We start from the raw sequence: 126,886 nt of genomic DNA, 5'->3' as shown, positions 1-126,886 counted from the left end.
CTCAGGGAGAGGAGTCGGGTCCCCACCATCTCAAGTCCTCCAAAGCGCAGGCCTCAGCACCAGACCAGCCCTGCCAATTCTGTTCCTGGACAGGGACACAGAACTAAAGTTCCCTTTGTCCTATTATCAGGGCCTCTGAGAAAGTCGTGGGTTGGTCTGGTTCTGCACACCGCATCTCAAACGAGTTAGGATTTACTTATGGGTGTGAAAGCAGCATTGTTAGAGGAGAACACAGACTCCATCTTCAGCAACAGTCACATCTAGTTGTGGAATATGGCAACAGCCAAAGAATCAAGAACAGCCTGAAGGATGTTAAACTGACCTTCAGTTTCTTGTGAGACAGGTTAACAGACGCACAGAAGGCTCCAACCTGGCTGTTTTAGTTCTGAGTCTCAAAACACTGCAAAAAGAGTAGTGAAGGGGATGGCCCATTAGTTCCACTTTCAGAAGTCACCCAAGCTACTTTAAGGGGCTTGCCTTCCCCCTATCCTGACTCCATCTCTGTTTAACTGTTCCAAGCTGACAAAAGGTCAACAAGTGGGGTAGCAAAGTGTCTCAGAGGAGGGCTGATCCAAGGGGCCACAATAAAACATAACAGATGGCTAGATCAGACCAGCAGTCAGGAGGTACTAACTGTACAACCTAGTGGGGGACTTTAAGTGACAAAGTTAATGAGGAAAAAATTTACATCAAGAATAACAGAATACAAGGTTAAATATCAAGTTAGCATAAAGGTAAATGCAGCTGTACAACGGGCTGGACCATGACCAGAGTTCTGTAGAAGGGAAGTAACCAGAGCTGTTTGTTTGTACCGGACGCCTGCATAAGGAACAAGCACCTGGAAGCTTCTGTAAAAGAACTCGGGGAAATCGGCATCTAATCAGCAATTTAAAGGGGAAATCGAATCCCAGCGAATCACTTTTATAGGATTGTCTAGCAAAGTTCCAAAGATGCTGCTAGGATAGTCTGAGCAACTTTCCAAAGCTGCGAGTTTGATGGCAGAGTATCCGGCAGCCTCCTCTAATCAGGGTGGTTAGGCTGTGGACCCTGGGATTAGCTTTTGATAACGGGAAGAACTGTAAGCCGAGGTAAAGGACATAACCAACTGATGTAGCATGCAGTTTATTAACAGCCAGGCAGCTGGCTCAGGTACGCGGTTCCCTCAGTCACAGAATTTTCAGTCAGTTTGGAAGGCAGTGGGTGTGGAGTAACTGATATTTGCCTCTCTGTTGCTGACACGTTGGGATGAAGCTGGAAGGAGAACCCACTGGCCGTAGACTCATCAGCGCAGGCAGGCACCCCTCAGGGAGGGGTAAAGAATTTGAGGAAACGGGGCACATCAGCCATCAGCCCTTCTCAGTGCTCATGAGTCTCTGTCTGAGAAGGTAAACACGCATATGGAAAGTGACTGTCCTAACTGGCAATAGAACTCTGAGGCAAACCCCTGGCAGCGAGCATTCTGGGGAGCCAAGGAAGCTTAGACTCAACATGCTACATCAACCCAGAGCTAGAGAAGTCAGCTCTCTAGCTGACACCTCTAACCAACACTCCATCTCTTATGATCAGGACCAACCAAAAGCCAAATATATACCCCAACCAGCCAGGACATGCCATTTCCATATTCCCCAAATCAACAGCCTCCATCACAGGACCTAATCTCCCTCCCCCTAACATTGCCCAACCGCCGTCTGCTTTCGGGTCCCTGCCAAATGCAGGGACTGTCTTAGTTAAGTATTCTATTACTATAAAAAAACAAACAAACAAATAAACAAGAACAAGAGCAACACGGGGTGGGGTGTGCATTTCACCTTACAGCTCCTAGTCCATCATCCAGAGAAGTCAAGGCAACTCAAGGGGGAAGGAACCTGGAGGCACAAATTGATATGGAGGCCATGGAAGAGTGCTGCTTCCTGCCTTGCTCTCACACCTTACTCAGCCATTTTACAGCAGGATGGACCCTCCTACGTCAGTCACTAAATAAGAGTGTAGCAGGACACTGGCGGCACTTAGTCCCAAAACTCTAGAGGCAGAAGCAGATGGATCTCTATGAGTTCAAGGCCAGCCTGATCTACAGAGTGAGTTCCAGGTAGCTAAGGCTACACAGAGAAATCCTGTCTTGAAAAACTAAAGAGAAGGAAAGAAAAAAAAAAGGAAAGGAAGGAGGGAAAGAAGGGAGATAGGTGCACCAAAGGCTTCTCCAAAGGCTAATCTGGTGGGGCATTTTCTCAGTTGAGACTCCCAAATGACTTCACTTTGTGAGTTGAACACACCTGTAAAATCAGCACACCGATGAGGAAGCAGACCGGTATCCAGAATGCTTTCCCCAGCTCTGTCCTCCCTCGGTTCATCATTCTGACTCCTACCTCCATAGGCCAGCTTCGCCTGTTTCTGTACTTGGTAACTGATAGATCCTACTCTTCTGTGTATACCAACTCCTGCTCAATACCACACCTGGAGATTCACACACATGTGCTATATGAACACCACTGTGTACGGCAAATTCTTCCATATTCATTGCTATATATTAATGTGGGAATTTCCTCATAAATGGTGACAAAATACTTGACCAAACAACTTACAGAGAGAAATTACTTCAACTTTGTTTCAGATTTGTCAGTCCACGATCCTGGGTTCTATTGATTCCCAGAATGTGTTGAGCCACATTCAACTTGACACAAGCCACTTGACTCAGAGATGAGGGAGCCTGAGGTGATAAGCAGCGCCCCGTCAGGCTTCTGCTTGAGTTCTTTGCTCAGTGATGGACTATGATGTGGAAGTGTAAGCTAAATAAACTCTTTCCCAGGGCTGGAGAGATGGCTCAATGGTTAAGAGCACTGATTGCTCTGCCAGAGGTCCTGAGTTCAATTCCCAGCAACCACATGGTGGCTCACAACCATCTGCAACACAATCTGATGCAGTTTCCCTAGTGACTTCCTCTTCTAGCCAGGTCCCCACCAGTTGCAGACCAAGCATTCAATCCATAAGCTATTTGTGGGGGCTCCTTATATCCAAACCATAACACCATTTTACTGTGGATAACCATTTGGGGTCGTATCCAGTTCGGGGATGTTATAGCTACTGTGATGGTTAGAGTCATTTACATTTCTTGAACATGAGTCCTTACTTCTGTCATGAGCATGCCAAAAGATTGAACTGCTGACCCGTAGGGTAACCCCAGATCTCCAACAGGGTCACATCAATTGTCTTAGTCTGCTTGCACTGTTATCAACAAGGACCTTGGACTAGACAGTGTATAAACAACAGAAATTAATTTCTGACATTATTGGAGGTTGGGAAACCAAGATCTAGGCACCAGCAAATTCAGCTTGCTCTCCACATCCAAGATAACATACTTTCTCCTTGCTACCTTACAGAGCAGAAGGAAAGAAGGGCTTCATACTTTTTTTTTAAATTACAGTGTACTTGTGCATGTCTGTCACTGTGCATGTGTCACAGTGCATGTGTGAAAATCAGAGAAGTTGGCTCCCTCCCTCTACCATATGAGTGAGTCCTGGGGATCAAACTCAGGTCACTGGGTTTGGTGTCAAATGGCCTTTACCTGCTGAGCCATCTCACTGGCCTTCAAGCCTCTTTATGAAAGAGTGAGTTCCATTCAGAAGTGTGGCACCACCATGATCGAGCCTCATCCCAACGGTCCACATCCTAACACCATGACCTTGGTACTGGGTTTCAGTCTATGAATCTGAGGAGGGAAATACACATTCAAACCACAATACCAACTTATATCCTCCCCAAAACTAAGAGTGCCAGTTGTTTTATGTTATATGATCTTAACCTCTTGTAAGCTCCCCCATAAATTAAATTACTTTTCTCATCAATATGATAAAACGTCTCACACAAAAGCAACTTAAGAAGGAAGGCTTATTGTGGTTCGCAGTCAGAGTCCGAGGACAGTCCATCACAGCAGGGAAATAAATGGTGGCAGCAAACCCTTCTGGAAACATCTCCCCAGTCACATCCAGAAGCAAGTTTCCCATGGTGATTCTAAATCCAGTCAAATTGACCATGAAGATTAACCATCACAGTTATTGTAAAATTATCACTTTGATATGGGTCCTTGGTTCTAAACTTGCAGCAATTCTCATGCTTTGGCCTCCTGAGTACCAGGATTATGAGCATGGTACACCACCATGTCTCGCTTAGTCACTATAATTACTAAGGGTATGTAGCATATCCAAACAAACTTTCCTCCTCTCGAATTGCCCTCGTGCCCACGGACACTTCCTTAGACCCTTTTGTATTAGAGACAGTAATAAGAGGGGTGACTCTTAGAACAGTAAAGAAAGAAAGAAAATGATAAAGCCCCTGCCTTTAATCCCAGCACTCCAGAGGCAGAAACAGGCAGATCTCTGTGAGTTTGAATCAGCTTGGTCTACATAGTGAGTTTCAGAACACCAGGGTTATGTAGAGAGACCCTGTCTTAAAATACCAAACAAAACAAACAAGCCAATAATATGAAATCTTATTGCCACGTATCACATGTGGTTCTCGGTGCACCCTTGAACATGGCCTTTAATAAATATTCAATGCCTGCCAAATCAAGGGAGTTCTTAAGGACTGAAATTAAAGATCCATACCCCCTACCCCATCACACCCGGCCTGAGGGTTCTGACTTTGGGCACATACACAATGGTTATAATCATGTGGTTATGTCATCCCTGAGACTGTACTAATTACAGAGTCTTACTTTACTATTAGAGCAGATGATAGATCTTGACATATTGGACAGCAATGTTTTGGTGTAAAAAATATCTCATTTCACATGTTGTCCCGGCCAACAGATTCTCCTTTGGCAGAGGCGGGGGGTGAGGGGAGAGTGTCAGTGCTCAACTCTATAATAGACATCTATGGACACTATGGACCTTAGGATCGACGTGATTTTATTCCTAGGAGATCTAATGAGTCATGCTATTTGAATCTTGCTGCATGGGAGTTTCTGCCCTGCTAGAAAAGGTTGCCAGGCCTGAGGTGTCATGATAAGACACAGCTCCCTGATGTAATGGAGTGTACCCATGTCTCTTTCATCTCTGACACAGAGTCCCATAAATGAGGGCATCTAACAAGGGAAAGGAAGTGAAGGAGCTGCACTGTACCAAATCCAATCACAGCGGGGCCCACTGGGATTTGCCAGGGATAGAACAGAATTCTTGGGCTTCTGGGAATTCTTCACCAGAGAAAGGTGGGCAGAGGGTTCCTCCAGCCAACAGTGATCATCTTAAAGGAAAATCTTGTTTCCTCAAGTCCGCAGGTATGTGTACCTAGATGCCTTCTGTGGGTAGACATGCTCCTTCCATCCCCTGGGTTCTGGTTCACTTTGTCCAGACCTGCTCCAACTCTCCCTCCTACAGCTGTGAACCCCACTGCGGCTGAAAGCAACCCACAGACATTGGACTCCTGGGACCTGACACGACCAAAGCCCCCCCTCTTCCTGAAGGTGGCATCAAAGCGTCTAGCTGAGACAAAGGTGTCATTGAATGCTGGCCTGGTCACCAAAGTTTGCAAAGTGCAGGGAAGGCCTTTGATAGATACTTCCCACACATTCTTGACCTAAGAGATGCCTAGTGACCAGTGCTTGAACTCTCGCCATCTGGGTAACCTCTGTAGGGCTACATACTGTATTACTGAGATTAGTCTTTCAAAGCTACACTAGAATAGTAACACTAAAACTAGTCCATGCACAACTCTTCACCAGCATGGCCAGCATGGCTCTGGGAGAGGGTACAAAGTCCAGGGTTGTTAGAAACAAAGGTGATAGAAGTTGTGTAGACAACTTGGGGACAGGTTACACCTAGATTCATGGCACAGGTTGAAGTGAGCCTTGAAGTTAAGTATAGGTAATTAGGGCATGTAGGGAAGATTGCAATAGCAACCCCTGATAGAGAAATTTGTCCACAATAGGGCCCAGAGATAGAGGTGGCTACACGCTTATCCCCTGTCCAGCAAAGGGCACCCTGAGGAAGCCCGTGAGGATAGCCTCAATATACATCATTGTATTTCACTGTCTGGAGACTGGCTGGCCTGGAGCTGTGTAGACCAGGCTGGTCTTGAACTCACTCAGAGATCTGCCTGCCTCTGCCTCCTGAGTGCTGATTAAAGGCATGAGCACAGCCAGCCTAAGCCTAACTGTATTTCTGCTATAGGAATAACTAGACTTCCTGCCCACTGAGAAGGGAAGAATGTGCTAAGACCTATCTCTCACCGAGAAGGGAAGAATGTGCTAAGACCTATCTCTCACCAGGTACCTTTTCTTTAAAAGTGATGATGTGTCAGATGGTGGTGGCCCATGCCCTTAATCCTAGCACTTGAAACAAACAGGTGGATCTCTGAGTTTGTGGCCAGCCTGGTCTACAGAGTGAATTCTAGGACAGCCAGGACTACACAGAGAAACAGTCTAGGGTGGGGTGGTGATAACATGTATCCAACCTTTAAGAAATTTGGAACACACAAGATTTGTACAGATAAACTCTTTTAATTAATCCCAATAAAACTAGAATATATTAGCATATATATGCATATTCACCCCATCTCACAGGTGAGAAAAGTGAGGCACAGAGGTAAGGTCTACACCTGACCAGGGAGGAGACAAAAGCACGATGGAGGCGAAGGCTGCTCTCTCAAAGACTGTGCTATTACCACTGTGCACTCTGTCTCTCATGCTCTCACCTTAGCTCTACCAGCCTGGGCAGGACGGCAAGAACTTGTGCTCACACCCTCGGGGATAGGCACTAGGCAAATATCTCTATCCTTCAAACTCAGAGGAGCCCAGTAAAAGGAAGTGCTACCCACTGTCCACACTGGGAGGAAGACTAGAGAAGCTAAACATCTGCTAAAGGCAGAGAAAGGGTGGAACTGATCCAAGCCCAGCCTGAGCTCTGCCCACTAGGTATCTCATCATCCAGTGTAGGAGGTCAAAGAGAATGGAGACCAGGAGGGGAGAAGTGAAGAGCTGGGATAAGGAGGCTGGAGCAAGGCTCCCAGGGGCTTTCTCAGGCCTGGGAGCTGCTTCTGGCTTTCTTGGAGTCCACAGAGAACCTCCAGGCCCACCCTTAGGGCTGTCTGGCTGGGGAGAGGGACCAAAGGGGCAGAGCACCCAAAGCTCCCAAGAGACCAGCTGCTCTGCTGCTCCCAGGCACTCTGCCGAGGCCTCAGCCAGGCTGCTGGTGGAAGGCATTGGATGCTACGGGACCACTCATCACTATTCTACGCTTGTGTTTCAGGAGACCTGGGTGAGAGGAGGGGCACTGTCAACAGTGCAATGCCTCCTCATCTTCAGGCTTGGGCCAATAGGGATGAGTCTGGTGGGGATACCTCCTTAGGAGCACATAGCATGCAATCTTACCCTGCCCTGTGGGCAGGTCAGAAGCAATGGAAGGGATACAGGGCCCCCAAAAGCTGAAGACCAGAAGATGACATGAACCAGGATAGAAGCAGTGTCTCTTCCCCCACCACATAGTGATGGCGCCTCAGTACAGGTAGCACCTGTACCTGGATAACTCAGTGGACCTCGCCATATCTACCACCCCAAGCCTAGAGGGCATGCTTGGCAGGACTGAGCAAGTGAGTGTGGCATACAGCTGAGGCTTCACTGGGCCAGGTGCCTGCTACGGTAGAGCATCACTGCCAGGAATGCAGCCAAGAGTGCACTGGTGGCCCCCAGCCACTTAGCCCAGGACACTGAACTGGCACAAGGCTCTTCCTCTTCTGGGGATTGCTGGGTGGCTAGTGGCTCAGGGCTTCCTAACAGATCAACACTGGGACTTTTATCCACCTGGATTCGAAAGGATGAATACTCATTCTCCTCTGGACCATGGTTGGGTTCTGAGCCCAAGGAGGTGCTAGGGCTGATGGCAAGGTCCATAGAGCAGGCTGAGAATGGCTCGTTGTCCACCTGGGACACCAGCACCCCTGGCTTGCTTAACTCTGGCCCAGAGTGCAAGCTCCTGGAACTGATATCTGGTCTGGTCAGGCTGCTTCCAGTGGTGACTACGGTTGCTGGAGCCTCCAGGGTCTCCTGCAAACATAAGAAGAGGGGTTCAGGTGACAGGAGATAACCCAGGGTGTGGCAAGGGCTTGAACTAGTATCCCACAATAGCCGAAATTACCCTCTCTTGGGGATAAGACACAGCTGAGTAGGTGACCAAGATGCTGCAGTACCCCTCCAGGGCAGCCCTCTCCCACTCACGGAACTGCTGTGAGCTCCACTAAGAGGGAGCCCTTGCTGGCATGTGAACCATCTTGTACTACCTGGGCCTGAGAGCCACAGGGCAGGCACAAGATCCTGAGGTTTACAAACTTGGTTCCCTTAGGTAGACAGTTGTATGGTCGTGGGGAAAATGGCTATAGGGGTCACTAGGTTGGAGAAGCTACTACAAGCAGGATGCTTGAGAACACTGTCGAATGAACAGGGCACTAGGACACATGAGCCATCACGTTTAGTCCCCACTACTCCAGCTACAAAATGGTACTGCTGACCTTCACTGGGGCTTCAAGCTCCAAATGAGTTAACAGACATGCCAGTGGGGGAAGTCCCATGCCCCACCCTACTTAGTCCGAGCTTAGGCGGGCTCATGACTCTCATTCCTCTTGGAAAACAAGGTGCAAGGGCTGGGTTTGGCTGCTTCCCATCTGTCCCACCACCTTGAAGAAACAGACCAGGGACAGCACAGGAAGTAAAAGGGTCTGAGGGCAAGGACCAGCTGTCTTGGCAAAGTAGCCTGAGCCACTATTAGGAGGAACAAGGACTCACCTTGGCTTGCTTGTTGTTCCTCTCAGGTGGCATTGTGCTGGCACTTGCTTTGGCCACACTAGCAGTCACTTTGGATGGCACTATGCCAGTATATACTGAGTTGATGGGTAATTTTGATGGCGCTATATTAGTGGGCACAGTAGAGGGCGTTGCAGCAGTGGACTTTGTACTGATGGGCAACTTGGAAGACATGGTATTTACTGGTACTGGTTTGATGGAAGGCACTGAGCTGGTAGTCACAGAATTGGTAGGTACTCCCTCTTTAGTGCTGACACAGGTGGCAGCCTTGGCCTGGTCACCTGCTCCCTTTGCAAAAGCTGATCCAGTAGAAGAGGAGGACAAAGTGGTCTTGGCAGATAGAGCTGATACTGTGACCCCAGGCGAGAGGTTTGTCCTCGGGGCAATACGTGGAAGGGGCTGGAAGGAAACAGTTGGAGACACAGGTCCATAGGTTGCTATGGGAACAGAGTCAACATCTACAGGTGGGGAGAGAAAAGCAGAAACAAACCCAAAGGATGGTTTTAACTTAAGGGCTAGAGAAGGGTCCCCATGTCCTTGATCACATGGTCCCTTCCACATCTTGCCTCCCAATCTCCTCCCATGGAAAAGACTCTTGCCCCTCAGCCCTTAACTTGTAACCCTAGTCTGTCCTATCATCAAAGTAAAATGGGCTCTACCTTCATCCACACCTAAGAGCTTAAACCTTGGTATAAATTATTCCTTTTCCATCGACCCTAAGCACTTGCCTCTTCTCTCACTTCAGCCCCTTCTACCTTGTCCTGGGGCATGAGCGTGGATGTCCTGAGACATTCCTCTTACTACTGTCCCTCACTACCTTCTAGCAGGAGCAATCCTGAATCAGGGCAAGCAGTGGCAGGATGGCTCAATAGAACCGCTAACACCAGTCAACTGACCCACAGGCATATGTCCCCAAGGATAGGGACCTAGTAGTCCCAGAAAGGGAGCTTGATTTGGGGAAACAGAAGTAGCAGGAAGTTACAGTGCATAGAGCTGATGACGACAGACTCTTCCCAGAACTCTGAGGATACATTTGCCATCACTGACAAAGGTCAGAAGTGATGTCCGACATCTCTCCCTAAACCTGACAGAAAATCTCCCGGAGCCCGTGCTTACAGACATACTTCAACCAAGTGCCATTTGTGAAAGCAGTTGGGGGCACTGGGACAATTTCCTCTAAACTTTAACTGTTCACATGGCAATCCTAGGGCACTGAGGGCTCACCTGGCACCAGTAACAAACAGAGCAAACAGAACTCAATTTGGGAAGTAGAGGTGAGCCGCTCTAGCCTGGAAGTCGGGGTGGACAAACTCTAGTCCTGAGGGTGAAACCAGGTTCTGAACCCTGGCTGACTTATCTGGGGTTGAACCACTTTAGTGATTTTTCTGGTGTCTTGGTTACTTTTCTACTGCTGTGACCAAGACAACTTATATAAGAAATCACTTAATTTGGGGCTCATCGTTCCAGAGGGTTAGAGTCCATGACCGTCATAGTAGGGAGCATGGCAGCAAGGAGGCAGGCACTGGAGCAGTAGCTGAGACCTTCCATCTTACCCACAAGCATGAGGCGGGGATGGGCTTGGAAGGGGGTGGGGGGGGGAGAGAGAGAGAGAGAGAGAGAGAGAGAGAGAGAGAGAGAGAGAGAGCGAGCGCAAAGGCACACTATCTGGGAATGTCATGAGCTTTTGAAACCTCCAAGCCCACCTCTTTGACAAGACTACACCCCATAGTCCTTTCTAAACAGCTCCACCAACTGGGAACCAAGTATCCAGATGTAGAAGCCTATGGGAGCCACTTCATTCAAACCACAGCTGGGAACCAGACATCCCCTTGTGAAGAGCTCCCTCATTAGCTACCCATAAGGTGTCCTTCCCGTCTTCAGGTCCTGGGCAATCACTACCTTCTACCTGAGTGCAGAAATAGCCCTAGCTCTCTCCCACATGCAGCAAGGTACAAAAACTATACACCCACAGGGCAAAAATCACACTCTCCAATGTGATTTGACCAGAATCTAGTAAAAAAAAAAATCTCAGAATCTGGGCTGGCCTTATCATTTGTTTTGACCACAGAACAGAGCAGGAGTAATAAGACCTCTTGCCTTATTACTGAGCCTAAGCTCAGAGCTCTGCCTCTCTTTTATTTATCCAGAGCCTTACCCAGATGCTGTGAGTTGGGTTTTTGTGCTAGAGGAAGAGAGAATGAGGAAGTACCAGCCAATGGATGTAGTAGAACATTATGTATATGTCAGGGAACACCCGACACAAAATCAGCAAGATCAGAAGACCTACCCAGCTGAGCCATGTGCTAATGAATGACTGCATTTTAAGCTGCTGCTGCTGCTGCTACTACTACACACACAGGTATGCACACAGCACACACACACACACACACACACACACACACACACACACACACACACACACACACACTTTTATTTCTACCCTGCCTCCTATCTAAGGAAGGCCAAGTGGTAACTGTAACCCTAACCTTCATGTGAGCGGTCCAGGAGACCCTCTCATACCACACTCTATACATACTTGCTGTGGAGGGGCCCCCCAGTTCGGGTTCTTGCTCGGGATGCTCTCTGGAGGGCTGAGGGCTGAGGGCCGGTGGGTTAGGTGAGGATATCAAAGAGTCACCCGACATCCTTGGAATGGCCCCAAAGTTGGCCTGTGGGGGTTCCTCCGAATTCTGAAATAGAGGAAATAACATAAAGCCATTGCTTCTCCTGGGGCTGAAAAAGGGCAGCATATATTTATGGGGCTCAAGAGCACAAGCTCCTCGGAACCTTTGCTTGGCTTCAGGCTACAGGAAGCCTTCACATATGAGGCTGAAGCTCATCGATTATACTTGCCTAATGTAAGTCTCCATCCCTAGTACCTATTTGGTTTTTTTTTTTTTAAGATTTATTTATTTATTATATATAAGTACACTGTAGCTGTCTTCAGACACACCAGAAGAGGGCATCAGATCTCATTACAGATGGTTGTGAGCCACCATGTGGTTGCTGGGATTTGAACTCAGGACCTCTGGAAGAGCAGTCAGTGCTCTTAACCTCTGAGCCATCTCTCCAGCCCTTTTTTTTTTTTAAGATTAATTTATTTATTTCATATAAGTACACTGTAGCTGTCTTCAGACACACCAGAGGGCATCAGATCTTACTACAGATGGTTGTGAGCCACCATGTGGTTGCTGGGATTTGAACTCAGGACCTTTGGAAGAGCAGTCAGCGCTCTTAACCACTGAGCCATCTCTCCAGCCCACCTATTTGGTTTTTTTTTTTTAAAAGATTTGTTTATTTATTATATATAAGTACACTGTAGCTGTCTTCAGACACACCAGAAGAGGGCATCAGACCTCATTACAGATGGTTGTGAGCCACCATGTGGTTGCTGGGATTTGAACTCAGAACCTCTGGAAGAACAGTCAGTGCTCTTAACCGCTGAGCCATCTCTCCAGCCCCACCTATTTGGTTTTGTTGTTGCTGTTTTTGTTTTGTTTTGAGATAGGACCTTACGTATCTCACCCTAGCCTTGAACTTACTAAGGATGACTATGAACTTCTGACTCGCCTGCCTCTCTCTCCTGAGTGGCAGGCGTATAGGTGTGTGTCATCATGCCCAATTTATATGGAGCTGGAGACTGACCTCAGGCACGTGTGTATGCCAGACAAGCACCCCAGCAACTGAAAGCTCTATTCCCAGCCTCCCAGGACAACTGTGTTTTCTAAAGATTTATTTATTTATTATATATGAGTACACTGTAGCTGTCTTCAGACACACCAGAAGAGGGCATTGAAACCCATTACAGACGGTTGTGAGCCACCATGTGGTTGCTGGGAATTGAACTTAGGACTTCTGGAAGAGCAGTCAGTGCTCTTAACCACTGAGCCATCTCTCCAGCCCAGTCCCCAGGATGACTTCAAGTGCATTAAAAAAACAAAACAAAACAAAAAACCAGGCACTGCTGAAGTTCCCTACCCATGTGTCTGTAACCACTGTCCTTTCTTCAGCAGTCTGCACAGACCCTATGGCTTCAGACCCATAGTCTAGGTCTAGGGTTTCTTCTATACCCCATTGTTAACTCACTTCATCCCGGTGGAACTAGTTATCTTCCCCTGATACCTGATTTTACTGTTGATAATTAGCTCTGTCACTACCCACCCTTCTTGAGCCCTCATATCACCTCTCTCACATACAAATCTGGTTACCCTCTAGTCTTTTTTACCCAGCTCAACATATCACATGACCATTGCAAAGACCTCAACAGCACACTAAGGGGCCACAGGTCTAGCCAGCAGTTAGGTAGCTAGTTAGGGAACCCCAGCATTCTTAGCAGAAATGAGGCATGATTTTCAGGAGGTAGAAAGGGGCTCTGGAAGGCTGGGTGGGCAGAAGTGAGCAGACAGGCACACAAAAGCAGGCAGCTTAAAACAGATTATGAGGACTTACCTCTACTGGGGACTTTGGTGGCTGGGTGTCCTGGACAGGCTTAGGGTAACCTGGTTTATCTTGGAAGCCACTGTCAGGGATGGTGTGGCCTGCTGCAAATGCAGAAGGTTCGGAAACCGTGGTAGGAATTCTTGGTGACTGCAATGGGTCTAGGGAGTGGAGTGAGGCCCCTAAGGTACAAAGACAGAGTGATCTCCAGAAAGAATCAGAGGTAACTTGGTAATAGAAGAAGCCTGGATGCTTTGGGGCATCTAGTCTCCCTTCAGTAACTCCATGACCCAATGTGGGATGGATTTATTAGACATGATAACCATCACTGGGGAGGGAACAGGAGGGAAAGAAGAACTGGGGAAGACAGGAAAGGGTGCAAGGAAAATGAGTGAGGAGGGGCACAGCCTTTCACAGCCAGACTTTTCAGTGCTCACTCTCTGCTGTCCCAAGACCTTTTCCTCACAGCTGTCATCCCCAAATGACCCCTGCCATGGCCATCTCTGACTCTACCATAGCCATTTCTTTCTTGAGAGAGCACCGTAGCTTCCACAAACAAAAAGACCAACATGGAAAGAAGGGAAGAAAAGAGAAACAAAAGCAAACATGATGTGTTCAAGATTGGCTTGGTTTTTCTTCCCGGATCTTCTCTTCAGGCCCAAACACTAAACTCCCTCTGGTCACATGACTTGGCAGTGACATTGAGAGGAACCAGACGTTCGGCCGTTATCATTAGAAACCAGGATATTCTCAGAGAAACCTTGGGGCAGGGAAGAGAAATGGCGAGTAGGGCAAAGTGACTGGGTGTAGACTCTGTACTCTACACTCTGTGCAGGTGGAAACAGAAGGAATGGAAACAGGTAGGGAGACAAACACCAGAGCCACAAACACGATGGCAGGTGCCTTGTGCTGGGCATAGGGAAGATGTGGAACTCCAGCTAAGTGCAGCCACACATGAGGGATGTGGCCACTCACCCCAGTGTGACAGACTCAAAACTTAAGGAATAGGGCCAAAGGGACATATAGCTAGTGAGTGACTCAGCTGGATCTAAACCCAAGCATATCCTATAATGGAGAGTGATGAAGACAGAAAGGCAGGAGGTCCAAGGGTAAAGGAAGAGGGAGATTGCAGGCCAGAGGGAGAGGCAGTGGCCCAGGAAGAAGGCTAGGGTAGGATGCTCACCAGGAGGCAGGTAGCTCTGATAAACTCGAGTCACTTGCTCAGCCAGCCCAGGCAGCTCACAGATCCTCAGTGCCCGGATGAAGACCTCTACCCAGCCAGGCCGACGCTGGAGCGTATTGAAGAGTTCCCAGAGTGTGCCCTGGTTTCCTAGTTGCTTGTAGGAAGCCCGTAATCGATCCTGAAAGACAGCACAGCCACTCAGGCCAAGTGGCCTAGCCTTTTCTCTACTCAGAAGAGAGCTACTACAAAAGGGACACAAAGAAAGCCACAGGAGGAAGGCAGCTGTCTGACACTGGGTGAGAGGCAGGACAAGGCCACAATGGTAGCCCAAGTATGGTGTGAGGGCAATGAACAACAATAAAGGGAGGTGTGGGAAAGGCTATGGCACGTCAATGTTAGCGGGCATTGTCCCATTAAATGCTATGACCATCCCTACTGTACAGATGAAGAGACAGGATGAGCAGAAGCAAAGCAGCATTGGGGAGGGAGCAAAGCTTGAATCCCACAGCCCTTAAAGCAAGGAGAAGGGTCTGAATGAGTTGAGAAGGGGCCCAGCAACAGTGCTATGAAAGGGGCAAGAAAGGGAAGCAAGGCAGGTGAGCACACTGGGGAAGAACACACTGGGGAAGTTCTAGAAGTATGACAGCAGCTGTAGTATTGCTTAAATTCACTGGATTCCCACTTGAAAATGATCAATCAGCTTGTCATCCCAACACCAGGGAGGCTGACTTCCCTGACTTCCAGGGAGGAGGATTACAAGTTTGAGACCAGACTGTGGTACATAATAAGACGTTTGAAGAAGGAGGGAGAGAGAGGAAGGTAAGGGAGGGCAGGGGAGGAAGAAGAAGAAGAGAAAGAGGAAGACTTGGAAGAAGATAGAGAGGAAGACCAGGAGAGGAAGAGAAAAACAAGTGATAACCCACAGGAAATGTTTATTACAAACTAAATGCCTGGGTGTCTTGAAGAATGTCCAACACAGGGTGAGGCCAGCACACTCTCCTAACTGCCCAGCCCTGAACTGTAACAGCATTTGTACCAGAGACAACATAAGAAAGCATAGTAGTCCTGAGACACCTAGAACAGGAGACCCCAAGAGCACACACAGAGGCAGCTCTGGGAGCACAGGAACCCAGAGGACCAAAACATAAACCCAGTTTTGTCACTTCACTGGCTTGAGTGCAGGCAGGCCTGCAGCACGTCTTAGTGTGCAAGACTCTGATGGCTCCAAGTCCTCAGATCTGACTCCATGCCAGGGTCCTGTGAGAGAATGAATCAAAACCAAGCAGGACTAGGACCCCAGAACAAGCAAAGAGAAAGTTCTGGAAAATATGGAGTCAGAGCCAGGAAACCTGCTGATCTTCGGGCCATGTTCTTGTGTGCAACATAAAAGGAAAGAAATTCAGCAAGGTCAGAAAAGCCAGCTTGACATATGCTTGACCTAAAAGTCAGTCAAGCAAGGCAGACAGCAGCCTCAGAGGACAGGAAGGAGGACCTGGCCCTGACTTGGGAGAAGGACCAGGACAGGCTGAAACTTGGGACTGTACAACCCTATAGCCAGTACACTGGCCAGCTGTGGCTTCCCTCGCTCACCTGGTCACTGGTTGTGAGGCAGGACAGGTAAGGCAGGATCTCCAGAACATCAACACAGCAAAACTTGCTGTGGTTGTAGCGGATATACTTATAGGTCTTTTCCTCAGCAAATGTCATGGCTGCTCAGCTTCTGGAGGGACTCCAACCCTGGGTGGGTGGGATGGACTGAGAGAGATGGACTGGAAGAAAGATGGACAGGAGAACAAATTGGCGGTACGCCTGGAGGAAAAGGAAGACAGTTCTTTCTCGGCTTCTAGAATCTTCGCTGTTTTCTTTAGCTTTTACTTCTTTCTCCTTTTAAAAGATTTCTTATTAATTTTTAAAATTATGTATATGAGCATGGATATGTGCATGGGTGAAGGTGCCTGTGGAGGCCAGAAGGGGGCACTGGAACCCCTGGAGCTGGAGTAACAGGCAGTTGTAAGTTGCCAGATGTGGATGCTGGGATCAGAACTCTGGTCCTCTGGAACAGCAGCACACTCTTTTTTTTTTTTTTTTTTGGTTTTTTTTTTTTTTTTTTTTTCAGAGCTGGGGACCGAACCCAGGGCCTTGTGCTTCCTAGGTAAGCGCTCTGCCACTGAGCTAAATCCCCAGCCCCAGCAGCACACTCTTAACTGCTGACCCAATCCTAGTCTTTCAGTTCTTTAAACAACCTGTATTGTTACTGATTGTATCCAGAAGCTCTCAAGTTTTCCTTAAAAGTGAACTAATGAGCAGAGAGCTAGCAATCTAGAACCCACTTCTGCTTGTTGGGTTTAATCATTGTTACAAAGGGTCTGTGGGTGTCTCCAACACAGAAGTACCACTTGTATCCTTAGCTGCTAAGGATGTGAAAGGTACTGGATCCCCTCCTACCTCTAAGGTAGGATAGTACAAGAGTCACCTACAAATGTTGCTTCTTTGGGGTATACTGAAAACAAACAAACAAGAGCTGTCCATATGATAATAGTAGAATAATTCTACTGTGAAGAGGGAGAAAACACTTGCCATTAGGGAGCTTGCCAGCTACTAGAAGAGTAAAGAACTCTCAGATCAGGTTGTTTCTGGATGATGATGTCAGCCCACCACTAATGTTTGCCATATATACATAATATGCTCTCATAGAAGAAAACTGAGTTCCACCACACTGAAGTCATTTTATGCCACAGGGTAAATTACTAGCCTTTTCCACACAATGGTTTGGGGAGCGGCTGGAGGGCTGGTTTAATGGTTAATGGAAAAGGGCACTGGTGAAGAGGTGGGGTAGAGCAGTGGTCCTCAGCCTTCCTATTGCTGAGACCCTTTAATACAGTTCCTCATGTTGTGGTGACCCCCAACCATACAATTATTTTGTTGCTACTTCATAAGTGCAATTTTGCTGCTGTTATGAACCAGAATGTAAAGTTTCTGACGGTCTTAAGTGACCCCTGTGAAAGGATTGTTTGACCCCCAGTGGGATCACAAGAACTACTCCTTTAGATGGGTTTAGTGGAAAAGAACACTTATTTGCTGCTTTTCCAGGGGACCCAAGTTTGGTTCCCAGCACCCACGGCTAGTGGCTTGAAACTACCTGTAATTCCAGCTCCAGGGGATCGACACCCTCTTGTAGCCTGAACACACTTGGTATATATTCACACAGACATGCACATAAATTAAAATTTTTTAATGATTTAGAGAGCTTATACAACATAGTAGTTCAGAAATATAAGCTTAAATATTTTTTAAAAAAAGATTTCTTTCAAATTATTTATGTGTACAGGTGTTTTGCCTGCCTGTATGTTTACACACCACTTGTGAGCTTGGTGCCCATGGAGGCCGGAAGGTGGCATCGGATGCTGTGGAACGAGAGTTAAGACAGTTGTAAGTTGCCATGTAGATGCTAGGAATCAAACCCAGGTCCTGTGGAAAAGCAGTCAGTACTCTTGCCACTGACCCATCTCTCCAGGCCCAAGGTTTATTATCTATTTTTATGTACTCAAATGTTTTGCCTACATGTATGTCTGTGCACAGAGGCCAGCAGAGGGCACTCACAGATGGTTGTGAGCTGTCCCGTGGGTACTGGAACTCACACTTGGGTCCTCTGGAAAAGCAAGCCGTGCTCCTTCCCACTAAGCCTTCTTTCCAGATCCTCTAAGCCTAAATTTTTTAAAAATATGCCACTTCCATATTTTTACTCACTTATTATTGTATGTATATGATGGGTGTGTGAATGTGTGCACACACATGTCACAGCACACACATGAAATCGGAGGACGACTTTTGTGATTTGGTTCTCTCCTTCCACCATGGGTTCCAGGGATGGAACTCGGTCATAAGGCTCGCACTTTCACCCACTGAGCCATCCCACCATTTAAACACAGCAAAGTGCCTTAAAAGCAAGCATTACGTATGAAGCACCACCATCTGCACTCACGTGTTTTGCTCACTTGTCTCTCAGTTGTTCTCCACATCAGCGAGAAGAAAGACAAGATATGCCACATCCAATTTATCTACTATTGGTGTGGTACAGGTACCAGATCCATTAGTGCATAATCAGATGACAAGTCCAGAGAGTAATTCTGATTATGAAGAAAGTAAAAGGAGACAATGGGACAGAATCCAGGAGGAAATTCCTTGCTTAAACGGAGGTGATCAAGGAAAGGCCCCTGATTGGTAACGCCTGACTGAATGATTTTCCACTGTGAAAAGACTGGCATCTTGGGCAGATGGCAAAGCAGATGCCCAAGTCCTAAGACCTGATGGCATTTGGAATGAAGAGAAACTAAGTGAGTGAAGTGGTTTAAAGCTGAGGGGTGGGACAAAGGTCAAGGTCAAAGAGGCCACTAGCACATAAGGTGTTGTGGGAAGGAATTTGGGTTTTACTTGGTGTGGAACAGGGAAATCACTGACGAGCCAGGGCTCCGATTTGCACTGCAGAACTCTCTGGAGGTTCTAAAGTCTTCAGGAAGCCCAGGATGAAAAAGGGTGACAAGTCCCAGCCAACTGAGAGGAGGATGGTGGGTGGGTGTGGCCAGGATGGCAACAGAGGTGGGGATGAGCAGCTACATTCCTGGTGCTCTTCGGACATGGGAGGTGGGTGGGGATCAAACATTGCTTCTTCTTGGGAGGTGGGGCAAGGAAGGTGCCATTTACAACACTAGGGAAGGCAGTGAGAAGCCATGGAAAGAGCTCCACTTTGACAAGTTTAACAAGTTGTTGGGTTCCAAGAGTATTGTTCAGGAGAGAAGAAGGAAGGGGAGTATAGGCCTCTGGGAAACAGTGCAGAGAATATCTACGGTTGCTGCAGGTGCAGGCCCCTGCCACACAGATTAGGTACCGGTTCTGCCTAGTGACCTCAGCCCATGTTAACTCTAGCACAGCTAACTAACAAATGCTACATGCTTATGAAGAGCTACGGATAGAAGGTCAGGAGATAAAGGGAGATAAGATTGAGGTCTGTTGGGCCTTCAGGGGATGAAAAATGATACCTCTGTAGAGGCCAGCCAAGTGAAACCCTTCCTCCTCCTTTCCCAGGTCACCTAGAAAAATATGACGAGGGAGTCAAATTAGTGATTTTCTGCAGTCCAACCACAATACTGAATGCAGATTAGGGGTGGGGAGTGGCATGTAACCCCACCAGAAGCAGAGGAAGCTCACATTTATTCATTTCTTGAGGGTTTTCTGTTAACAGAAGCAGCCTGGGGTTCTTGTACTTAAATCCTTTGACACAATCACAAGAGAGGAAGTGATACCAAGCTACACGGCTGACCTGCAGTGTGGAATTTGTACCCCCCGACTTGTTGCCACGGACTAATAGCATAGAGGTCCCTGCAGCAGAAAAGCCACAAAACCCATCTTTATGCCAAGGTCATTGCCTGGGGATGAGACTAAAGTTTGAGAAGATGCAGCATTTAGGCTTTTTGAAGACATAAAAGTCTCTCAGACACAGCTGGAATTAATGCTGCCCTCACTGACATTCACCTGAGTTCTGAGATCGAGGCTGAATGCCCTTCAAGTTTTTGAAGCTTCGCAGTATCCAAAGAACATTTTTTTTTTTTTTGCTTTCTCTTGTTTTCATCCTTTTCCTCAAACTTCTTTCTTATATCAGAGAAAGGGAGATGGCAGGGGCGTCCTGGATACAGCAAAACTTCCGACCTGACTTCCACAGAGCTTCTGATCCGGTCACGGAAATAAATATCCACACTCCCGAGAGACAAGTCTCCTGGCCTCAGGCTAGATTCCTGGCGGGACTCAGGTCTCCAAGTGCAGAGAGGCTGTTTTGAACAGATGTCACTGCCTACAACTGTCCAGATCCAGGATCAGGCCGTAGCCCGGACTGGCAGGCCTACCCCCTGGCGCGGCTGCCACAGGTCGTTGCTTGCGGCCAGGCCTCGCTCGAGTCACCAGGGCCTGGGAGAGGCAGGGGGCACTCCGAGGTTCTTTCTGTCCAGCCTGGGCAAACGCTCTGCACCACCTACCTGCTTGCTAAAGGTGCTGGATGCGGTTCAAGGAACTGCCGGGGTCGCGAATCCGTATGGGGCAGACCGCATTCTCCCCTAATCCGGTTCAGGATCTTCTCTGGCACCGAGCGCCCAGGCCCGGGGCGCTCCTGCGAAATCCTAGGAGCACTCGGCTCTGACCAAGGTCCCCTCCCTGAACAACCTCAGTGAGCACAGAGCACTGAGGACCCACACCCAGGCTGCGAACTTACCAAGAAGAAACCAGACTAGGAAACAGGTTGACCGCGTTCGACTGTGCAGAGCCCTCCCAGATGAAGGGGCGGAGTGGGGCGGGGCCAGCCACGCGGCCATTGGTCAGGCGTGGGGAGGGAGGGAGGGGTGGGGCCGGAAGCGCGGCCATTGGCCTAACTGAGTCCCGCTGCGATGGGGTCGGAAGTATGGCTGTTGCCTGGCTGGGAAGGCCTGGGTGGAGCTGAGCCAGGTCGGTCTCTGGGCCATTGGATGAGTCCCGAGGTTCCAGAGCGCTCGTCTAGAGGTTAGCGCCCTGCAGGCCTTGCTCTGGGGCTCTTCTGATTTCCTGCAGGTGCATAAAGGAGATTGTTTCTTCCTGCTTGATCTAGAACACTTTCCAGGGAAGTCCAGAAGCCAAGAAAACTAATGTTCTTAAATTCCGTCCCATGTTCTTCAAGCAAAGCAGCTCTGATAGCCAAATACTGAAGGAGAGAGAGTCTTCGTGTGATCCACTCTTATGTCTCCAGTACTCCGTAAACAAGGGATGTCACGCAAAATGTCACAGGGGTGTGGGTGCCTAACCAGGTGACACCAGCTGGGCTGATAGGAACAGGATGCAACAAAAAGACTGCACCTATCTGGGGATATGCACCAAGTTATAACCGCTTATAACTCCAGCACTAGGGTAACCCGACACCTCTGACCTCCACTGCCCACCAGAGATAAACAAAGGAATGCATGCTTTTTACTTCCAGTCAATTGTTTCAACAAGAAGTAAAAACTAACGTACTTAAAAAGAAGTATCAGTTACCCTAGCATGCCCAGATGGTAGAAATGTTTTATAACTCAATGTAGGTGGTGAGTACGCAGCTTGAGCATATGTAAAAAAATCTATCAACTGGGGCTGCTGAGATGGCTCAGCAGGTAAGGGCACTTTTTGCCAAGCCAAAGATCTGAGTCTGGTCTCTATAATCTGCATGGTGGAAGGAGAACTAACTCCCCAAAGCATTGGCATTTATCACCCCTCCCCCTATAAATGTAAAACATGAAAAAAGTTGAAAAAAATGCATCAATGACATACTTAATGTTACAATTTCCATGTTAAAGAGAGGCCTAAGGGATTCAGTGGAGATCACTGAGGTTTGAGCTGCCACCAAACAGAATTAGTTGTGTGACAAAGATGCCGGAACTCTTTGAATGCGATTAGATTTTATTAGTGTTTGTCTTAGGTTCCTGTTACTATGAAGAGACATTATTAGCATGGCAACTCTTAGAAAACATTTAATTGGGCTGGAGAGATGGCTCAATGGTTAGGAGCACTGGCTGCTCTTGCAGAGGTCCTGAGTTCAAATCTCAGCAACCACATGGTGGCTCACAACCATCTGTAATAAGATCCGATGCCTTCTTCTGGTGTGTCTGAAGACAGCTACAGTGTACTTATATGTAATTAAAAAAAAAAAAGAAGACATTTAATTGGAGTTTGCTTACAGTTCAGAGGGCTAGTTCATTATGGGCATGGCAGGAAGCATGGTGGAGTAGACTCCACGCAGGCAGACATGGTGCTGTAGAGGGGCTGAGAGCTCTACCTCTGCATCCTCAGGAAGCAGGAAGGAAGAGCGAGCCACTGAGCCTAGGTTGAGCTTCTGAAACCTCAAAATCCACTCCGGGTGACACATTTTCTCCAACAAGGCCACACTCACTCCAATAAGGCCACATCTCCTAATAATACTCTCCCTATGAGCCGTGGGGGCCTTTTTCATTCAGACCACACTGTTCGTTTTGGTAGTTATGCAAATAGTTCACAACCTTCAGCATATGCAAATCACACATAAGTTTCATCCCTGGGACAGACATGGCAGAAGAACTCCCCAGAGCTGTCGTCTGATCTCCACAACTGCCTGTCCCTACAAAACAAATTTGTAAATGTAAACGATTCTAAAGTGAATTTTAGTAACAGTCTTGTTTCGAACAACAAGGGCCTTTCTTTGCAATTCTTGCAAAGAGGGCACCAGGCCTGTGAGGACCAGCTTCTAAATGTAGTTATACATAGCCCTGTCCTTGCTGGACTCTGAAGGGCATTGTAACAATCCAGCTTCCTGGCTGCATGGTTCCCAATCACCTGTCAGTGCTTTTAAAATCTAGACAAGGGACATTGTCATGCCTCCAGCATTCTGAGCCTCATTGGCCACATTTCAAATGTGGAATCCATCCGGGTACTAGCCATTGAGCTATGGAACATTTCCATCTTAGAAATGTAGTGAGAATTCTGGAGTTTTGTTTCTTTTCTTTTTTTTTTTTTACACAGAAATATCGTAAGAATGTGCTTTTGCCTTAATCACAGGAATGTGGGGCTGCTTTGGACTGTCTGGAGCAACTGACCATGATTTGCCTCGTGCTTTAGCAGAAGTATGGGTTTGCCAGCTGCAGATAATTTCTAGGATTGTGTGACATTAGGAATTCTGGGAACTTTACAGAGAGCATATCAATGCTAGGGCCCTGAGAGGCAGGGTCAGTCCTTGTTGGTCATTTAGGGAGGTTGGTGGCAGTTTGCTAGTAGCCAGGGTCAAAAGAAGAAACAAAAGGAAAGAAATTAGATTCAGGGAATTTCCTAAATCCTCTCTTCCTTAAGTCCTTGTTTCTCTCCTAGTGTTAGAGGTGAAACCAGGGGGATAAAGGGTTGGGGAGGGGGAAGAACCCACAAAGTCACAAAGACCAGCTACATATAAAGTTCCACTGGATAGCGCTGGTCTACAGATTAACTTCAAAAATGTTAGGGTCATGTGATACAGCCTATGACTCCAGCACTTAGGCAGTGGAGGTTCAAGCAAGAGCATCCAAAGTTTGAAGTCAAGCTGGCTACCTAGCAAGACCCTATCTCAAAAAGGAAAGGAAAAAGAAAAGAAAAGTGGCAAGGTCATGAAAGTCATGGAAAGATCAGAAAACTATTCCAGAGTAAAGGAGACCACAGCGACATCACAATTGAATGCACAGTGGGATCCAATGTGGCTCTGGAAGTACATAGGAAAAGGACACCAGTGGGGCAAAGGTGAGATCTGAAGTAAGCTTTGGACGGTGGTGGCTCTGTCATGTTACTGTTCTGTTTGGACTGATACACTGCAGTTGAGTGACAGGCTTGTGTTACTTGGAAACTGGGTCCTGAGTCTGAAATTTTCCCCAAATTATAAAGTAAGACAAAATGAATAGTTTTTGGACTCTGGTTATGGTATTACTTTTTTTATTGCTTGTTATATCCCCCAGCTTCATGGCCACAATTAATTGTTGTCTTTGTTGTTGTTGTTGTTGTTGTTCATGTGTTTGAGACACAGCGACTAGATCTATGTAGCCCACGATGTTCTAGAACTCAGTGCATAAACCAGGTTGGCCTGGAACTCACAGAGATCCACCTGCCTCTGTCTCTCAAGTCCACTACCAGGCCCAACTCTATTAGTGCAAGGACAGATCTAAGCTCCAAGTTTCTCTCTATAGTGGCCTTAGAATGTCCCGTCTCTGGTAAAGCTCACCCAAGGTCAGAGCATGTCTTCAGATCAGAGCTCTGAGAAGACTGTACTCACCACAATGGCTCAGCAGCAATCGACTCATGTCCCCAGGGAGCAGTGATGAGGCCTGGAGACAGTGACGGAGGACCTCAAAAAGGGTAACATTTACATTCCTCTGTCCTTCAGGGTGCTATCTTAGACAGAAAAATAAAATTATTCCTGCCTTTACAACTTCATACCAAATCATATTTTCATTTTCTTTTAAAATACAGTGTGGCCCAGTATGAGCTGGGGTGGGGAAGCATGGCCCTTGGCTGCTAACTGAAATTCTAACACGATTCTACAGCTAGATCTAGTCAGTTAAAAGGCACATGGGGAGACATTCCTTATGCCCAGGTTTCCTTCTCCTTAAAAGACAATTCCCACTTCTATAAAGACTACAACTGTATATAAGAAATACTCAAGTTAATAAAAAAAAAATAAAATAAAAAAAAAAAAAGACTACAACTGGATCTTGATTCAAACGTTTTATTCCTGAGAGCAAGTCTGCTTTCATGAGTTCAAAATTCATGATGGGAGCTAAAGCAATGGCTCAGTGGTTAAGAGCACTGACTATTCTTCTAGAAAGTGTAAGTTCAATCCCCAGCATCCACATAGTGGATCATAACTGTTTGTGACTCCAGTATCAGGAGATCAGATGCCCTCTTCTGGCCTCTGTGGGCACCAGGCACACAAGCAGTGTACAAAAATATACATGTAGGTACCTACCTATACTCATAAAATAAAAATAAACAAATCAGTTCTTTTATTCTGTAGGGAGAGAAACTAAACACAATCATATCTTATTTCACAGAGAGTACTAGAGGATCTTAAGCATTAAAATGTTAGATGCCAGCCTTTCAAAACCGAATATTCCCCTCTGGTAGCTTTTCCTTCTTCCTAAAAGCAAGCGATAACCACACTGGGAGAAAAGTTTTGTCTCTTGCCAATTCCCGTTCCCAGTGAACACTGCAGCGTGCAATGGTAGCTCATCTGAGCAGATCTATGCATGTTCCGGACAGGACAAATCTCTGTGTCCAGCCTGTCATCCCTGGGCTCAGCAGTGAGTGTCCCATCCTGCCTGCAGTACCAGATGTTGTTCTCTCTTCCCTTGGCACTCGAAGAGAAGTGACCATGTGCTGTCTTCCTCAGTTCTTCAGGGGGCAGATGCCTTCTGAATCTCAAGCTATAAGTTACTAGATTAAGATTTTGGGCTATTTTCTTGCTTTCAAGGCACTTTACTCTCCAAGGTGGCTGGGAGCCCTGTTATCTGGGCCAACTGTTGCAAGAATGGAACGTCCTGTGATTCTCAGACTTTTAGTTAAAAAAAAAATCAACCCCTGGATCCCGTGGTGCGAAGAGAGAACTGAGCCCTAAGACTTATACTCTGACCTCCACATATGTGCTATAGTAATGTGCACATGGTACACAGGCCTATATGCAGGCAGAACACCCATAGGCATAAAATAAAAATAAACCTGTAAAAATTTTCAAGAAATTAAAGTAACACAAAAAGAAAGGAACTGATAAGTAGGCGATAAAAATAATGCAAAAAGAGTGAGAGTCACAAACATGTGGTAGACAGAACTGAAGTCCGGTCTGTGTGTAGTGACTAAAGGTTATAAAATCCCTTACGGTCAAGATTCGGGGTACTTACTGCTCTTGCAGAAGACTGGGGTTTGGTTCCTGGCACCCAGGGAGCAGCTCACAGCCTTTGGTAACTCTAGTTCCAGGGGATTCGATGCCCATTTTGGACCTCCTCTGGGACCCAGCATGCAAGAGACACCCAGAGAAACATGCAAGCAAACACTCATACATATTTTTAAAAATCTCTTTAAAAAATATATTTTCCTATCATTGTTTCAATGGGTATGGTGAAAGTTGTTCCCTGTTGTCCATCAACAAGATTTCTTTTTTTTTTAAGGTTTATTTATTTACTATGTATATAGCATCCTGCCTGCATGTACACCTGCAGGCCAGAAGATCTTATTACAGATGGTTGTGAGCCACCATGTGGTTGCTGGGATTTGAACTCAGGACCTCTGGAAGAACAGCCAGTGCTCTTAACCTCTGAGCCATCTCTCCAGCCCTCAACAAGATTTCTTATGCAGCTGTACATTTTCAGACCCCGCCTCCTTCAATAGCTAATCGAAAGTCTCTCTTCAAGCTTCAAATGGTTATGCAACCAAAATGTTGGCTCACCTCTTCTGAACCCGATCCTGAGATATGCTCTACACCGGAATGGGGCAAATTGTGTATGAGACTTTCTAATTAACAAAATTAGCTGTTACTCGTACCAACAGCTCCTTTCTTCTGTTTTAATTTTGCCCCGTGTCTTGGATCCTTTTTATTTAACTTTCTGGTATAATCGATGCCATCTAGACTCTGGGATCTAAAACCTCAAGTGATTCTGACCAGTGATGCCAAACCTTGACCACCATGACCACCTCCTTCTATAGAGTGCTCCTGGACCAGCGGTCCCCAGAGGAACCCCAAGCCTCAGGCACCTATCGTAATGTCACCCGTACTTACTGAGAAGTAGCCAGAAAAGCTGTTCCCTATATTCCCTGAAGGGTTTCTGAGGCCTAGTTTCTGCAGGAGAGAATGTTATTCAGGAGGTTAGCTCTTGTAGGGACTGACCAGTTGGCCTCCAATGACAGGACATACAGAACAATGTGAGCCAGTTTAAGGCCCTGACACAGTGTAACATAATGGCAGTGAATGGCCGAGGTCGACTCTGACTCCTAGGACCCCAAATGGATAAGGGACAATGAATGATAGTGGTCCATGCTAACTAGATCAGATTAAAGCCACTCCAAGACTCCCTCCGAAGTGTATGCAGAGTGTGCTGTTACCCTTGTCTCCAGCAAGCTTTCGAACTTTAGGAGTACTTACATTCCTGTGCATATCCTTACACATCTAGTTACAACAGAGTGAATTCTGGGTAAAATGGCTTTCTGAGGAGAGAATGCTCACCCAGGGGAAGGCACGAAGAGGAGTCAACACAGAAGAGTGTGACGGGTCTCACAGCTGCCGGACTAGCCCACTCTTTAGTGAGAGAGTGTCTCATGCTTCCTTGCTTCTAAGTAGTCCTATTATTCATGTACTACTGTCCCACCATCTTAACTCTCGTCTTCAGGATGCACAGGAAACAAGGCTGCTGCTGGGATCCAGCCAAAGGAACCTGAGACCTCTGGACCTTCTTGTAACATTACCTAGTGGTACAGGCAAGCACTCTACCACCAAGACAGGCTCCTAGCTCCTTAGCGGTGCTTTAACTAGTCTTCGTTCTGCCTGTTTCTCTCTCAGGCTCTGTCTCTCTCTGTCTCTCTCTGTCTCTGTCTCTCTGTGTGTGTGTGTGTGTGTGTGTGTGTGTGTGTGTGTGTGTGTGTGTGTAACAGAAATGTCTGATGAAGAACTTCCAAGATAGAGTGCAAGAGCTAGCAGGAGCCTTCCTGTGCTGGCTAGTTTTATGTCAACTTGACACAAGCTAGAGTCATCTGAATGGAGGAACTCTACACTAAGAAAATGCCTCCATAAGATCTGATTGTAAGGCATTTTCTTTCTTTTTTTTTTTTTTTTTGGAGCTGGGGACCGAACTCAGGGCCTTGCGCATGCTAGGCAAGCGCTCTACCACTGAGCTAAATCCCCAACCCCGTAAGGCATTTTCTTAATTAGTGACTGATGGGGGGGAGGCCCAGCCCATTGTGGATGGTGCCACCTAGGATGCTGGTCCTAGGTTTTATAACAAAGCGATCTGCTCAAACGATGAGGAGCGAGCCAGCAAGCGGTGCTCCCCTATGGCCTCATCAGTGGCTGCCTCTAGGCTCCTGCCCTGTTTGAACTTCTGTTCTAACTTCCTTTGATGTTAAACAGTGCCAGGGAAGTGTAAGCCAAATGTACCCTTTCCTCCTCAAGTTGCTTTTGGTCATAGTGCTTCATCACCCTAATACCCTCTTCTAAACACCACAGGCACCAGATATGCTCACGGCATACATGCCGGCAGGCAAAACACTCGGAGACATTTAAAAAAAAAAAACCTAAAAAGAAAAAAAAATAGAAAAAAGGTAGATTAAGATACCTTTTATACTTGGATGTAGTGGCCTATACCTATAATCCCAGCACTTGAGAGTCTGAGGCAGAAAAATCTTTGCATTCAAGGCCAGCTGTCTAATGACATCCCATACTTACAAAAAGAAGATGAAGGAGAGAGTTGTTAAAATCCACAGCCCTCCCCTAACGCATTTAACTTTTCCTTAGGAGAGGTGAACAGGACACCGATAATAGACCAAAGAAATCATTACCACCAAAGTCCAGTGTCGTGAACCAGTGAACTTACTGGTCACTTACAGAGCACAGGTAATGGGTTACTTATGGGTGACCTCAAAACAGCTGCAGCACCACAGAAAGCCAACCCAGCATAATGGGCTCATGGAAGCTGCCTTGTGGATCCCCTTTCAGGCACTCATACACTTCAGTGACACTTGTCACTGGGGGAGGGCAAGAGGGATGGCTGCAATCCCAGGTGAGGGTGTATCCCCCCTCCAGCTCCCCATACCTGCCCATCCTCCAACTAGCTCCATTATTATTAACAGACACCTGGCTACTCCTGTTCTGTTCTGCTCAACTGACTGCAGCGTGAATGGGCAAATATAAGTTCCACTCCAAGATGCCAATCATATTGTGCAAAGAACCTTTCCCTGGTCATGCCTCTCCAGGGTCCTAGCTTCCCATTGTACTGCTAGAACGCACATGCCCTTAGACCCCTTGCTACCTGTTGGTCTAGAGCCCTTCCTCCAGTGTTGGGTGTTCAGTTCAGGAATTACAAGTCCCTGGATACTTCATGCATAAGAAGGTTTGGCTCTTCGAAGCATAACTTACCTTCAGTGAGTCATACCAATCTTCATGTATGTGAATGTATGTGTGTGCACCATGAATGTATGCCACAGCACATGTGTGGAACTCAGAGGATGACCTCAGGTGTCAGCTTCACCTTTGACCTTCTTTGGTGGCAGGGCCTCTCTCTCCTTTCTTGTTTGCTGCTGTATGCTCCAGGCTAGTTGGCTTGCAGGCTTCCAGGGATTCTCCTGTCTCTGTCTCCCATCTGCTTCCCATCTCGCTGTAGGTATGCAGGATCACAGACCCACACTGCCACGCCTGGCTTTTAGATGAGCTCTGGAGATTTGAACTCATGTCTCCCTAGCCCCTAGCACTTGATTTTTATCCAAGTAAATACCTATGTAGTAGCACTCAGATAAAAATCTACCACTCAGGAGGCAGAGGCAGGCAGATCTCTGTGAGTTTGAGGCCAGCCTGGTCTACAGAGCAACTTCCAGGACAATCAGGGCTACACAGAGAAAACCTGTCTCAAAATCTGCCCCCTCAAAAAAAATCTAGAATGTTCCATATTCTAGATTCTAGATTCTGGATCTAGAATCTAGAATCCAGAATCTAGAATCTAGAATGTTCCATATTCTAGACAGTTCTTCCCAACATTTTAAAAAATGGGGGGAGGGCTTCACATAGCCCAGGCTGGCCTCCATATTTATGAACTTGCTATGTAACGAAGGATGACCTTGAACTCTCTTTAAATTTTTTTATTAAATTTAGTGTGTGTGTGTGTGTGTGTGTGTGTGTGTGTGTGTGTGTGTGTGTGTGTGCGCGCGCGCGCATGAACGCTTGCTCATGCTCTATAGTGTGTATGTGGAGATTGTAAGCTAGGGCACAGTAAAGAAACCACAGAAATGACCACTTGTCCATTTTGGGAGGTTTTTATTATAAATATGAGAGCATGCACCCAGAAGCATCTGGAAGAGTCCAGAGCAGAGAGAAAAAGAAACAGACTGGCTATTGCTGGAGCAATCTCTTGGGATCAGAGAAAACAGCAGGGAGAAGCAAGGGGAGGGAATAGTGGGGAGGGGATGGCCTTACCATGATAAGGAGTGGGTAGTGAGCAGAACCAGAGGCTACCATGGGGCTTTTGATATTCAATAACAGGTCTTTGTCACTAGGGACTGGAGGAGCCTGGAGGGGTCTGGAGGAGCCTGGAGGTTAGCTTTGGGCTTTGGTATTTAACCACAGGTATATTCCAAGAGAACTGACCCTTTCTGACTGGCAGAAACCCACTTCACAGACTCTAGAGGAATGCTGACTGTAGGCTTTGACCCATCTGCCAAACTCCTTCTATAGTCTACCTCGAGCTGAGCCTAGGCCATCTATTGGACAGAGTCAGTAGGCTTGCAGTGTTTTGGAGTGCTTGGGGGGTCTTCCCTTGGACTGACAGAGACCAGCGGACAACTTGGAAGAGGTCTCTCCTCCAACACGTGGGTCCAAGGGATCAATCTTGGGTTCTCAGGCTTGACAAGTGCCTTTACCAGCTGAGCCATCCTGTGGCCCCGCCTTAACTTCTGATCTTCCTACTTCCACCTTCCACATGTGCTGGCTCTCTCAAGCTCTCGGCTTTTTTTCTGATTCTATCACTGTGAAGGAGTGGAATGTGTAATTTCCTCCTCAGGCTCATATTGTGAACTCTCTCGGACCCCAGCCAATGAATGGTGTTATTTTAGGAAGTTCTGGAAATTTTAGATATGGAACCTAGCTGGAGGAAGTAGGTCACTGGAACGTGAGCTTTTTTCTTCTTTCTTCTTTTTTTTTTTTTTTTTGGAGCTGGGGACCGAACCCAGGGCCTTGCGCTTGCTAGGCAAGCGCTCTACCACTGAGCTAAATCCCCAACCCTGGAACATGAGCTTTTGAAGGCTACATCTGATCCTTTTGGGTTATTTCAACCAGGGATGAAGATGAGCAGTCATTTGGTTCAAGAGGAGGAGGCAGAGGTGGAACCACACCCAGCTTGTTCTGAGCGTGTTGGTGTGCAAACTCAGGTCCTCAGAGGTTCACCGCGAGTGCTTTTAACCACTGAGCCTTCTCTCATGTTCATGTTCCTTCTGTTTTTACTGAAACATTTGGACTCTCTCAGGTTTGGATGGACAGGAATAAAGCTGCTATGAACATTCACAAGAAGTCTTTCTGTGGGATGCTCATTTCCCTTGAGGTTAAGCTGTATTTAGCCTTATCAGCAGTTTCCAGAGTTCTCCAAAGAGGCTGCATCACATCCCCAGCAGCAGCGTGGTGGGAGCTCCAGTCTTTTCAGTCTGGTTCATTTCCTCACCAACACTTGACCGGGTTTTTCCAGTCAAAGAGTTTAATGCACAAATTTAATGGGCTGCAGAATGTGGGAGTCAGGGCACTGCCATTGAATGGACTTGAGAGTACATTACTGCAGTGATATGCATCTGTAACCCCAGCACTTGAAAAACCGAGGCAGGGAGACCATAGGTTTAATTTTAGGATATCTGAGCTACATAGTCTGACCTTTTCTCAAAAATAATATCAAGGCTGGGCAATGTGGGTACCTGCCTTTAACCCCAGGACTCAGGAGGCAGAGGCAGGTGAATCTCTGTGAGTTCAAGGCCAGACTGATCTACAGAGTGAGTTCCAGGACAGCCAAATCTACACAGAGAAAAATAATGTCTCAAAAAAACAATTTAAAAAAAAAGAAAGAATAAAAGAGAAAAAAAATCCTCCAAAATAAAATAAAAGCAAAAACTCATTAAAAAAAAAAAAAAAAACTCGGGCTGGAGAGATGGCTCAGTGGTTAAGAGCACTGACTGCTCTTCCAGAGGTCCTGAGTTCAATTCCCAGCAACCACATGGTGGCTCACAACCATCTGTAAAGAGATCTGATGTACTCTTCTGGTGTATCTGAAGACAGCTACAGTGTACTTATATATAATAAATGAATAAATCTTAAAAAAAAAAACCCTTGTTCAAAAGCGGAGATGGCTCCTGCCACCCCCATTCACATGGCTCTGAGAAGCCTCTTCAACACTGCAGAGACATGAATGCTGGGGCTGGCTTTTGACCCTATCGTCATTGTGTCCTGTTATCAAGTGACAGCAGGAAAATTGCCTCTGTCCCTTGAATAGCTCATGTGGTATCTAATTATTAACTCACTTCATATTTACAGTTGCAGCTGCTAAGAAGTCTGGGAAGTGGTGAGGCGCTTCACCCTGGAAGAAGGTAGAGGAGCTGGCTATGTTAGTCGCACCTCTTACTTCTTTCACTGTCTGTGTTGGTGATGTGGGGCTGGCCTTCCCGAAACAGCTCTGGAGTTACTTGGTGTTGTGTGATGTTATTCCTGGGGAGACATGAACATTAGTTCATATCTACTCACCTCAGACAAGGAGTCTATGACAGTTTAAACTTAAGACTCTAAAGTAAGGATCGCATTTAAGTCCAACTTGGTGAGCCAGTGAGTTTTATTGTGGTTTCTTACAGGAAGGAACTCAAAGGCAGCTATGTCACCAAAGTTCTCCCAGCGTGACAGCACAGGGAAGCTGAGAACATGGAGCACACTGCATAGCCTTCTGGCAGCTCAAAAACCTAAAAAGCATCTCTTATAGGCAGCTCATAAGGTCTGAATCTCTTCTAGGCAGCTTAGTTTATAAGCAGTCCTTATTGTTTAGGTATGCTTGGGGATGAGGGAGCCTAGTGAGCCTTGTCAGTTTCAGGGACTTCCTGAAGACTGTGAGTTGTTTATTTGTTTAACAGAGCATTTTCATTTTGTCTTAGAATATACTGAGCATTTTTATTTATTTTTTAATTGTATGAACATGAGTGTTTTGCCTGCATGTATGTCTATGAACTATGTGCCTGCCTGGTGTATGAGGAAGTAAAAAAGGGGTGTTCAACTCTCTGAAACTAAAATTACATACAGCCATTTGTGAACTGCTATGTGGATTCAGGGGAATTGAACTTGGTTCTTCTAAAGAACAGCCAGTGCTCCTAAACTTTGAGCCATCTTTCCAGCCCCAACGTCTTGTGTCTTGTCCCTATTTCTTTATTTCTCTTTCATATATTACATTCTGATCAGTTTCGTGTCTCTCCTCTCCTCCAAGTTCCTTCCTCACACCTCTCTCCCCCAGATCCACTTCTCCATTTCCCTTCAGAAAATGGCAGGCCTTCCACGGATATCAACTAAACATAGCATAACAAGATACAAGCCTAGATACATACCCTCATATCAGGGTTGATGAGGCAACCCAAAAGCAGGCAAAAGAGTCAGAGATAGTCCCCAACACAGTTAGAAGTCTCACAAGAACAACTATATATATCTGCAGAGGATCAAGGGTAGACCTGCACAGGCTCTCTGGTTGTAGCTTCAGTCTCTGTGAGCCCCTATGAGCCCTGATTATTTAACTCTGTGGATTGTATTCTTGTGGTGTCCTTGACCCTCTGACTCCTACAATCCTTCCTCCCTCTCTGCTGCAGGAACCCCAGAGCTCTGCCTAATGCTTGGCTAAACATCCTGTGTTTTAACAAGCTTTTAACATTGAAAAACTCAAAGAGACCCACCTGCCTCTGGGATTAAAGGTGTCTACCACTGCCTATTTTGTTTGTTCAGCTTCTTTTCCTTTCTTTCTTTTTCTTTCTTTCTTTCTTTCTTTCTTTCTTTCTTTCTTTCTTTCTTTCTTTCCTTCCTTCCTTCCTTCCTTCCTTTCCTCCTCCTCCTCCTCTTCTTCTTCCTCCTCCTCTTCCTTTTTTGAGACAGGGCTTTGCTGTGTAGTTGTATTAGGTTGGCCTTGTACTCAAATATCTGCCTGCTTCTGCCTCCCAAATACTAGGACTTAAGGTATGTCCCACCCCACTAACATCTTTGGTGTTTCTTTTTTGTAAAATAAATAAATTAGTAAAACTTCCTGCATTTGACTATAATACGTTTTGTTATGTGGTACGCTCTTTGTTGGTTGGCCTTATTTTCCAAATTGTCTGGTTAATTTTAAAGATAAGAATAACATCTGAAGCCTGGCATAGTGGTGCACACCTTTAATCCTAGCACTTGAGAGGCTGAGGCAGACCTCTGCGAGTTCAAGGCCAGCCTGGTCTACAGAGTGAGTTCCAGGACAGCCAGGGCTAGGTGAGAGACCCTATCTCGAAAATGATGATGATGATTCAGAGGAGGAGAAGGAGGAGGAGGAGCAGGAGGAGGAGGAGCAGGAGGAAGAGTTTCACTGCCTTGCCCTGTTTTTCAGAGAACAGACTAAATTCTTCAAAACATTTTCCTCTGATTTGTCTAAGGTTTCCTGCCCTTCCTTTCCTTCCCCTCTCCCCTCTCCCTCCCCCACCCCCACCCCCTCTCTTTCTTTCCTGGCTAAATTCAACTTAGGAGTTTTCTTCTAAGTGCTCTGAGCCCTCCCCTCCATCAGGTGGGGTTTTAATTTTGTATTTATTTATTTATTGCTTTTTGAGACAGTCTTAACATGAAGCTTAGGATGGCCTTGAGCTCACTTTTATCCCTGTTGGCCCTGAAGCACTCTTCCCACCTCAACCTCCCCGTTGGGAGGATGATGAAAATGCGCCACCGCCACTGCCTGTTTCAGGTGAGCACTCTTGATCTCGAAACCTGTGGAAATTCACTTTGATTCCTTGGCCAGGGTTACTGAACATTCCAACCTGTAGGAGTACTGATCCCCACTTCATGCTGTTGTTGTTGTTTTGGTTTTTCAAGATAGGGTTTCTCTGTGTAGCCCTGACTGTCCTGAAACTCGCTCTGTAGGCCAGGCTGGCCTTGAACTCTGCCTGTCTCTGCCTCCTGAGTGCTGGGGTTAAAGGTGTGTGCCACCGGGTTGGGGATTTAGCCCAGTGGTAGAGCACCTTGCCTAGCAAGCGCAAGGCCCTGGGTTCGGTCCCCAGCTCCGAAAAAAAGAAAAAAAAAAAGGTGTGTGCCACCATTGCCCGGCTCTGATCCCAACTTTGAATGATCAAGTGATCAGGCAAAGGCACTGTGAGCCTGTTCCCCATTGTCCTTTTGTTGTCTACTTTGACATTTCCAGATTGCTCGAGGTCTTTGCACACACTCTGTTTATATCTAATTATGCTTGGCCGTGAAGGTTTTATGTTTAGCCCTGTAAAGTGGTTAGCATCTTATTTTCTTTATACTTACTGACTTACTATTTCATACCTAGGAAACTGTTGGTCTGTGTTTCTGTCTTTATTGTCAGCCTCTGCTTGGGCCTGAGGCTGAAGTTTGCTCTGCCTGCCAGCACTTTGTTCTTACCATGCGGACGTCCCAGGACTACACGAAATGGAGGACTGCTAAAGGCTCTTAAAAACATTTTGAGTCCATCGAGTGTTGATTCCCAAGCAGTGCCCAAATCCCACCTCTCTCTAGCCTCAGGTAAAATCTTTGCTGCTCCAAACATTTGTAGCCCTTTAAGCTGGCAAGGACAGGTTGAAATTACTCTGACCTTGCCACAACAAATCAGGTGACTGTTCTTGAGAGGGAGTAGTTCTGGCCACTCTTCACCTGCCTTCCCTCAGAACGGAAATTGTGCGTGTGTAGCAATGTCCCATTATAGCTCTAGCCTCATCTAGAGCACGCACTGGAAGAAAACTTGCTCTCCCGAACACTACCCTTGAGCTTGTTTCTGAATCTCAAGAGAAAGGCAAATCCCTTCACTGGGCTAGGACAACACCTGCCAAGAATAAACAAGGCTCTGGGTTGCTTCCAGTATTAAAGTGGGAAAGGTTGGCACATGGTGAGATTTCAGAGTTCCCAGCCCCAAGGATTTCCTAGAAACTACCTGCCACAAAGCCTAGAGTGTCTGTCTCAAATGGTAATGTTCTAGAAATAGAAACTGTTACCAGGTTGTTGCTCTGCACTGTTCTGCTCCTTAGACCCTCTACTGAATTAGTTTGAAAGAGACATGCAGGGCATAGCATAGATCAATGATTAGAGACTGTGGTACAGAAGAGAATTTAATAAACTGAACCATTCTCATGCAAGGGAGAGAGCGGGCAATGACCAAAGGGGCTACTGCTTGGGTTGACATTACAAGACAGACTTTATACTTGTTCTTAAAGTGTGTAGGGCATAAGGAGAGATCCATCCTCAGTATTTACCAAGCCCATGGATATCTATGTAGCTACATCACAGAAAAGACGCCCTACATGTATTTGATTGTTCTTTATTATTTTGAGATCAGGTATTGCTGTGTAGACAGGCTACTTAGCAATACACCTCCAACACCCATACCCGTACCAAGTTTTCTGAAGGTCTCTGGATTGACTTCGAGGCCTGACCTTCCACCCCAGCCTTTTTTTTTTTTTATAAAGATTTACTCATTTATTATATATAAGTACACTGTAGCTGTCTTCAGACACACCAGAAGAGGGCATCGGATCTCATTACAGATGGTTGTGAGCCACCATGTGGTTGGGAATTGAACTCAGGACCTCTGGAAGAGCAGTTGGGTGCTCTTAACCGCTGAGCCATCTCTCCAGCCCCACCCCAGCCTTTAAATAGCAACTGTTTTTTCTCTACATTTTGTTTATTGAGACAAACTAATTAAAAGGCACAAACATAGGGCATGTTTACATGGACATTATAACAAATATATACATTAAAAGTGTAGGAATATGGGGTTGGGATTTAGCTCAGTGCACAAGGCCCTGGGTTTGGTCCCCAGCTCCGAAAAAAAAAGAAAAAAGAAAAAAAAAATGAAAAAGACCCAAAACATATAGCAATGTAAAAAACAATTACAGCATTTTGGTTTGAATGAACTCTTCTCTAACACAATGCTTTGAAAACATGAAGTGTGGCATGGTGGTGTATAGAGTGTCTGTTCCCCTAGCTTTTGGTTTCTACTGTATGTACAGGGGTAAAGCATCCCGCTAAGAAACAAAAAGCACATGTCTCAACGTGCACAATCATAAATAGCAACTTTTTAAATTAAGAAATTATTTGTGAGTGTGATGTATGTGTGTGTGTGTGTGTGTGTGTGTGTGTGTGTGTGTGTGTGTCAGAGGACAGTTTTGGGAGTCTGTCCTGCCTTCTTTGTTCTTTGCCGCCATGTACAACAGGTGAGCTGGCCCACAATGCCATCTTGTCTCTGCTTCTCTTCTAACCACAGAAGCACTGGAATTTCAGATGCAGGCTACTGAGCTGGGCTTTACATGGTTCTGGGAATTCAAACTCAGGGACTCATGCTCCTACTACCCATACAAGAGAGTTTTGATCCATGCAAGATTCTCTCCAGCTCTGAACTTAGAAAAAAAGAACGTGATGGCTTAAGAACTAAGCCCCTCAGAAGAATGGTTGGGAACTCCAGGGAATCAATGTGATGTGGTTTGTCTCTCAGATTCACTGCTTGGGAACTTGGTCCTAAGTCTGATACTGGGAGGTAGCAGGCCTTTCAGAGGTGGTTGTGGCAACCCAGAGTTCATAGCTGCTGGATACTTACAGATGCCTATGCACAGAGACAAGAAATTAATCTTGGGGCTGGAGAGATGACTCAGGGGTCCCTGGTTTGGTTCCCAGGGCCCATAGAGGGCATCTTTCAACTGTACTCTATTCAGAGAGACTGACTCACTCTGAGATGACAGGATTATCAATCTCCAAGTATCTTCCTCTTATCTTTAGCAGGGTGAAGAGAAACAAAAGCAACTGATCACTCCAAAGTCCAGTCTAGTCCCACTCAAGTGGTTGGACTTGACTCTGAGACTCACTGAGTGTGGGGGATGCAAGAAGTTTTCATCTACACAAAGCCAGCCTGAAACCTTTGCATTCATCCTGAGACATCAAGATTGAGGGTTGGCTCAGAACAAACTAGTAGCTGGGTATATGTGTATTTTCCTTCCGAAGATGTACAAATATGCTCTTGTAATATAGAATATGGATATAGACCACCCAGAGCCGTCAGCTACTAGTAGTGCTGAGTATGAAGTCATGCCTGGTTCCTGTCTCTTCCTCAGCTTCCCGTGTGGCTCTTCTCTTCTTCTTCCTCATCCTCTACCCACCATGAGGACATCACCAGAGTCAAGCTGATACTAGTAACATACTTGAACCTCAAAACTGAGAATTACGTACATCTCTTTTCTTTAATTTCATCATAACCTCGGGATTTCATTACAATGTTGGATAGGTGACAAATATGAGGATTTTATAATAATTGTGAGATTTTTTGGGGGGGGGAGCTTGGTTATTTTTTTATGATCTTATCCCCCTAAATGTTCATAATAGTCTGCTGTAACCAAATGTTTGTTTCTCTGTGAATCAGCGTCGGTGGAAACAGCATCTGTTACATGCTTAAGAGAACAAAGCAGAAAGAAAAGCCACATGTTCTGAAACCCAAGTGAGACTGACCATGCCATAGAAGCAGAAATGTAGAACAAATGATGTGAACGAATGATGTCTTGGAGACACAGATGATGCGTGAGATCTTGAGATGCCAGGGTGGTACTGAGCATGCCATTGCTGAGAGAATGGGGTTGAAGACATTGCTATGTGATCCTACTCCACAGAGTGCATGATTTGGAACTACACCTATGGCAGAGTTGTGGGACTCAGTTGAGCCTCATTTTGCAGCCTGCAGGCCTCTCCCTTGGTTAAGAACAATTGTACCTTCCTCGTAGGACTGTCCTGTGCCTCCTTACTCACTGTAAACAGAGATCTATCGTCCAGAAGTAATTTTCTTTTCTGGAGCTTTCTGATATCTGCCACACTTAGGGTGGAGATGAGCAACGGGTGGCAGGCTGGGGAGTTCCACCTATTCTGCAACTGGATGGTCAGAATGGAACAAGGAACACAATAGCTACCTAATGACCTAAGCTGAGAAAATATTTCTGAAATAAAGAAGGGCTTCAGTTTACTTTGGAAAAAGTGCATCATGTACTGGTGAGATGGCTCAGCTGAGGAGAGAGCCTGCCAGAAAAGCTGGGCTCTCGATCCTCAGGTCCCACAGTGGAAGGACAGAATCACCTCTGAAAGGCACCCTCCAAAATTTTATGCTTTAGTCTCTGCTTCTTGGGTAATACGCACACTAACCCCCCACCAGTGACACATACCACAGCAAAACCAAGCACCATCCAAAAGAAGCACAAACAAACATGTCTGAGGGAGGAGGAGGAAGAGGAGAAGGAGGAAGAGGAGAAGGAAGAAGAGAAGGAAGAAGAGGAGAAGGAAGAAGAGGAAGAGGAGGAAGAGGAGGAGGAAGAGGAGGAGGAAGAAGAGGAAGGGAAGCTCAAAAGGGAGCTTCTTAGGAGGGGACTTGAGCTAAGTAGCAGGGAGGAGATGGGGCCACCTAGGCAGATGCTCACTTACAAGAGGTCACACAAAAAGAGGACAAAAGGGGTTGGGGATTTAGCTCAGTGGTAGAGCGCTTGCCTAGCAAGCGCAAGGCCCTGGGTTCGGTCCCCAGCTCCGGAAAAAAAAAAAAAAAAAAAAAAAAGAGGACAAAATCAGACCGCCATTGTTTTTACTTCAAAATAAGACATCACCTGGCCCAGATGCCTGGCATCTGCTGGCCAGCAGACAAGAAAAGCTGTTGTGCTCTCAGCTGTCCTGGCAGACACAGGCTTGGTACAGAAGAAACAAGAATAAGAAGAATCCCCCCTGCTCCACACTGTGGTGGAGATGGATGCAGAACAGGCCTTGCTGACAAAATCCTTGCTCATGTGCAAAGGCAGGAACCAGGGCAGCTTCCCAACCTTGAAGAGGGTCTGAGAGACTCCTTCTGTGCTGTAGCTATCGACTAAGGTGAGTCTGGCAGGCAGTACACTGCTCCAGTACTCACAGCTGGAGGGCTGAAGGGAGCTAGAGTCAAGGACATGGTGGACACTGCAGAGTCTAAGAGGCCACAGGGCAGCTCCAGGTTCAGGATGTTCAACAATTCCAGTGGCCTGAGAACAGGCACAGACATCCTTCTATCCAGGTCCCTTCCTGTGGGCTTGCCCAATCCATATGTCCTGAGTGTGGCCACATGTCAGAGTAGGGAGCAGACTGGGCAAGAGGCAGACGCCAAGCTTCCCTTAGCAGTATGCAATCTTACCCTGCCTCTTTGTCCTTTCCAGAAGCCTCATTCTGGTGAGGGGTCAGCGGGGCCAAGCAGCACTGAATTCCTTCTCCAGATCCTGGACGAACTGGTCATTGAGGAAAAGCAGCTGCCCGTGTGGCAGGAAGCGGGTGAGGATCCCCTCAATACGGTCAGCCCGCAACAAGAAGTTGGTACCTGGTGTCAGCAGCCGGAGGTGGTCAAGGAGGAGGCGGGCCAAGAGCCGGAGTGTGCGCTCAGCTAGCAGCAGATTCTCATGGGTATCCAACACCAGGGTGAAACCTAAGGAGAGCACGCCCAGCCATAGCACTGTCTGTGGCTCCTGGAAAGGGTCCCCAGCTGCCAGGTGGAAGGCTCCGTGAGGGGCCTCATGCAGGGACACAGACTCAGCTGAGAACTGAGGCTGCGGGTCTGTGGAGGAACATCCAGATGCTTGCTGCTGCAGCCTACACAGTGACTCCACCTGTCTGGAAGAGAAGTCAGGTCTGTGTGGCAAGCTGGGAAGTCTAGTAAGACCAACAAGGCACCCCAACCCCAAACACGCACACGCACACGCACATACACATACTTCTGTCTACGTCAAAACTTCCGATGTAGTTGAGAGCTACTGATGGCTCTTGGGTAAGGAACTTAGGCTTAGAAAGCTTAAGTCATTTGTCCAGGGACACAGAGCCAGGTTGGGAAAAGGACTAGCAAGTAAGGTCTTGTCTCATCTGTTTCACAGAAGCCTCCTCAGCAGAGACCAATAAGTGAGAACAAAGTCCTCCGACGGGGCCGTCTGACCTCTCAACTATCCATCCTTCTCCAAGTCAAAGGTGCCTTCCATGCGTCTATCAAGGTTGCCTTCCCTGCTTCCTCGAACAACTTCTATTGGGCCAGTCACAGACTGGCATCCTGATACACACCTATGATCCTAGCACTGAGAGGCTAAAGTAGGGGTCAGGGGAGGAATAAGGTTACGACCGCCCTGGAATACACAGAGGTGGAGGCCAGCCTGAACTAGATAATTAATCTCTGCCTCAAAACAAAATGAAACAGTTAACTCTGAAAGGCCATGGCTTGGTTTTCTGTGTTACAGGAGAGGAACAAGTTGAGAATAAGCGGGTGGCAGGAGCTGGCAAAGAGCAGCATCCTTTGTGTGGGTCTGGGATGCGAAGGTCCCAGCCTACCAACCTGTCTCATACAGTGTTTCTCCAAACTGCCCGAGTCCCTGCATCTTCTCTCTTAGGAAGATCTCCATTGTAAAGCATGCTTCATCCACATAGGAATCTGCCTGCCTGCTCTATAATCTCAACTACGCTAATTTTTCTCACATGACCTTGGGCTGGTTAAGTGCCTTAAACATTCTGTATTTTTGTTTGCTCTTCTGTAAGGTGAAGATGATAACCACGGCCACCTCAGAAGACCAAGAGGATTAAAAAAATATACACACAACTCCCAGAACACATTCATGGTATAGTAATGACCAACCACCACGATAATAATATTCTTTCTTTAGCTCCTCTTCATAGCGAACTTATAAACAATGGTGGACAACTGGGGTAAACATTCAGGGTTTTGGTTTTCCTGCTTGCCTGTCCTACTCCATTGTCCCTCATTATTACCTGTGTTTGGTAAAGCTTGGGGCTGGGTTGGGCTGTGTGATTACCTGGCCACCGCCAAAATCTGTTCCTTTCGGAAGAGCCTGTCCCTTTCTGCACCATGTGGTCGGGGATCATCAGGTGATTTCTCAGCACCAAAGACACAGGAGTAGAGCACTCGGCAAAGGCCTGTATCTTCCAAATTCGGGGCCCTCAACGTGTGGATGAGGAAAGCGTGGACCATAGCTCCAGGGTGGGTTCTCCAGAGAAGCCGGAGACCTAGGAGGTGAAAGTGAAACCCCGGCTAAGGAGGCATCCTCTTGAGGGGTGTGGCCTGGAAGTGTCATGAGATAGTTGTGGCTAGACACTGATCACCATCTAGACGAGCCTAGCCTCTGAATAGTGTAATTCCTGGTCTGTATCACAGAACAAGGGCCATCCATGGCTGGACATATCTCATATGTCGCTCAATCTACTTCTGCAAAACTGTCAGGGAATCTCCAAAAGCATCAGGGTCATGAGAGTGCAGGAAAAACTGAGAACTAAAAGAAACCAGAGACCACAGCTGAATGCAATGCCTGCTCCTGGAACAAAAAATAACACAATTTCCATTCGGGCACCATTAAGACAACTTTTAAGTATGGGGTGTGAGACAGGGGTCTTCATCAGTGCCACTTGGTTTTGAATGCAGGAACATGTCTTTGTTTTAGGAAACACACACGAAAATACCTCTAAATGCCGCAACTGCAACTGATTTTCACATCAGCTGGGACAGAAGGTACAGAGCGAGTGGGATCATTTCAAAAAGAAAGAGGTGGTGGCACATACCTGAAATCCCAACCCTCGGGAGGCGGAGGCAAGAGCACAGGAATTCGAGTTAGCCACAGGTACACAGAGAGGGCCTGGCCGCTCTGGGCAGCGTGAGAGTGGCGGCCCCGGGGTCTCAAGGCTGAGGAGATACAGTGTTTAAACACGGCTAAGACCAAGAATTTAAAGTTACCCAACAGGAAATTTGGCAAACGCGCTTCAGGAAGAGAACCTAGATTTGCAGACCTTGACCTCTGGTCACCTTTCTGCTAGCAGAACACGTCATTACCCCAGGCCACCATGAGTCCCGCCCACTGTCGGTCCCATTTGCGTCACTGCCTCGCGTGGCCAGCAGCGGCGCACTGAACTCTGGGGGTTGTAGTGCGGAGGCAGACCTGGGCCTATGGTCCCGTCGTGGCCCGAGTACGCACAAGCTTCTGACCATCCGATCCCTCTCGGCTGCGGGGGCGCCCTGGAGAATTCACGGCTACCGCAAACTTCTTTGGAGGTGTTGGAAAGCCCTTGACCAGCCGCGGCCTGGCCACTGCAAGGGTGGCCACCAGGGGGCGCTGAAGCCCCCAGCGGTGTGCGCAGAATTTTCACGGAAGCCTCCCCTTGGCTGTCCTAAGCTAAGCTCTGTGCAGTAGTAATGACCGAATTGCAGGAGCAGAGGTCTGCCTGCTGAAACGGAGTCATGAGTTTACCTCTGAGTGTGACGACTTTGGAAGGAGATACCAATATATAGGCAGTTGTGAAGATTCTGACCTTCAGTGGGTTAAGGCTAGTCCTGGATTTGACAGAATTCTAATTTCTGTCCCAATTTTGTCCTAGCTGTGTGTCCCTGACAGGTCCATCAACTTTGCTAGGCCCTAGTGAAACTCCACAGACTGACAGCTGGGGCAAGTGTTTAAGGATATTTTCCACTTCTGTAGCCACTGTTAGACTCCTCGCAAAGAGCCATAAAAGGTACTTAATAATTTAAGAAACCTAAAACTAAAGTTTGAGCCAGGTGTGGTGTTGCAGGCCTTTATACCATCACCCAGGAGGCAGAGGCAAGCAGATCTCTAAGTTTGAAGCTAGCCTGGTCTACAAAGTGAGTCCAGGGTAGCCAGGGCTATAGCACAGAGAAAGCCTGTCTCAAAACAAAACAAACAAACAAAAAAAAAAAAAAAAAACAAAAAACAGTGTTCTGTGCTTCAAAGTCCCCACCAGGACTGTTTCCTCAGATTAGAACCACCCTGCCCCCTTCTTTTATCTTTCTAAGCTCTTGTCTCTCGTGGAGTGGGGCACATCTCTGTCATTGTTCCAGTCTTCACTCCCCAAGGCCAGGTGTAAGGCAGGTCTACAGTCACTTGAATAGTGTCTGAGGACAAGGAGAAAGATAAGAGTGGCCCAGGCAGGGGTTCTGAAGAAAGACCCCCATGAAGAACTGCATCCTGAATCCTTTAGTCCATAAAAACTGGGGCTGTTTGCAGGGGATAGGTACTGATATGCTGTGGGTGTTTTGATCTCAGGTGCAACACATAAATATGCAGACTAAAGGATGGGTCCAGGCAGTGTGGGGCCTCAATCAGAGAGATAGGGAGTGAAGTTTACTCCATTCCTGGCCCCCAGTCACTATCACTCTGGGCCAGGCCTCATGTCTGCCAGCAGATTGTAGCAAAAAACTGGCAGAGAGGTCTGTAGCAACTGGGGGTGGGGTGGGGTGAGCTTGGCATTCGGAACATGATATCCTAGCCTCTGTTCAGTGTTCAGACAGTCCATATCAAGTCCCAAAGCACTGGAAACTGACCTTGTGTGGGGTGTGGGGAGAAGAATACCCTGAGCCATTACCCTGGAGGACAGTGGAGGACACAGAGGTGGTACAAAAGGAGGCTTCCCTGGTCAGTGCTGGGGGCAGGCAGCACTGGAGGGCTCACCTGATGTGGGTATGCCCTGGGAGATCCCTTCCCTGTGGCCAGCGACCTCTTCTGATCTTCATTTCAGAGTCTGTTGGGCCTCCTGGATGCATGCATGTTAACTCAGACACAATCAAAAGCAGCCAGCCTATCAGAGTCTACTTCATGTTAGCAATGTGCTTGACCATCTAGCAAACCCACTAAAGTAAGAATTTACTTTGAGCTCTCTCTCTCTCTCTCTCTCTCTCTCTCTCTCTCTCTCTCTCTCTCTCTCTCTCTCTAAGATCCATCTTGATCTTGACATCCATCTGCCTCTGCCTTGAATTTTGGTTTTAAAGTAAGCTAAGAGCCAGACAGTGCACACCTTCAACCCTAGCACTGGGGAGGCAGAGGCAGGTGGATCTTTGTGAATTTGAGGCCAGTTAAGGGTTCATAATGAGATCCTTCTCAAAAAAATAAGCTGGGCTGTGGTGGTGAATGCCTTTAATCCCAGCACTTGAGAGGCAAAGGAAGGCAGATCTCTGTGAGTTTGAAGCCAGTCTGGTCTACAGAGAGTTCCAGGCTACACAGAGAAACCCTGCCTCAAAAAGCAAACAAACAAACAAATAAAAATTAAAAATTAAAATAAATAAACAAATAAACTAAGTATGTAATAGGATCCATCCCCTGCATTAGAAAACTACAAGGCTTGAGTTAGACGTGGTTCAGATTTATAATACGGAAAGAGACCTGGGCACAGTCTCTCATTTGGCAGATGATTAAGTCACATATCACAGTGCTAAATGGAAAGTATTTGGATCCTGAGCTCGGCTTCCCACAGCAGCCAGCATGGAGGGAAGAGAGGAGGGGGAACCTGAACAAGATGGTGAAGGGCAGACATGATCTGAGAGACATGCTGCCATCCCAAGAATGCTTTCCCTGGGAGACACAAGCGTTTACTGTTTCTGGGTAGAGCTTGACAACAATATAAGATTCCATCAGAGCCCAACTTGGGGAAAGAATGAGCTCCCCCAGCCTATTTATTTGGTGAGCACAGGGAGAGGGGCTGGCTAGCCTCGTAGGCAGTCTATGTAGGCGAGCAGTCTCAGGCTGTACGGATCCAGTGGAGGAAGCCAGAGTTGCTAACCTTTGTACACTCTGTTCAATTGTTAATAAACATGTATACGTTGACTCCTCAGGAACGGTTTCCCAATCCTCTGTGCCTGGCCTATATGGGCAATGGCTTTGATAATTTCTCATGAGTCAATTGGCCTTGGAGTCCTTGACAAAATACACATTCACTCATGACATCACTGGCTTCCTCCACTCCCTGTGGGGATGCCAACAGTCAACAAGCCCGGTCTTGGGGGTCTCTTAAAAGAGTCACAGCTGGGCTGGAGGGATGGCTCGGTGGTTGAGGGCAACTGACTGCTCTTCCAGAGGTCCTGGGTTCAGTTCCCGGCGGCCACATGGTGGCTCACAACCGTCTGTGAAGAGGTCCGATGCCCTCTTCTGGTGTGTCTGGGGACGGCTACAGTGTGCTTATATATGGTGAATGAATGAATCTTTAAAGAAAAAAAAAAAGAGTCACAGCTGTTCCGTTGAAGATGAAGGCTCTTATACTTGCTTGAGAGCATTCTACAAGTACAAATCCTTGTAATTATAGCACTTGGAGGTGAAGGCAAGAAGACCGTGAGTTCAAGGTCAGCCTCGGCTACCTAATAAATTTGAGGCCAACCTGAGCTGTCTGAAATGGGAGTCAGAGGAAGAAGAAAGTAGCCTATCAATTCCTGAGCTGATCATGGTCCTCTGGGTCCTTCTAGCAGATGTATGTGGGCAAGCACAGTAGCCACAGCAGGCGGGAGTTGAGAAAGGGGAGTAACAGATTCACCAATGGCAAGAATCCAAGCACTGACCCTGCAGTAACAATCTGTAATCACAAAGCCATGGAGGAGGTAATGTCTACCATGCCACATGATGACCACATACGCATATGTGATAAAACCACTTCAGGGTTCCCACACGTGCAGCCAAAAGTGCCCCTAACTGACGCAGCATGGGAAGTGGGCAGAGGGGAGCCTAGCATCTAGTAGGGACTCAGAAAACCATAGGCAGATGAGGAAGACATTTCCTTAACTGAGGTATGTCAGCCACTGAGGGCAGCTCGGGGACTAGGGATGGTGTGGGGGTGGGACAGAGCAGCCACTGGGTTATAGGGCCTTCCCTGAGGACAAAGCAGGGTCATCTGAGTGGGCTGAGGCAAGGTGTTGCATAGTGGTTGTATGGGGCTTTGTATTAGTCTAGCCCTGGAGGCAGGGCTGGGTACACAATAGGTTCAGGCATGGAATTGCATGTGTGTGTGTGTGTGTGTGTGTGTGTGTGTGTGTGTGTGTGTAGCAGGCAGAGGAGCTGAGAAGACACAGAATGTAGTAAGTTACTATGACAAAACCAGAAGAACTTGAAAGGAACATAGAGCTGGATTCATGACCCAGCCTTTCAGCCTAGATGGGGCTGAGAGCACGCCTTGTCTTTCCCCTTGGATTGCAGAGAGCTCCATTATTTCACACACCCCAGCCTTGCTCTTTGCAGTGGTCCTCTGAGTTAAGTGTTGCCTGCATCTCCAATATTGACCCCTTCTTCCCACCACCACCCCGGCTCCCACTCTCTAGTAGCAGGCAGTTGTGGTTCCTGTTTAGACTCCCTTGGGGCCCACTGCTAGGATGTTGCATTGCTGACTTGGATGGGAAAGTGGATCTCATTTTTCAACTGCCCTGGCTGGATCAAGAATTGCTGGTGGGAAGGCAAGCTTGGTAAGCCATGTTGTTTCTCCCACACCAATCTCCAGGTTCAGGCTATACACCTGCAATGGATGGCTCCCTTCCAAAGGCAGCCCCATTTCTCCTTGACAGCCAGACACTCGCATTGGTGATCTTTACAGAACCTTTGAAGGGACCTCAGGCTATCACTCTCTGCATCTGGGTGCAGGGAGGACTGTTCGGTGGAATCTGCCAGCCTCAGGCAGGGGATTATTCTTTACTGGCTTCCTGATAAGGGCTAGCAAAAGGACGGATTGTGCGATTTCTTTTTAGAACTGGTGTGGGCTGAATTTGGGCTGATTACAGTTGCCCTAAGAAAAGAAGACAAAAACTCAGACACTGTTTGAACATTGCTGGGCTCCACCTCCCTGTGCACGTCCTTGTGCTGGGAGCCTCCCTCAGGCCACAGAGGCTGCTTTTCTTTATACTCCCCCCCCCCCCACACACACACACACAAAGCCCTTCTTCTGTGTGCTGCCAAGACCAGAGCAGAACAGCCACCACTTGCGCACCAAAGCTGGGCTTCACCCTGGCACCGTCACCCAGGGGCTCGTCCAGGTGAACAAAGGAGAGGAAGGCCTTAGCTGGCCCCCTTAGCTAAATGCTTTTAGGCTCATTCTTTTCATCCCCTGATCTTGTCTTCGTCCTCACACTGCTCCTGAGTAGCAATAGCCAGAGGGACTCTGGATGGTACGTGTTGTAGGTAGACCTTGCTGTGTGCATCTTGTACATCTACTCACTTGAGCCAATCCGTAGTCCTTAGAAAGGGCTTCATTTTAATTTTATTCTGTGTATGGATATTTTGCATGCATGTATGTTTGTGCACCACTTCTGTGCTCGGTACCCACAGAGGCCAGAAGAGGGTATCAGATCCCCTGGAAGTAGACATACAGAGGACCACGAACCATTATGTAGGTGTTGGGAATCAAATCCAGGTGCTTTGTTTGGAAGAGTAGCCATTGCTTTTAACTACTGAGCCATCTCTCCCAACCCCAGGGATTTTCTTAGCCCCATTTTTCAGATGAGGAAATAGAGGCCCGAGATGACGACTGAATTATCCCGATGTGTGTGTCACTGGACGTATGTGCCAGTAGACTTTAGCTCATCTTTACACTCCTTCTGTTTCTCCTCCTCCATTCCCTAGTAGCTACCCCATAAGCTAGTTTAGCCTCCTCTCCTTAGACCCGTGGAAGGCCTAACACCTCCAGCTATCCTACCACCGTCCAGCCAGCCAGCCAGCCAGCCAGCCAGCCAGCCATAGGAACTTCCTTCTTGCCCAGAATTGGATGTTTTTCTTCCAGCACTCCCAATCCTACCTCAGGAGCCTCCCTGAAGCCTTCCCTTCAGGGAAGTAGTACTGGCCCAGGCCCAGGAGAACAAAGATATATGTGATTTGTCCTTTCAAATAGCCTTGCTTCCTGTAGGGCTGCAAGCCAGGAGGCTGCACGAGGCAGTCTAAGTTCAGCCACGTGAGCTCCCTTTCCCTCTCACTACCCCAGACCTGCTGACTCCAAATCTGGCAGCTGCAGCCACCCCCGAACCCCACCCCTGGGTGTGCACATCAGTGTGGGCTGAGGGTGGAGCTCCTTGGCACCCACACTTCTGTGTGGAGAGCGTAAGCATGCTTCTTCCTCCATACAGGTAGTGTAGCTAGCAGTCCTTTTCAACTGTGCAGGATCTCACTCCTTATCCGGTTCCCTTGCCCCAACGGGACCATGACTCAGTTGTCATCTGATTGTTTCCAGATTTCATGTGCCCGTGGACTTCCCTGTCCAAACCTTCAGGACCAACGGGTTTTATGTTTGATTTTTGGTTAGTTGTTTTTTCTTTTTTCAGGAGGGGTTGGAATTTTTTTTTTAATTTGTTCTCTTTTTTGAGACAAGGGTCTATCTTGCTCTGGATTGCCTGAAACTCACTCTTGTAGAACAGATTGCCTTAAACTTGCAGCATCCTCTGGTCTCTGTTTGCCAAATACTGGGATTATAGGTGTGCCACCAGACACAGTTTACCAATGCCTTCATTGCCTGCAAAAAGTGGGGCGTCCATGTGTTCAATTCCAGGGGTGACAGACTCTAAGCAAAGCTTTTTGGAGGCATGAAGTCTGTTGTCATCGCAAGAGTTCAAACTAGAGTTAACAAACAGCCAATCCAAGAGTCCCAGGTGCCCAAAGGACCTCATGTGGGGAAAAGTGCACCTTAGATTAGCATTACCTCAGCTCACAGCATTGAAGTCAGAAACTAGGCTGGGTCAATATTACTTAAACGCCTGTCTAGGCCAGATTGCAGTCTGTGGGCTCAGCTGACAGCTACCTGCACTCTTTGCTATACAGGAATAACAATTAATTCAGACAAAATTATAATTTGTCCAAACCTTTTTGGTGTGTGTGTGTGTGTATGCACTCCCAGGCATGTGTTCAGGGGTGCAGGGCTGCAGACCAGAGGTGGACATCCAATATTTCCTCTATTGCTTTTTCCCTCACTCTTTGAAAAGGGTCTCTCACTGGACCAGGAATACATTGATTTGAATTTGACTGCCTTTAGTGATTGACCTAAATTATTAGCTTAATGGAATTCAGAATCACCTAGAAGACAGGCCTCCAGGCATGCCTGCAGGGGGTTATCTTGATTGGCTTAATTGAGAAGGGAAGACCTGGCCACCATGAGTGGTGCCATTCTCTATGCTTGGGTCCTGGGCTACATAAAAATGGGAAAGCAAGCTGAGTTCTAGCATCTGTTGCTTTTTTTTTCATGACTTCAGATGTTCAAATCCTAGCACTGGAGAAGTGGAGACAGGAGACCATAAGATCCCCAGAGTTTTCTGGCCAGTCAGTTTAGCCAAGTCAGAAAGCTCAATGAGACCCCCTATCTCAAAGAAGAAAGTTGAGACTGTGGAAGGCTCACCTGACTTCATACTGACATTGACCTTTAACCTTCACAAACACACACACAAGTCTTAGATAGATGTTGTGGCACATAACTCCAGATATTCAGGAGGCCGAGACTAAATAGATGATCACTTTAACTTAGTGGTTTTGAGGGCAACATGGTATGACCTTACTTTTTTAAAGACAAGTTTCTTACCACAGCCCAGAGACGGGCCTTAAAATCATAGCACTTTTGCCTCAGCCCCCTAACCCAAACCCACAGGAATAAGGGTCCTGAATGGTACTGAGGTGTCAAGTGGGAAGACCAGGGATGAGAAGTAAAGACAGAAGCGAGGCCAGGAGACCTTGAATAAGCTGATGATGTACGCCAAGCAAGTTTATTAAGGAGTTCCTCTTACCAACTATCCACAGAGGTGGTAGTGGCAGTGGTGGTAGGGTGGTGGTGGGAATGGCCGATGCCAGCAAATCAGACAATGTTGGCAAAGAGAACAAAGGGTATCTCAGACCCAGCTGCCTTACGATGATAGCAACAGCCCAAGAGGAAGAGTTGGTTCCACAGAAATAGCAACCTTGGTTCCTGAAGAGGCACTCTCTCCAGCCCTAGACCAACTTTGCTAAGTCCATTCCAGGACAAGGACACAGAACTCAGGTTTCACTGGGGCCTCTGAGAAAATCTCGAGTTAGTCTGGCTTCTCACAGCCTCTAAAATATTGGTGTTACAGCTGAGAGCCTATGCTCAGCTGAGAGCCCCATCTTAATCAAACAGAAAAAGAAGGTGCACTAACCCTTGTGGAAAAATCCTCTAATCCCAGCTGCTTGGAAGTCTGAGACAAAGTCATCCTCAACTACGTAGTGAGTTCAAGACCAGCCTGAGGTAAAGGAGGCTCTATCTCAACAGCAAAACCGTGAAAGCAAAGGGACTGAAAACAAGAGAGGGCAGAGGTGTTGTGCTAAGTAGGTCACCTGCTCAGCGGGTGCGAGCTCCACACACAGCTCTGCAAAACTATAGGTAAATAAAGCAGAAGAACAGAACAGAACCGAATGATACACATCCATTCTATAGACTCAGCACTAAAGAACACCCACTTTATTAATGAGAAACACAATATCAAAATCATCAGGCCAAATGAAAAAAATTATAAGCAAAAGAGTACCAACTATAGAATTTATAGGAAGTTCATGAGAGACTAAACCAAAGTGCTAAAATAGGAATCAGAATAATGGATACCTATGGACCAGCAAGAGAGCCCGTGATATTCTCTACTTAAAAGGACACACAGCCAGGTGATGCTGGCACATGCCTTTCGTTCCAGCAGGACTCAGGGAATAGAAGCAGGCAGATCTCTGAGTCAAGGACGGCCTAGTCTTCAGAATGAGTTCCAGGACTGGCAGGGCTACACAGAGAGAGAAAAACAAAACAAAAACAAAAACAAAAAACCCAAACAAACAAACAGAAAAAAAACCCAACAACAAAAAAGAAGACACGAGAGATGGCTCAGATGTTAAGAGCACTGACTACTCTTCTAGAGTTCTTCTGAGTTCAATTCCCAGCAACCACATGGTGGCTCACAACCGTCTGTAATGGGATTCGATGCCCACTGAAAACAGCAACAGTGTACTCATAAAATAAAATAAATGAAAATCTAAAAAAAAAAAAAAAAAAAAAAAAAAGGAGACGACACATGCTAGGGACAGAGTCAAGTGGTAGAGAGCTCGCCTTGCTGGGTTCAAACCCAGAACTACAAAACCACACTACCATCTTACTAAAAACACCGCTATTGGCCCAGGCCCGGTGATAAACACCCTTAACCCAATACTCAGGAGACAGAGGCGGGTGGATCTCTGACTAGAGGCCAGTCTGACCTACATAATGAGCACCAGGCCACTCAGGATTGCACAGTGAGACCCTGTCTTTAAAAAAAAGTCGTCGAAAGAGTCACAGAGTAAGAAGCTCATGAAGTAGATGAAGGCTCTCCCTGTTGTCTACCAGGTCCTATGTCCTGCCTCAGGCAGACCACAACAGACAGTACTTAAGCTTCTGCCCTACTCCGAAGAGTTGGTAGCACAGCAATGGCTGCTCCCAGGCTCCCCACAATCTGAAACTCCAGATTGCCTTGATCCCAGCAAAACCACCAGGACTGGCTGGCATCCCAGGAGTTTAAATGCCTCACCTCCTGCCCCATGTTTTCTCTTAAAGAGCAACACAGCAGCTTCCCTAGAGAGGTGAAGGTAAGAGGCTCTGCTCTCACCTCAGCTTCCCAAGGCAGGGTGTATCCTGGGGAAGGCAGAGGCCAAGAGGTAAACTCATGATTGCCTAGGATCCCTGCCTTCCTTGGCATGGATGACAATAATACTTGTCTTGGGGAAGACTTCTATCTCCAGTCTTTACCAATGCCCTCTGCATTGCACCTCTTAGCTCTTGGATAAAATGTGCTTCAGGTCTCCTGCTGGAGGCTGAGAAGACAGAATGTCTAAAGGTGTCTGTAGCATACATACAAATTACCCCATTATTACTATTGTAACTATGGCTTAGGAAGGAATCCATATAACCAGGTTGTTGTGTAACAGTTTCCATTTTGCTCAGAAGCTCCTTAAGCAGGAAATGAACAACTCAAATAGGCTCCAGGAAGTCCCTGAAACTGAGCAGATTCACTAGGCTCCTCGCTGCCAGTTTAGAAAAAAAACAGAGCCAAAACAGGTGGGGGTAGGGGGTGGTTACACACACATTTAATCCCAGTTGATCTCTCGGAGTTTGAGGCCAGCCTGATCTACAAAGCTAATGCCAGGACAGCCAAGGCCACACAAAGAAACCCTGTCTGGAAAAACCAAAATAAAAAATAAAAGCTGAGCTTCCCTTTTAGAAAAAGTAATACTTAGCTGAAAAAAAAGAAAAAGGACTGAAGAGATGGCTCAGTGGTTAAGAGCACTGACTGTTCTTCCAGAGGTCCTGACTTCAAATCCCAGCAACCACATGGTGGCTCACAACCATCTGTAATGAGATTTGATGCCCTCTTCCTGGTGTGTCAGAAGACAGCTACAGTGTACTTTTATATGCTAAATAAATAAATCTTTAAAAAAAAAAGAAAGAAAAAGATCCTGAGAGAAAAAAACTCTAAAGAAGACTGAGACAAGAGCTGCCTGGAAGAAATTTATACTAACAAAGGCACCTAGAAAGGACACGCTCCAACCTGTTGAGCTGCCTGAAGCGGTTCAGTGAGCTCCAGGTTTCCTATCTTTTGTGAACTGTTACCCATGCTGGCTGGGCCTTGGTGATGCCATTGTCTTTTAGTCATTTCTGCTCCTATAGAATTCGCTGGGTCACCAAGTTGGACCCATGGATTTGTTGTCTCAGGTGAGTAGACCTGGCCAGTTTTATGTCAACTTGACACAAGCTAGAGTCATCTGAAATGAGGCAACATCCATTGATAAAATGTCTAAGATCCAGCTGAAGGGCCCAGCCCATTGGTACTATCTTTGGGCTGGGGTCCTGGGTTCTATAAGAAAGCAGGCTGAGCAAGCCATGGATGCAAGGCAGTAAGCAGCACCCCTCCATGGCCTCTGTGTCGGCTCCTGCCTCCAGGTTCCTACTCTGTTTGAGTTCCTGTCCTGACTTCCTTTGATGATGAACAGTGCTGTGGAAATGTAAGCCAAATAAAACCCCTTTACTCCCCAAGGTGCTTTTGGCCATGGTGTTTCATTGCAGCAATAGAAACCGTAAGTAGGACAAGTGTATTTCCTCTCAAGAAAAACTTTGTCGCACAACTCAGGGACATCACCAGATTGCACAAGGCCTGGCCTAGATAGCCTCCACCCTGTCCAGGGACAATATAGACAGATGATAGCAGAAGCAAGGCAGCCTAGCCCTAGTTGCCCCCCTGATGCTCTCAAATGTGCAGGGTAACTGATATGCCCTGGGTAGGATTGAATGTCTCTGCTTCTGTGTGCTGTGTCCTCAGGGCAGGTAAGTACCTTCTTAGAGCCTCCAGTTGCCTTCTAGTGACACCAGACCACCTGGGCTCCGAGTGGGTTAGATTTCCTGTCCCTCACCTATTTTCTTGTATAGGTATGCAGTATGTGTCTTTTTCTGAGGTGAGTTCTTTATCCAGATAGATGCTGTTTAGTGCAGAATCTTTCATGACCCTCCCTCCATCCATAAAACCCAGTGCCTAGACCATTAAAGCCACATCCCAGCATAGCCCATTTTCTGTGCCATTCAGGCACTCTAGACCAAGGGTAACTGCAAAATGGGGCACATAATCATAGCTCTATCTATTTCAGAACAAGCCCCATAGAAAAATGAGACTCATACTGGAGGTGTATTCACTCTGGATCACTACCTCCTACCCATTAAGCTACCCCAGCCTGGTTGCACCATCAGCTCAAAAGGGCCTATAACCACAGCCTCATACCTAGCGGTCATTTGCACTGTTTATTCTAGCTCAATCACGCAGATTGATCTCTAGGAGTTTGAGGCCAGCATGGTCCACATCATAAGTTCTAGGCTAGCCAGGACTGCATAATAAGACCCAGTTTCATTATTTTTTTTTTCTTGAGAAGCTTGGTTCATTTGGATTGGCTCTTTTTGCTCTTCTGAGGAAACACAGCTGGGGAAGGCCTACATTTTAAGGACTATGGCATAATCCTTGCAGTTTAGCCTGAGGACAATGGAAACCACTGGCAATTCCTTGAGGTGTGATAAAAATCACTCTTACTACTAAGAGCAAGCTTGGAGAAGGGTAAGCTCAGGGAGAGCTTGGGTAGCTCAGGGAGAGAGGGACGGGGAAGGGGAGGGGAAGGGAGATCCAAAGCCCTAGCAGGAGAGCCATGCATGAGACTCACCAGCTAGGAGCAGTGGTGCATGATTACAACCCCAGCGTCAAGGAGGTCAAGACAACAGCCACAAGTTTGACACCACTCTGAGCTACATAGGAAGAGGACCCTTTCCTTTATTTCAAAAAAACCAGAGAGCAGGGAAAACTTGAGAAGAGAGCATGAGGTATAAGGTCCCTCTCCTCCAGAGAGTCTTTCTACCTCCACTGGTCTGTCTTCACCCCCATCCTACCATCCAGTCTGCTATGGCCTGGTCAGCAGCTCCGCATAAACGAACAGATTATTCAACTTGCTCAGTGCTTTATTGAACCAAGGCCCCAACAGAGGATGCATTGGGGGCCTTCCAGCATGACCTTTTCATATGTAGATTCTGAACCCAAAAGTTGCTTCTTCCTCCCTCCCCTATGACAATATTTCTTTAATATTTCCAAATGCTAAGTGTAAAGACTTTGTACACACACACACACACACACACACACACACACACACACACTCCTGCCATAGGCCATCATGCTTACCAAAATACTTCACTCGATTTGTGTGCATACATGTGTACAAGGCACTGTGCATCCATGACCATCCAACAAAGGGCCTAGACTCTGTCACTAGTACAGCAACACGGAAAAACCATGCATACTCAGGACCAGATATGGAAAGAAGGACAGAGAGGGACAGGGAGGGACAGAGAAGGACCAAAAAGTGAAGCTCAGTGACTGGTTCATTGCCCAGCAACAAGTGCTGACCAGCGAGGCTCTAGGGTTCACAGCAGTGAGGATGGGGCTCCCAGAGGCTCCTGAATCAGGCCTTTGCTCTAGCTCTGGGGGTCTTAAAGGAAAAGATCCCTTTGTGGGCTAACAAAAGCCAAGCCTAATGAGTACATGATATTTGAATCTCTAGTCCCCAGCTGTACAAGGGAGCCTCCCCAGCTGTCAGTGTGTCCTGGGACACGCTAAGTGAGACAGACGAAAATGAAAGCTATGGGTAAGACGACAACAGGAAAAGTAAGCACTTATGCTTCCAATGGAGGAATCTGTGCAGAGGCCAGGAGAGGAGAGCAGACACAGCCCTGTGCAGCAGTGTAGCGTCCTGCATCCAGGCTACCCAAGAAGCTACTGTGCTCATCTTAAAGGGCTGAGGCTCTCCCTGCGAAGGGGTAAGACAAGGAGTCAACACAAACAAGGAAAAAGGAGATTGTAAAAGGGCTCTCGTTGAACACAAAGGACTTCCTCTTAGCTGGTATTCACCCATTGGTTCAGCTCTTTAAGATGGGATCAGTACCAAGATACAGAAAATTAGTGGAGTGAGACAGGAAAATTGAGGACAGGGACAGACAGATGTGACACCACACCATCCCCCCAACCCCCTATAGCACCTGAGGCCTTTAGCAAGTAGGTGGCCGCATAGGCCCATGGGACCCACTGGCTCGCAAGCCTCCTGAGGTAAGGATGGTGGCAGGACTGAGGCTGGCTCGTCACTGGTCTTGCAGCCTGCTACAGAGTTCCCTCCTGCTCCGTTCCCCAGCCCAGCTGCGTGTCTTGAGGCGGAAGTTCCTCAGCTCATCCCGGAAAGCTGCATGGTTCATGGGTCGGTAGTCCTGGGGCTCACAAAAGTTCTAGGGGATGAGAAGATGAGAAGAGTCCATCAGTATGGGAGAAAGAGTAAGTTCTGGGGGCTGGGGGTGGGGGTATGGGTAGGGCCTATAGCCTAGTTGGGTCCTGTTCCTACAGTCCACGATGGGAGAGCCGTGACCATCCCACCCATGGTACCGGATGCTGCGGGAAGAACTCCTTGTAGCCGCCTTTGAGGATGTACATCTCAGGGTAGTACAGGCTGGGATAGTCGTTAGCTGCACGGTCCCGTTCCCTGATGAAGCGGCACCTGGAGTATCATGGGAGGTGGTTCAGGGCAGGTCGCATGCCGGAAAGAGACCATGCCCTATACACACTGCATTAAGAGCCCCCACGTGCACAGACTTCTCAGCACAGGCATGTCACCTGCTAGGCAAGACTGGTTACTAGGTAGCAGACACTGGGTACAGCAACATAGAAAAACCACATATACTCCAGGGTCTCCTGGATCAGAGGTGGTAAGGACTCAAGGGAAGATGGGAAGGGAGGATCGGAAAGATCAAAAAAGTGAAGCTCCGTGACTGGTCCATTGCCCAGCAAGAATCATATGAGAAAACTGGAACCCTGTGCTAGAGGGGTGAAGTTCGTGTATAGGGAATGGGAAGGAGATTCTGGTCCGCTGAGACAGATGCTAACAGCTGCCAGGTGGAGCTGGTGGCCACCCTGGACCAGGAGGCGGAAGAATAACCATGAACACCGGGACAGAGGAAAGACGGCTGAAGGAAAGCAATGGACCCCAGTGGTCGTCAGCACAGTAGCAGGGTTCCAAGTGCTTGAGTGTCACAGTATCCTCAGATTTTAAGGATGCTACTGTACTTGGCACTACGTTTTGTGGGTATGCAGCAAAGGACCGAAGACGGTCTGATGATGTGGGTGGAAGGAAGACAATGGTAAGATACGTCGTCTACAACAGGAGAGCTGAGGTCAGCTCTAAACTATCACATGCAGCAAGATGCTCTGGCACTCAGTACCAGGCAAAGAAAGCCGAGGGCGGGCCCCGGCTGGCCACTGACCACAAGGATGGGACAGAGCTAGGACTCACATCCGTGGTCCACGCTCAGATGAGAATTCACAGTGGAAAATGAGGATGATTCTCTTGTCCAGGTTACAAGGCGTGATGGGATGCTTCAGCAGAAAGGTCTCGGCATCCGGTTCCAGGGGCAAGTTCACAGCATTCTGTCAGAGGATCTGGGGGTCAAGCTGAAGCCTGCACCATGGCCCTTCTTGTTCAGTTCCCAGGTAAGTAACCCCACCTCTTGCTGAGCAGAAATCCTCCCCATAGGAAATTCACCATGGAAGGCTATTCTTCATCTCGGCAAGGAATCTGAATGGAGGGCCTGGCCTTACCAGCACCCGTCTCACCTTGATATGCCCGCCTTCATACTCATAGGGGTATCTGCAGTCCACAATTACAAACTTCTCCACGATGTTGCTGAACTTGCCTGTCAACAGGGCCACCATCTGTAGGAGGCCATCAGGGTTGGTGCCAGCAGGTGAGACTGTAGTCAAGGTTTTCCCTCTCTCTTCCGATAGTCTATACATGCAGCCCATCCCCAGAGGAAGACAAGAGCCAAGAGAAGGTGGTCCCCAATGCACCTGGAGAGTGGCTCAACCCTGCTTACAGTTTCTGGTGAGATGTACTTGAGGTCTTGGTGTTTGCCATCCACAGTCTGCAGGAGGAAGGCCTGAAGGGAGGGATGAGGCAGAGTCAGGGAAACACATTGAGACACGGAGACTGGAAGGACAGAGGCAACACCGGCCTCAGCCTTCAGATTCAGCTGAGTGAAACCTCTGGGGGCCTGCACCCAGGGAACAACCTTCTGAGGGTAAAAGAGGAAGGAAAAGCCCTAGACCTTCTTGCTTCCTGCTCTTGGGTTTGAAAGCCGAAGGCTGAGGCAGGAGATTGCATACCAGAGATTGATTTGGAAATGTTTTTCGAGGATGAGATGCCTGGACAGATTTGAGGTGGCATCGGAAGGGGACCCAGAGGGAAGAGTCTGCATGAGAACAAGAATGAAAAGACACAGAGGGAAGGGGGGACCTCTGGGGACAGATGGCTCCTGCATTAGGGCTCCAGAGCGGGTGAAAGAAGCCTCCTGAAGCCCTAGAATGCTACCTTAGAGTAATCTCCAATCAGGCCACGGTGGTCACTGTCCAGGATGCTCTCAATCTCGTGACACAGGGACTTTGAGCGGAAGACCCGGGCCTTCTGGAAAGTAAGGCAGACGGAGGCCAGGGTGAGGGAAGAGACTGCCTCTCAGTGCTGTTTGGTTGAGACCTCCTTCCCCTGCCACCTAAACAACCAGCTGCACACTACCCACTGCTGCACCTTTGCCCAGGAGAGGACACCCAGAGCATCTGCAGCCCAAACACACCCCCAGGTGAGCAGCCCAGCCCCCCAGAGGGCGGAACTAACGGGTTCTTCAAGCTGCTGCTCTTCCAGGGGTGTCCCACTCTTCCTGCGCTTGCTCAGGACAGGCACGTCCCTGTCGTGGGGCCGCTCTAGCCTCTTGAGGATGGGCCGGATCACACTGCACGGCATGGATGGAGAGCGGAAAAGCCGCTGGCACTTGCTGAACATGATGAGATCCTGGCAAAGGTAACATGGCAGGAGTCAGAGCCTGGTCCCTCCACCCCATGTCCCCTTAGCTCCGAGGGGGCACTACTGGGCATCACCTGTTCCTCTTCCTTATCCAGCTTTTTGACCAGTGGAGCACTAATGAGGTTCTCCATGCCTGCGGGGACCATATCATCATCCTGAGGTCAAAGCAGTAAGGACAGAATCACAAACTCAAGCATGGAGTAAATGGTGGAGAGTCTTCTCTTGCTTACTCCCAAAGAAACACTGGTTGTCCCCAGCCCTGCTGACTATGGCAGCAACACTGCCCCACCCCACCCCCAACACACACACAAAAAGAGCTGTACAAACACCAGCTGCTGCTGCCGCTGGGCTTGCCCTGACCCAGAAGTACCTTCATCATGCCTAGCCTCCATTCCTCTGCAGCACCAGCCCACCTGGTCTTCTGATTGGCCAATATCAGTTCCCTCAAATTCTTCTGACATTGGGTGAGGTTGGAGTCTGGCTGATAGTCTGGACTATCCAAGCAGGGAGCAAGTAGGGGCCTTGTGGACCAAGGCTGTTTACCTTTAAATCACTCTCTAGGATGTCCACAAATCCGTCATCTTCTTCACAAGCCCTTTCGACAGGAGTCAAGGAGGAAGACTGTGCCACAGGGCTCGCCTCCTCCACGTCCATCTTCCCGTCAGTGGTAAGACACTGTCCAAATGGCAAGCACAGAACACTCAGGTGGGGACCTGTCACTCCTTCTGAGGAAAAGTCTGCAGTACCCAGGCGGTTTGTGGGGAAGGAGTCTTCTCCTACTGTCTCTTTAAAAAGTGTTTTAGCTTTTATTTATTTATATTTTTATTTTTTTATACTATAAATATACAAACATATTTATATATAAATAAAATATTTTATAGCTTTTATATTTACTTATTTGACTCTTTTCAAGACAGGGTTTCTCTGTGTAGCCCTGGCTGTCCTAGAACTCACTCTGTAGACCAAGCTAGCCTTGAACTCAGAAATTCCCTTGTTTCTGCCTCCCAAGTGAAGGGATTAAAGGCATACACAACCACACCCAGGTATTTTTTTAATTTTTAACTTTATTTTATGTGTATGGGTATTCTGCCTGCACATATGTCTGTGTGCCATTTGCAACCAGTGACCACAGAAGCCAGAAGTGGGTATTAGGTCATCCGGGACTGGAATTATAGAGGGTCATGAGGTGGGTTGGGAGCTGGGAATTGAACCTCTGGAAGAGCAACCAGTGCCTTTAACCACTGAGCCATGTCTGCAGCCACCACCTTTCCCCAGAGCTGTTCCTTGGCCCTATTCTCCTATGTACCATCAAGTCAGGGGCTGAGCTGGGCCTCTGGGTAAAGGCCTCTCTGCGGCTGGCCCACTCTGCCAAAGCTCGGGCAGAGCTGGAATGAGGGAGCTTCTGTGGCATCTTGAAGATATATCCATCCTGTGGGCAAGATTGGAGAGGAGCTATCAGGACAAACCCAGTGTACCCTTCTCTCCCTGGAGATCCTCCATCCCGGTCTCTGGAAGCGCACGTTCTCTTTGTCCTCCCCAGGACTACTGGCAGCTCTGTAGCCTGCTTCATCTTTCTCCCAGCTGTCCAGTGCTTGGGAGTTGGTGATGTTCTGTAGCACAGGACTATGTCCCAGCAGCCTCACCTAGGGAACCAGACAGGGCAGTGATTACTAAAGGCTGCATTCCAGGTATCACCCAGGATACCTTCTGCTACCTTGCTCCGTCCGACTCTTCAGCCCCCCCCCCCCCCCAGATGAAATCCCATCTCCCCCAACCAGTCCGGGAATGCCTGGCTAGTTCAAACACATCTCTCAGGTACCCCCAATAAGCTCCCTGTCAGGCCTCAGAAGATACTCACTGGCAAAGACCGGAAGCGTTTTATGGTAAATTGCTCACTGCAAAACAAAACAAAACAAAACAAAAACAAAAACAAAAAAAAAAAACAGTTCAGAGCTGTGAAATCAGAGGCCAGTGACTCAAAGCAGGCAGGATTCCCTTGCACCCATGACATCCACACCACACAAGACAGCAGGAGGTGGGTAAGGAAGGAAGGGAAGACTCACTTTTGAATGACCTGACTGGCTGCCTGAATGGCCTGTTCAAACCTAGGAGAGAGCAGAAATGACCCATTTTCCCAGTAGCCCAACATCTACCCCAAGCCTCAGGCCCAAGCCTGGCTCATGCCCATAGGGCCAGCAACAAGGGCAAGGATGAGGGCCTGTGGTCAGGCTCCAGGAGGGGAGAGTAGAAAATAGTGCACTGTTGGTGGGACCAGGGACCAAGGAGGAAGGGTTTGAGGCAGCCTGGAATTGTAAAGGCTGCTGTGAATGAAAAGCAGGCCCAGAGAAAGGCAGTGATGGAGACAGCTGGGGCAGGTCACAGGGTCATTAAGACATCACCAAGGCAACAGTCTCGCCAGCCTGCACACACAAGCACAGGCCTTCCACCTGTATGCAAATTACATTACTGGGGCCATATGGCCACCATGAAAGGCATTGATCCATCCCAGACAACAGGCTGAAGGTACCCTGTAATATAGGTGACCCTGGGGGTGGATGCCAGCAATGCTGGGTTTCCCTTTCTGCTAGCCACTGGCCTGGCTCCCTGGACAGGGGCTGCTTTGGTGATTTTTCTGGATCAGCCCAGCAGACCCTTTAGTGACAAGTATACAGGGTTACATTCTCTCCTCCCTCCTATGGAATTTTCTAAGACCCAACCTCTGTTCCACCCCCTCCTTCTGTCTTAGAAGAGGCCAGCCAGCAAGGAATTCCAACAGATGCTCCATTTGAGGCTGAGGCGTCAACTTCTACATACAGGCCCTGCCTTCCAATGTTGCTGGAGCACCTGTCATGTGGAGCTTAACACACACACACACACACACACGTACACCCCAGCTTCTTTCTGAGAAGCTGTAAATAGTCAAAAGTAAGTGCAGACTAACTGGAGAGGCACTTAGTGTCCAAGTGACCCTCAGAGAGGCCTGTGTGCAATCAACCTGGCATCATTTGTAGCTGGGCCTCAGGGGTGAGGGATCTATCTGTGTTGTCGCTAAAAAACAACGTACACTCCTCCCATCCCCACCCAACTCTCGATTTCCTGTTTGTGAATAAACCTTGAGACCAGCACAGTCTGATCAAAGACATCAGGGGGAAATAGTAACCCCCGCCCTAAACCAAAAGCTGTGACTGGCAATGCCCAGCTGTTCCTCCTAATGACTGACAGCTACTCCACAGCTGGATGGGAACAGGTGTGCTCTACAAGGCTCTATTGTGCCACAGCCAAGGAGGAGGAGTCTGCTCACAGCAAAGACCAGCTTTCTCCTCTCCATTCCCTGTTGCAAAGGGTCTGGTCAAGGGTCAGCCAAAAGCACCAAGTGTCAGGGAAAACTGGGAGCTGCTGATGAGCCAGGCCAGTCAGGCCAGTCTGCAAATGCAATTTTTGTTTGGCCTCGGTTGGCCTTGAACTGCCTATCTTTCTGTCTGATCTTCCAGAGTGTTGGGCCACCACACCCAACAGGACCATATTTTTTTTCTTTTTTTTTTGGAGCTGGGGACCGAACTCAGGGCCTTGCGCTTGCTAGGCGAGCGCTCTACCACTGAGCTAAATCCCCAACCCCAGGACCATATTTTTAAGTTTGAAAAAAATGTTACATGTACAAAAAAATGTATACAGGAGAAAAAGAAAAGTGGGAACATGAGGGGCATTGTTTTTCTGAATGACAACGTTAGCTGGACTAATATTGGAGTATACTTTCCCAGAGGCCATTGTTCCTGTGACCTGTGGTCCTGAGCCCACGTTCCTCTGGTTTCTATGGTATCAGGCCTTCTCTGAATAAGGAGCCAATTCTTAAGACTTAGGAAGAAACCAACCCCTCGCAATGGGGATCCTGAGGAACCTGCCTATTATTTGGTTTCCCTTTCTTAAGCAGGATACTGGGGGCTGGAGAGATGGCTCAGTGACGAAGAGTATTTGTTATTCTTGCAGAGGACCTGAGTTCAGTACCCAGCACCCACATATGGCAACTCACGACAGCCTGGAATTCTAGCTCTAAGTGTTCCAAGGCCCTCTCTGACCGCTATAGGACAACACGCTTACACGCACATATCCCCATGTAGAAAACCATATAACATATAATTAAAAACACATTAAAGAAAGATCAGTCCTCAAGGGCAGGTGCCAAGTCCTCAGTGGAAGGACTCCTCCCCCTCTACTCACGTGCGCTCTGCTGTCTGTGGGTCCATAGGGCTAGGGGAGTCCATGCAGAGACCTGGTGGGACAGAGCACCTTGGCTTGCAGGTAGCAGCCTTTCCTGCTTACTTTTTCCCCAAGAAAGGGAAAAGAAACCTCTTTCTCTTTGAGATCAAGGCATACTTTAATGGGACACTGCCCCCATAGGACGAGGGGCTACATTCTCTATTTACTATGGGAAACGTATCTGCACTTTTTTGTTTTTTTTTTTTTTTTTAGTGCTTTCTAAGCATTTTTCTTAAGCTGGTTTAAAACAACTTGGAAAAGATAATGGTTTTCTAAGGAGAAAAGGCTACAGCTTAAGAGAATGCTTCACAAGGACAGGCTTTTGGTACCAAGTGCTGTCTGGGTGGAGCTGTAGTTCAGTGGCTTTACCGCTAGGTTTCAAATAAGTAAGATACCATCTCCTACCAAGAGTCGTCCTTCCCCAGACTCCCAGTTTAGGCTGGGTGTGGTAAGACCCACCAGAGGTTTGTTTGCTTCATAGTTTTGAAGGCAAGCTGGGGGATGATTCTGTGGAAAGGACCGGGATCTATCTCATGGGCAGAGAATTTAGAAGGTCCAGAAAGTTCCCTGATCTCTTTTGGTGGTGGTGGTGGTGGTGGTGGTGGTGTGTGTACCCCCACTACGGGCCCTGGGCCTTACCTGCATCAGAAGATTCTGAGGACTCAGATGACAGGGAGCACTCAGAGGTACGTCTGGACAGGGACAGGTCTGTCAGCCTGTTCTGGAACGACAGGCTTCCTACTTGAGTTTTTGGGGTCTCGCTAGGAAAGGAGAAAGAGGCACAGAGGAGGAGAAAAAGAAATTAATGTTGGATTTGGAAGCTGGTCAGCCCATGCTCCCATGAATTCCCCAACTATGAAGGGCCCATCTATCTGTCACTGAGAGGTGATCCTAGAACTAGCCTGTATCTCAAGTCAAAGCATTTCATTCTACTGAGGCCCGAGAGGGTCTTCTCTGCGTTGACTGGTTCAGGAAAGACCCTTCTAAGTGTCTGGAAGAGTGAGAAGGATGGGCAGGAGACAGCCCAGAAGCTCTGGAGAACCTTCTCCTGCTGGGCACATCCTCACCTCGCCAGCATTTCCCAGGAGGCAAAGGCTAAGCAAGACCCGGCTCTCTGCTGCAGCTGGACCGACCACCCAGCTGGGACCCCACAGGTTAAGGAGGTGGCCCGTCTTTTTTCAGTTTAAGCCTTAGGGGAGTAGGTGAGATATTTTCAAAGAGCAGGGCGCAGCCTTTTAAGACCCACTTCTAGGCCAACCTCATGATCCTCTGCCTAAGAACAGTGTGCAGGAGGCACAATGAAGGAGCAGTGAGGTAAATGATCCTTAGACGGCCAGTCATCTGGAGGGTGTAAGTCGCATAGCTTCTGACTCAGCACACTGGTCCCATGTCACTGAAACAAGGCTAAAGGCGTCGGTGTGCTGCACTCCGTGGCTCTGGTGCCTAGTGTCTCCTGGTCCCGGCCTCCCATCCCACCACACCCAGTGCCCTTGGGGCATCCTACCTGCCGAGCCCTGCGAGGTTGTACATGGTCTGGGTAAGAGTGGTAACCGGAGAGGAGGAAGCCGCACGCTCTGGAGACCCCAGCAAGCCATCAGACCCAAACCCAAAGCCTGAGAGGTGGCGCGGCCGCTGAATGCCACCCAGCACGCGGGCAGTACTGAGAGCTGAGCCCGGCGCAGACTTCTGCGGGGGTACCTCCATGGTGGCGGGGCGGGCAAAGGCTAGCTAGAGGGCCACAAGTACAGCGGCCAGCAGACGCCGACCCAGCTGGCTAGGCTCCGAGAGTGAGCCTGGGGTAAGGGGAAGGAGGGAGGGGAGGGAGGGAGGAAGAGCAGTGGGCCTGGGAGTGAGGAGAGGGATGTGGGGAGGAAGGGAGGGGAAGACGCGAGCTGGGCAGCTGCCACCTCCACCTCCTTATATATTCGAAAAATAACAGCGGCAGCGCCGCCAGACGCCACCAATGGGGGCGCCGGTTCCGGGAGGGCGGGACCAAGGGCGGGGCGCTGGTGGCTTGGGCTGAGGCTGGACCAGCTACTTCTGCCGGCTTGGCTTCTTAGGGTGGGTGACTCAGGGAGTTGGGTTAACCCCCTGTTCCACACATACCCTCCGCTCCCTTTGACACGAGAATCCTGGTCTCCAGGATATTGCCTCATGGGACAGGGTTTGGAGGTACATAACCTCAGAAGGAGTAGCCATCACTTAGGGTGGCCTCGTAAGGAGCCCTCGACGTTTACCATCAGTGCACGGTCACCGGTAAGGGTCGGTGCTACACTCTGCTTGAGCCTAGGACGTTTGCCAAGTTTGCTGTGAGCTCTGCGTTCCCTGTCCGGTTTACAGACCGAGCGTTGAAAAGTTCCGTGACTCGTTTAAGGTCACGGGTTTGGTTGAATGGCGGAGACGAAGATGCACCCTCCCGGGCTCCTCTGATCCTGCAGCCTCCCTGTCAACGCCCCTAGGCCGCAGAGAGCAGCTGCAGTCATTCAACCGCGGCGCTTTGCGAGGCACAGAGGAACTGCCTCACTGAGCTAAGCCCAATAGTCTCCCCTATAACCCCTGAGAATTAAACGTTTAGATTTACGCAATGATTTCTGCAGCAGGCAGTTGGGAGCAGCCAGAGAACCCAGTAAGGGAAGAATCTCACACCCACTATGGCTTGGCTAATTTGGGGTTAATAGCACCATAGTGTTTCTTTGAAAGTAAAAGAGGCTGAATTTGCTATTAGTTTACAATGAGCGTTTTCTAACGATCTAATCACCTTGCAGGCGAGAGTCTGTTTTCCTGGAATGAGCTGGGAAGGACCTAGTAAGTAGTTGGGAACTTTTTCAAATTCCCCAGTGAGGGTGTGGCTTCTGGGACGGTCATGGGGTGCAGTATAGGATCTAGGAGCTGAGAGCAGCCTTGAACACCTGCCTTTGCTATTTTAACCACCACCCTAGGCCCACCAGGTAAGAATGGCAAAGGGGTAACTAAGGGTAGGGATAGAGTCTAAGAGGTTCAGCTGTGAATAAAGGAGGACACTAGACACACCTGAGTGGAGTGCCCGAGGTAGGAACCACGACCTGACCACTTTTTTCTTTCAACATTTTGCCCAGTTCCTGTGGTATGTCAGGAACTTATATACTGCTACTGGGGACCCATTTCTTATTCCAGTCATAAGTCAAGACCTTAGTGCCAGGACCAGGAGAGAAATGTGTCCCCACATGGCCTTCCATTCCAAAGACCTGAAATAAAATTGCTCCAAGGAGTATATTTTCAAAACCAACATAGCTGGTTTCCCTCAACCTGCATCTCAGCTCACACACTGTTTGGGGTGAGGAGGAGCCATGCTGTGTTGAGTTTTGATCACTTGAATCTCATGAAGTTCCACAACTGAAAGGTTCTCCTTGTCCCAGTGGAGGAGAGAGATGTCCTTTCCACGGCAACTGACACCCACTCACACCCTCCTGAACCTCACTTTTCCACTTAGATCATAAAATACATACTCAACTAAAACAACAAATTGCTCTTAGAGATTGAAGGCCACCCAGAGACTGTCCCACCTGGAGATCCATCCCATCTGCAGACACCAAACCCAGACACTACTGCTGATGCCGAGAAGTGCTTGCTGACAGCCTGATACAGTTATTTTCTGAGAGGCTCTACCAGATCCTGACCAATACAGATGCTGATGCTCAAAGCCAACCATTGGACTGATCACAGGGACCCCAATAGAGGAGTTAGGGGAAGGATGAAGGAGCGAAAGGGGCCTTATCTGGCATCAATGGGAGGGGTGGCTTGGGTCCTATGAAGGCTTGATGTTCCAGTGTAGAGGAATGCTAAGGCAGTGAGGTGGGAGTGGGAGGGTAGGTGAGTGGGAGGAGCACCCTCATAGAAGCAGGGGTAGGGGGGTATGATAGGGGGTTTACACAGGGGAAACTGGGAAAGGGGATAATCTTTGAAATGTAAATAAATAAAATATCCAATTAAAAATTTGCTCTTTTTTGAGATTAGGAAGAGGAGTGCTATATTATGTAAACCTGGCTGGCTTCTGACTCTGTGTGTAGAGCAAGCTGGCTTCAACTTTATGGTGACTGGGCTGTTTTTGATTCCTGAGTGTTGGGAATTTCAGGCATGGAGTGCCACTGCCCGCAGGTTAAAAATCTCACGGTGCAGCCCGCAGAGTTTTATGTCACAGGCGCTTTGCCTGTGTGTGCACCATTTGCCTGCTTGGTGCCTGTGCAGGACAGAAGAGGACTTCAGATCCCCTGAAACAGAGGGTTGTGAGCTGCAATGTGGGTGCTGGGAGTCAAACCTGGGTCCTCTAGAAGAGCAGGCAGTGTTATTAACCTAGAGCCATCTCTCCAGGGCCTTTTTAGGAACGGTGTTTCCTCTACTAGTCCCCCAACACACACCTTTTTTTTTTTTTCCATAGGTGTGACATGTTAAATTTTTGTGCCACTAAAACCTCAAAGAACAACATCTTATGATACAAAAGACAGCCCCACCCCTAAATCTTCAGAAACAGCACTGTGAGAAATTTCTTGTATCACCTCCTGAAGATGATTCATATTTAGCCAAAGGAAGCATGGTGGCAGACGCGCATGGCGGCCACAAACAGAATTAAAGATTCCTTAGTAGCCACGTTCAAAAAGCAAAAGGGAAGCTAACCTCAGTCCTGTACTCTGTCAACTTATGGAGGAGGAGTGAGGAAAGAGGATCAGTGACAGTTTGAGGCCAGCCTAGGCTGTAGAGTGAGAGCCTGTCACAAACAAACAACCCCAAAGTACTACCAACAAAAATAGAAAAGGGTCTGAGGTGTGTCTCAGGGGCAGACCATTTGCCTAGCATATGCAAAGGCCTGGTTTCTGGCATCTGCTCATAACACAGCAAAAATATAAATAAATGCGGTAAGGATAGTAAGTTTTATATTTTAATTTTAGTATTGTATTTAATCTAATATACTAAAAGTATTACTGTGCTGGTTAGTTTTTTGTCAACTTGACACAAACTAGAGTCTTCTGGGGAGAGGAAACAAGAACCAGCTTTAGGCAAGCCTAAGGCTTAAACAGCATTTTATAGTAAAGACAAACTAGGTTTATTCTTGTTTATGACTAAGCCTCTGCTTCTCAAGGATTGGGCTATACCCCACCATAACCTTACCTACCAATGGCTCTGTGCTGCCTGTTCCAGGAATGGCGATCGTGTCCCTGTTTCAAACAGTTAGGACCATCTTGCAACCCTACCTTTGTTTTAAAGATTACTTGACCACTTATGACTACCAGTTGTTTTGACTACTTTATAATGCCCATCTTGCAACCATGTATTTGTTTTAGAAGGTCATTAGGAATAACTTGAGTTTGTGTTCTACTCCTGTAACCTCATCTATTCTGCCCACCAAACCTCCCATTGGAAACACCTACCCCTGAGCTATAAAGCCTTGTCTTCCTCACATCCAATGCTGACCTCTTAAGCCCCACCTTAGAGGGAGGCAGCCTTTGTGCAGACTAGAAAAGCTTTCTTTAAGTAAGTGCTTGCTTTAATTAATTTGGCCATGATGATTTGGTTCACTGGTTTTTCTTCTCCAATCTTTGGGATTAACAGAAGCCTCAATTGAGAGTACGTCTCCAGCAGACTGACCTGGAGGCAAGTCTGTGGGGCATTTTCTTGATTAATGACTGACGTGGGAGGGCCCAGCCTATTGTGGGTGACATCACTCCTAGGCAGGCGGTCCTGAGTTGTATGTGTAGGGGATGGAGAGACATCCCTGTAGTTAAAGAGCACTTGAACTCTTCCGTAAGACTCAGGTTTGATTCCCAATATCCATATGGCAGTTCACAACTGTGTGTAACTCTCATCCTGGGGGATCCAATGCTCTTTTCTGACTTCTACAGACAACTAGGCTTGGTGCACAGACATATGTGATCAAAGCATTCATACATATGGCGATTTGAATAAGAGAATGACACCCATAAGCTGGCTTACATACCTGAATGCATAGGATGGCACTATTAATTGGAGAAGATGTGGCCTTTATTAAAGGACATGCATCACGGGGAGTGGGCTTTGAGGTTTCAAAATCCCAAGCCAGGCCTAGTGGCTCTCTCTCTCTTCCTGCTGTCTGTAGAACTCTCAGTTACTTCTCCTGCACAGTGTCTGTCTGCATGGCCCTATGCAGTGAATTAAACCTCTGAAAGTGCAAGCAAGTCCCCAAGGTCACCGTGTCTTTTCACAGCAAGAGGATGCTTACGACTAAGGCAATACATATAAAATGAGTAAATCTAAGCAAGCAAACAAAGAATATTTGTCCCCTGGGAGGCTAAGACTGGAGAATAACAAGACTGAGGGTACCTTGGGCTATATAGTGAGTCTCATATCCCCCCCCCCAAAAAAAAACAAACAAAACCAAAGCCAGGCGTGGTGGCACCAGACTCTAGCACTCGTCTCTGTGAATCCATACAAGACTGCTTGCTCTATGCAGAGTTGCAGGACAGCCAGGTCTTCATAGTGAGCCCTTGTCTCTAAACAAACAAACAAACAAACAAACAATCCCCAAACCAAACCACACAACAACAACAACAACAACAACAACAACAACAACAATCCAGATTGTTTTAGAAGAATGCTTTTGTCTTTGTTTTCCCAAGTCACTGTTTCTCTATGTAGCCCTTGCTGTCCTGGAACTTGCCCTGTAGACAAGACAGGCTTCAGTAATTTGCCTCCTGAGTGCTGGAATTAAAGGTGTGTGCCACTACACCCAGTTTAGAAGAATTTTTTAAATATATCTTGGGTGGGAAAGGCTTCTGTGTAAGATACAAAAACAGAAGCAATATAGCAAAGTGTAGTCAGAGCTGCCTACTTGGAGATTACAAGTAATCTCATAAACTTGGAAAAACAAGTGGTCTCTAAATCGTTTTCTAAGCTAAGAGGCCCGTGGCAATTTAAGGGAAACATTTAAAATACACCTATCAAAGACTTTATATTCAGAGCACATGTAGGGTTTTTAGTTTGCTTTTTTTTTTTTTTTTTTTTTTGAGACAGGGTTTCTTTGTGTGGTCCTAGCACTGTGTAGACCAGGCTGGCCTTGAACTCACAGAGACTCACTTGCTTCTGTCTCCCAAGTGCTGAGATTTAAGGTCTGTGGTACCATTGCTTGGCTAAAGTGGAGTTCCTAACCATCAGGATGATATGGTTGGGAGTAGAGCCTATGATTGGCAAGCACGAGGCCCTAAGTTTGATACTTATGGCACATGTAGAAGGGAAAAGACCAGTGGAAGAAATGTGGACGAAGACAGAGAATCTCAGGATCCAATATATACACGGATATTCTCTTCTCTGGCCTTGCAGAATACAACACTGATCTGATTTCTGGTTCTGTCTTTATCAGTTCCTCCTAAGTGTGTTGGTAATTTCTAGAGCCCTTCACTCGGAAGTGCTTCCCTTAAAGCTCCCAGGGCTTGGTCCTCTTTGTTTCTTGACCTAAAGCTTTGTCTACCCCAGCTCCTCAGCCTGTCATCCTGGATGCTACTCTTCCAAGACTTTTTTTTTTTTTAATTTTCTTTTTTTCCGGAGCTGAGAACCGAACCAAGACTTTTAAAAACATGGCAACTCCTAAATAGAATGTTTTGATCAAAACCCTCACCAAAGGGCTCAGGGATCAATGCCAAGAAGGAGGTAAAATGATTTTTAATAGATAATTCCCCAGAAATAGGGACTTCCACACACAGCAGGACTGATACACATATGAACTCACAGAGACTACAGCAGTATGCACAAGGCCTGCACAGGTTCAAGACAGACCAGGTCCCAGCACTCAAAGGGAAGTGGTCAAAGTGTCCCACCCCAAACCAAGATGCTATCTGCAACTGATACCCACTGGCAAAGGGACAATCAGTTTCTCCCATGGAGTGTCACCAAGAGCAAATCCCATGCCTAGGTGGAGTTGGCCAACACAGAATGAACTCAATGGTATTTTTGGAGACTTTTGGGGCATTTTTTGTCTTACTGGTCTTTTGCTTGTTTGTTTTGAGTTTTCTTTTTGTAGGGCTGTGTGTGTGGCACGCACGTGTGTGTGCACATGTTTCTTGGGTTGTCTGGTGTGGTAGTACATGCTTTAGTCCTGTGGGAGGGGGGAAGCAGGTGAATCTTCATGAGTTTGAGACCAAACTGGTCTATACAGAGTTCCAGGCCGGCCAAGGCTACATAATGAGACTGCTCAAACAAAACTAAACAAAAAATAAAAAACAGGCAAGCAAAACACAACAATGTGACACCTTGAGGGTTCATCACTTTCATGTGTTTGGTGCTACAGGGAGAAGTTTTAAGATTTATTTGTACAGATGTATATGTACATACATATTTCTGTAGTTTTAGTTATGGCTACTTTCATGGGGGGGGGGACAATAACACCCAGATGTTAATAGTGTTTATGGATTTGAATGACTAGATTTGTTTATTTTTGTTTTTCAAGAAAGTGTTATTCTTCATAACAAACAGCCCTGGAGCTGGCTCTGTAGACCAGGCTGGCCTCGATCTCACAGAGATTCACATGCCTCTGCCTCCCTCATGCTGGGATTAAGGCATGGTCCACCACACAGAGCTGGATTGCTAGAATTTTTAAAATGTCGTTAGCGCCATCAAATGGATTTAAATGCTATGGTGTCTTTACAATAAGCTGTATAACCACAGATTGGCCTTTTCACATTTGGAACAATATATGCCATTAAAGTTCAGGTTAGGTGTCTGAGGAGAAGGTGCAGCACTTAAGTGCACTGGCTGCTCTCACAAAGAATCAGTTTGGATCCCAGCACTCACTTTGCAATTCATAATTACCTGCAATCTCACTCCCGTCTGACGCCCTCTTCTGGTCCCGTTGGGCATCTGCACGCAGGAGCGCCTACTCGCAGACAGACATACATATGCAATAAAGACAATTATTTTAAAAAGAAGCATACTGACAGTTGCATTTACACACAGCGAAAAATCCTAATCGCTCGACGCCAGCCAATTAAAACGCAGTCTAAGCAGCCTGATGCCAGCTAGCCGCCTCTGGAGGACAGAGCAGAAGCTAGAGCACCAAAACGTCCCTGTGCATCTGTCCAGGTGCCTGAGTGCGTTTTGTCTCCGCCAATGACCTTTCCGGCGCGTGGCCGAGGCGCACCGACCGGGCCTCAGCGCCCCCGGCGGCGGGTCCCGGCAGCGGCGCGGGGTCGGGGAGGCGGCGCCCAGCGTCCCCCCGCTTCCCGCGAGATCCCGCGCGCGCTCCGCCCCGCGCCGCGCCGCGCTCCCCGCTGGGCACGTCCTGCCGCCCGCGCCTCCCGCGCCGCTCGCCACCGCCCGCCGCCGCCCCGCGAGCCGCTTTGTCTCGGGCGGGGCGCGCGGAGAGGCCGCCAGGTGCCCCCCGCCGCGGGCCCGGGCCCCCCGCCCCGGGGCGGCGACGGCGGTGCCGGGCCCCGGGGCGGAGGGCGCGCCGGGATGGGCCCCAAGCGGCGGCAGCTGACGTTCCGGGAGAAGTCGCGGATCATCCAGGAGGTGGAGGAGAACCCGGACCTACGCAAGGGCGAGATTGCGCGGCGCTTCAACATCCCGCCGTCCACGCTGAGCACCATCCTGAAAAACAAGCGCGCCATCCTGGCGTCGGAGCGCAAGTACGGAGTGGCCTCCACCTGCCGCAAGACCAACAAGCTGTCCCCGTACGACAAGCTGGAGGGGCTTCTCATCGCTTGGTTCCAGCAGATCCGCGCCGCCGGCCTGCCGGTCAAGGGCATCATCCTGAAAGAGAAGGCGCTGCGGATAGCGGAGGAGCTGGGCATGGACGACTTCACTGCTTCCAACGGCTGGCTGGATCGCTTCCGCAGGCGCCACGGCGTAGTGGCCTGCAGCGGCGTGACCCGTTCCCGGGCGCGAAGCTCTGCCCCTCGGGCCCCAGCGGCACCTGCTGGCCCAGCCACGGTGCCCTCGGAGGGCAGTGGTGGGAGCACACCCAGCTGGCGCACTCGGGAGGAGCAGCCGCCGTCGGTGGCTGAGGGCTACGCCTCGCAGGACGTGTTCAGCGCCACCGAGACCAGTCTGTGGTACGACTTTCTGTCGGACCAGGCCTCAGGGCTCTGGGGAGGTGATGGACCGGCGCGCCAGGCCACCCAGCGCCTTAGCGTTTTGCTATGCGCCAATGCCGATGGCAGCGAGAAGCTTCCTCCACTGGTCGCAGGCAAGTCTGCCAAGCCCCGTGCAGGCCAAGGTGGTCTGCCCTGTGACTACACTGCCAACTCGAAGGGTGGAGTCACCACCCAGGCGCTGGCCAAGTACTTGAAAGCTCTGGACACTCGAATGGCTGCAGAATCTCGTCGGGTCCTTCTGCTGGCTGGCCGTCTGGCTGCTCAGTCCTTGGACACCTCGGGCCTGCGGCATGTGCAGCTGGCCTTCTTCCCTCCTGGCACCGTGCATCCATTGGAGCGAGGAGTAGTCCAACAGGTGAAGGGCCACTACCGACAGGCCATGTTGCTCAAGGCCATGGCAGCACTCGAGGGCCAGGATCCCTCAGGCTTGCAACTGGGCCTAGTGGAGGCCCTGCACTTTGTGGCTGCGGCCTGGCAGGCAGTGGAGCCCTCGGACATAGCAACTTGCTTTCGTGAGGCTGGTTTTGGAGGTGGCCTTAATGCCACTATCACCACTTCCTTCAAGAGTGAGGGAGAGGAAGAGGAGGAGGAGGAAGAAGAGGAGGAGGAGGAAGAAGAGGAGGGTGAAGGGGAAGAGGAGGAGGAAGAGGAAGAAGAAGGGGAGGAGGAAGAAGGAGGGGAAGGAGAGGAGGTAGGAGAAGAAGAGGAGGAGGTAGAAGAGGAGGGTGAGGTTGATGATAGTGATGAAGAGGAGGAGGAAGAAAGCTCCTCTGAGGGTTTAGAGGCTGAAGACTGGGCCCAGGGAGTAGTGGAGGCCAGCGGTGGTTTTGGGGGTTATAGTGTCCAGGAAGAGGCCCAGTGCCCCACCCTCCATTTCCTGGAAGGAGGAGAAGACTCTGACTCAGACAGTGATGAAGAGGAGGAAGATGAAGAGGAGGATGAGGAGGATGAAGAAGATGAGGATGATGATGAGGATGGTGATGAGGTCCCTGTACCCAGCTTTGGGGAGGCCATGGCTTACTTTGCCATGGTCAAGAGGTACCTGACCTCCTTTCCCATTGATGACCGAGTGCAGAGTCACATCCTTCATTTGGAACATGATCTGGTCCATGTGACTAGGAAGAACCATGCCAGGCAGGCGGGAGTTCGGGGTCTTGGACATCAAAGCTGAGCTCCTGGACATAGCTGTGCTCCAGCCCAGATGGGTGTCACCTGCCCAAGGCAGAGAACTCTGGGCAGCTGCTGGAGATGGCTGGAGAAACCCAGGGCTTTCAGTAATGCTTCGCCAGGCTCCAGGCTCCAGGCTCCGAGACAGGCCCAGGGGCTGAGGTCCGCCTCACTGCTATTGCCTCTTTCTCAGAATCCTCTTTCCTCCCCATTAGTCCCTGGGCTCAGGGCACTGGATGGGTGGGGAGCTGTCTGGTGCTACCACACCATGCCATCAGTGGGCTAGACTACAGCAGCAGCCAGGGTTGGGTCCTGGAAGCTCTTGGCCAGAGAGTGCCTCTCCCCCTGCCACCCAACCAGGTCTTTGGTCGGGGGATCCCAAAGCCATTCTGGAAAGGGCTCCAGAGGAAGGTCTAGCCTAGGCCCCCACAAAACTAGCAGCCCCCCTCCTGCATCTCTAGGTTATCTAAAGAAGCACAGTGTAACTTAGGGCAGGCTCCTGAGCCTGCCTCTGCCTGCCTTCCACCTCCCCAGATCCCTTTCTCTGGCCCAGTCTTTGGCCCTTGGTTTTCTTTCCAGATTGGAGGTTTCCAAGAGGCCCTCCAGGGGAGTGAGTGACAGCAGGCACCTCCAATCTGGGTAGCTGCAGGCCTTTGTGCCTCATCCTCTGCAGGCCCCCATCCTGGGCAGAGGGGCCTGGGGCTGGGCCCAGAGTCCAGCCATCCAGGTGCTCCTTTCCCAGTTTGAATTCAATAAATCTGTCCACTCCCCTTTTGTGGGAGTGAATGTTTTAACAGCCAAGGATGCATCCTTCATGGTCTGGGCTTGCGTCTATCTTGGGGGACACATCCTTTCCAGGTTCCTCTTGGTTCTTGCTGTAGTGGGGCATGGAAGCAAGGTTTGAGCAGGTGGATGTGGCTGGGGTGAGTGGCAGGCAGTGGGTGACACCCACATCTAAATGTTACAGAATTCTGGGGAAGGAGAGTGTTACATCTTTTGAGGAAACTTAACCTTAAACTTTGTTAGTGAGAAGCTCTGAGTGGGGCAGGAGATAGGGCCAGCCGTCTCTTGGGGCAGAGCAGCTGATGACCCAACCCACCAAAGCTAGTTAGAGTCCTGTAGGAGTGGAGCAGGAATGAGAACAACTTCGGGACCACTGTGAGCCAGGATGGGGTTGGAGGTACATATAAGGCACCCTTGCTTTACTTTCAGAGAGGGAGTTCTTCAGGCCTTTCAAGTGATTGACATTTTCAAGCCCGTTAGCCACAGGACAGTGACAGGTTCTGGGAAACAGATTGCAGCCCCATGAATTGGTAGCTCACTGTGCAAGGCCACTTCCCCCACGCTAGTCCAAAGGTGAAAGCATACCCTTCTTTCAGTACCTAGCACCTCCCTTCATGGCTCTTCCTTACTGAGGCCTTCAAGTTCCAGCCAAGGAAAGGCTTGATCAGGGTAGGTAACTCTCAGCACCAAACCGGTTTTCCCACCTTGACTAGGGCTGGCATATTACCTCTGGTAAATTCCCAATCCCAGCATACCCCAGCCACCAAGTTCTCCCTACCCTGGAATGTAAGGGGGTGGGGGATATCCAAGTCACCCTTTGTGCCTTGTTTGCCTTAGGTGCGGGCCAGAAAGGCTGGCCAGAAAGGGTTGAGTCTTTTGTATTTCTGGCACTATGGGATTACTTCCCTTGAAAATTAGGTTTTTTTTTTTAAATGCAAACTTTGTTTTTATTTGTATCAAGGTAGGGAGGAACTAGGGCCTATAGCAGCCTAGGCAGGTGTCTCACTGCTGAGCCACACTTCCCTTGAAAGTTTTGAAACAAAGTCAAACAAAGGAGTTGGGATTCCATTTGACATCACTCCTTCCTCTAGTTGGAATTCTAGAGGAGAGGACCAGAAAGTCTAGGCTACCCAATGGGCTTACTCTTCAGTAAGTAGGAGGGACCAGTGGCCTTTTCTCTAGATGCCCTGGCTAATCCAGGTCCTTTATCTCAAGTACCAAGTCAAATCCCTTGGATCAGTCTCCTTCCAACAAGAATCTCTTACTGGACTCTGATTTAACACAAGCTAATGCTCTTTTTCTGTGCTAAGTGTCAAACACTCAGGTGCCCATATGAGGTAACAAAAGCCAAGACAAACAGAGGCAGAGGTTCAGTAATGTGCCCAGTGCCACATTATTAATCTATTGGAAGCAAGCTTTCTCCTCAGGCAGGCTCTAGAAGTATCCCTTTAGTAGTTTGTATTCCTGCAGAAATCAGTTTCCAATCCCGACTAGCCTTAAGAGGGAGACCAGGGCATGCCAGTGTCTGTAGAAGCTCTTGCTTTCAGTGTACGGCCATCTTGCAATCCCCTAAACCCATACAAATTCAAAATACTTATACTTTTATTCCTATTTTGTAAATTACTTTGCAAGTACACCTTTGGGACAAGTAGATGAAAACGGTTTCCATTTTACAAAGGAAATAGGGTTAAGGAATTAAATGACCTTCCCTAAGAAAATGGCCTTGGTCTGCTCTCCCCGGGAGTCTGCGTTACATGTTGAAAGGTCCAGTAGAACACATTGCTGAGATGAGGAAATGCTAATGACCCTAGGCCGACAGAGCTTACAGGGAGAGAGTTATAGAGGAAACGCTGATAAACCACTTATCGGGCGGGAGAGATGGTTTAGTGGTTAAGAGTACTGGCTGTGCTTCCAGACGATCCAGGTTTGGTTCCTAGCACCTGCAATGGTGGCTCATCACCATCTGTAAAGCCAGTCCCAGGGGGATCCAACACCTGTCCTTTGCGTGCACCAGGTACACACGGTACACATTTATCAATACAGCTAGAACACCCATACACATAAGGAGATAAACCAATAATTTCAAAATAGACAACTTATCACACTATCTCCGTATGTATCAGATTAGCAGAGCTCTGCGCTGTCCACTCCCACCTTCCACCCCAACCTAGACTTGTCTGGTGATGCTGCCACGCTACTTCCTTTAGAGCTGATAAATGACACAGAAAAGGAATGGGTTCTGGGGGCATAGTAGGTTTTCACAAAGCACAGAATGGTTCAGTGATTGTGCAGGAGGTGGTGTGGGCAGATAGGTGATGCCTTCTTGGGGAGAAAGGAAGATATAAATAAAGCTAACTGCCTTTTCAAAGCCTGGGCCCGGGGGACGGTAACATAGAAAAACTACAACTCCCAGAAGTCTCTGTTTCTAGGCAAGTAGCGACGGTTGCTATGGTTTCGGAAAACAATATGGCTGCTCCCAGATGGGATTTGAGTCTGTGCGGAATAAGGACCCAAACACCTATCTGAACGCTCGCAATTGCGAGAGGAGGCATTTGAAGGGTTCTGGGGCTAGCGCTGGGCTCTGTCGGGAACGGTGAGGCCTTGCTCTGGATCCAATGGAAAGCAGCGTGGATGAGGAGGCTCTGCACCAGCTGTACCTCTGGGTAGACAACATCCCTCTGTCCAGACCCAAGAGGAACCTCTCCCGGGATTTCAGCGACGGAGGTGTGCATTGTTGTGTCTTAAGATATTGTTTTTATGGTTAATGGATTTGTGTACATGCTATTTTTTGTTATGTGTGTATGTAGAGTGGGGCGGGGTGGGATCTGTATTTTGGGACTTCAATTGTGGAAGTGTGCAGTTGCATGTTTCTTCTATTTGTGTGTGAACAATGTATGTCCATTCTATCTTGTGTACATGGAGTTTGTCTGTGTGTCTCCCTTTATGGGCTTTTAAAACTGAGCTGTGTGTCTGGGTATGTGTGAACCTATTGCCGCGTACTGTAGTCTGTCTTGTAATTTTTGTTGTTTTATGAGATCATCTTGAACTCCTGACTCTCCCACCTTTACTACATTCCTGCGTTTGCCTACTATGTTCTGATATTATAGGCATCGCGCCACTATTCCTATTGTTTAGTGTGGTGCTAGGGAATCAAACCCAGGGCATTGTGAATGCTAAACAAGCTTGCTACCACTGGGCTGAATCCCTAGCCTGTGTTCTTCTGTATTGACATGTTTGGTCCTGAATGTATATGGGTTTTTTTTTTCGTGGTTATGTGTTTGTTTTTCAAGAAAGGCTCCTGTATTTAAGAAATGCATAGTTCTGTAGGCAGAATGCCCTTTATTTCTATGTATATAATTGAAGTGGTTATGCATATATGTGACTTCTATGTGTGTGTGTGTTCTATATGTGCACTCATGTGTACTTGGCATTTACTTGTTGTGTTTGTCTATATATTCTGTCTTGTGTGCATTTGTAGATGAACATTTTCAAGACACACAGTTGCTGTGTAGCCCAGAACTATTTTCCTGCATCCCGTGTGATAGGATTGCAGGCATGTGCTACCATGCTGTCTCTTTGGTCCTGGGGATTGTGTGCAGTGCTTTGTACATGCTATTCAAGAGATCACGCTACTAATCAAGCTATACCACCAGCCCTGTAGGAGGATGTCTTTCTGCTCTGTTAATCTGTGATTCGTCTGAGACGGGTGTGTGTGTGTGTGTGTGTGTGTGTGTGTGTGTGTGTGTGCTCATTTGAATTCCTAGGATACTGTAGGGCCCTCTTGGAGACTCTCAGTTTTTCTATGATGTGAGATTGAGGAATATGCTGAGAAGTGACGGGTCTTGAATTGATCATTGATCTGGCTTTCTTTGTCTCCTTTCTGTGAACCTTCCCTTTTCTGTATCTCTAACCCTTCTTCCTTGACCCCATGCTCCTGCCTTTTGTATCTGTTCCCAACACTATTCCTTCAGTCCTGGTTGCAGAGCTTATCAAGTTTTACTTCCCCAAGATGGTGGAGATGCACAATTATGTCCCCGCCAACTCTCTCCAGCAGAAGCTCAGCAACTGGGGTCACCTGAACAGGTAGTAGAATTCCTGGGTGCAGAAGTAAACTCTGGCTCCTGCCTGCTTTCCAGAAAGGGCTGCTCAGCCCTAACCTCCTATGACCTTGGCTGGGGATGTGACACTGTAGTAGAATGATTGCCTAGTGTTCTCAAGAGCACTCACGAGCGTGCGCGAGTGCACACACACACACACACACACACACACACACACACACAGAGAGAGAGAGAGAGAGAGAGAGAGAGAGAGAGAGAGAGAGAGAGAGAGAGAGATATCCCTGGGTTGGTTCCTAGCAATACAAAGCGGGGGTGAGGGAACAAAACAACAACAACAAAACTTCCTATGATCTAGGCTGCGGGGAAGGGGAAACAGAAGAATCTATTCAGAAACAAAATCAAGTAATTATTTTAACTGGATAGAAACAAAGAACCTGGAACACTGGAGCAGAGGGCTTCAGATGTCTGCCCTTCTTCTGGTACTTTGTCCACTTCTTTCCCATTTCCCCAGTACCCGACCCACCTATCTCATATTCACCCCCCAGAAAGGTGCTGAACAAGCTGAACTTCTCCGTCCCAGATGATGTGATGCGGAAAATTGCGCAGTGTTCTCCGGGGGTAGTGGAGCTAGTGCTCATTCCATTGAGGCAGCGCCTGGAGGAGCGGCAGAGGCGCCAGAAGCTGGGTGTTGGCTCCTTACAGGTGGGGCTGTTGAGTTTGGTGTTGGGGCAAGGCGGTGGGGTGGGGTATGGGAGGGTGCTCCCCAGACAGTGGAGAGCTCTGCTGTGGTGATAAACAGGAAGACTGGGTGCCTATCTAAAAGAACCGGGCCTATGGTGTTGTGGAAACGAAACAGGGCTTCTTGGAGATAGATGAATTCAGGTTCACAGGAGACCACGTCTGTTCTTTCAGGAGCTGGTTCCTCAGGATAGCAGTGGCTACATGGATATGGGTGAGATGGTTTCCCCCATGTCCCTTTAATCAATTTTAGGGTCACCCCAGGACTTCAGCAAGGTCACTTCTCCACTTGCTTTGTCTTAGGTTTGTCCCAGAAGGTTCGAGGAGATGCCCCAACCCTGGGAGAGCAGCTCAGGTAAAGCTGAGAGCTGGACTTCACCAGGCTTGGTAACTTACCCACACAGACTAGGTGGCAGTGCCTTGGGAACTGGGAGCTTCGGTGGGGAAACAGTGAAGAGGGAAGGTCTGGCCACGGGTATTAGAAGGGAAAGATGGGGTCTGATGTCCAGGCCTCTGCTAAGCTGCTACCCACTGCAGAGAGGGCCATCCGCTGGCTCCCCGACCCCCTGGGTATAACCAGGCGCTGCAGGGGGATCCGAACTTCGTCCTCCAGATCGCTGAAAAGGAGCAGGAGCTGTTGGCCTCTCAAGAGACAGTACAGGTAGGTGAGGAGGGGGACACTGAAGCCTATGGGGCAGCTTGAGGCCTTCGGGGGCAAAGCACTATCGGGGCAAAGCTCTGGCAGAGCAACAGGCCTTCAGGTTTGATGTCTCTGCGCCGCCACCCAGGTCCTTCAGATGAAGGTGAAGCGTCTGGAACATCTGCTCCAACTCAAGAACGTGCGCATCGATGACCTCTCCCGGCGGCTCCAGCAGGCCGAGCGCAAGCAGCGGTGAGCGGTGCCAGGGCTGCGCGGGGTTTCCCAATACCCGCCAGAGCCCAGACGCCGCGACCCACCACTCACCTGCGGACGCAGGATTGGGAGGGCGGAGCGAGCTGCTCGTTAGCGTCTCCGGCAGCTACCGCGCTCGGCTGCAAAGGGTTCGGGCGAACGTGGGGGTGTTCAAAACCGAGGCCGGACACTGATCCTCCTCCTTACACTCCATCTGGGCCAGGAAAAAGGACCACTTTCCACAGCCCAGAAAGCCTGTACGAACACACCTCATGACTTCCCAAATCGTGTCCTCTTTGAAGCTCCCGGCACTGGGCCTGGAGAGGCGGTCCTCTGGCTCGTTCCACACCCCTAGAACCGGTTCCTTTCTCAGCATAGAAGATAGCTTCATCTCTGTCCATGATAAATCTCCATGCCCCCCGACACGCGAGAAACTATCCCCGGAAGCTGAGGAATTCTCTTGCCCCTTCTGGGTGCTGACCTGGGATCCTTCTCAGGGCTGGAAATCACAGCAGCTGGCGAGGAAGGGATAAGGTGTTGAAGTAGTCGGGAGTAAGGGAGGCATCCAGCTGTGCAATCGCTCTCCTCTCAGGGAGCATTATCAGGAGTGCCTGGGGAAGACAAGGCAGAGCTGTCTCCATTAAAGGTGGTGTTGTGCGTTCTTTCCTGTGCCTCGCTTCTCTTTCTGCCTGTATGGATCCCCAAAGGCAGTGAGTTCCTGGCTTGTCCTTTATCCCTTTCGTCTAGCTGTCTCCTTACAAACCCTGTGGACCCATGTTATGGTCTCATGTTATGGTTCCCACTGCTTATTAGATTGACGATGCTGCCAATGGGAAGATTTTGTGAAGTGTGACTCCCTGGCACTAGGTGACCCCCTGGTCCCTCTCCAGTGTCCTCCAACCTTGCCTAAACCCAAGTTGCTGATTTTCACCAATTGTGGCCACTCATATTCTCAATTCTTGCCCATGGACTCTCTTAAATTAGCTTTCTGTATGATTCTCAACCCTGTCCACACACCGGCCTCAATCTATCGATGGTTGGCTACATATCACTTAAAACCCTGACCAAGACACCTGGCCGTGGTATGACCCTCACTGTGACGATTTGCTGACTGACCATGATACTGATCATTTGTAAATCCCAAGGCCTGACAGTTCCATTCATGACAGTTCCATTCATGACAGTTCCATTCATGGGCATATTGCAGGGGAGGAACTCCTGTGCCCCGCGAGTTCTGGGAGACACACTACAACAATCTTACAGAATTGAATTGATGGGCTGGAGAAATGGCTTAGCCATTATAAGAGCATTTGCTGTTCTTACACAGCAGCCAGGTTCCATTCCCAGCACCTGCACGGCAGCTCACAAATGTTGATCACCCCAATTCCAGGGGCTCCAACACCCTTTTCTAACCTCCATAGACTCCAAGCCCACATGTGGTGCACAGATTTATGAGCTTAAAATAATTCTAAACACTTAAAAAAAAGAATTAAAAGGAACTTGTATTTGGTTATCTATTACTGTGTAACAAATTACCATCAATGTAAAGGCTTAAAACAACACAATGGGTTGTTGTTGGTCTCTCTCTCTCTCTCTCTCTCTCTCTCTCTCTCTCTCTCTCTCAGGGTCAAGTCTGAGTATAGCTCAGGTGGACCATAGATTTCCAGGATCCAGGATGCTTACAAGGCTAAGACCAAGGTCTCAACTAGAGCTGTGACAACTGGAGAAGGAGGCACACTCTGCTGTTAACAAGCCAGTCCCTTATGGGCTACTGGGCCTTAGTGTTTTGATGATGGCTTGTGACTGCTCTGACTTCCTTGACACAAGGCCATTTCCAGGGAAGTAGCTTATAGTGACAATTTTGGCATTTTGGATTCTTTAAGAAACAGAAATATTATAAGAATGTGTTTTCATTTTAATCCGAGGTGTGGGATATGGGGCTGCTCCAAACTGTCCACAGCAGCTGACTGTGATTTGTTTCATGCTTTAGGAGGGGCATGATTTTGCTGGTGACTGATAGTCTCTGCGATTGTGTAATGTTTGGAATTCTGGGAACTTTTCAGAGGGTGTATAAATGCTAGGGCCCTGAGGCGCACTGTGGGTGGCAGCTGCTGGTGCCTGGCATTGGTTGTTGGTTGCAGTTTGTCAAGAAGTTGTGCGAGGAGAGGAAGAAAGAAGAAGAATTAGACATCCTGATAGCAAAGATCAAACGTGCCCCAAGGGACTCGATGTCTAATCAGCAGGAAGTAGTCTACAGATGACATCACAAAACAGCCGAAGTCCAGATACAGTAACTAACTTTAACAATTTTTAAATTTGCATATTAAATTTATATGTGCATATGCATGCCACAGTTTGTGTGTGTGTGTGTGTGTGTGTGTGTGAGAGAGAGAGAGAGAGAGAGAGAGAGAGAGAGAGAGAGAGAACCTGAGACTACATAGTGAAGTGTCAGTGCAATTTTAAAAGTGATGATTTTTTTCTTTAGCCCAACTTGCTCCCAAATAAATGGGACAGGGAGTATAAGATTTATTTAATCATGCTTTATGGCACAATAGCTGAGCAGTATTAATCTATTCTAATCCTCTGAGCTAATCTGGCTACCTCCCAGCCAAAATCCCTGAGATGCTTGCATTTTTGTATTGATCTGGCTCTCTCTGCTCCAGGTTTGTTCCCATGGTGTCTCCTAAACCCTTTCCTCCTGGTGAATTCTCTCATCCTCTCTATCTCTCCCTGTCTTTTTCTGTCTCTCTGTCTCTCAACCCCACTCCCCACTCCTCAGTTGGGATTGAAAGTCCAGCCCTATTCTCTTTCTTCCCAGCCATTGGCTGACCAGCTTTTATTGACAAATCAGAGAATAAATGGGGAGCAATATTTACACAACATTGAGACAGGAGATTCTTAAAATAATTATTACAATGCTATGTCTGGATTGCAACCATATATGGGGGCAGAGAAATCAGCATTACACAGGATAAACTTTACACAGTGCACAATAACATTACGCCTAGGTGCAGGAGAAAACTGACTTTGACAAGTGTTCTCTCAGCTGCACACATCACAACTCAGATTGTGCCAAATGCCTTTATCCACTGGGCCACTTGGTCCCAGAGTAGCCTACTTTTACTAGGCTCCTGGTAATTTACCTTAACAAAGCTAGCAAGTAAGAAAGTAAAGAACGGGCTAGCAAACCAGTTGTGGTACTGCACATCTTTAAGCCCAGCACCTGGGAGGCAGAGGCAGTTCTATTTCTGTGAGGTCAAGGCCAGGCTGATCTACATGGCAAGTTCAAGGTTGGCTATCCAGGAATATATATTGAGACCCTGTCTCAATTAATTAATTGCAAAGATTAAAGAGCTGGAGCTAAAGCTCAGTGATTGAGTGTATACTGCTCTTGTAAGGACTAGAATTCAATCTTCAGCATGTACAATGGGCAGGCCCAAACTTTAACTTAGTTCCAGGGGATTTGCTACCTCTGGTTTCTGAGGGAATCTGCACATATGTTGACACACATAATTAAAAATAATGACATTAAATATTTTATATGAGTATGTAGCAGAAAGGAGATTACAGTTGAGATACCAAACCTACTCTCTCTTGGAACTGGCCTCCATCTTAAAAAAAAAAGAAATACAAAAGAAAAAGAAGGAGAAGAAGAAGAAGAAGAAGAAGAAGAAGAAGAAGAAGAAGAAGAAGAAGAAGAAGAAGAAGAAGAAAAGCCTGAGAACTTGACCTACAGCTAAACCCATACCAGGAAGGCCCCATGCTTGTCCTTGGCCAGAGTCACGCCCTTGCTACTTCCTAGCAACTGTTAATCAAAGATTAGTCTGATCGTTTCAGATGTACTTTCAGATCATTTGTGATCATACACGGTCTTGCTTCAGAGCACCCACCTGTCAGCTCACAACAGACATTCAGTTAGATGCTTGCCAGGATGGACACCCTGTTTTCTATAAAACCTTGTCCCAGTGAGAATTTGGAGCTGCTTCACCAAACCATCCTGTGGGTCAGCGATGAGCTCAAGCTCAAGTTTGTATCTCAGTTGAAAGAACGTTACCCTAATGTGACTGCATCGGAGTCGGCTCCTTGGTCATCTTTTGGGGTTCACAATGCTTCCTGGCACAGTCTTATCTAACATAATTGTTTAAGTGACATCCCAACACATTTGCTGTATTCTGCTTATTGGAAGCATGTCACTGGGTCCAGTCCGAACTTAGGAAAGGGTCATATACTGGCATCAACACCAAGAGGAACTGTTGGAACTATTTTTCCTTTTGTGGTAGTGGAGGTTGAAGAGAGATGAAAGAAATTCAGTTGGATTATGTTATTCGTAATGGTTTGGTTCTTAGGACAAGTGGTGGGTTATGTGTATGTGAGTTGTTTGTGGAACCAATGGCTAAATAGTATCAAGAGTATGCTGGGGACTGTATCTCAGTGGGAAGAACGTTTACCTCACACACAAGTAGCCCTATGTTCAATCTTTACTAACATAAACAAGGTATGATGGCCAACTCTAATCCCAGCAATTGGGAGGCAGAGGCAAGAGGATCGACAATTCAGTACTATCCTTGGCTACACAGTAAATCCATAGCCAGCCTGGGATACAGAGACCTTGTCTCAAAAGAGAAGACTGTGGGGTTGGTGATTTAGCTCAGTGGTAGAGCGCTTGCCTAGCAAGCGGAAGGCCCTGGGTTCGGTCCCCAGCTCCGAATAAAAAAAAAAGAAAAAAAAAAAAGAGAGAAGACTGTTGTGAGTTAGGGATTCTCTTGGTTGCCCTAAGGAGACATCATGACCAAGGCAACTTTTAAGGGAAAGCATTTAATTGGCTGCTTCCTTACAGTTCCATAGGCCAAGTCCATGATCATCATGGCAGGGACCATGGTGGCAGGAAGGCATGGTACTGGAACAGTAGCCAAGAGCTCACATAATCTGCAAGTTACAGGAAGAGAGAACAAGACTGAGCTTGGTAATGACTTTTGAAATCTCAAAGCCAACCCTCAAAGACACACCTCCTCCAACAAGGCCACACCCACTCCAGCAAAGCTACACCGCCCAATCCTTCCTAAAAGAATCCTGGTAACCGGGGACCAAACAAAAATTTAACAACAAATTAAAATAATTGGGCTGGTGAACTGGCTTATCAGGTAAAGGCATCTGCCACCAAGCTTAATGATTTGGTCCATCCGTGGGACCCACACAGTAGAAGGGAGAAGTAGCTCCCACAGGCTGTCCTCTGGATTCGTGAATTCTGATTTCCTTTGGTTTATTCATTCCACGATTCCCCAGATTTTTTTTTTTCTTTTTCTTTTTTTCGGAGCTGGGGACCGAACCCAGGGCCTTGTGCTTGCTAGGCAAGCGCTCTACCACTGAGCTAAATCCCCAACCCCGGTTCCCCAGATGTTTAAAGAGGAGTGAAAACAGGCTGACAATCCTGCTGAAGAGAAAGCATGAAAATGACACCTAAGAATTATTAATGTTTTGGATTGATTAAACATAACCATGATTTTTAAAAACACATACACACAAAGTAAAAATAAAAGGCTGGCCTTTAATCCCACACATGGGGCGTAGAGACAGGCAGATGAAGCCACCCTGGTTTACAGAGTGAGTTACAGCACAGCCAAAGCTACACAGAGGGACCCTATCTTGAAAAACCAAAACCTCAAAACAAAACAAATAACACAAAACAAAAAGCAAAATAAAAACAAAAAATTGAAAAGTCTATTTGGACATCCAGAATGTTTTTTATTTTTTTGAGGCAGAGTCAAGTCTTCAACCTAAAACACTGTGTCTCAGCCTCCTGAGTGCTGGGACATGGGCATACACCAACCACACCTATAATCCTTGCACTAAGGTGGGATTCTAGCAGGCTCTGTGTGCTAAGGAGGATGTGTTGTTGTCTTATGTTTCTTCTTTACACTCAGGGCCATGCACTGCACTCTGTGTTCTGACGCTCTTGTAAATACAAGGTGATTTATTTTATGAACCACAGAGCATTGAGTTGCTTAGTCAGCCTTGCTCTCAATACTCCGTGAGAGTGTTCTGGGGTATTAGAAGAGGACTTAAGCAGATTGCCCTACCTTCTATGGGCAGGCCCGCCCCGCCTCATCCAATCATTTGAAGGACTGAATAGAACACAAAGACTAATTGTCCCTTAGGTATAAGAGAATTCTTGCAGCCTGACAGCTTTTGAACTGGCACTCAGGCCCACTTCCCCTTCTCTTCAGACTCAAACAGAAACACTCATTCCCCCCCCCACCTCCCCCAGCTGAGGACCGAACCCAGGGCCTTGTGCTTGCTAGGCAAGCGCTCTACCACTGAGCTAAATCCCCAACTCCCAGAAACACTCACTCTTAGCTGAGTCTTAAGCCTCAACCTAATGTCCTTTGGACCAGAGCTACCCCGCCGGCTTTCCTAGTTTTCACAGAATTTGCATTGGAATTGAAGGAAGCATTTCCCTCCCCACTACCTCTATCAAGTCACCCTGTAGACTATGGTACTCACCAGCCACCAAAACTGTGTGAGCCAACCCCCTAACCCAGGCTCTTTCCACTTCTGTGCTGACTTCTACCGCTATGCTTTTCTGGGGAACCCTGACAGACACAAGATTCTTCCATGTTGCCATGGAAAATTTCTTCTCTTTAAGGCACATGAAATTCTATTGTTTAGTCTGTCCTATACTTGGATACTTATTTCCTATTTTTCTTATCAATAATAGTAATGCCACAATGATTAGGTCTATGCCCTAATAACAGCGTTGTGTAAGGGGTTATGTGGATGATAAATTTTATAATTGAGGTTGCTAGGTTAAAGAGTTATATTCCGGGTGTGTCGGCACATGGCTGTATTCCTAGCACTGTGGAGACAGAGGCATAATCTCTACAAATTTGAGGTATGCCTGGTTTATAAAGCAAGCTCCATGCCAGCCAGGGCGTGACCCTGCCTGGAACAAAAGAAATGAGTGTTTATGTAGTCCTGATACTGTGACACTGTCCTGTAAAAGGCATGGCTGACTCATGGCTGAGACAAACACTGGAAACCTGTGGCCATACTCTGCTTGTTTTCAAGAAATAAATTACCATTTTTTTTCTGTTGATGAAGATAAAGATGGGATGCAACTGGTTCTTTTACCAATGCTAACTGGAGTTTCAGTAAGCACGAACCCTTCAGACAACAGTTTAAAGACTTCCTATAAATGGATGGCTATATTTTGTTAGGGTCCTATCAGAGAAACAGAAAAAATGCACTTTTACTTTTTATGTCTTCTTTTTTTTTTTTTTTTTTTTTTTTTTTTTGGTTCTTTTTTTTTTCGGAGCTGGGGACCGAACCCAGGGCCTTGGGCTTCCTAGGCAAGCACTCTACCACTGAGCTAAATCCCCAACCCCTTATGTCTTTCTTTTTTTTTTTTTTTTGCACTCCACCCCTCCCAAAACAAATGAATTCTTTGGAGACAGGTTTTCTGTAGGCTTAGATTTTTCTCTAAACCTATTTTATTTAGGGTTTTTAAATGCTTCAATCTCCCTTCTAGTCTACTCACCTAAGGTAGGTGAAAAAGAAGATTACTAAGACAAGGAAGATATGAGTCCATTTAGAAGTAGTTCTTTGGGGGCAGTTCCACTCTTCATTGTCAGGATACCAGCAGTCCAGTCCAATAGCAAAACCAAACAAGAATCAGTAGCAGCGGCTTGATCCAGCAGAAAAGGCTCTGCCAAATCTGCATGAGTCAACAAAAGCGGCAGGAACCAGCTGGAATACCAGAAGAAGGTCTTTAGTATGTTTCCATGAAGTGAAGACCAGTGAAGATCATTGAAGAAGCAAGACCAGTGAAGAAATGTGTGGCCAGCCAACACTATCAAAGCATTGGGGTCAAAATGCAAGACTTGTCTTTTCACTGTTTGTGGGGTTCCATTTGTACTCTTTCCAAACATCATGTGCTCTCTCAGTTGTCCGCTCCAGCAAAACATCACGCGTCCTCTCATGTCTGCTTCAGCAAAACTGCCTCTTACGTGTCTGCTCTGAATAGTCTGCAACTCACTGTGTAGACCAAGTTAGACTTGAACTCAGAGATCTGCCTGCCTTGTCTCTCAAGTGGAAGGACTGTGTTGCACCACCATGTCTGGTGTGTGTGTGTGTGTGTGTGTGTGGGGTAAATGAATGCAGGTGCTGTTCAAGCCATATCCCCCTGGAGTTGGAGTTACAGGCTACTGTGAGCTGCCTGAAGTGGGTGCTAGGAACCAAACTTGGGTCCTCTGTTAAGAGTGGTACATACCTTGGGCTGGAGAGATGGCTCAGCGGTTAAGAGCACCCGACTGCTCTTCCAGAGGTCCTGAGTTCAATTCCCAGCAACCACATGGTGGCTCACAACCATCTGTAAAGAGATCCGATGCCCTCTTCTGGTGTATCTGAAGACAGCTACAGTGTACTTATATATAATAAATGAATAAATCTTTAAAAAAAAAAAAGAGTAGCACATACCTTTAATCACTGAGCCATCTGACCAATCATCATAGGAAATTTCTTTTTTCTTTTTTCTTTTTTTCGGAGCTGGGGAACCGAACCCAGGGCCTTGTGCTTGCTAGGCAAGCGCTCTACCACTGAGCTAAATCCCCAACCCCCATAGGAAATTTCTTACAGGGATTTAAATACAGGTAATTTTCAGAGATGGTTACCCAGTCTCTGTAAGGCTTCTCTGCGTCTTTTATGGTACTAAGGAATGAGCACGGGGCCTTGCCCATACTATGTAAGCATTCTCCCCCTGAGCTATATTACCTCACTCAATCATTTTAAAAACTTTCCAGATAATGTCCCATTGATTTGTCCAGACTGGCTTTAAACTCACGCTGCAGCCCTGAGAGACTTACAGCTTTTGAACCTCATGCCTCAGCCTCCTGGGGATTATCGGCCAAATGGCATCAGGCCCCAGTTAATGTTTTTATATCTAATGCTGGAGTTTCAAGTCCAAAGATTAGGAGTTGGGAAGGGAAAATGGACATTGAGTGGAACACAGTGGAGTGCAAGAGCAAACGCTCCTGAACAAAGTGAACCAAATGGCAGCTCCTACTGCTTCCGGTCTGCATGTGAGTGAACTGCAGAGGCAGCAGCCCCCCTTGGTCAGCTGACCCAGGAGTCAGAGACTTCAAGGAGCACCAAGAAAACACAAAGTCCTTGTAGGCATGTATGCTACTCTATGTCAGCGAGGTAAGTTAGCAGATCAACAAAGTGTGTGGGTGACAGATCTCTTCCTTGGAGCTTGTAAATGTCAAATTCTGTATTGCTGCTATTTTCTTACAATCTTCAAATCTCATGCAAAAATGTCTGTTGTGGCCCATCCTTATTCAAAACATATGTGAAAGAATATTTGAAAAATGCACTTCATACTAGCTAAGTAGCACTTTACAAAGCTACAACAAGCTATGTAGCAGCAAATCCCAGATATATACTTAGGAGAAATACATGTATTTATCAAGAGAAACACACCAAAATCCAAAAGTACATGTTATTTTTTGTATCTGGTGTCTTTTGCTCAATATTGTCTAAGAATCATCCATATTTTTGCATGTATTCAGCTGTCCTTTGTCATTGATATCATTGTGTAAATATAGTACAATTAGTTTACTTATTTTATTGTTGATATATATTTGAATTGTTCCCATCTGGACCTGGCTTAGTGAGGGTTTTACTGCTGTGAAAAGACACTATGACCAAGGCAACTTTAACCAGGGCTGGGTGACAGGCTCAGAGCTACAGTCCAGTATCATCAAGGCAGGAGCATGGCTGTACCCAGGCAGGCATGGTGCAGGAGGAGCTGAGAGTTCTACATCTTCATCTGAAGGCCAGTAGAAGGATGGTTTCCAGGCAGCTAGGGTGAGGGTCTTAAAGTCCATGCCTACAGTGACACACCTATTCCAACTAGGCCACACCTGTAAACAGTGCCACTCCCCAGGACAACCATGTGTGTGAATGTGCACAAGAGAAATAATGTAGTATTTTTAGCATATATCAAAAATGTATTTTTATTTATGTGTATGTATTTTTGAATGGGTTTGTCTATATGTGTATGTGTGCAGAGTTCAATCAAAAATATATTTTTATTTATGTGTGTTTGAATGGGCTTGTCTATATGTGTATCACATGTGTGCATAGTCCCAGGAAACTAGAAGAGGGCATCAGATCTGGAATTGGAATTACAAGCAGTTGTGCCTGGGTGTTGAGAACCAGATCCTGGTTTGTTGGTTTGTTTGTTTCTCAGACAGGGTTTCTCTGTATAATGGCCTTGGCTGTTCTTGTAGATCAGGCTAGCCTCTAACTCACAGAGATCCACCTATCTCTGCCTCCCGAGTTCTTAAAGGTGTGTGCCACCACCACCAGGCTCAAATCCTGGTCTTAAGAGCAGCACATGCTGTTAACTACTATGCATCTCTCTAGCCTCCAAGCATTTATCTACTTTATTACATATTAGTTTTCCAAGGAGATTTATTATAGTTTAATTTTTTATTTATTAAAGTTCAGAATACTCGGGGCCGGAAGTGGAGTTTTCCTAACCTGTAGTTGCTCATTCCTTCTCATATACTGCCCTCAACTCTATAGAGCCTGGTGTTCCAGCTTTGGATAATAAGGCCTTGGGCACAGGAAGCTTCTTACCGACCTGGGCACTTCTGAGGCTGCCATACCTTCCTGGTGCACAAGCCCACTGAGAAGCAATGAAAACAGCCATATAATGTCTGTCCTGGTGTTCTGTTGGCACTCAAAGCCTTACTTCTCCAGGAAGTTTTCCAGGACCATTTGTGGCCTTTCCTGGAAACAGGAAGCATGCTCTAGGACAGGCAGCTCCATATCACAGGTCTTCCCAGGTGTCCAAGATGCTCCGAGCCCAGGAACATGAGGAGTGTTGGCAAGATCAGGAAGCCACAGTTCTTTCTGTGTGGTGGTCTCACAGTAAGCTGTGGGTGTCTTGCACAGGGAGCAGCCAAGCACAGTAATTTACCTTTACCTATCTTACATGTTCAGAAAATACGTTAAAAGGAGTTGACAATTAGAAAACTGCCCCACACAGTAAACTGTTAGCAATTACTCTGCTTAATAGAGCTCACCAAGAGATAAGTTTCAAGTGAAAAGGAGCAGGAGAGAAAAGGAATCCTGAAACTGAAAGTCAACACACACCTAGGCAGTAAAATAAATGAGAAATGGGGGTCAGAGGGAACTAAGGTAAACTGATGTTCCAAAGAGGCTGAGGCCGATACCCCAAAGCCCTTGGTTCCTGTTTGGAATGTAACTATGTGTTGTTAGATCTGATATTTCAAAAGAAGACTGGAAATGAGAATCCTTTGTGAAGAAGTAGGATGAGGGGCAAGAAGATGGGAAGAAGAGTTCTTTATAGAAGCCTCCGGAGGCTACATCTGCAGGCTACTTTTGCCTGGCATGGTGGCCTTCAGGATACTTTGGACCCACTGTCTACTGACTCGGAAAAGAACAGATATGAACACACGGGGCTTATGGAAAGGTGGGAGTAGGGGTTGAGTAGGCTGGGATTAGAATGAAAAGTTCTCAATGTTCGCGCTGGAGGACAGAATTTTCTCAACAGTAGGGAGCGCACGTACCACCCAAAACACTGATAAAAGTTAGAGAAGCCCTGCTGAAGCGCTGGGCCCTCTGAAGTAAACGCTATGAAAACAATAGTTCAGAAAGACTAATTTAACAGCTTGCAGACAGAAGATTGGAGTCAGGCTAAGTAAGGGCCATAAGGATAGAGAAGAATTGGGACTTCGAGGACGCTTAAAGGCAGCGATCACATTCTATTGGAAAAACAAGCAAGCTCTCAGCGGTCCAAGGCCTGTCTGTCCCCTCTAGTTACGTTGGAAGGATCGGGAACCTGTGTGTTCTGGACTGCTCCTTCAGCGCTTTAAGCTACTTGTCCTAGTCAGTGTAAATAAGGGTAGAGATAGTCACACACCGACAGGTGGGCCTTTGGCAAAAATCCAAAACCCTTAGCGAGTGCTCTACGTAGACGCCCACACCCTGTCGGGTGGGTCGAGACGCATCTCGCTGCCATGGCGACTGCCTCCTTGGAGACCAAGAGCAGAAGCTCCTGTCCCCGGGGGCGCCGGCGTACGCTCCCTCCCCCCCTTCCCACGCCGCGTGCCTTCTTTGTTCTTATGCTTATCAGGAATAGGGAACGGGTGGGAAAGGAAGACCGAAACCCAGATCCAGTTGAGTAGGAAAGATGATTGCTTAACTCCTAGACAAAACTGCCGCAGCTCGGAAGCCTCATGGGGAAGATCGCGCTGGTCCGCTTCCAGCAGCGGTTCCCACATAGCTCCCAGCCCGCTTCACCACCGGAGCTCGTGCTGCTGAGGTGACGTCGATCGTGGGGCTCAGCCTCCGCGCTCACGTGATATGGAATTTCGTCGTTAATTGGTGAATCTCAGAGACAGCGCATTGGTCTGAAGTGTCCTAGCCCCGCCCCTCCACGCCCCTCAAGCCAATGAAGGAGGAGAGGGCGTGGCGCGAGGGGGCTGCGGCGCGGGGCTCTTCCTCGCGCTCTTGAGCCCGCTCTGCTGCTGCCGCCGCCGCCTCCGCGGTCGTTCCTGCCCGCCTGGCCGCGGGGCTCGCCTGCAAGGTGAGATGGGCCCTCCTGGCTCCGTCTAGTGCACCAGCGCCGGCTCCTGGGTCTGAGATCCTCCGCTGTGCTGGAGCTGGAGGCTCTGCTTTGGAGCGTAGGGAACTCTGCAGAAGCGGGATGGGGTGGGGGATGTGGGGTCCTGGGTACAAGTGACGGTTAGCCGGCAGGGTACAAGTGACACCTCAGGGTGGGGGCGTAAATGTGACTGACTTCCTGTTCCCACTTGGTCTTCATGGCTCTATGTGACCTTGGTATAGTAGCCTCTGAGCCTCCGGTGCCCGGGCACGATCATAAGGTGGATGTTGATGTTGGGAGTGTCGGCTCCGGAGACTCCTGCGTCAGCCTGGCGAGCTCAGAGAGCGCAGAGCATTATCTCAGATGGACAGAACCACGGCCTTGCTCTTGGTGTGGGTATGTCTGAGGCCCGTTCCGCTGCTCTTGTCCCCTGAGAAAACAATAATAGTGGGGTGGGGAGTGCCACACCCACAGCGATGGCGGTAGGAAAGGCCAGAGGGCTAGAGCCAGAGCTTCCCCAGTGTCTCGCAGAAATGGTTTGATTTAGGTTCTGGACCAGTGCTCCTGTTACTGAATAGGACTCGGTTGGACAGCTTGAGTCTTTCCTCTTTAATCTTGGTGGTGGGATGTGGAGATAGGGTATTGCTTTGCATTAAGGAGCGCGCCGGGGTGGGGTGGGTTAGGGTGGGGTAGGATAGGGTGGGTGGGTAGTGGGTAGGAGGGAGATCTGGAGCAGCTGTCACTGGTGTTCTGCTTCTTGGGTGGAAGAGTCAATCTAGAGGCCAGAGGAATCCAAGCACCCTCCTTTGGCTGAGGTCAGGGGGAATGTGGGAAGTGGATGCTTGGCAGAGGAGAGCCACACATATTGGTAGACAGGAGTGGGTAGCACCCTTTTCACAGGTCAACCTTTCCCTTCGCTGTGAGCCTTGTATCAATGGCTTTGGGGAAGGAGGCTTTAAAGATAGGTCAAGGCTGAGTAGGTAGAAGATTGCTTCCACATGTGACCTGGATGTGGCCCTCCCTATCAGAGACTCCAGTGGGTGTTCTTTGAGCTTTAGGGGGAGGTTGGAAAAGTGCTAATGCTGGGCTGAGTGATTAAGCTTTGACTGGGTCCCTGGATGGGGGCAGGGGAGGAGGTAGGAAGAATTGAAGGTTGTTTTCTGCTTTGACAGAAAAAGGCTTCTATTAGGTTGAGAATGGTAGATGAAGAATGATTTGAGAGAGGAGACGCTAGAAGGTTTGGGGATGTGCTCCCAGCCACACAGCACAGTTCAAGCTGAAATTGGCTTTGTGATGCCTTGGGGCTTACAGGCTGCCTCTGGGAAGAGGTAGATAATCAGAAGGGAAAGTGTCACAATTCAAGAGTTCCCCTTGCCATGGATAAACCATCATTGGCTCTTAGCTTGGGACTCGAGTGCTAGAACAGGGCAGCCTGGAGTTGAAATTGCAGCCTAGACTGGATAGGGGCAAGGCATTATGGCGTTGAGGACCCTGGGTTTTTCCATAACCACCCGGCTGTTTACCCACATGCTTGTTCTTTGGAAAGGTAGGCTCAAAGCTTTCTCTTACCCACAGTTTTGTTACTCCCGGTTCCCTAAGAGCATTTGAAAGCCCAAGAAGCCCTCAATGTTCCCCATCCTGCAATATATACGTGTGTGTGTGTGTGTGTGTGTGTGTGTGTGTGTGTGTGTGTGTGTGTTTGCCTGCTGCCATACCCAGTGTTCTTTCCTCTCACTCCCGATTTGTTGACAGCCGTCTAAGAACAGAGGCATCATCTTTGTCAGATGAGGGCCTGAATTAGAAAAGGCTCCACAGCAGCCTTCTCCACAGTCTCCCTGGAGCCTGGTTGCCCTGGAATGGAAGAAAGGAAGAAGGGAAGGGGAGAGAGGCCTCCTTAATCTCTTAGCTAGTTTCTGAGAAGCTGAACTCCCTGAGGGCTCCTCCAAGGGTGACCGGAAATGCTTTTTCTGGTGCCCCTTTTCCAGTGAAATTGCCTTTGCTCGAGGAACCAAGCTTTTGTTTTTGTAGTGGTTAAGGGTTGAGGTAGGAGAATAGAGGGTGTGGGTATTTTCACAGAGTTCTAGGCAGAGCTGCACCAAACCCTGAAAAGAACAGGCCACTGCTTTCTCAATTGGAGAAGTAAAATGGCCCATCCTTACAGGCAGCAAGGGTTTAGTCTGAATTTGATTGGCTGCTGCCCTGTGTGTGTGTGTGTGTGTGTGTGTGTGTGTGTGTGTGTGTCTGTCTGTCTGTCTGTCTGTCTGTCTGTCTGTCTGTGTCTGTGGTTGAGGTGACAATGGGAACTTGGCTAGCACGGGCACAGGCTGGAGGCATGGTCAGGCTAGAGGGTGTGAGGTGGCCTGGCAGTTCCCTGTGGACAGGACTACAGCAAGAGAGGCCCAGTGGCCTCTTTTCCTGTTTCTAATGAGGAATTCGTGTGGATAAGTGTAACTCCCATGGGGCAGCCACTGGCAGGTTGTCTGTTGTGAAAGGAGGTTTGGTTTTTCCAGGCTCCTGTGGTCCCTGCCTTACCATTCTTAGGGTTACAGGCAGTTCCTGCATGACGGCTCTCCTTCAAATTCTGGCTTCTGCAGGAAATGGAGGTCTTGCTTTCAGTAGCTTGTTCATCTTGGGGTGGATATGGGCAGGAACCAACTGACTGTCGTAACCCTCTAGAGGGAGAGTGGAAGGAAACCTCAGTTGGGAGGAGGTTGCCTTCTAGAGCAAGAATTGGCTAAGAGATGAGGCTGAAAAGTTCCCGAGTCACTGACCCTGCCGAGCACACCATATCTAGCCCAGTTGGGCTTGCTTCAGGATGTCATTCATTAGTTCAATCAACAAATATCAACTGAATTCCTCTTCCTCTCCAGTGCTTTGATGGATGCTGGGAACATTTGGCAAAGCTGGAGTCACTGCCCTTAACGACAGGAAAGATTAAAATAAGTTACTACAGAGTGAGAGAGGACACAGCTGGGCCTTCCCTGGGATTGGGGTGGAGTGTGACTGCTCTCCTAAAAAGATGCTGGGGCTGAAGCTGAGCTTAGCTTAGGTGTCGATGGGCATTGGGGAGCTTCTGGCTGAGGACCTGGAAAAAGGTAGACCGGGACTACTCCAGGTCAGACCATCTTGTTAAAAGGGTTCATGGGAGTCTTTGCTCACCAGCCACTGGTCCTCCACATCTCTTAGAAATATCTGGAGATATGGAAAAGCCTCACAGACACTGGGCTGTGGCTGCCCCATGGCTGCAGCGGTATGAAGGGGACCAGCCACCCTGGTTACCAGTCACGGCCGGGAACCTACCACTCTAGGAAGTAGCTGGAATGTTTTCTAAGGCTAGGTTCCCTGGAGGCAAGCTGACCAGACATGAGGAGGGCAGAGCTTGCTACTCTTCATTCCAGGGCCTGTGAATGAGCTTCTGTGAAGGTGTTGATGGTGCATGTTCCAGTTCTGGCTGCTTCTGCATCCCAGAGTCTGGAGTCTTGGAATTCCACGCATCTCTCCTGCTTTCTACCGGGGCTGTCTTGAGCCCCAAGCTCTGAACACCCTAACCACAGTGGGGTCTGGGTGAACTTGTCTGGCAGCAGGCAATATGGAAGAAAGAAAGTGCCAGGGGTTCCCAGGACTGCTCAGTATTCAGGGGACAGGCCCAGCCACTGACTATAAATGCTACCCTATAGCTTCTCTTCATTCTCTGAATTACATAAGGTCACTCCCCGGTCACTCATCTCTAAACACTTCAGTGTGCTTCTCTGAAAAACATGGACATGCATATATAGTAAAATTCCATTATCTCACTGAATAAAATCAGTTTTTCAGACTGGCTTCAAACTCTCTGTTTAGCTGAGGAGGTCAGAAAGGCTTCGGTCCCCTGGTTTTTTTTTTTTTTTTTTTTTTTTTTTTTTTTTTTTTTTTTTTTTTTTTGGTTCTTTTTTTTTCGGAGCTGGGGACCAACCCAGGGCCTTGCGCTTCCTAGGCAAGCGCTCTACCACTGAGCTAAATCCCCAACCCTCGGTCCCCTGGTTTTAAGCTGCTGTGTGAATGCTGGGAGTTGAACCTGGGTCCTTGGTAAGAGCAAAAAGTGTTCTTAACCATTGTTCAAGCCCTTCTTAATATATTTGAATTAAATTAATTTGCACAGTGCTGTGGCATTGCCACATGTTAAGCAGGCACTCTACTGTGGTGTTCTATCTCCAGGTTTCCAAATGTTGGTCTGTGTCTCCTTTCTTAATAGAACCTCACTCCATCGACCAGGCTAGCCTCAGACTCACAGAGATCCACACGCCTCTGCATTCCAAGCGCTAAGACCAAAGCCACACCACCATGTTCCGCTTCCATGCCCACCTCCCAGACTTAGCTCATCTTTAATTGTATGTATATGACTGCGGGGGACATGTGCTCAAATGCCCACCTCCCAGACTTAGCTCATCTTTAATTGTATGTATATGACTGCATCTTTAATTGTATGTATATGACTGCGGGGGACATGTGCTCAAAAGTATAGGTACCAGGAGAGTCCAGAAGAGGTGTTTAGATCCCCCGGGGTTGGAGTAACTTACTGGCTATGGCGAGCTGTCTAACATGGGTTCTAGGACTCAGACTCCGGTCCTCTGCAAGATCTCAGGCTGCCCCTGAGCTGGGCCACAGTGGTCAGCCATCCTCACAGAGATTCAGTGTCATCAGCTCTGAAGACTTTGACCAGGAGCTTATTGTGAAACCTATCAAAGTGAAGAAGAGGAGGAGGAAGCGCAAGCCAGGTACTGTCCGTGGGCAAGCTCGAACTTACTCCTGTGGCATGTACAGTACCCATCCAGCCCTCCAGATGTCTTCTTTTAATAGAGTTAGAAACCCTTCCCACCATTTCTTGCAGTTGATGAGGCAAAGGGTCTGCTTTCTTGTGGGATTTATCTGCCTTCTTGGTGCCATATGTGAGCGTCCATCTAAAGCAGGTTGGCAGAACTGTGCAGGCCACGTCACAACTATTCAAAGTAGTTTTGTCTCAGTGCAAAAGCTATCACAAATGACATACAAATGAGTAAGAGGAATCGTGACCCAATGAACCTTTATTTGCAAACAAACACTCAGGCTGTGGCCCAATTTCGTATCTAGAGCACTCTCCCCACATCCCTCTCATATGGAAACAGGTCAGTTGTCCTGTGGCACAGCCTGCCTTCTGGACGGTCTCATTGCCTGCTCACAGTTATTCAATTTGTTCCACAGTCGTGTGTTTCTGGCTAAGTTGGATGCAGAGGCTCAGTTAGGCTTGGCCTAAGCATCTTCATCAGTCATCTTGTGACTTCATGCAGGCTGTCTCACTTAGGGGAAATGGCTATGTTGTCCCACAGTGAGTGAGGGGAGATAGTATTTCTCCATTGCAATCTGTGTCATTCTCTCTTTGGGCCTCCAGATCATCTGTCAGTGCCACTTGGGTGTCTCTCATGGGTCAGCAGCATCCAGAGAGTCCTTGCCTCTGGCGTTTGTTTCTTTAGGAGCGCAGAATGACTTGGCATTTGATCCTTTGTTATTAGCAGGAAGTTGCCCACAAAGATGGCAGTTCATGTATGAGATACAGGCTGAATTATTTCCCTTTAATTGCCCGATTCCATAGTAGACAGTTGAGGCAATGCTGCCCTCCGTGGTGCATGAAGTTAGGGTTCGCTTTGATTGCTTTCCACCTTTTCTGTAATCTGTACTCGTGATGGCTGTGTATATTCCATCTCTTCTATCATGCACTCACTGCCTTTCTGATGTTTATACGGGCTCTGCTCTACCCATCAGAAACTTCCTAAGAGTGCCTCATGGTGGTTCTCGATTTTGCTGAATGAATGAATGTATGTATGTATGTATGCATGCATGCATGTATGTATGTACATATGTACAGTTGCACATGCACTAGTCAGCATATGTATGAAGGTCAGTGGAGAGGTGCAGGAGTTGTTTCTCTTCTGCCATGTGGGTCCCCCAGATTAAATCCAGGTCATCAGGCTTGGCAGCAAGTGCCTTTACCTGCTGATCTATCTCAGCTTCTTTCTTTTTTTTTTTCTTCTTTTTTTTTCAGAGCTGGGGACTGAACCCAGGGCCTTGTGCTTCCTAGGCAAGCGCTCTACCACTGAGCTAAATCCCTAACCCCCTATTTTTTTTTTTTTTGGTTCTTTTTTTCGGAGCTGGGGACCAAACCCAGGGCCTTGCGCTTCCTAGGTAAGCGCTCTACCACTGAGCTAAATCCCCAGATCCCCAGCCCCCCTATCTCAGCTTCTTACAGTTACTTTTTCACTGAGGTAGCCCTTGGGTTGCTTAGCCAGAGGCCTCTGTGACTCAGGTTCGGATCTAAACAGCAGGCTTAAACGGGGGCACCTCCTCCATAGGACTCTGTATGTGGCCCTGACTGACTGCCAGAATATGAATATGAAATCTTATGAGGTCGTCTCCTATTCTTGCCCACTTGTAACCATACTGTTGACTGACCTGTATCTACTTGAACTGGGTGTATGACCTGAATAACATAGTCCTTGGGCCTGCTCTTTGGGGTCAGCAATACCAGAAATAGGCTCTAAAAATTGCCAGTAAAGAAAGCCTCCTTTCTTTCTAAGCTGTCTTTCCTGCCAGTAGGTACTTGGACATACGAGTCCTGTTGGCACTTTGGCAACTGAAGCTAGCCTGATGAGTCTTAGGTCAGTAGGGTATCAGGCAGGGTTGGGCTGAGGGAGGGTGTGTGTGTGTGTGTGTGTGTGTGTGTGTGTGTGTGTGTGTGTGTGTGTTAACTAGAAGGGTCAGACAGGGTGCCCTTGTGACTTCTGAAAGCAATAAGGGTTTTCCAAAGGGAGCTCCCCCGGATCCCCACCAGCCATGGGGGTCTTGACTCCTATTTCCTTATTCCTCATCCTTCAGGTTCCTACTGCTGTCTCTGGAGCATGGCAGGCTGCTGAGCTTGAGTGGCAGTGTCAAGTAGGAGCTGTGTGTCTTGCCCAGGGGCAGGGAGGGTGTCCATGGCTGCAGCCAACAGAGGTAAGTGCTGTAAGTGTGTAAGTTTGCATGAACTCTTGGAGTGGCCCCTGGTGGATGGAGTATTGTTACATATTGACTTCTTTCAGCCCTGAATGTGATATGTCTCAGTGTTCAGAATATGCCAGTGCTTGTGCTGGGTCCAGGATCATCCAAGCCCCTGCAGGGAGCCCTGGGTTCACCATTCTATGGAAGTATATGTTCTTGTGTCCACATATGTCAGTCCTTCTGTTCCACTGGTCGCAGTGTTAAAGGACATGAGGCTGGGCTGGTTGAGCATCAGATACCTGGGCCAGGGCCTCAGCATGAACCTGGAAGGCTTTAGGTAAAGGAAACTGGGTAAGATTTGAGAACCAGGCTGAAGGGGGCTTACCAGGGACTGTGGCTATACATGTTTGGCAGGGCTTCTGTGTATCCAAGAATCTAGACCAGTGCCAGTCCAGGTTCTCCCACCAAAATGACTCGAGCAGACTCTTGGGAGGCCTAAGGCCTCTGCTGGAGGGTTACAGAGGGCTGGGGTCATGCCCTTGGTTTCTCGAGGCTAGACCTTCCCCATAGGCTCTTGGCTATCTCCTAGCCGCATAGTATATTCTAATCCCTGTGCTTTCTGGCCTTAGAATTCCCAGTACATCACAGTGACAGCTAATAACCCTCCCAGACCCTCATCTATACTAGTAGAGGGGGAAACTGGGGTAGACTGGGAAGCTTCACGCCTCTTCAGTGCTAGGACCATTGACCTTGCAGCTCAAGTCTCTTCCAGGTGGCCACGTTTTTGTTTTTTGTTTTGTTTTGGTTTTTTTTTGTTTGTTTTTTGTTTTTGTTTTTTTTCTTAAAAAGTGTGGTTTTGTAAACAGGCTCCATTGTAAGTAGATTCACTAGAGTTCATTCTTATCACTGTGCTCCAGGTTGGTTGGAGTTATCAGGAGTCATAGGCTGGGCCTGTCTCATGCACTGACAAACCAGGAAGGGAAGGTGTCACTGGGGAAGGGAGATGGTTCAGCAGTCCTCTTGTGCAGGGCCTGGGTTAAGTTTCCAGCACTCACAGCAAGCAGCCCAGAGACACCTGTGAACCCAGTTCCTTCAAGTTCCTTGCCTTGTTGCTGTCCCTACTCCCCATCCCCCAGACAGGGTTTTACTATGTGGTGCCATCTGGCCTTAAACTCATAGAGATTCACCTGCCTCTGCTGCCCAAGCACTGGGATTAAATGTGTGTGCCATTATGCCTAGCAGACCAGTGCTTTCTTGCTGTGACACATTGTTCACATAAACTCAGGCACACAGACAACATGCACATAAATAAATAAACAAATAAATAAAAATCTTAAAAACAGGGGCTGGGGATTTAGCTCAGTGGTAGAGCGCTTACCTAGGAAGCGCAAGGCCCTTGGGTTCGGTCCCCAGCTCTGAGAAAAAGAACCAAAAAAAAAAAAAATCTTAAAAACAAATAGATGGTGGCTTGGCACTGTGGACAGTTCCCCTCTACACTGAGTGATGGCAGAGAAGGTGCCAGCGTCTTTCCCGCCCAGTGAGGGGTCCTATCAGCCACACTCCCTGAGTCTTTCTCACATGTATGCTGGGAAGGGCATATTTGTGGGAGACTACATAGGAAGGTGTCTGTGTGTGGGTGGGGTGCTCAAGCCTCAAGGTTAACAGTGTCTACTGTGACTGGTCAGTGTATGCTGGGTGATGTCAAGAGCAGTCTGAGCATGGGGAGGAAACAAGGAGATGTGGTTTCCTGGTGGTGAGGGAATCCGGCAGTCCCTGGAGCCTTCTCCTCCTCTTCCTAGGCAGTAAGCCCAGAGTCCGAAGTATCCGCTTTGCCGCAGGCCATGATGCAGAAGGCTCCCAGAGCCACGTCCACTTTGATGAAAAGCTGCATGACTCGGTGGTCATGGTTACTCAGGAGAGTGACAACAGCTTTCTAGTCAAGGTATGTGAGCTCCCCTCAGCACCAGCCTCACGTCTTCTTCCTCTCGCCTGCCTTCTAGAGGTTGTCCTATCCATCTAACCCTCCCCCAGCTGGGGTCACAGGCACATCCTTGCCTCTCCCTGAGCCTTGGTTTCTTCATCTGTAAAATGGGAGGTAAGGAACTCAGTGAGTGATTTAAACACATGCCATAGACAGGGGCCATAGAAGGCTGGTTGGAAGCTGTGGTACCATGGGCCTGGATCAGGCCTTGGCTTGCTGTCCTGGTGTTGTGGCCTTGGACAGTCTGTCCCCCATTTATCTCTTCTGTCCTTTTGTCTGGATATGCTTCTTACATTTATTTGTTTTGTTGGAGCATGCATGCCACAGCCACAAATGAAGGTCAAAGGACAGCTTGCACGAGTCTGGTCTCTCCTCCACGTTGTGGGCTCCAGAACACACAGTCCACAAGTGACCATGGTGAATATGTTAGTGCATGTTTTTCAAAGCTTTGTTTCCAAAAGCTAGTATTGTTGTTAGTGAGGGGTTTGCATTTGTTTGTGTGTTTTGATTTTGGAGAGAGGGTTTCTCTGTGTAGCCCTTAACTGCTCTGGAACTTGCTCTGTAGACCAGGCTAGCCTGGACCCTCAGAGAGATCCATCTGTCCCTGCCTCCTGCGTGCTGGGGTAAAAGGTGTGTGCCACCACACCCGACTGACATGATGTTTTTTGTTTGCTTCTGTTTGCAAACTGTTTTCTGCCTGCCAGGAAATAATTTTCAATGAAATTTCACCCCCATCTGGTATTTGGCATATGTCATGGCTGCCTCTGTGTTCTGATTATTTCCATTCCTTTTATAAATTAGGGTTGGGATAAGCACCATTCTCCACATCTCTGAGTATTTCCCTGGCAAGTGCTACAGTTGAGCCCCAGGTCACAGTATGCAAGTACAGGCAGAAGGTCTTTACATTTCCTTGTAAAATTATTATGGTGTTTTGTGCACTATACTGCATTGCCATAGTGTGCATGTGGAAGTCAGGGGACAACTTTGTGGAATCAGTTCTCTCCTTCCCCCTTCACATTGGACTAACCTCTTGTCCAAAGCCTGTGTGTGTGTGGCAAGTGCCTTTATCCATTGAGTCATCTTATCAGCCCCTAGAAAGCCTTTAAAAAAAAACCTTTTCCTTCCTTCCTTCCTTCCTTCCTTCCTTCCTTCCTTCCTTCCTTCCTTCCTTTCTTCCTTCCCTCCCTCCCTCCCTCCCACCCACCCACCTAGATCTGTCTGTCTGTCTGTCTGTCTATCTATCTATCTATCTATCTATCTATCTATCTATCTATCTATCTATCTATCTATCTATCGTGACAGGGTTTCTCTGTATATCCCTGGCCATCCTGAAACTTCTTCTGTAGATCAGAGATCTACCTGTCTTTGTCTCCAAAGTCCTGGGATTACAGGCATGTGCCACCTCTGCCCAGCCTTTTTCTTTTTTTTTTTTTTTTTTCGGAGCTGGGGACCGAACCCAGGACCTTGCGCTTCCTAGGCAAGCGCTCTACCACTGAGCTAAATCCCCAACCCCTGCCCAGCCTTTTTACATGTATTTATTTTGGGGAGAGGTGTGCCATAGTATATATACAGGACAACTTGGAAGAGCCAGCCCCCCCCCCCCCACTTCTACTATGTGGGTTCTAGGGACCAGAGTCAGGCTGTCAGGTCAGTGGCAAGCAGAGTGCCAGCTTATTAGACCTGATAACTTTTTGAGGGCCATTAACATGGCTTAGCAGGTAAAGGTACTTGTCCAGCCTGGCTACCTAAGTTTGGTCCCAGAACCTACTTGGTGGAGGGATAGAGTCAGCTCCTGCAAATTATCTTCAGACCTCCACAGCACTGTAGCATGTGTTATGCCTACCCTCTTAGCAATAAATGAAAAAGAAATCCAGATTTTAAAAAGCATTGTTTTGTTTTTTTGAGACAGGGTCTCATGCACTCCAAGCTGTCCTTGAACTGGCCGTGTAGCCAAGGATGACCTTGGACTCCTGATCCTTCTGCCCCTACCTCCAGAGTGCTGAGATGACAGGTATGCCCCACCAGGCTTGATTGGATTTGGCGATGGGGATCAAACCCAGGGCCACGCATGCAGACAGGCACTCTATCAACTGAACTCTATCCACAGCCCTTTGTCTTGAGAGTGTAGCAGAGGTGGCCTAAGACAGCTACAGGCTAAAGAGCAGTCTGAGCTACCCAGTGAGTCTCAGTGCTGGGAGTAGCTGAGAGCTGCCCTGCCTGGCTCAGAAAGCGCTCCTCTCAGATGCATTCAGCTTATGACCCTTCACACCAAAAAGTTCCAAGGCCTCTGTCCCAGAGGGATAGCATTGGTTTGCCAGGCAGTGTGTCTGGACAACAGAAATTGCTTGGGCCATGAGCAGAGGTCACTGGTCACATGCACCACTGAGTGTGCAGATAGTCACACATCCATTACCGTGTGTTGGCAGACAGGATCATAGGCTTAGTGGTTAGTAGTCGGCTTTTAGCTTGCTGTGGGAACAGCTGGCTTAGTGGGTTGTTGCTTTTTGTTTGTTTGTTAGTTTGGTTGGTTCTTGGGATCAAAACCAGTGACTCACACATGTTAAATACATACCACTGAGCCATTCCCCAAATCCTAGTGTCCAGTTCCCCATTTCTGTTTTCTCTCTCATCCCGTGCTATGAAGTAATGTCACCAGCGTTCCTTCCTGGGCTGCTTGATCTGGATAGGTGCTGTCGTGAAGATTCCCCTCCCTGGCTGTGGCTGGTTTCTTACTGTGTATCACACAGGACAGGAGTGACCAGGAGGTCTAGGAAGGACTTTTCTATAGTTCACAATGTGACCTCTAGGCAGTCCCTTCCTGACTTCCATATTCTTATCTATAAAACTGAAGCCTGTAGGGTATTTGAGACAGATGCTGGGCACGACCCTTCACCAAAAAGTTCTCAAGGCCCCAGTTCCACAGGGACAGCATTGATTGCCAGGCAGTGTATCTGGACAGCAGAAATTGTTTGGACCATGAGCCTTAAGGGGAATAGCTGGAGAGTAACAAGCATTGGGCTCCCAGGGAAGCAGATGGTGGGGCCCATTAGCAGCCCAGGCGACATACCCTGAAGCCCTAGGAGAAGCCACAGTGAAGATGCCCCTCCTTTCCCCCTGTTGCTGCAGGTAGGCTTCCTGAAGATCTTGCACAGGTATGAGATTACTTTCACGCTGCCTGCAGTGCGCAGACTGAGCAAGGACATCCGTGAGGCCCCTGTCCACAGCTTGCACCTCAAGCTCCTCAGTGTCACGCCCATCCCTGAAGGTAGGTCCCCTCCTGGGCTGCTAGAGCCCTGCCCTCATTAACTATGAGTGCCTGCTGCAAGTAGGCGTGAGAACGTGAGGGTTTTTGCCCTTTTCCTAGCTAGGATGATCAGGCAGCTCAGCAAAAGTCAGGGCATGGCACCTCCTTGAGCTTCCAGTATGGGAGAATGGCAGTTCCAGCCCCAGGTCTCCATTTTTGGACAGAGAAGTCCATTCCATTAACATACGCTGCAGGTTTGCATACCTGTTCACTCACTGATGGTACCTTCATTGGAGAGGTCCCAGAGATGGGAGCCACTGAGGAACTGTCTTTGGGCCTCCAGCCTTGGCAGCTTCTCCAGCTAGCTTCTGGAGCTGTCCTACTCCTGACCACCAGCCTGACAGAGACTAGGGTGTCAGTTTCAAGGGTACGATGCTGAGTACTGGCTTCATGTCCCCACTACTGCTTCCTAACCACTTGTCCTTCAATGGAAGTCCCTTCCTCTTGCCACCCCAACTGTTCAAAGCCCACTGACGGCCTCTCCTTGATTTCCATCATCCTCCTGCCATCTTGTGTGGCACCAGAAGGATGAATTGGACCTGGCCTTCCACCTTGAGAGCCACACCGCGTTCTCAGGCCAGAGGCACATTGGCTTTATTTGAAAGGATGGGGAGCTCCTTAAGTCCTGTGGGACCGTCTCTGTGGGGTGGGTCTCTGAAGGAACCATCTGGGCTTCTTTCTGGAAGAGACTCAGCAAGAGCTACTGGGTGGGGGACTGAGTGCTGGGGACAACATAGAGTAGCTATGGAAGGTACTGATTGCCTATCCATCCCTGTCCTCCATCAGGTTACAGCATCAAGTGTGAGTACTCAGCTCACAAAGAAGGTGTCCTCAAAGAGGAGATGCTCCTGGCCTGCGAGGGTGACATAGGCACCTGCGTGCATGTGACGGTGCAAGCACGGGTCATGGGTGAGTTAGAGCTAGGGCAGGTCTGATTGGAGGAGGGAGACATGAGACTGACTTCAAGAGATTCTTGAAGCTGGCAGGGTTTTCCCTGCTAGTGCCAGGGAGAGGTCCCTGTGGAATAAACGTGGTGTGGTGCCAGCACACAGCACACAGCACACTCCTAACTTGTGGTGCCTGCCTTGCAGACCGGCACCACGGTACACCCATGCTGCTGGATGGTGTCAAGTGTGTGGGCGCCGAGCTGGAGTATGACTCGGAACACAGCGACTGGCACGGCTTCGACTGAGGCCTGGGGCTGTGCCTGCCTGCCTGCCTGCCTGCCTGAGCCCCTGAGCCTTAAAGTCCACCTGCTCCCCGACATGCTGCGTGATGGTGTGGCTTCCTCACCTCTCCCCTGGTGGGCATGGCAGGGTTAGACCTTGCTCATGCCCCCCCACTTCTGCCTTCATTCCTACCACACCCTGCCTCTCCACAGTCTCCTCCCCCACTTCCTCCTCTCCCATGTGCCTGAGTCTCCTGACAGAAGAAATGGGTTGAGCCCTGAGGAGGCTGTCTGAGAGGAGGGACCTGGGGTGGGACTTACCTCTTCCACCCCAAGCCATAGGGGCTCTAGCTAGGGATTGGGGGAGGACCGAGTGGCTGTCTCTGTGACATTGATGCCCCATTGCTGCTGCTATTGTCGTCTCCCTTCTCCACCTCTGCTGCCCTCATCTTCTTCCCCACTGCTGTTCGTGTGGTGAGGAGGTACAGTTCCTAGCTCCTACCCCTCAGGTCTGTGGTACTTGGTTTTTAAATGACTGGTTGGGATAGAGACCTCAATAAATAAAAACTCTAGTAGATTTCAGAGGTCAGAGGGAGCTTTTTGTTCTCTGGGATTGGAAGACCTTCATAGATGGGCCAACTTGATCAGGAGGAAGGTACTGTGCCATACTGTGGCACCTGTACCTCGAGGACATGGAGGCCTGTAGGTCTTGGGACTAGTTGCTTGAGTGGGAAGGCATAGGACATGAAGCAGCCTTCAGGAACTTGGGGATGCTGGACAGGGAGAAAGCCACAGCTCCTTGCCACATCCCTTTGATCTGCGGAGCTGACAACAGTCTTTCTAGTATTCATACACTACTTCCACTTCCGGGGTCCCACTTCCAGGGTCCCACTTCCGGGGTCCCACTTCTGGGGTCCCACTCTGGTGGTTCTAGAAGGCTGTTCTTTCTTGACCTCACACTTTATTTTCAGCTTAGGGTGAGTTCTTGGGCGGAAAAGCTACCCTACACATGGTTGGCAGGAAATGCCTGACACTTCACACCTGGAGAAACTGATTATCTGATTTCCTAATGCCCTACTATTCTGCTATGTGGCAGAGCTGGAACGTCCCCCTAGCCCTGGCCACAGTAAACTCTGTCCTTCTGTGGCTGGGTTGGGGGTGAATGGGTCATTTATGGCTTTTCTGTGGGTCCTTTGAGAGTGCTGTGTCCACATCTCCTCCAAACTGCTTTTCACTGTGGCAATACAGGCTCCTCACCTGTCAGCCACGGTGCTGCAATTAACAGTCACACAGCCAGGAAGGTGCTGTCACACCAGTCCCTCTAGCATGGGCCGAACACACCCCTCCCCACTCCCCCCTGCATGAGATTGCTCTCGTGGGCTTCCTGTGGCTTGAACTCAACAGTTGATGAACTCTAACCTTCTACCCTGGTTCTGTACCTCCTGTGGCTCCTCAGCAGCTTCGCCTAACCTCAAGTTCAGGCCAGTGTTTAATCCTCTATTGCAGTCTCTTCACAGTCACACACTTACCAAGCCAGGCTCACCCTCTAAGCAAACTTCTTAGGAGTCTCTTTATACCACCTCGCCTCTTGGGGTAAGGGGATTTTAGTGCTCCAGTCAGCAGATCAAGGCACAGCCGTAAAGCGAGTCTCCATGTGTCCTTACCACGAGAAAGAGACTCTGTTGTGAAAACTACCATGTTCTTGTGTCCCCACCGAAGGGTGCACCCTCAGTTGGAAAGAAAGTCGATGGCTGCCCGCACTGAGCGATTGGTGCTGACATCCACAGCAGTGACCTTAATCTCAGTATCTCCAAACTGCATGGCAGCACGGATCTCACGGCGGCTGGGGGACGTGCCCGTGTTTTCTGGGCTGCCTTCAGGCTCAAGCTCCAGGCTGAGCGCACCACACTTGCGTACACCAGGGTCAGTGATGAAGCGCGCGTCCTCCGCAGCGCAGCAGTACAGATTGATGAGCACACGCCGCTGGCCGGGGCGCGCGGGACAGTAGCTGCGCCGCACCTCCTCTCCTAGGGCCACCGACTGCTCTGCTGCGACAAAGCGCTCAAAGACATCAGTGCACCAGCGGCGCCCATCCCGAACCAGCAATTTCTCTGGTGGGTGGTGGCCAGGCACAAAACGATTGAGCACGCCCACACCGTAAGTGAGCGGGGAGCGGCGCACCCGCACCACACCAGGTGCCTGGCCGAAGAGCACTGCTCCCTTGAGGATGGTGAGGCCCACATCGTGCGGGACCACCACCCGCAGGCCACGATTGCCTAGAGCTTCCTGCACCGCGTGCTGCAGCACCGCTGACTCCGCAAAGCCGCCCACCAGGAATAGCAGCTTCACACCCTGCACCTCAGGCTTAGCCAACAGCATCTCTGCAGGGCAGGGACAGGTTTGGGATGGGGTTCAGAAAGACAGAGAAGGAGACAATCACTAAGGCCCACCATTTCACTGTAAGTGGTGCTTCTGCTGCCCCGACTAGTACTCTTTGCTTTGCTTTGGTTTTTCAAGACAGGGTTTCTTTGTGTAAGAGAACCCTGGCTGTTCTGGAATTTTGTAGACCTTGGTTGGCCTCAAACTCACAGAGATCCACCTGCCTCTGCCTCCTGAGAGCTGGTATCAAAGATGTGTGCCACCACGCCCTGGCTTCACCGTATTCTTAGAACGTCGAAAAACCAGATATTGAATAGAAAGCTCTTTGAAGGTTCTGGCTCTCATCAGTGGACCTGACGGCCCCCAACACCCTACTACTCTGCTACATCTCATCCTGTGAAGGGTGAAGAATCAGGAACATATTCTCACTGTTCAGGACAGCGTCCACTCTACACTCTATCAGCTCGTTTAACCCCATTTACAAAGTGGGGAAATGGAGACACCAGTCTTTAAGATGGCAGGACTAGTCATCATGGGATGTTTGCTCCAGATACTGTAGATGATTCAGATTCATGCTAGGCTAATGTATGTGGCTTCCAGGCATAAACGAGAGAATTTTTTCCGAACCTAAAGTTGGTGATGAGTGGGGCTCTGTGCACTCACCTATGTGTTGGATGATCCCGCTGACTGTGGGCTGAAACAGCTCATTCATAGCTTCACAGGACATCCGGAGCATCCCCTGTGAGGACCACTTCACGAAGTTCACACTGTGGGTGGTGAAGGAGACACAGGTTTGCCAGGGAGGGGTCCTTGTTCGCTACCCGTACCTCCATGGAACTCTGTTGGGAAGGCCCAACAGGAAATGCAGACGTGACTGCTCACATGGGGTATAAGGGTGGACACCTCTTATCCTCAGCTCCACTCTGTTGTCTGCTTGGCTCATGCCACTCATGCGTGAGATGGCACAACTTGTCCTTACTTCAGAATAGAGGAGCCAAGAGCATTGAGTAATGGGGCTGGGAAGGGACAAGATAAAATTTGCAGTCTCTGTCCCTTATGACACCACCTTGGGCTGCTAGTTCCTGACTGCTGGTGGACCTGCCCATCACCCAGTATTCACACCCCTCCACCTGTCGCTGGCTGGCTGGCTGGCACGGTGTATGTGTGTGGAACTAACCGGGCCGCTCTCTAGGCCACAGGGCCCATGACTCTCCCTTGCAAGGGCAGGCTGCATTAGTGAATGCTGCCTGAACCTTCTTGAACCTGGGCCTACCTGCTCCTGCGCAGGGCCGTCTCCACATTGTGGCCTCGTTGCTTGCGGTAGAAGTCAATGAAAGAGAAGGGAAGCGAAATGTTGAGCGCCCCCGCACGGTGCGGGCCTGCGGTGCGTTTGCGGGCCTCGAAGGCAATGGTTAGATCCACCCAAGCAGCTGGCCGTTGCCTTTTGAACTTGGCGATGAAGTCCTCCCCAAATATGCGGCAGAGCAGCTGCTCAAAGGCCAGGTCCACCCCTACTGCACCATAAGGGCCGCCTGCAGCAGGGTAGGAGGTAGAGGGCGTGTCATTACCAGATAGGCCACCAGGGGACCAGTGCGAGCTGGGTGGCAAGGGTATTGCTGGTGTACTTGCCAGAAGCCTTGTACAGCTCCTTGAGGGTTCCATGAGGCTGCTCCAGTTGGTGTACCGTCAGGTCCACAGTGCCACCCCCACAGTCTGCCACCATGTAGCGGTCTCCTGCACCCATCAATACAGGTAAACATTAAGGCCTGACCTACAGAATCAACTCACCTGGGTCCACAGGGTCACAGGGGCTGAACCAACCACCAGACAGCATGCATGGGATGAGGTCCTTTGTACATGTGTAACAGCTGTATATAGCTTGGTCTTCATGCGGGACTCTTAACGGGGGAGCAGTTGCCTGCCTTTAGGACCCTTCCCCCCTACTGGGCTGCCTTGTCTAGCCGCAATAAGAGAAGACACACCTATATCTATAGGAGGCCTCCCCTTTTCTAAAGAAAGAGGAAGAGTAGATGAGGGGGAGGGGAGGTGGGAACACTGGGAGGAGAGGAGAGAGGGGGAGTAGGGGGGATGTAAAGTAAGTAAATTAATTAAAAATTTAAGGGCCTGTCTCTCACCCTCAGTCTTACACTGCCCCCACCCCAGCCTTCCACCCTGCTCCAGGCTCCAAGCTCAGCTTTGGGGGACAGCGTGGAAGGGGGAAGGAGCTGGAGGGCTTCATCTCAAGCTACCGAATAAGGATGCAGAGTGGAAGGGGGATGACTGGAGGCTTGAACATGGAACAGAATCTCCTGTGGAATGAGTGAGGGGTGCAGCTGACTGAGGGAAGAGGTAAGCTTCAGTGTACCCTTGCCCCACCCCCGCAGGCTCTCTCATGGCCTGGGGGCTCCTCCACACCCTCTGCCTCACCTTCTTGCATCTCTGACCACAGTTCTCCCACACCGGACTCCACCAGGAATGTTCGGCTGTGGCGAGACCTCCGCAGCTGCTCTCGGGCTGAGGTTGGGCACAGCAAGAAAGTGAGGAGGTTGGGCCACCAGTCTCAACCCCTGCCCTTACCAAGACTGTCCAGAGCGCTGCAACAAGAGTGACCTAAACCCCAGGCACTAGAAGCAGGGAGAAGCATTTCTGAACACAGGGCTTCCCTGTGACCTTGGTACAATCAGGCCCAAGAGACCTTGAAGAATCTGGGTGGTAGGTGTCTCCCAGAGTCCCAGGGAAGTTCAGGGCTTGGGGCTTCTCCCTACCAGGGAGATCACATTTAGGAGGAAGACCAAAACTGACTACAGTTGTTCTTGGCCTCAGTGCTGGGTCTGGCTGTAAGAGCTTTGGCCACTGAGGGTCAGGGTTGGGTGGGGCTGATGTGTGGGGAAGGCTGGGGCCCAGCCTGCCCCTTGTTAGTACCCATTGAGCACCTGCCCCCAAGGCAGTTTGTGTCTCCCTGACCCCTCAGACTCTGCTTCCCTGCTCAAAAGTGAGACTGTCCTCAACCTAAGGTCCTGGAACCAAGGCTGTGGCTTCCTCCCCCAACCCCCCCCCCCAGGGGTATTCCTGCCTCTGATTGGGTTCCCTCAGGATGGTAACTCTTCTTCCTACATAAAACCAACCCTCCAGTCTCCTTGACTCTCTGACCTTCCAAGGGTACTTGCCATCAAACCCAGCACTAGGCAGCAGCCCTGGGACAGCTTACCATGTCGGAAGCTGGAGTCAATGGACCGCCGCTCACCCAGGCGCCCACCACCTGCAGTCCGGCTACTCAGGTCCATGAGCTGGTGCAGACGAAGTTTCCGACAGTAGACCGAGGCAGCCTCAGGCTCCAGGGCAATGAGTAGTTTTTCTGCATCTTCTCGAGACACCAGGCCAGCCTGGGGATAGGTGTGGCCAGCACCATAGACTGTCATATAAGATGGAGCTCTGGGGTCTGGCTGCTCCCACCTCTTCTCTCATTGCAGACTATCCATGCTAAGCCTGTCAGGTCCCTTCATGCTGCACACAGCTGAAGCTGCCTCACAAACACTGTGAGGTCAGGCTAGGGAGGGTCAGGACCAGCGCGGCAAAGGGTTACAGAGCGGGAGGAGGTAAAGCTGCAGTGAGTTTCCCATATCAGGTGCAGAGCTGGCTGACCGAGTGCTGGCTGTGGTGTTACTGGGGAAATTCTAGCACAGGGTGGGTGGGTGCAGCAGACTGGAGGGGACAGTGGGGCACTGCTGGGCTCACCAGGCTGGTGTCAGATATTGGTCATAGGTTGCCCCACTCCCAGGAGAACTTTGTTCCCAGAGAATCTGCTATCACGGGAAGGAAGTAGTGAAATTCCAGGCACCGTGACAGGCTAGTGGGGTAGGGGAGAAACACTCCAGATCTGTTATTTCCTGCAGCAGGACAAAGGCTCTCTCCAGAGAGTTTAGACTTTATGGAATTCCATGCATTCTGAGCAGGTTAGGAAGAGGGAGATAGGTAGGAGTGTAGGCTTCCTGCCCAGGACTAGCCCTTTCTGAGCTGGCAGGAGGGAGCTATGTGGGAGAAAGGAGGGCAGGTAAATGGGCAGCCACAGCTGTGTCTGTCTGGGGACACCTGAACACTGCAGAGAGGCTCTCTGAGCTTAAGGTCACTCCCTTCTAGGGACAAGCATAGCCACCCACAGTCCTGTCATCTGGCCTACAACTATGGGCATATTGGTATAAGGAGGCCCAAGGTAGGCTTGAGATAACCTTTCAGATCTCCTAGGGGTTTGTTCCTCAAGACCCCAGGGGCAGAGCCAAGCAACCCAACTGGCTCTGTGAGGTCTCTGTGTCCCCACTGGAGAGGGTAGTGTCTGAATCCCACATTCTCTGTGGTAGGAAGACAGCACACAGTTGGCCTTAGTGTGGCCAGTTCACCACCACAGTTGTCCATCTGTGGCTTCCTATGGAACAGAGCTGAAGTTAGACGCCAGCAAGATCATGTCCTTGCTCAGAACTCCCTGGTCCTGACCCCTTCGTCTTTCATCCTGAGAGTCCATCTTCAACAGATTGTTGTATGCACGATACTCCCTATCTGGGGCTCTGCTTCTCAGGAATGTGACAGGACTCTATGGTGGCCTATACCTCTTGTCAACTGCTCTGGTTTTTGCAGGTCCACCTCCCCCACTCTACTGGGGACAACAGCTCTCCAAAATCCCAGCAGGGAAATGGGGGTTATCTTCACACTAGGATTTTGTGGTCCTCCAGGTTAAAGGGTAGATGAGGGCTGGGCTACCCCCAGGGCCATCTTGGGTGGGGGTGGGGCAAATTCCACCTGCAGTCCTCACCAGGTAGGCAGCCTCTCTCATGAACTGTTTAGCTGGCTGTTTCCAGATGGCAGGCACTGTCAGCACCCAGCGCACAGCATCCTTCTCAAGCATGCACTCGCTCTGCTCCCTTAGCTCCTGCAGTGTGGGTGGGGTGGGGAATGGACCGTAAGGTGACAGTTGGTCTGAAGCGTTTTCAGCTCTCTCTGGGAGCTGGAAGGACTAATCAAATCACAGCGAGGGTTTCCCAACTTGGGAAAGACTCTCCTGGCTGACCCAAGTCCATGTTCTAAGAGACAGGACAGGGAACTGGAGATGGGCTGTGACCTGGCAGTGACCACTCATCTTCTGGACACAGGGTGGGATGAGGGGAGAGGAGACGAGAAGGGGGCTAGGGTGTCCCTGCCCCATTCAGTGGGTTGGGAAGAGCAACACACCTGAAGGGCATGTTCCTTGAAGAAGCGGAGGGCATGGGCAAACACCTCCAGGGCCAGCATCTTCTTTCCGTTTACTGCCTCTAGCTGGGTCTTCAAGGTAAGATCCTGGTAGAGACATGGGGCCACTGTGTAGGAGGCCATAGGTCTGCCCTGTTTCCTGATGACTTTTTCCAATAGTCACCCGTTCCCTTGCTTCTCATCCTCTTCTGTCTCACATCTGCTCTGCCCTTAGCGACAGCCACTCTAGTCATGCCACTCACTCCCCTGACCCTTCCTCACGAAACCTACAATGGGGGTCTTGCCCTCTGTCCTGCCATTAACCCACCCTCTGGCCTTTCAGCTATGCCCTGCTCTCCACTAAGCTGTCTGCTGCCTTCTCAGCTCCACCTCCCCAGCAGGAGACTGGCTACATGGGCTCACAGTGGCACTGTGGATCTTCATCTTAAACTTCTCAAAGTAGAGCCAGTCCCGAGCCTCCTCAGGGTCTAGGTCGTGGTAGTAGTCACGGGCAGTGTAGCCAAAACTGTGGAAGATGCCTTCTGGGGTCAGCAGCAGGCAAGTGGGGGTCTTCTGGTGGGCCACGCCTGGGTCCCCTCCCTCCCATTTCCTGTGAAGACAAAGGCAGTCAGGGGAGCCAGAGGCAACCTTCTTACAGTTGGGTGCTGGCCCTGGAGCCAGCTGTGTGACCAAGAGCAAGACGTAACTTCCCTGAGCTTTCCTCCTTCCCCCTTTTGTTCCATCTGTAAAATGAAAATATTGTAGCTGAGGGTGAGACTGTAATCCCAGCATTCAGGAGGCTGAGGAGGGATAACTGCCAGCCCTATCTACAGAGTGACACCATCTTTCAAAAGTCCCCCCCACCACCACCAGAAATAATAATAGGGTCTCATGAAAATCAAAAGGTGCCGATTTACATCCCTCTATAAACGCTGCCCCTGGGATCCTAATTATCCAAGGGACCCTGAGAGACCTCTGGGTAGGGTGTCCCATTTGACCTCTCCTCCATATTCTTATGAGCAATGTCAAGCTATTGTTCAATAGCCTGTGTCTGGTCTCCTGATGTATTTTCCTGGGACCCAAGCAGAAGCCATCTGTGGTAGGACAGTCACTGTGTAGTCCTCAAGGTTGTTTTCCAAGGCCAATTTACTTCAAGGTCTTTTCTGATTCCTTCCTTTGTTTCCTCCCTCCCTCCTTCCGTCCCTCTCTTCCTTTCTATTATTTTTAGAGTGTAGGCTGGGCATGGTGCCATCCATAACCCTGTCACTGGGAGGAGGGGCTGGGGTGGGAATCAGTGAGTCTCCAGGGCTAGTCAATAGGTGAGCTCTGGGTTCAGTGAGAGGCCCTGTGTCAATAAAACAAGGAGCAGAATGACAGGGAGATACCTGTTAGCTCCTGGCCTAAATATGCATGTGTGTGTGTGTGTGTACACATATGTGCACAAATACACTACACAATTAAAGCATACAGCCCTAAAGTAAAGCCCTGGGTTGGGGATATAGTCCAAGACCACTTGTGTAGCATGTTTGTGGCCCTGGGGTTGATGTCCAACCCTGCAAATAAAAATAAATCCATGAAACCCAATATCCCTGCAGGGGGCAGGAGTGCTCCAAATAGGGTGAAGCTCAGACCCGAGGTCCATTCTTTAGTCTTTTGGCCAATGAGGAGTCCTAGAGATGCCAAGGGCTCCGATAAGACCCTGTCCCATGATTATTTCTAAGAGCAGACCAATACCAGAGTTTGAAGTCCCTCTTTCAGCCCAGTCTCCCAGTCCAGCTGCTCTTACCTCATCATGTGAATGGCCTCAGGGTCAGTAGCAAAACTGAAGGCATAGCCACTGGATGTGGTCCCAAAGTCGATGGCCACAACCACAGAGAAGGAAGCCCGCTGTGGAGCTCGGACCTCTGGCTTCTGTAAGTTCAAGACCTGAAGTCAGGTAACAACTAACAGGAGCACTGTCCCTTCACTGCCCGTGGCCCAAAGCAGCTTTGCCCCTGTCTCACTGGCCCTTCTTTCTAGTTTTATGGCCCACCTCTAGGCTGAGACCTGGCTATGCTACCAGCTCCAAGTCGAAGACCTATCAGTAGCCATGACAGTTTGGGGTTGAAATGACTGCTCTCTGCCTTCCAGTTCACCTGACTTCTGCCCAGACTCCCTCAGCCCACCTCCACCTCAGCCATTTTTCACGGCCTTTTAACTAGCCTTGCCCCGGCTGGGAGCAATTTACTCTTCTTGGCTACTTTTTAATATATGGATGTGCATCTTTGACCTCCTGTTTTTGTAACACAAACTGGAAGAGAGGAGGGGCCCCATCCCAGTGCAGGGATGTCTCTACATCTCCCAAGCTAGGCCTGGGCTTCCTAAGAATAAGAGGGACCCTGAGCTGGATGACCAGGACAAGGCCGTATAGGGGAGGTAACCCAGGAAAGCTGTGGGGAGAGAGGCTATGTCTTAGAACCTTCAATTGTACAGTTTCTAAACATCTGAAACACTATACTTCTCCCTGCAATGGGATTTAGACCTGTTAGGCCTCCGGTTGGCAGAAATAGTGCTCTGAGGACCTAGAAAAGTCACATGCTTGCCTAAGCAGGTCAGCCACAGTGGCTCCCAGGAATCATCCTGCTACAAAGAGCAGAGTGAGTTACTGAACTTCTGTTTTCAAAACTGTTGAGCCTATAGCCCAAGGCCATGGGGGAGCCACAATCACTGGACCAACCGAGTGATCCCTGACAGAGGTCCTGTGATAGCCTAGGTATGTATGTGAGGGCCTGTAGGAGGTCCTGTGATAGCTCAGGTATGTATGTGAGGGCCTGTAGGAGGTCCTGTGATAGCCCAGGTATGTATGTGAGGGCCTGTAGGAGGAGCCTGGGCACAGCTGCAGTCTGGGGAGCTCCCTTTCCTCATTACTTTCCCCCAGTCCAGTCCCTGTCACGGCTCTGCCAGGCACTGCCCTCCTCCATACCACCCAGACCATCTACCACCCAAATACCACCAGGCAGGGCTTACTGGAGACTGTGAAGGCGTGAGGGGAGCAATGCCACAGCTTTCCTGGGTCCTTGGGGAGCCGGGAGGGCTGGGCACCGGGGACCTTTCTGGACTAGAGCCTGTAGAAGAGAGAGGGCAAGTCTGGGAAGCAGAAGCCCAAGTCAGAATTAAGGGTTCTATCTGTTATCACTGAGCCTGGCTGAGGTTAAGGGCCATTTGCTAAGAAAGGAAGACTGGAAGGGGTAGGAAGGCCATGCATGGTGCAGGGTTAGGGTCTTAGTGCCTGCTTGGATCAGCCAGAAGCAACTGTCTCCCTGGATGCTGACTTATATATCACCTGGGCATAGCTTCCCAATTCCCCTTAAGCCCAAAGAGGAACAGGAGGAGGCAAGGAAGCATTTTGTAGCGAAAGTCAGAGTCTGGAGATGAGCAGGCAGGAACCATGGTCAGAAGGGCTCCTGTGGCAAGGCTGGAAGGGACTACAGATGCTGTGACACGGGACATTTGTCCCATAGGCAGGTTGTTCCTCTCTGCTACTAAGTTGGGCCAAACTGTTCTAATCAGGACTTGAGGGAGTTTCCCCACCCCCAAAGGCACAAACAGGACTAGAAGGGAAAGGCAGTGCCTATCCCCAGCCCGACTCTGTGTCTGGGGATGTCCACAGCACCAAGAATTTTTATCACCTGTCCCAGCACATATGCACATGCTCACATTAGCACTGGGAACAGAAGGACTCCTGAGATCATCCTGAAGAGCCAGGCCTGGGCTAGGCTCTAGGGGCTAGGAAGCAGACCAGTCTCCAGGAGGGTCCCGGGTCTGGTTTGAATTAGACACTTGTGGGTCAGGAAGGCCAGCCTAGCTGGACACCTAAAGGTTTCCACCAAATCACTAGTCACCATCACACTAAAGTTTGCTAAGGGTCATGGGAGGGGGTGGCACTGAGACCCTGACATCAATGGATGGGGCTAGGAAGGCTGGTAACAGAAGTGGCGGGGTCTAGCATGAAGCCCTGTGCCAGTGGGTCTGATTGGCTGTATCCTGGGCCAGAGCAGGCTGTGCTCCCTCAGCCCAACCAAAGGATCCTTGACAGTGGTCCTGTGATAACCCAGGTATGTATGTGTGGGTTTGTACAAGGTGCCTGGGCACAGTTGCAGTTCCTGAAGAACAGGGTCAGGAACACTGACTGCAATTCATGACCCCCCCTCCGCCCAACCCTGCCCCACCTCGGGCGTCCAGTACAGACTAGGCCCTGCTGTCAGCTCTAATGTAAGAGGCAGTTGCTGTGGCTTAAGCCTGGGAAGGGAGGCAGGAAGGAAGGGCCCAGCCCACCAGGTCTTTGTGAATGGACTTCCTGAGGAGTGTCCCTACTGCCTGCTGGCCTCCCACCCTGCAGAGAGCACAAAGCCTACACTCCGATGAGAGCAGATGTGCAGGGTTCAGAGCACACGGGCTCACCGCAGACCACTCAAAACACACAGTGCTATGCACTGGGATCCACCTGCCCACTCACAAAGGGTCCCATGCACACACTCGCACAAAGCACATGCAAGGCCTTTTCATACAGACAAGAGGATGCACATTCACTAACTAACACACAGGGGGCTCCGAACAGATACTTTGTATATACAGACAACCCCTGTTCATGTGCGCACGTACACACACACACACACACACACACACACACACACACACACACACACAGTGGAATTTATAGACTGGCTCTCAGGAACCTCTGTTGAGAGAGGCAACAGGGGCAGTAGCTAGGAGTCTCCATTCGGAGGCAAGAGGGTTGGTGGGTGGGGATAAGCAGACGAGGTCTTACTGATATACAGCCCTTGAAGGCCCATTTCTGGGACAGTCAACATCCTTGCAGTCTCTGTACCTGTGAACAAGAACAAACAAGCAAAACGAGACTTAATTCTTTGCTCTTTCACGGAATGCCACCATTGCTGCTATTTCTTTACTCTGCTCCAGAATCATTTGACACTAATCCCCGACATCATGCTATTTACCTATAAACTCTTGAGTGTGTCTCTCTCGAAGATAAAGGTATCATCACATTTTGAAAATCACCATTACAGTTGTGCTATTATGGCTAACCAAATTCCTTTATATCAAAGCTCAGTCTCCATAGGCTGGGGTTGCTCAAAAGTGCTCTTTGCTCTGTAGGAACTGCATATATACATGTATGTATGTATGTATGTATATACATACACTCATACATACATATATTTCCCAACTTTATAAAGATGGAAGAAAATTTGAATAGTAATGAGATAAATATGCTTGCTTTTTTTTTTTTACATAAAATAAATCTTAGCCAGGCATGATGGCTCACACCTCTACTCTCAGCACATAGAAGGTGGACACAGGAGGATCAGGAATTCAAGATTCACCTTGGCTACATATCAAGGATACATGACACCTGTCTCAAGAAAACCAATAAATAAATCAATATCGGCTGAATATTTGATATCGCAGAATGACTGATATTTCGGTTTTATAATGGTCAAGCTAAGTACGCTGCTTCATGTAAGTACACAGTACAAAATGACAGACTGATTTTAAAAAAATTTTTAAAAGATGTAATTATTTTATGTATGAGTACACTGTAGCTGTCTTCAGACACACCAGAAGAGGGCACCGGATCCCATTACAGATGGTTGTGAGCCACCACGTGGTTGCTGGGACTTGAACTCAGGACCTCTGGAAGAGCAGTTGGTGCTCTTAACCACTGAGCCATCTCTCCAGCCCGACAGAAATATTTTTAATTCCATTTCAGAAACTGTAAGAAATCCTGTTCTAATCTCAAAATTCATTCATCTATTTTTAATGAAATTCAATTCAGCAACTCAAACAGTGATCTTTCAAATCAGACATCACCGTGGCTGGAGAGATGGCCCAGTGGTTAAAAGCTGCTCTCCCAGCACCCACACAGCACTTCACGACCATCTGTCATTCCAGTTCCAGGGGAATCCAATGCCCTTTTCTGGCATCTGGGGGCACTGGGCATGAAAGTGGGGTAGAGACATACACATGCAGGCAAAGTATCCATACACAAAAGAAGTAAAAAGTCATAAAAAAAATCAAACATCCTTTAAAAAAACAAAACAACAAAAGAAACCCACCGAATTTTTTTCTAACTTAATACAATCCAGTGATATTTATACTGAGGAATGCTGGTAGGAGAATGTTAAAAGTCTTTGTTTTCTGTAATTAAACCAGCATGTTTCTATAAGGAGTCTTGGAAGAGTTACATAATTTCGTATGTACAGTAAAAACACTAACTCCTACCACAGAACAGCCTGGAATCTGCGCTGAGGTGATTCTATCGGCTTCCACTGGCAACTTGTGGTGGACGGGCACGCACAGTGCAAAGGGAGCGGTCTTCAGAACCAAGGCTGCAGGCTAGCACTGCCAGAGACAATCAGGCTTATTTAGATTTTGATTTTGAAGTAAATTTCAGTGTTTGAACATCTGGCAAACTTATTGTTGCCAATTTTTCATTTTATCTGTTTAGCCAGGCCTCCTCAGAGTGGGTCACTAGCTATGGTTTAGGAAACTGTGATCTGTGTCTGTTCTGGGGACTCAGGTGATCATGATCAGGCAAGCATCCGAAAGTAACTTTGAGAATGTCAGGCACAGTAAGGATGTGAAGATGAAGTCACTGTGGGAGAGACCTGGGCTGGACCCTCCTTTAGACTCGGTTTTATGTGAAGGGCAACAGGAAATCTTCGAGGCTTGGAAGTTGCAGGGTCAGGTGGAGCATGGCCACATTTGTAGTTTGGTGCCTCTGGCTGCATGAGAGCAGTGTGGAGGTGGGAAATCAGCCTGGTCACCACAGGTCTCCAGGCTACAGATGATGGCAAATGTGCATCTCAGAACGAGTGGAGACATTTCAGGGGCAGTGGTTTGAATCGGCAGAGCTAATCAGACCTGTTAAGTGAGCCATAGGAGAACACGTGTGTGCCTTAAGCTGGAGATGGAGGGAAGACAGAGAAGACTGGCTGCAGGCCCGGCTGACAGCAGAAGGGCAGAGTGTGGACAGAGTTTCAAACAGAGGTGTAAAACCCAAAGCAATCATACATGTAGTCTGGAGACTGGGAGAAGTCTGTGAGTTGGAGGTGTACATTAGAGAGGTGTATTACATGGAGACTCATGGGAGTCTGGCAAGAAGAATGGGAGGGGAGGGAGGAGAATGGCACCTGAAGGCTGGGCAGGTGGAAGTAGGCTGACCCAGGACCATGACAAGCCCAGCAAGAGAAGAGGGTGAGGCTACAGGATTTTAAACAAATAGGCTAGAGAGACGGCGCAATGGTTAAGAGCATTTGTTCTTATAGAGGACCTGGGTTCTGATCTCAGCCTCTACACTGTGGTTCACATCCATCTTCAACTCCAACTACAAGGGATCCAGCCCTCTTTCTGACTTTTGTGGCACACATGTGTTGCACAGGCTCACATGCAGGTAAAATACACAAATAAATAAATAAATAAATAAATAAATAAATAAATAAATAAATAAATAAATAAATCCTTAAGTCCTACTGGCCCAAGACAGACAACCCCAGATAAAGCTGAGCAAAAGAGACCAGACAAGCCTGGCCAAGAAGGGATATGAGTACCCGGAGGGGAGAAGGAAGGGTATGTGCTCATGGGTTTTCATTTTAAAACAAAATTTTAATCTCTAATTATTTTACAAAAATACAAAAGAGGAGAAGTTGAATATGGGGCCCACACATCTATGGTTACATGGGAAGTCAGAGGACAACTTCTGGGAGTCACTTTTCCCCTTCCACCTTTCCATGAGTTCCAGGGATCAACTCAAGTCGTCAGGTTTGTGTGCAAGTGCTTTTACCTCATGAGCCAGCTTGCTGGTCCACGTTGATTTATTGGTCCAAGGTTATTTATTATTATTATTATTATTATTATTATTATTATTAATAATAATAAACCACAGTTATTTATGGTTTGGTTCCTAACATAGGACATATTTGAGCTTGAATTTGTTAGGTTCTAGGGTCCAAGCTCTAAGCAAATACCTCTCTCCCCTCCCTCTCTCCCCTCCCTCTCCCCTCCTTTTCTCTTCTCTTCTTCTCTCCTCTCTTCCATCCCTCCCTCCCTCCCTCCCTTCTTCCCTTTCTCCCTTCCTCCCTCCCTTCCTCCCTTCCTCCCTCCCTCCCTTCCTCCCTTCCTCCCTTCCTCCCTTCCTTCATGTTTTTTCTGAGACAGGGTTTTTCTGTACAGCTCTTGGAATTTGCTCTGTAGACCAGGCTGGCCTCAAACTCAGAGATCTGCCTGCCTCTGCTTCCCAAGTGCTGTGATTAAAGGCTTGGGCCACCACTGCCAACCAGAGCCTATATTTTAATGAGATTCCTAGGGTAATTCAGATTCTCCTTATCATTTAATTAATTCAAGTGTTCTCCGTGCTCAGTGGCCACAGAACATGGGCTGCCGCTCTTACCCATGAGCCTGGCTACTCCTTTAAACAAAGGTGGAGGCTGCTCTCTGCAGCCTGGTCAGGAAGTTTTGCTAACAGAACAGCAGACACAGCCCTGCAGCGGCACACCCATGCACACAAGGATACTCCCTTGCTCACACACCATCTGAACACACCCGGCCCCATCATGGAAAGACAGCCAGATTCTCGTAGACGCTTGTCTATCCAGGGTACACCTCTGTGACGGCACCATGGAGATTTCTAGATTCTCAGAGAGGCATGGTTGGCTGCACCAGGGGTCAGAATTAGAAAAGAATGAGGGCTGGCAGTAGCTACGAGATGATGCTGAGAAAAGGCAAAGCTAATAGAGGGGATCCATAAGAGCCCCAGGAGTCAGGACTAGTCAGGGGAAGAGGGGGTACACTAGAGCTGGGTACCACAAACTCTCCAGAGCTGACATTATGTCTTAATAGTACATCCACTTACAAAGTGATGTTAGCTAGAAAGCAGCCATGCCAGGAGTATTTATACTGAAGAAATTGCCAAAAACTACAAATCAGGCTTTGCTCTTAGAGAACTGACTGCATTCACTGGCATGTTACTGCATCAAAGCCCGCTGCAACACGTACTGAGCATTTGTCATAAACTCAAGTGAGGTGCTGAGAACCACTTGGACGGACGGATGGGTGGATGGATGGATGGATGGATGGATGGATGGATGGATGGATGGATGGATGGGTGGGTGGGTGAATGGATGGATGGGTGGATGGATGGGTGGATGGATGGATGGGTGGATGGATGGGTGGGTGGGTGAATGGATGGATGGATGGGTGGATGGGTGGATAGGTGGATTTTTCTGGATTTTTTTTCCGTGCTTATTGGATGGTGGAAACTAACTTTGAACTTCCGAGAGAAAAAGACAGAGTGGTTGATCTAAGGCTTAATTCCATGTCACAAGTAGATGCCTATACCTCTCATATGGCACCAGACATGAGTGTGTCGCCTCTCTGTACCTCAGTGTCAGGGGTGACACTGGGCTTGTGAAGACCCAGTCCAAGTGTGAAAAGTGCAGGGAGAGGCAGGGAGCTGGGCGTGTGTGGACAGTACTTCTGCTTCTCTATGTGGATTAGTACTGGGTCTTACCGGGAATCTTATTGTACCTACCCTGAGTTCTTTTTGACAGACAGAGGTAGGGACTGAAACAAATTCTGATGGATTTCCACAGATCCCTAAGAGGTGGTGGTAGAGGGCGGAGCTGTGCAAGGGCACACATGTGCCCTGTGTGTCTTCCAGACCTTCCCACCGTCCCATGCATGGGTACCCAAAAAACATCTGAGGAGAATGCTGACTAAAGGGCTTGGGGCAGCTTAGCTCCCACAGCTAGGTCAATGTACAGAGTTGGAAGTAGATGGAGGTGGACCCCCATCCCAAGGACTTTCTAATTTCACTGTGGCAACATATGAGTTTGAGAGTCACCGAGTAGAATAATTTACTGTTATTATATCCTGTTTCCCAGTGGAGAATGCATGCCAGATCCTGACCCTGCCATTTAACCCTGTCTATGGCCAGCTCTTAACTCTTGGCCTCATGACTCCTACGCTTCAGACTCAGACTGACCTATATCCCAGATTGCTGTCTAACAGACATGGTCTGTCAGTCGTTGAGGCCTAGGACTGGGTGTGGCCAAGTGAGACCTCAGAGACTTCTCCAGATCTCACAATAGCCTAGAATTCTCTTGCCGGATGGACACCGTTCTCCACGGGTCTCTTCTTGCATGGGGTGAGTAGGCTGTGTACCTGTCATCTCCAGAACTCTGCAGGTGTGTAGTGTTGCTGGACTTCGAGTTTCTACACGAAGCCCATGGGAACAAAGAACATCTTCTCTGGGACCCTGCCTCTCTCGCTTAGCACCCTGCCAGCCCTTTATTTCAACAGCAGTGTCAGCAGGCTACAGTCAACTGGGGCCACAGGATCAGATCAGAACTGGCACCCAAAGAGCTGCCCCACCCTATGAGGCGATGACTTCAAGGAGAGGGGACCAGGAAAAGGCTGTGGAATGAGGAGGACACTCCCTCCTGAGGTGGCTAGGCGTGATGGCCCCTCTCTGCCTCAGCTTTGCTCATGGGAATAACTAGTTCACAATCTCTGTTCCACCAAATCCTAATGCCCTCCCATCCATGACCACTGTCCCCAGTGGAACTTTTCACTCTCCAATGGTTCCATCTGTTCTTGGCAGACTGAATAAGGGTCCCTTCCTTCTCTCTTCTCCACCGACAGACTTACTTCACAGATAACTCCTCTAACCTTATAGAAGCTCAGACCCCACCCAGCTTGGATCCCACCCTAGCCTCTTTGAGAGAAACCTGAGGTTTCAGGAGTATGACATCTTGTTCAGACGCTCTCCCACATCCTCGGATTTCAGGGACTGGGGTCTCCTGAGGCACTTCTTGACAAAAATACATTCAACTCCCCAGTCTCACTTCTGGCCTAGGCAGCAGGTCTCCACAACTGGTTAAGTGAGCAGGCCCCAGTCCACAGCGACTCTCCTGTCAGGTCCCACCCCACCTCCCCAGCGTGCGGTTGTTCCAGACCAAAACTCCAGTGGGGTTCCATAGTCCCAGGTAGGAGCCAGAGCTCAGTTGCCTCCCCCTGCCGGGCCAGCGGCCCGCCTCCTCGAGGAGCTTGAAGATCTTCTCTCACCCAGCCCACGGGCTTATAGCCCCTGGCGGCAGCCTCTGCAACTCTCTGGGGAGCCCAGAAGTCCTTCCCCAGCTTACCTCCGCTCCTCGGACAGCTCCTCGGGATCTCGTCGCCTGGCTGCTAGCTCAGAGCACCGCAGCAGAGCCTACTGTGGCCCTCGACGTGCACCAGGCCCGTCTCTGCACCCTCCCCCAGGCCGGATGGCCTCACTCACCGCCCAGATGTGCGAGCCGGGGCGGGGCCTGTCTGCGCGGGGCTCAGCAGAGGGGGCCCAGCCTGAGCCCCTCCCAGTTCCTTCGCAACACAGCAGCACCGCGGGCCAGCAGTGCCTCCCCTGCTTGGAGGGGGTTGGGATGGGAGAAGGCAGAGGGGGAGGAGCAGGGTGGGTAGAGAATTCCAGACCCTCAAAGACCTTCTGCTGCTCTTATTTCTCTAGCTGCCCACCCTGGGGCTGGGCCTCGGCATCTGCTGCCCAGAGTCTAGTCCCTCACGGAGGGTGACCCTGTTATAGGACTTTGCAGTCTCCTTCTCAGCACTTTTCCTAGCACTTTCCCCCAATGGTCTGAACTTGGGGTGAAGGCAGAAGCTAGGTTTCCAGGCTGGGACCTCAGGCCTGGTTGGAGACCACCCATTCTGCTTCAACAGTGAGAAGTCCTCAACCTTTCAAATGAGGCTCACAGCTTTCTTGTATCAACCCAGGACCTCCTGGTGATGCCAGGACCTGACTTCCACATCAGGAGGCTTGTAGGGGAAGCCTTGGTTGCCAGGTGCTTGCTGGAGTTCTGTCCTGAGTTGACTTATCCTGGCCTGTACTCTCCTCCCAGGATCCATCAAGTCCTAGGTCCCTGTGCCCCACAAAGACTCCAGCTGCTTCCAGACCATACCTGTTGTGACTGGCTCCCCTAGTCCTAGCAGGGGACAAAGAGGGGACTGGCTTCTGTTCTCTGCCCACCCACTCCTTTGCTGGGCCACTCACCCCACCCCACCCCACCCCGATCTGCCTAGCTCTGTGACCAGAG

The 126,886-nt window shown here is 48.7% G+C and overlaps 7 protein-coding genes and 1 long non-coding RNA gene across 47 annotated transcripts; 4 read left to right on the top strand and 4 right to left on the bottom strand.

Moving 5' to 3' along the window:
- Window positions 1–6,470: 6,470 nt before the first annotated feature.
- Mavs (mitochondrial antiviral signaling protein) lies at window positions 6,471–20,703 on the bottom strand. Of its 9 annotated transcripts, none has more exons than XM_087652166.1 (8): window positions 19,935–20,703; window positions 19,442–19,492; window positions 15,996–16,214; window positions 14,406–14,583; window positions 13,235–13,404; window positions 11,322–11,475; window positions 8,768–9,243; window positions 6,471–8,032 (listed from the first exon to the last, which is right to left on the bottom strand). In XM_087652166.1, exons 3-8 carry the CDS (start codon window positions 16,110–16,112, stop codon window positions 7,604–7,606), a joined length of 1,524 nt encoding a protein of 507 aa, XP_087508292.1. In that variant the 5' UTR covers window positions 16,113–16,214; window positions 19,442–19,492; window positions 19,935–20,703; the 3' UTR covers window positions 6,471–7,603.
- A 17,395-nt stretch (window positions 20,704–38,098) lies between these two features.
- On the bottom strand, window positions 38,099–42,784 carry Ap5s1 (adaptor related protein complex 5 subunit sigma 1). 2 transcript variants are annotated; one of them, XM_087653894.1, is made up of 3 exons: window positions 42,478–42,772; window positions 41,718–41,928; window positions 38,099–40,532 (listed from the first exon to the last, which is right to left on the bottom strand). In XM_087653894.1, the coding sequence occupies exons 2-3, from the start codon at window positions 41,891–41,893 to the stop codon at window positions 40,352–40,354; spliced, it is 357 nt and encodes a 118-aa protein (XP_087510020.1). In that variant the 5' UTR covers window positions 41,894–41,928; window positions 42,478–42,772; the 3' UTR covers window positions 38,099–40,351.
- Window positions 42,785–55,146: 12,362 nt separating this feature from the next.
- Window positions 55,147–65,241, bottom strand: Cdc25b (cell division cycle 25B). Of its 7 annotated transcripts, NM_133572.2 has the most exon segments (16): window positions 55,147–56,475; window positions 56,630–56,741; window positions 57,534–57,667; window positions 57,854–57,952; window positions 58,114–58,176; window positions 58,608–58,700; window positions 58,908–59,081; window positions 59,168–59,248; window positions 59,637–59,768; window positions 60,400–60,522; window positions 60,614–60,736; window positions 60,952–60,988; window positions 61,157–61,198; window positions 63,309–63,360; window positions 63,987–64,108; window positions 64,852–65,241. In NM_133572.2, coding segments are annotated over 16 exon segments (1,728 nt in total). In that variant the 5' UTR covers window positions 65,052–65,241; the 3' UTR covers window positions 55,147–56,334.
- A 127-nt stretch (window positions 65,242–65,368) lies between these two features.
- On the top strand, window positions 65,369–67,314 carry LOC134486156 (uncharacterized). Its single transcript, XR_015684609.1, has 3 exons — window positions 65,369–65,603; window positions 66,113–66,152; window positions 66,860–67,314. It is a non-coding gene; the product is annotated as an uncharacterized LOC134486156 (long non-coding RNA).
- A 5,301-nt stretch (window positions 67,315–72,615) lies between these two features.
- Window positions 72,616–75,409, top strand: Cenpb (centromere protein B). Its single transcript, NM_001399319.1, has one exon. It carries the CDS (start codon window positions 72,801–72,803, stop codon window positions 74,610–74,612), a length of 1,812 nt encoding a protein of 603 aa, NP_001386248.1. The 5' UTR covers window positions 72,616–72,800; the 3' UTR covers window positions 74,613–75,409.
- On the top strand, window positions 73,975–81,744 carry Spef1 (sperm flagellar and cilia associated 1). 3 transcript variants are annotated; one of them, XM_087652159.1, is made up of 9 exons: window positions 74,131–76,060; window positions 77,821–78,115; window positions 79,363–79,474; window positions 79,995–80,151; window positions 80,362–80,401; window positions 80,491–80,542; window positions 80,725–80,848; window positions 80,976–81,079; window positions 81,303–81,744. In XM_087652159.1, the coding sequence occupies exons 2-9, from the start codon at window positions 78,007–78,009 to the stop codon at window positions 81,610–81,612; spliced, it is 1,008 nt and encodes a 335-aa protein (XP_087508285.1). In that variant the 5' UTR covers window positions 74,131–76,060; window positions 77,821–78,006; the 3' UTR covers window positions 81,613–81,744.
- Window positions 81,745–93,594: 11,850 nt separating this feature from the next.
- Window positions 93,595–107,739, top strand: Adissp (adipose secreted signaling protein). Of its 22 annotated transcripts, none has more exons than XM_087652146.1 (9): window positions 93,619–93,692; window positions 97,942–98,077; window positions 98,300–98,464; window positions 100,317–100,378; window positions 100,596–100,712; window positions 102,497–102,639; window positions 105,805–105,943; window positions 106,769–106,891; window positions 107,074–107,732. In XM_087652146.1, exons 5-9 carry the CDS (start codon window positions 100,694–100,696, stop codon window positions 107,172–107,174), a joined length of 525 nt encoding a protein of 174 aa, XP_087508272.1. In that variant the 5' UTR covers window positions 93,619–93,692; window positions 97,942–98,077; window positions 98,300–98,464; window positions 100,317–100,378; window positions 100,596–100,693; the 3' UTR covers window positions 107,175–107,732. The 22 variants fall into 22 exon arrangements, with proteins under 22 accessions (NP_001020862.1, XP_087508272.1, XP_087508273.1 ...); XM_087652147.1 differs by having other exon boundaries at window positions 100,314–100,378; XM_087652148.1 differs by having other exon boundaries at window positions 97,942–98,144.
- Window positions 107,740–108,094: 355 nt separating this feature from the next.
- On the bottom strand, window positions 108,095–126,050 carry Hspa12b (heat shock protein family A (Hsp70) member 12B). 2 transcript variants are annotated; one of them, NM_001395016.1, is given in 14 exon segments: window positions 108,095–109,531; window positions 110,193–110,296; window positions 110,803–111,061; window positions 111,159–111,263; window positions 111,957–112,043; window positions 112,738–112,912; window positions 114,334–114,450; window positions 114,750–114,854; window positions 115,170–115,356; window positions 116,533–116,657; window positions 117,753–117,850; window positions 119,554–119,613; window positions 121,026–121,145; window positions 125,945–126,050. In NM_001395016.1, coding segments are annotated over 12 exon segments (2,058 nt in total). In that variant the 5' UTR covers window positions 119,597–119,613; window positions 121,026–121,145; window positions 125,945–126,050; the 3' UTR covers window positions 108,095–108,878.
- Between the last annotated feature and the right edge of the window lie 836 nt (window positions 126,051–126,886).

This window comes from Rattus norvegicus, chromosome 3 (genome assembly GCF_021556685.1).
Source record: "Rattus norvegicus strain SHRSP/BbbUtx chromosome 3, alternate assembly SHRSP_T2T, whole genome shotgun sequence".
NCBI classification, from domain to species: domain Eukaryota; kingdom Metazoa; phylum Chordata; class Mammalia; order Rodentia; family Muridae; genus Rattus; species Rattus norvegicus.
The sequence above is the reverse complement of the archived record's forward strand: the minus strand, read 5'-3'. Positions and strand labels throughout refer to the sequence as shown.

Bases quoted from the DNA above. Each gene is read 5' to 3' on its own strand.
- Mavs (XM_087652166.1), bottom strand. From the start codon at position 16,112: ATGACATTTGCTGAGGAAAAGACCTATAAGTATATCCGCTACAACCAC. The intron at 14,584-15,995 runs GTGAGCGAGGGA...GCTGTCTTTCAG, and splicing joins GCCTCACAACCAGTGACCAG to GATCGATTACGGGCTTCCTA. The intron at 9,244-11,321 runs GTATGTATAGAG...CCCCACCTGTAG, and splicing joins GGGGGGCCCCTCCACAGCAA to ATGTTGACTCTGTTCCCATA.
- Ap5s1 (XM_087653894.1), bottom strand. From the start codon at position 41,893: ATGGTCCACGCTTTCCTCATCCACACGTTGAGGGCCCCGAATTTGGAA. The intron at 40,533-41,717 runs GTAATCACACAG...TCTTCCAGACAG, and splicing joins CAGATTTTGGCGGTGGCCAG to GTGGAGTCACTGTGTAGGCT.
- Cdc25b (XM_087647433.1), bottom strand. From the start codon at position 60,663: ATGAAGCAGGCTACAGAGCTGCCAGTAGTCCTGGGGAGGACAAAGAGA. The intron at 58,177-58,607 runs GTAGCATTCTAG...CCCTCCCTTCAG, and splicing joins TGATTGGAGATTACTCTAAG to GCCTTCCTCCTGCAGACTGT. The intron at 57,953-58,113 runs GTAAGCAGGGTT...GGCCTCCTACAG, and splicing joins AGTACATCTCACCAGAAACT to ATGGTGGCCCTGTTGACAGG.
- Cenpb (NM_001399319.1), top strand. From the start codon at position 72,801: ATGGGCCCCAAGCGGCGGCAGCTGACGTTCCGGGAGAAGTCGCGGATC.
- Spef1 (XM_087652159.1), top strand. From the start codon at position 78,007: ATGGAAAGCAGCGTGGATGAGGAGGCTCTGCACCAGCTGTACCTCTGG. The intron at 80,152-80,361 runs GTGGGGCTGTTG...CTGTTCTTTCAG, and splicing joins TGGGTGTTGGCTCCTTACAG to GAGCTGGTTCCTCAGGATAG. The intron at 80,849-80,975 runs GTAGGTGAGGAG...GCCGCCACCCAG, and splicing joins CCTCTCAAGAGACAGTACAG to GTCCTTCAGATGAAGGTGAA.
- Adissp (NM_001025691.1), top strand. The intron at 102,640-105,804 runs GTATGTGAGCTC...CTGTTGCTGCAG, and splicing joins ACAACAGCTTTCTAGTCAAG to GTAGGCTTCCTGAAGATCTT. The intron at 105,944-106,768 runs GTAGGTCCCCTC...GTCCTCCATCAG, and splicing joins TGTCACGCCCATCCCTGAAG to GTTACAGCATCAAGTGTGAG.